At 44.3% G+C, this 141,727-nt stretch overlaps 1 protein-coding gene and 1 long non-coding RNA gene across 12 annotated transcripts; one reads left to right on the plus strand and one right to left on the minus strand.

The window, feature by feature from the left end:
• Window positions 1-24,199: 24,199 nt before the first annotated feature.
• On the minus strand, window positions 24,200-91,861 carry LOC140534170 (uncharacterized). Of its 9 annotated transcripts, XR_011977191.1 has the most exons (11): window positions 91,802-91,861; window positions 90,006-90,119; window positions 89,152-89,382; window positions 71,636-71,753; window positions 69,780-69,963; window positions 68,679-68,779; window positions 67,052-67,148; window positions 53,440-53,516; window positions 43,377-43,507; window positions 37,171-40,641; window positions 24,200-24,717 (listed from the first exon to the last, which is right to left on the minus strand). It is a non-coding gene; the product is annotated as an uncharacterized lncRNA (long non-coding RNA). The 9 variants fall into 9 exon arrangements; XR_011977189.1 differs by lacking the exons at window positions 37,171-40,641; window positions 53,440-53,516; XR_011977196.1 differs by lacking the exons at window positions 89,152-89,382; window positions 90,006-90,119; window positions 91,802-91,861 and adding an exon at window positions 74,534-74,655.
• A 29,146-nt stretch (window positions 91,862-121,007) lies between these two features.
• Window positions 121,008-128,106, plus strand: LOC140534171 (TBC1 domain family member 15-like). Of its 3 annotated transcripts, none has more exons than XM_072654901.1 (12): window positions 121,008-121,114; window positions 121,419-121,649; window positions 122,011-122,237; window positions 123,299-123,478; window positions 124,584-124,669; window positions 125,285-125,388; window positions 125,723-125,790; window positions 126,376-126,522; window positions 126,960-127,050; window positions 127,258-127,382; window positions 127,548-127,689; window positions 127,975-128,106. In XM_072654901.1, the coding sequence occupies exons 1-12, from the start codon at window positions 121,050-121,052 to the stop codon at window positions 128,081-128,083; spliced, it is 1,575 nt and encodes a 524-aa protein (XP_072511002.1). In that variant the 5' UTR covers window positions 121,008-121,049; the 3' UTR covers window positions 128,084-128,106. The 3 variants fall into 3 exon arrangements, with proteins under 3 accessions (XP_072511002.1, XP_072511003.1, XP_072511004.1); XM_072654902.1 differs by having other exon boundaries at window positions 121,419-121,535; XM_072654903.1 differs by lacking the exon at window positions 121,419-121,649 and having other exon boundaries at window positions 121,028-121,114.
• The last annotated feature ends 13,621 nt before the right edge of the window (window positions 128,107-141,727 follow it).

Below are 141,727 nucleotides of genomic sequence, written 5' to 3' on the forward strand. Positions count from 1 at the left end.
CTGTCTCTATAGAGCATTAATCAAAAGAGCAAGAAAAAATTGGAGTTAGATTTAAAGAGTATCCTGACAGGGAAGGTTCATAGGTTCACACCAAAAGATGTACAGCAGGCAGGGACCTTCGAAATCAACCAGTCTAACATCCTGATTTTATAGATGAGGACATCTAAAAAGATGAACTTATCTGAGGCCATACAGGTAGCAAAGAGCATCAATAAGGGTTCATAACCAGGTGTTCTAGTGCAGATGCAGTGTTGCTTCTACTGCATAGTTAAGAATCTAAAACAGGTGCCTAAGGAAGGCTAGAATCGCCTTCTCTCTGGAAGGTTTTGAGAGTTTATAGGATCAAAGATCCAGAGCCAGAAGGTACCTCAGAGACAATCTAATCCAAGCTCTTCCCATTTTGCCAATGAAGATACTGAAATCTAGGAAGATTGAGTGACTTATCTATGGTCACCCAGGTAGCTAAGTATTAGAGATAAGATTTGAACTCAGGCCTTTGTCTCTAGAGTCATTGATCTTTTCACTGAACCATATTACCTCTTTCAGTCAATTGCTAATTTTTATTTGTCAAGGAGTAATTGAGTCAGGATGATTTCCTCCAGCTGAGAAGCTGATGGCCATGAACTTTCAGAACATGCAATACTCTCTGTGGGCCTAGTTTGTAAGGACAGGGCCTCTTAGATAAGACCCTGTTCCTGTCATGGCCTTAATTAATTAGCCTTACTGCTCTGTGGCTTCCTATTCATCCTAAACTGCTGCCTCGAGGGTCACACATTTGGACCAATCTTGGGCTTGGTGCTTAACTTCCTTTCTGTCCCTTGGTCCCTTCCTTCTCCCCCCTCCAATCCCTGCTGCCCTTTGGATGTTCATGGCTCTAGCATTTCCCTCCCCCCTTCCCTTCTCCTCATATCCCAGGAAGAGCAAATGGAAGAATTTTATTTATAAGGGAAGAGAGTAAAGTTACAACTTATTTATATACCAGAGGACAAGCCTGTTCTATGTGCTAATGAAATATTCTGCCTAGTGCATGCCTAAATAGCTCTCAAGTTTCATTACATATACGCCTTGCCTTCCTACTCTGAGTGCCTTTGCTTGGTCGACTTAGTCCTGGAATGCCTTGCTTGCTCCCTCTGCCCACTGAATTACTAGCCATGCTTTCAAACCCAGATCAAATGTCAATTCCATTTAACTCAGCAACATTCTTCAGGCATCTACTATGTGAACGGGCTGGTACCAGGTACTCTGTACCAGGTACAGAGACAAACCCAAATAATTCCTGTCCTGAAGGAGCTGACATTCTGCTTGGATTCATGGCCATGTGTACATGGAAAAATAAAGTCAAGGCAGGGAATAAAGAGGCAAAGGAGAAGTCCTGACAATACACTCTAGGTTCCTATGAAGAGAGAGAGAACCCCAAATAACTGGGGGGATCAGGGAAGACTGAGAGAAGTAGCACAAAAGATGAGCCTTGAGTGGGAAGATGAGACCTCCTGCAAGGCCTAGTCGAGGAAAAAGTGAATTCCAGGCATCAATCGGGTACATGCAAACATTAGAAGCCTTCCCTAATCTTTCCAGCTAATAAAGACTCCCCCTCCACAGAACATTTTGCGTTGTTTTATGCATTTATTTTATAGGATTTATAGCAAAGGAACCTTAGAGGTCAGGTAGCCCAAACCCCTGGTCTTGTAGTTCTATATAAACCTTCCTGATGAGGAAGGTTCATAGGACAGGATGCACAGCAGGCAGTGACCTTAGAAATCAACCATCTCACTCCTGATTTTATAGATGAGGAGACCCAGTCCCAGACTGCGTAGTGTTTAGTATGTATGTGCCATAATCCACTCCTAGAACATAAACTTCTCCTCCCCTGAAGATTAATGTGATATGTTGCCACTTTCAGCCCCAGGAGTTCACCAGAAGAGCTCATTTCTTCACAGGATCAGACTCACCTGAGCCTGGCAAATAACAAGGTAAATGCTAGGAAACAGAATACTGGAGGAAGATGTATGAACAAGACCCAGTGTACCATGTACACCCCAGCCCTTTCTTCAACTGAACTATATCCCCCATGCCAAGAAGAAACCACTAGTTTCTCTAATTCACCAAGATCACTGGGTAGATGTGCTTTCCAGATGTGCTAACCAACGGCACCTAACTTTGTGATAGCATCCTGAGTATACTTCCACATACATCCCCTCAAGGAAGATTTTACAAATGTAAGTGAGACCTAGATCCATATCTACTTGGTATATCTCCCCAAGGCATCTTCCCTCTTCCTCCATCTGTCTTCTCCATCCCTGACCCTGGATTACTAGCTGATTTTTGAGGATTAGAAGAGCCCCAGAGAGGCTACCCTGCATTCACCTAAGTCTCAGCCCACCTCATAGAAACTGTCTTTTAAACCATTCCCCCAGAGAAGATTTAGCCAAAGGGCAATTTTAAAAATCATCTCTAAGTCTTGACTCTAAGCCTCTCTGATATCCATCTCTAGGCCTAGTTTGCAATGCTTTGTAGTAACTGATCCCACCCTGGTACCCTGATGAAGAGTTTACTAAGAGCTTCCTCCCTCCCTATTATGATGGAGTGGTCAGGAATGGGGCAGCCTGAAATGTTGTCTGCTTTGGTCTGGACTAGTTATTTGCAAGTAGGAGAAGAGGACAAAGTTTTGGAAACCACAACAAATAAAATCTTCCCTTTTTCTTCTCTCCAAGAGGAACATCTGTCCCCTCCTCACATTCCGCAGAAGTTCTCAGATGGAAAGGTTGACTTCTGCACATAATGTGCAGCTATATTCTCTGCAAACTGTTTTCCCATAGCAAGCATTCAGGCACGCAGAAGGCCTGAGAGCCCCATGCTTGCCTTTGAAGTCAGCACGTCTTAAAGGGTCCACCTGTCCCTTCTACCCCCAGGCCCAGGCCCCAGAGCTGAGCCCCTGGGGCGCTGCTTCACTTCTTTAAATTACAGGCCACCACCACCACCACCACCCCCATCCCAGAAGTATCAGATCACTCCCCCTGCCCTCCAAAGTGCTAATCAAACCCACCCTGTTCGGGGGACATCTGTCTCCCGTGAATAGGAGGAGACCCCAACCTTGCAGGGTTTCGATGTCACTTAAAAGCCTCAAGCAGGAAGATCTGCAGTTTCTCTTGGACCCAGGCCTGTGGTGAGGGGCCCCTTGAAAACCTTTGTTTGATGTTGTGCTGTCATGATGTGGTTTTATCCAGATGTTGCCCAGTTGTGGACTTTTCACCATACCTCCCTACCCCCATTCCTGGGGGGGCGGGGGGGGGCAATGGAACTGGGGAGTCATTGGCTGCTAAGATGTTCCCATCATACACACATTTGGATTCTGGGATAGCTCAGAGATCTGGCACTTTTCCAGCCAATACCATTCTTTTTCCTCAAAAACAAAAGGTGGTCTGCTTCGCCCTTAGGTTCCCAGCCCTTTGGCAGGAAGAGAATAGAAACATAGGGGTTTTTAGAAATATAAGTCCCAGCTTTTGCTATCAGTCCATTGTGTGACTCTTGATGAGTGGCTCAGTCTTTGTTTATCAGAGATGCTGCTGAAGTTGACTCCCAGGGCCAGTATCAGAACAAATAAAATTTTTGAAGAATGTCAAAGAATGAGCAAATATAGAAAAGGTCTACCTGACTGTGTTACCTTAGGCAAGTCACTTCCTCTATCAGATTCTAATTTTCTTTATCTGCAAAATGAAGGGTTGGCCTACTCTAGATGGCCTCCAAGGTCTCTTTTAGCTCTAAATCTATGAGACTGTGACCTGTGAAATGTCAGGATGTACTGGAATGACCTCTAAAGTTCTCTTTTTAACCATAAAAATAAGCTCCTTCTCTGAGTCAGGCCAGGAGGTGAAAGAGAATTAACCCTTTCAAGAATCTAGGCCTAACTGCTGCTTCCTCTGAACCTGAAAGGGCTAAGACATTTCCCTAAAGACTTCACTGATTCCCCTCAGGGAGTAGCTCTTTTCTATCCTTTAAGTATCTCCCCAGGGAGAAGATTCTACAATTCTACTCCATTGTTGGCCTTCGCATCTCCAACTAGGAAAGTTCTTTCTGCTTCTACTTCAATCCCTACTTGTGACAACAGAAGGCTTCTTTTCTACATTTCTCCAAGGAAATTTCAGCAGTAATAAGTGCATCACTAAACAGGTCCCTGTATTGGGAACTATTCTCAGAGCACTGGACAAACAGGGACTGCTTCCTCCAAGTCATATCTTAAGATCAGAGTGTGCTGGTAAACGTTCAATAATGGCTATGGGTGGGGGGTAATATATGCACACACTTTTAAGGTGAGTCCACATTATTAACACTTTCTTAAGTCTAGACAATCAATTAAACAATAAATCAAGTCTTGCTTTGTAGTCTTTGATTTCTGGAATAAAAATGCTCACACTAAAAATTTAACAATCAGCTCTCCAGAGATAGTTGGAGCTAGTTCCAGCACATCTCTGCTAAGAGGGACATGGATATTGACAGCTAATGTGACAAACCAACAAATTCAGCTGAGTTGAATCTAAAATTTAAAGAAATGTTTAGATGATGCGTTAAAAAAATTTTCTGTCACTTTCTAAAGATTTTGACTCCCCAATAGAAAACTTCCTTGCAAGAATGATGTATAGTTAAGTACATAAAATATAGTCATACACATGACAAAGTAACACATTGGATATGTCTAACCAAGTTTCCCACTTATTCCACACCTGCAGTCCACCCACTCCCTGCCAAGAAGAGGGAGGCATGTTTCACCTTTATTCCTCAGAGCCAAGATTGGTCTTTGTATTGATCAGAATCCTGAAGTATTTCCATTTTGTTTTTCTTAGAAGATTTCACAGATCAGGGGTAAGTATGCTTTTGGGGTAAGTATGTGAAGTATGTAAAGAAAGAGGCCATGAGAACTCCTATGAGTGGAAGAGGAAAGGGTGATGGGTAAAAAGGCTTTGGAGGGGGGTGGTGGAGCCAAGATGCAGAGTCGAAAGACACACATACTCTAGCTCTTCCCCCACAGCCCATAAAATACCTGTAAATATTCTCAACAAATTCTAAAGCAGCAGAAGCCACAGAAAGACAGAGTAGAGGAGATTTCTAGTCCAGGGTGATCTGTTGCACAAGACGCAGAGCAGAGCACTGGGAGGAGCAGGGCCACAGCAGCCCTCGGGGTGGAATCACCAGCAGAGCAGAGGAGAGTCACAGATCCCTCAACCCACGGGTGCCAAAGACACTTCAAAGGTCAGTGAGAGAGCTTTTTCACCTCCGTGACAAAGGAACAGGCTCCTCCCCTAGCCCTGACCCCAGGTGGTAGCAGCAGCTGTGGCAGCAGCATCGGCAGCCACTGGGGTCCCAGGAGGCAGCAGCCAGCGTCCATTCTTTCACTTTTGGAGCACTCAGCTTAAAGCCCCTGGGGGAACTGTGCAATTCATCTGAATCTCAGCCGCCAGCCATGCTGGGGAGTAAACTCCTCTCCCTTGATTGTGCCACCTTGGAGGAACTGAGAACTTATAGGTCCCCAGAGTATACCCTACTATTGACAAAGGACTCAAAAGTCAAGTAACTGGTTGGGAAAATGCCAAAAAAAGGGAAAAAATATAAGACTACAGAAGGTTACTTTCTTGGTGAACAGGTATTTTCTCCCATCCTTTCAGATGAGGAAGAGCAATGTTTACCATCAGGGGAAGACATAAAAGTCAAGACTTCTACCTCCAAAACCTCCAAAATAAATATGCAATGGTCCCAGGCCATGGAAGAGCTCAAAAAGGACTTTGAAAATCAAGTAAGAGAGATGGAGGAAAAAATGGGAAGAGAAATGAAAACAATGCAAGAAAATCATGAAAAGTGAGTCAAAAGCTTGCTAAAGGAGACCCAAAAAATATTGAAGAAAATAACACCTGTAAAGATAGGCTAACTCAATTGGTAAAAGAGGTCCAAAAAGCCAATGAGGAGAAGAATGCTTTAAAAAGCAGAATTAGCCAAATGGAAAAGGAGGTTCAAGAGTTCACTGAAGAAAATAGTTCTTTAAAAATTAGAATGGAACAGAAAGAAGCTAATGACTTTATGAGAAACCAAGAAATTACAAAACAAAACCAAAAGAATGAAAAAGTGGAAGATAATGTGAAATATCTCACTGAAAAAACAACTGACCTGGAAAATAGATCCAGGAGAGACAATTTAAAAATTATGGGACTACCTGAAAGCCATGATCAAAAAAAGAGCCTAGACATCATTTTTCATGAAATTATCAAGGAAAATTGCCCTGATGTTCTAGAAACAAAGGGCAAAATAAATATTGAAAGAATCTACCAATCACCTCCTGAAAGAGATCCAAAAAGAGAAACTCCTAGGAATATTGTAACCAAGTTCCAGAGTTCCCAGGTCAAGGAGAAAATATTGCAAGCAGCTAGAAAGAAACAATTCAAGTATTGTGGAAATACAATCAGGATAATATAAGATCTAGCAGCTTCTACACTAAGGGACTGAAGGGCTTGGAATATGATATTCCAGAAGTCAAAGAAACTAGGATTAAAATCAAGAAACACCTACCCAGCAAAACTGGGTATAATACTTCAGGGGAAAAAAAATGGTCATTCAATGAAATAGAGGACTTTCAAGCATTCTTGATTAAAAGACCAGAGCTGAAAAGAAAATTTGACTTTCAAACACAAGAATCAAGAGAAGCATGAAAAGGTAAACAGGAAAGAGAAATCACAAGGGACTTACTAAAATTGAACTGTTTACATTCCTACATGGAAAGATAATATTTGTAACTCTTGAAACTTTTCTCAGTATCTGGGTAGTTGGAGGGATTATACACACACACACACACGCATATATATATACATAGAGAGACAGAGACAGAGACAGAGAGCACAGGGTGAGGTGAATAGGAAGGGATCATTTCTAAAAAATAAAATTAAGGGGTGAGAGAAGAATATATTGGGAGGAGAAAGGGAGAAATGAAATGGGGCAAATAATCTCTCATAGAAGAGGCAAGTAAAAGCTTTTCCAATAGAGGGGAAAAGGGGGAAGGTGAGAGGGAAAAAGTAAAGCTTACTCTCATCACATTTGGCTCAAGGAAGGAATAACATGCACACTCAATTTGGTATGAAAATCAATCTTACACTACAGGAAAGTAGGGGAGAAGGGGATAAACAGGGTAGGGGGATGGTGGAAGGGAGGGCAAATGAGAGGAGGGAGCAATTAGAAGTAAACACTCTTAGTCAAAAGAGAGAATAGAAGAAATGGGGGGCAGGATAGGATGGAGGGAAATGTAGTTAGTCTTACACAACATGACTATTATGGAAGCCATTTTAAAAACTACACATATATAGCCTACATTGAATTGCTTGCCTTCTCAGTGGGGATGGGGAGGGAGGGAAGGAGGAAGGGAGAGAAGTTGGAACTCAAAGTTTTAGGAACAAATGTTGAGAATTGTTTTTGTGTACAACTGGGAAATAAGAAATACAGGTAAAGGGGTATAGAAATTTATCTTGCCCTACAGGACAAGAGAGAAGATGGGGATAAGAGAAGGGAGGGGTGTTAGTGGTGAGGGCATATTGGTGGAAGAGGCAATCAGAATGCAAGGTATTTTGGGGTGGGGAGGGGAGAGATGGGGAGAAAATTTGGAACTCAAAATTTTGTAGAAATGAATGTTGAAAACTTAAAATAAATAAATTTTAAAAATTAAAAAAAAAAAGGCTTTGGTGATGGTGGTGGTGATGGTGATGGGACACATCCACCTAGCTCAGATCAGTCTAGGAAGGTTTCTTGGGGGATAGGGGCAGGTTCAGAGGAGAAAGTGTTGTGTAGGATGATCAGATCACACATTTAGGGACAGAAAGGATGAAGGAGACCATTGAGTCCAACCTCATTATATGGATGAGGAAACAAGTAATAAGAGGCAGAGATAGGGTCTGACCCCAGTCCAAAAACAATGTTTTGTTTTGTTTCCCCACTCTAAGCATGTTGCTTCTGTCATTCATAGGATCTAGAGATGGATAGGAACTTAGGGGTCCACCTTCTCATTTTACAGAGGAAATTAAGATCAAGAGAAAGTAAATGATTTGCCCAAGGCCACACAGACAATATAGATCAGAGTCATGATTTGAATTCACTTCTTCTAACTACAAATCCAATTTCCTTTCTACCACTTAGGGTTTTTCCTGTCCCCCTCCCCCTTTCCTTTTCCTTTTTCTTTCTTTCTCATGATGAAGTAGGGGGAATAGGTCAGGTAACTGACCTGAAATTCTCAGGTACTTGAGAAAATGGAGCAAAAATAGGGCTTGTGCGAGAAAGGGAAGTAATGGTTCCTCTTGGAAGTGACTAAATTGGAGGTGAAAAGTGCCTGTGGGGTCAAGAATAGGGGGAGAAGCCCAGGGTGGAAAGAGGCTGAGAAGGAAGGGATGAGGCGGGAGACAAAAACTCCATCTGGATTGTGTCCTGCCAGAAGAACTTGAGCTGCTGTTCTCATCTCCTCTTTCCTGGCATAACCCTCGGGAAATGCACGATTTGGGGATCAGCTTTCAGCTGCTGGTTCCCGAGGGAGCTATTCACAGCCTGTCTCCTAGTGGGGATCAGAGGAAAAGCCTGGACCCTTAATCCAACCAAGCCATCTTCTGACTTGAACTTTCTTCTGACTCCCCCATAACCAATCCCCTCTCCTGCCAGCCCTAATCACTCATCTTGCCTGGGTCTTACATGCCCCATATGTTTCCAACTTAAGACTGCTCCAAGAGCTGAGATGCGTTCTATCCATCTATCCATCCATTCATCCATCCATCCAACCACCCATCCATCCCCAGAGCCCTGCCCCTAGCCATTTGTCCCCTGAATTAGAAGTTTGCTGATAACTTCCTTATAGTTTCACCTTTTACATCCAAACTAGTGTCTACCTTCTCTGCCTCTGTTATGGGTGGGGAAGGAGGCTCACAGCTGGCCAGCAGCTGGAAGAACTCTGCTTCTTCTCCACGCTCAAACTGTTCCCTTGGGAAAGGATAAGGGAAACAGAGAGAAGTACCCAAGATAAACAGGGGAAATATGGGAAGGTCTCTGAGAAGGGTCTCATGGGATAAGGCTCCCTCTCCTGGCCTTGTCTTCTAGGTCATGGAAACTGAATTGGAAGAAATTTCTGCTAGAATCTCGTCTAATCCATACCTGAACAGAAATCATTTGTACAACATCCACAACAAGGATTTATCCCATCTCTCCTTGAAGGCAACCAAGGATAAGGAACTTACTACCTTCTATGACAGTCACTTTTGTACAGGTCTAATTATTATGAAATTTTTCTTCATAAAGACAATATCTAGGAGTTTTCCTACAATGTAAGGAATATAAAGGAGCTACCTGAGTAACCCTGAGTAAGAAGTGAAGACATTTCACAGTCTATCAGCATTAGATACTAGAAAGGCAGTATTATTATTATTAAAGCAAGCCTGCATCTAACAGCTCAGTCACCACTAAGAGAGAAGACAGCAGAGTTGATTAGATAGTGCCCGTTAGATGTGAAGTGTAAGATGACTGATTAGGAGTGTTACAAAACTGTTTTATGTCAGTTTCTCAGCAGATGGCAATGGTAGTTATAAGTTACATTACTGAATTCTGTTCTACTCATTCTGTAATGAATAGTGGGATTCTTTTTTATGATTACCATTATTTTCTCTATAAGAATAGCTCTTCAGTCAAACCAATAGGATATAGGGAGACGATCAGTCATGCCCCTTGACCCTACATTAAAAGAAACTTCTAATTAAGATGGAAGCATAAAAGGTCCTAGAGAAATCCAGTTCTCTCACAAACGCTCCAACAAAATTCCAAAAAACACACTAGAAGGAAGAATGACAAAGAAAATCAAAGAGAAATATCAACAAACTGTTCTCTCCAGTTCAAGACTGCAGAAGATGACGATCAGAAGCCTATAGGCATTCTGAACAGAGACAGGCAAAGGAGAAGGAAGCAGCCCCACAAAGGTGGGACCTAAAACCAGTGAGATTTTGGCCTGGCCTATGGAGCAGCAGGAGATAGAGCTAGTCCCCGTAACTTACAGGACAAAGAGACTGGGCCAAGCAGTATGTACTCACCTGCCACCTTCCAAGAGGCTCAAAGTGGCAGCCCTCAGCAACCACTATTCTGGAAACTCACCAAAAGGCTGAGCTAGCACTCATCAGAACCATCATCCCCAGTTATCTATATTGAAGACCCTGCAGGAGACAGGACCAACACAGTATCTGGAGATCCTACATCTAGGACACACCACAAGAAGCCTGAAACTTGAACCCCTATCAAAGCCACTGCAAAAGATGGGGACAGCAATCATATCAGAGCAGCTCCAACATCAGGAACCTTGCAGGAGCCCTGCAACCAACATAATCTATAATATCTAGTTAGGGCTTGTCATGGCCACACCAAGGGAGGAGAGCCTTCCCCCAGTTGAAGTTTGTTCAAGGAAGAAGAGAAAGAGAAGAAGCCAAAACCTATCTAGATAACCAGGAGATAGTGCCAGAAGCCAGGAATTCTTATAAAGGAAGTAGCTTCCAAGGACATAGGAATCAGGGCCAAGCAGAGACTGCTCACCCCATCCAAGAGTGTGAAAGAGAGCAGAATCTGTTCCTAGCACTAAGTACTATTCCAAAAATTCTGGTAGGAGAAAGGAGTAAAGGAGAGAAAATGACAAACACAATGAAGAAATAGTAGGGATTAAGAGCTGCTCAAGAGATAAATCCAAGAGATCACAGTAACTCTACTACAAGTACAAGCAGAAACTTGGAGGAAAGGATGGTTTAGTGATGGGGACTCCAAGAGTGGCTGAAAGAAATGAGGCAAGAGATAAAAAGTGAAATTAGAGTTTGTAGAGGAGGAAGAAATAGAAGGAAAATAAATAGCTTAGAACAGAGGGTAGAAAATCTTGCTCAAGGAGTAGACTCCCTAAAAAATAGATCAAAGCAAACAGATGAACACCATGAGACAAGAAATACTATAATACTATAATACTATAATAAAATCAAAAGACTGAAAAAATAGTTGAAAAAATCTAAGGTATCTACTCTCAAAAGCAATGATATGGCAAATAGGTCAAGGAAAGATCATTTAAAGATAGGACTTCCTGAAAACCATGATCAAATAAAATAACTTAGATATCATAGTTCAATACATCATAAAAGAAAATTAACCAGAATAATGTCAATCAGAGACCAAAGTTAAAACAGAAAGAATCCAAGGATCACCTCCTGAAAGAATCCTCTATATGAAAATACTCAGGATTGTCCAATCCCCAAATCCAGAATTTCCAAGTAAAAGGAAAAAACACCACTAACAGAAGGAGAAAAAAAAGTCAAGTGCTAAGGAGCCATAGCCAACAACACATAAGACAAGGCTTCAACTACCATAGTAGTGAAAAATCAGCACCCAAAAGAACTTACCCTGCAAAATGAATATAATTCTGCAGGGTAAAGAAAAAAAAAGAATGAACTTTTAACAGAATAGGATTTTGAAACATTCCAGATGAAAAAACCAGAGCTACATAGAATCTTTGAAATGTAAACACAGGAGACAAAAGAACCCTAGATATGTGAGCAATTGGAAAGAGCTAAATGATGAAGAAATCCTTACATTCTACAACAGAGCGAAGAGACAAATGTCCCTTCAAGATTTCACTTTTACTTGTAGGGAGTAAAGGGCTAAGGAAGAAATAAGGAAGAAGTAGAAGAAACTTATTATTTTCATGTAATTAGGGTAGGGTACATGAGAAGAGTATACAAACAGGGAGGCAAGGATAGAGGGGGGCATCTCATGAACCTCATTCATTTGAACTGGGCAAAGGCTTGAGCACACAAACACAAAGAGTTTGGTATAGAAATACATTGAACTTAAGAGAGAAACAGGTACGGATAGGGAGAGAGGAGTTGGGGGGGAAGGTAGAGTCTTACAGTGGAAGAATCAGATGGTGTCATCAAGAGGAAAGGGTACATCTGCATAATTAAATCAAGTTCGTAAGGGGCGGAAAAAGTCCAGGAACTGGGCTGCTACTTGAGAGAAAGCAGGCTAGCCCTAGGGTAGAAGCTCTGGGTTTTGTTTTGTTTTGTTGGCAAGAAAACCCTGACCCAGGATTTTAGCTAATTCCAAAGTTTGAGACAGGAGACTACAGTCAAAATGGCATACTCGGTGAGAAGTGAATTTCAGGGAGTTCACAAGAATGACTCACTCAACAAAGATATTGTGGCCTTCCACGAGGACATCATGAGAAGACTCTGAGGTCCTGAAGCACCAGGAGTGAGAGCTGTCCTGGTCCCATGAATTCCCAAGCGTGTGCTGCTCCGGGAACTATGTATATTCACCCTTCCCTCTGATGCTTTGTGTAGTTATGGGAGAGTGTATCCCCCATTGAGGAAACATGTTTTGCTTCTATTGTTCATGCTGTTTCCTTTCAGTAAATGACTTTGCCTTGTGCTAATTGTATCCTCTGACTAACTAGAGTAAAGGTAGGGGCTAATGATCTATGACTGAAGTAGTGCAGCTCCACAAGGTATCTTGTACCTAGGCTGTTGCCCCCTTGGGTATGCAACTTGTGAACACAAGTTAGGGAGGTTCTCCCACAAGGAGTGCCACATTTTATAAATCTGAATAGGCTTCACTGCAAATTGTACCCATTGCTCCTAGCTCCACCTTCTGGGGTCAAGCAGAGAAAGTCTGATCTCTCTCCTACATGATACCCCTTTAAACGGGCAGCTAGGTGGTGCAGTGGATAGATCACTACTGCAGGAATCAGGAGGACCTGAGTTCAAATCTCACCTCAGACACTTGACACTCAATAGCTGTGTGATCTTGGGCAAGTCACTTAACCCCAGTTGCCTCATCCTGGGTCATTTGCAGTCATCCTGATGAATATCTGGTCACTGAATATAGATGACTCTGGAAGAGAAGTGAGGCTGGTGATGTGCACAGTCCTCCCTCACTTAAAACAAAGTCAAGTGCAAGTCATGTCATCATTTCTCTGATAGCATGGTCTTCTTTGGCAACGAAGGATGAACACACACCCCTTTAAATATCTGATAACACCTCTCAACTCCTCCAGACCACCATGTCCAATGTCCCCAACTGATCCCCATATGGCACAACTTCCAATTCTTTCATTCTAGAAGAAATCATCCTCCTCTATGTAGACTTTGGTTTACCAGTGTCTGTCCTGAAATATGGTGTCCACCTGTGTAGATCTCCCCAAATCACTCCAAATCTAGGGAGTGTATGGTAATGGACCAGCCAAATTAAAAAAAAGGTACAGGTTTCTCGATGGACCCAAACATTCTCCATGAGCTCATTGTGCTCTTCCTTTTCTATCCTTGGCAACTACTCTACTCCCATAGCTTAGTAAGAATAACTTGTATATGTAGTAAATAAGATATATCACATGATAGCACTGTACAAAGCACTTTTCACAAATATTATCTTATTTAATCCTTTTTAATAACCCTGTGAGGTAGATTGTACAGCTCTCTGACACAATCACCTTAGGCAAATCACTTCACCTCCACTGGAAGTCAGTTTTCTCATCTGTAAAATGGGAATAGTTGGGATGGGGATAAACTAGACTATTTTGTAAGGTTCTTTCCAGCTTTAATATTCTTAGTCTATTAATTTTTTTAAATGGCTCACAGTTCTGTAACACTGTAATAATGGGAAAAGCGTTTTCTTTTGAACACCTCTATGAGGTAGGTCATTCGAATATTACTGCTGTCATTGTACAAATGAGGAAACCAAGTCTCAGACAGGTGAAGTGTCTTATTCACAGTCACACAGCTGAGAAGTTGGAGCATGGACTGAACAAACGATCCCTTAGAGAAGCCCATGCTCTATCCCTGTAGAAGAACATTGGTTTGGAGACAAAGTCTTGAATTCGAATACTGGCCTGGCTGTATAGAAGTAATGACCCTCAGCTTCTTCCTCTTGACAATGAAAGGATTGGACAAGATGCTCCCTCAGGGCCCTTCCAACTCTGAAGCCTGTGATTCTACCTGCCCCCAGCAGCGCCTTCTACTACCACCAGCGCAAGGCTAAAGTGAGCACTCCGAGAGAGGGAAGAAATGCCATCTGCTGTTTTATTATTGGTCCTCTGCAGACCTAGGTGGTCATTATGCTGATCAGAAATTCTATGTCCTTCAGAGTTGCTTGTCTTTACCACATTGTTTTCATTGTATAAATTGTTTGGGTTTTGCTCATTTCGCTTTGCATCAGTTCATACAAGTTTCCCCAGGTTTCTCTGAAGCCATTCTCTTAGTATAACATTCATATACCCTAGCTAATGCCCAACTGACAGATACTCCCTCAGTTTCCAATTCTTTGCTGCTATAAAAAAGAGTTGTGAACATTTTTGTGTATCCTTAGAGTTGGTTTTGCTTTGGACTAAACCCTGAGGTAAGGAGAGATTGATCTGGATGACAGACCCCTTCTTCATTTCCCCCTCTTCCTCCCATTGGCTGCATGAAGGAGAAAAATAGATCTTCTGTTTCTTTTTCTTGAAATTGCCTTCAGGATGGTGAGCTTTCTGGGGATGGCATGAGAGCATGCTTGTTTTGGTCTTCCACGGCAGGACCCCCTGATCCTGCCTCAGAGTTTCCTTAGATATCAAGCCTCAAAGGCTTGGCAGCTATACTGGGAAGGGAGTGGAGGAGGAGCTGCTGTTGCTGTGACTTGAGTTTCCTTTTATTATTAATAATAATAATGTTGTTTTTCCATTATTTCAAACATACCTGACTATTCATGACTCCATTTGGGATTTTCTTGGCAAAGATATTGGAGTCATTTGCCATTTCCTTGTCCAGCTCATTTTTACAGATTTAGAAACTGAGGTCAATAGGGTTAAGTGACTTACCCAGGGTCACACAGTTAGTAAGTGTCTGAGGTCAGATTTGAACTCATGAAGATGAGTTGTCCTGATTCCAAGTTCACCATCCACTGTGCCACCTAGCTGTCTCAATAATAATAATAATATTAAAAACTCACTTCCACATTGCTTTAAGATTTATAAAGTGTTTTCTCCCACAACACTAGTAATCAAAAACGAGATGATGTGGTAGACGGAGTGATACACCCCCAGTCAGGAACATTTGGGTGCAAATCCTGCCTCTGTTTCTTATGAGCTTTGTGACTGTGGATAAGTCACTTAACCTCTGTGTGCCTCCAGCAACTGTCTGGGCATTAACTTCGAAGCTATAGACTGATCAGTTGAGAGGGTTCCCTATATAGACAAATCATTGGTTTCTTTACTTGCTCCTCATAACAACCCTAAGAGGTGGGGAGTGGGAGTATTAGTGTCTCCATTTTGCAGATGGACAAACTGAAGTACCAAGGATCTTCTGGGGGCACAGTGGACTAGGATGCAGGAAGACCTGAGTTCAAATACCATGTCCGACGCTTTCTAGTTGTGTGACTCTAGGCAAATCCTAGCAATGCTTGCCATCTGTAAAGTGGGGATATAACAGCACCTACCTCCCAGGGTTAATGTGAGGATCAAATGAGATACTATCTGTAAAGTTCTTTGCCAAGCTCTATAGAAATGCTAGTTGTTGTTAATGGTAGTAGAGGCTACACAACTGACAAGGGATTCAGCAGAAAATCAAACCAAGATCTTCTCTCATCCAAAAATATCTCCCTAGAGATGCCCTCTTCAACTGCCCAGATCCGTAGAGAAAGACAAGAGGAGAGCCACTAGGATTTTTGTACCTCAGTGGTTCCAACCTGGGGGTCAAAGATCCTTGTGAAGACTACAGAATTATTTTGAGGAGTAAGAAAATCATATGGACACCAAATGTTGCCAAATCCATTCTCAAGATCCAAATAATACAACTACTATCAGAGAAGGAGCCCCCTGATGTTGAAAAGGGGTCCCCATGCTCACAAAGGGTGGGAACCATGATCTACCTATTGGATCAATTGGACTATCTAGCTTTAAACTCCTCTTAGAAGGTATAGTGAGCCAATGGATCCTATAGGGCCACAAGGAAACAGATCATGACCAGGTACAAATCAAGTACCCACTAAGGTGAGGTATACTGCATCTTGTAGGGGGAGTGTAGGATGCTACCATGTATAAGGCATAACCACCAACACATCCACATTCACATGTCATGGTACAATGGAAAGATCACTAGATTATGAGTTAGGTGACCTGAATCCCACCCAGTGTATGTTCTTGGGCAAGTTACTTTAACTTCTCTGTGCCTCAGGTTTCCTTACCTGTAAGATGAGAGTAGATTAGATAGATCAGGGGTTGGCAAGCCATTCCCAGAGAGCCAAATCTACCTGCCACCTGCTTTTGTAGCTTGTTGATCCCTGGATGAGATGATCTCCAAGGTCCCTCACGGCTCTAACAATTTCTCAGTCTCTCTTTTCAAACGCGCACCTCCTCTCATGTAAGTTAAACATAAGGAAGAACTTCCCTTTAGGTAAAGCTATTAGAAACTAGAATGAGAAACCAGGGCAGACGGCAAAGCTGTCTCCTTAGGAAAGCTATATATGTAGAAGAAACCCATTCATCTGAGGTGGCAGGAGGTGGAGGGAGCAGGGAAGTGTTAATGACTGAGATAACCTCTCAAGGACCTACCCAGTTTAAGGCTTCTAAAATTCTAGGTGCAGTTAGTGGAGGGCTAAGTGAATGGGCACATAGGAGAAAGGATGGATGGATGGACTGAAAGATAGAGGAACAGGTTGGGGGGATGTGGAGGAGGGAAGATGGATTGTCTTGGCTAGGCTGATGGACAGACATAAGGATGGATGGATGGTGGTTGAGGTTTGTTTACTGGCAAACCCCAGTCTGACATCGCTGAGGGAGAGAAACAGCAGCTGGCACATCAGAGGGCTCTTAGTGAAGCTCATGGGGATGATTTAGATGGGAATGAATCAGCTCCATATGGATTAAGTGTCCCTGCAAATCCTGGGATCTTACAGATGAGGGGACAGGGCAAGGGCACCATAGGGAAGGTGGGGGAGGGGGGGTGCAGACTTAAGTTGCTGCCAATACACACTAGACCCAATCAAAGCCAGAAACCTCAGAGGAGAGCAGGAAGAGGCCAGTTCCTCCAACTCAGGCCCACTCTCTCTCCTTCTGCTCCTCTTTATATGTTTCCTTCCTGTGTGGCCTCATCTATCTCTTCTCTCTACCGATCTTTGAATCCCATCTCCCTTTCTCTCTCTGCCTCTCTCCATTCATCTGTCTTCCTTTGACCCTGGTCTCTGTCTTTCTTGGTGTCCAGTTCCAACCTCCTATATCTCTCCTTCTCCACCTCAGACTCTCCATTATTCTTTGAGACAAACATAATGAAGGTGATGACTCCCAGCTTACTGGTTGCAGTGAGATCAAAAGATGCCTAGATGTGATTCAAGGGTCTTAAAGAGAAATCACCACGTGTAAGTGCTAACCTCTGTGTAAGGCTTCCAACCTTACTCCTTCCTACTGCACGTTTAACCCTCAAAGAACAGTTGGCTAGCAACTGGAGCTATTCAAAAATAGAAGGAGATGCCTCACTCGTAATGTTCAGGCACCAGATGACTACTTGTCAGGGATGGTTGGGAAGGAATGTTTTTTCCAAGTAAGGGTTCCATTACATGGCCTGCCTGTGAAGATTCTGTGAAAATTATCCCTCTGAAGGCATGAAGTTAGTTCACATCTCTTTTTCCAACTGCCCCCCCATACACACACCTCTTGACACACCCAGCTCTCCCTTTTCCAGATTCCTTTAATCAACTTAAGTCAAATCAGATTATCCCTGATCACTCTCACTTATTTAGCGTTAAAGTTTGCAAAGGTGCTTTCCTTGAAAAGGAGGAAGCAGTCCCATTTTACAGATGCGGAATCTGAAAGTCAGAGGTTTAAGTGACTTGTCCAAGGATTTCCTGACTCTAAGACCCCTGTTGATTTTGCTTCCTGTCTATCATGCTTTGCCAACTCTAATTTCCCTTTAAGATCTTAAGTATTTGGCTCCTTCCATGTCCCTGAATCTCTCTGCTAGGGAAGGCATTGGGGATGACCAGAGGATTTCTGAACCAAAGACTTCTGGTTAATCTGCTGACTGGGGGAGTTCTCCTTGGGAACATTTCTCAGCCCTAACCTCCATGCACATGTACACACATGTGCACACGCATGCACACACATACACACATATCTGCACACATATATCATTCACACAGGGTCCTGAAAGGGAAGTACAGCTATTCAGTTGGCTGCCATGTTCAGGGTACCAACCACGTGTGGGATAGTCACATATGACAATCGGTTGAAATATCTCAGCCTCTCTCCCCCCACCCCCATTGGTGATCTATGGGCTGCGTGCCCTGTAAAAATTATTTATCAGGGCCTCAGAGTGTCCTGATTTAGTGCTGCTGCCTCTGGGGCCGAGGGGCCCGACTGCCCGAGCTTGAGCGGTAAACGACGCTAAAAAGTTAAACGGCTAACGTCGGGGCTCACTTGAGGAGGCACCATAAAGCTGTCGGAGCCCTTTAAATCAGGAGCTGAGGATTCCCTGAGACATCTTCTCACCATATGCCATGAGCCAGGAAGACTCACTGCTGTATCCCATCCCATGCTCCACCCTGGCCATCCCCTACCAACCCACACACCTAGCGGCCCAAATGGGTGCAGGTATCCAAGGGGCAGAGGCCCTAGGATGGGCAGAAGGGGTCCTCAAGCATCCCTCCCTAGTTATCTTCCTTCATGTACCAGCCTGAGCAGCCTGAGCTGGGGGTCATCTAATCATTGCCCCTGCTTTGAGTGAGCAGAACCAGCACCCTATCCCGTCCTTTGCTTTCAAGACCTCCAGGGAAAGACAAAACCTCGAAACAGGTTTGGGGAAGCCATTCCCTGGTGTTTCCCGTTAATCCAAATACACCTTTAGCTTTGAGGATGAGAGGAGAGAGGGGAAGAAAGGGTTTACAACTCTCCGAAGAGACCTCAGTATGAACTGAACTCCCAGTCTCCCGAGGCCTGAAAGGGTCGGCAGTTCTGTCCTGCCCTCCTCCTCTTCCTCCTCCCCCTCCCCCTCCGCCATCCCTTTCCCAGGAGACAGAACCGAGACCCTTTAGATCACAGACAGTGTGGCGCGGGGTTAAATGCTGAATTTAAAATCAGAAGGCTTGACACTGAAGCCTTATTCCAGCGCTTGCCAGCTGTGTGAGGCTGGGCAAGTGACCAGCCCTCTCTGGATTTCCTTCTTTTCTCTGTAAAGGAAGAGGTTTGGAGCAGATGATCCCTAAGGACCTTTCCAGCTCTGTCTTTCTGCGAGAAAGACCTTTTCCCAAAGATGTGTATAATGCGTTCTGTGGGTACGACTAGAGGCGGGCCAGGTAGCGGGACACTGGGGAAGGGGATACGTCCTGGAACCCCAGTCGGTGCTGCCCCCGTCTGGCCAAGTAGGAGAGAAGGCAGGTCTCAGCAGGTTGTCTATCATGATTCCTTTCAGCAGCAATAAACCTCACCTCTTAAAACCTCTGCTCGGGTCCCTAATATTTGCCTGGCCATATATCTCCGGTGATATATGGACAGAAATTGTTCATAAGAGACTATAAAACTTCCCAGCCAAGAAAGGGAGAAGGCGAGCCAAGATGGGCACAACTCAGGCTTCCGGCAGGCTCCAAGCTCCACTGCTAGCCTCTGCCTCCTCCACTACCATCTCAAGCCCTGAGGGGTGAGGGTGGGAACGGGGCTGCTTTTCCCACACCCCCTCCTGCCCCCCAGGCCGGAGGACAGAAAGCTAGAGGGAAGGAGGGAGGGAAGGAGAAAGGAGTAAACATTGACATAGAACCTGCTATGTGCTTTTACTTATATCATCCCATCTGATGCAGCTGAGGAAACCAAGGCAAATAGAGGTTAAGTGACTCGACCAAGGTCACATAACTAGTCAGTGTCTGAAACAGGACTCAATTCAGGTCTATCCTGACTCCAGGGCCTAATGTACTATTCACTGAGCCACAGTTACTATCTAAATAAGAGAAGTAAGAACCAAAGAAATATTTATGAGTTTCTCAAAGGCCATTACTGGGTCGCACCATTGGATAAGTTTTGGATTTGGAGTTTAATGCTAGATCCATTGCTCATTAATTGTAAGACCTTGGGCAAGGGAAGGGTCTTAACCTTCCTGTGACTCAGTTTTCCCATCTGTAAAATGGAGATAATACCCAGCCTAGCTTCCTCACTAGATTATGAGACCCATTTTTTTTTTAAAGAATGCGAACAGTATAATGTTATAGAAAATGCTATATTTAGCCATAGGTGTGCATAGAGTATGGGTCTGATGCTCTCTGCATACCTATAATATTTATCTTCTATTAAAAAGCCTTATCATGGTTCATTGTTAATCCTGAAAGCTACGTGAATCAGGTTCAAGCTCTGGCAGGTCCCACCAATCTGGAAGGGCCAGATTCAAGCACAGACCTGGTAATGAACTTTGCCTCATCTTTACCAGCTTAGCTAAATTCAAAGAGATTTATCATCCAGTGACGTTTCTTTTTGGGAGGAGAGGGGTGAAGAGGGGTGAAAACTGACCTCCAAAGGTCATCAAGGCCTCAGAAGTGTTATGATCTCTCTTAGCAGAGGGTACCCCACCCAAGATAAGGAAATCACAAATCTTTAACGTTTTAAAATCAGCATTAGGATCTTCTTCCTGGGTAGGACAGTGGGAGAAGCCGTGGTCTTCATGATGTGCAGTTGGAGGGATGAAGGCTAGACACCAAAAGGGATTTCTAGGTCTACATAGTTAAGAAGAGTCCTGTAAGAGTGGCTGAAAGAGGGTGTGGCAACATTGGTTCCCAAGATTTTAAACTGGAGAGAACCTATGTGGGTTACACCTTTCATTACATTTGAGGAATGTATAGGTAAGGAAACTAAGAAAAGACTTTAAAGGGTAGCCTAGGGGGTAGAGCACCAGCCCTGGAGTCAGGAGGATCTAAGTTGAAATGTGGCCTCAGACACTTACTAGTTGTGTGACCCTGGGCAAGTCACTTAATCCTGACTGCCTCAAAAAAAAACTCAATGGCTTTAAATCACTTGAACTAATAGGTGGCAAGGCTGTAATGTGAACCCAGGCTTTTGTCTTCAAATCTCTATTGTACTGCACCAAGTACACTCAGACCTCTATGTCTACAAGCAAGGCTCTGATCTTCCAACGCAAGGATTTTCTGATTCTTCTGATTGTATTCCAGAAGCCCTGTGCTTTCCCCTGAGCCTGAAAGTTGCAGATTCTGCCACTCTTCTTAGCTGGGTCCTGATCACACCCTAGTTCCTGCCATCAACTTTCGAAGTTCCATTTCTGAGAAGCAACTTCTACCCTGGGCAGCAGCCAGGAGGCATTATGGGAAGCCAAGACACGCCGCCTTCTTGCTTCAGGGCAGGGAACATCACATTCTTCCCATCCCACCCTCTTTCCACCTCATAGAGTGGGGGTGGGTGGGGAGCCAGGGGCTGGAGAAGAGTCACATATACAGAAGCAAGACAGGGACCACATGATCTAGGAGTAATCCCACTGCCCTTTTCCCACAGTGTCCCACCCTGTTCTTGGCCCTTCTCTCTCCAGTCTCCCCCTAACCGCTCCCACTCTCCCCAGTGTCCTCCAGTCCTTGGTCTTCTCTGCCTAGTGTTCTCTAGCCCCTTCCCTTTTCCCTCATGTTCCCTCACCTCCATCCCTTTCCCCCAGTGTGCCTCCTGCCCTTCCCCCCAAATGTACCCTAGCCTCTGCTCATCCTCTCACAGTGTCCCCTTCATCCCTGCTCTCTCCCTCAAGGAAAGACTCTTCCCTTCTTTGCCCAGTATCCTCTAGGCCTGGATGGTCTCCTCACAATGTCCTCTGGCCTCTGCTACTCTGCCTACAATGCCCTCTAGTCCTTGGTGTCCCCTCCTGTGTCCCCTCAGTCCCGTCCCTTCAGTGTTCTCCCTCTTTCCTTCTCTACCCTAGGGTTCCCTCTTGCTTTGCCCCTCCCCAAATATTTTCCAACTCTGCTCCTTCTTCTCTGTTGTTGTCAGTCTTGGCCCCTTTCCTCCATGTCCTCTAGCCCTGCCCCATTTTGAGTCGTGGTCTTCAACCTCTGTCCATCTCCCTGAAGTGTCCTCCAGTCCCCTGCCCTATGGCCAAAGTTCTCCATCCCTCTCCATCTCCCCTTAACATCTTGGTGTCTCTTCCCTTCTCCTCCCAGAGCCCCTTAGCCCAGGGCCTTCCAGTCCTGCTCCTCCCTCCCATGTCCTTTCAGTCCCTGACTCATTGTCACCTGTGGCCTCCAGCCCCTTACCATGTCCCTCATGTTTCCTTCCCACTCAGTGCCCCTTCTCCCCTCCTCCCCAGTGTTCCCCCTTTCAGTCACAGACCAGGATGAACATCCAGCAGATCCCCCAGGCTGCCCCAATATCTCCCCTCTCAGTAACTCCCACCAACCCTACTTTTCTTTAAGTTTCCAATCCAACCTTCTTCCAATAATAATGATAAAGCAGGAAGCCCAGCCCTAGGACAGTGCAAATTTTTCTTCTTGACACGGAGTTTCCGATTAAAGGCAAAGGGACATAAATCCTCCCTCATAATTGCTGCACTCCAGCTCTGAGCCATACCATCTCCTCATTCCACATCCCTCCCCATACCCCCCCGGTCTCAGATTCTGCCCACCCCTGGGTAGGGTGGACTAATCCCCAGGTATTGACTCAAGTGGCCATGGCACTGGGTAAACCCACTGCTTGGTTTGGTGGGCTTCTGTTCCTCACCTATCAGTATCAAAAAAACTTCTGAGGACCTCAGAGCACAGTCAGGTAACTCCCAACACATTGTAGACTTTCCCAAGCTGTTTCCTCTTATATAAAATGGTGGGATTGGGTTAGATGATCTCTAAGGTTCCCTCTGGTTCTTAATCCTGTCATTTTATGACCTCTTTTTACACCCATCATTTCATTTTATTCCCATAGTGACCCTATGAATTAAATAAGGCCAGAGCAGAGCCAAAGGTTAGGTATAGTCAAAGGAAGATGATTTAGGGTGCAACATACAGCGGGATGCAAGCAGGGGCCCTTTAAAAATATTATTAGTCTTTATACACATCTATTTGTAACAGGAGCTGAGAGATTCCATTTGGGAAGCCCAGATTGAGTCCCTCAAACCCGCTAGAGGAAATTGTAGCGTGAAAAGGGCAAAGGCACGTAAAGGTATGCCACTTTCAGAAATGGATTAGTTCATTTTAGTATGAAAGGGGCAGGGAGGGTCGGCAGAGACAACTCTCCAGCCTGTGGAGAGGCTGGGTGAGAGTTGAAAAGGAAAATAATGCATTTCTGAATCAGGGCTGAAGTCAGCCATCTAAAGAGAATAGGCACGATGAGTTCTGTGGAAAGAATTCACTTCTCACCTTTCTGGGTTTTTGCATCTTGGAAAGCACCACTAGCAAAGGCATCTCATAGCAGAAGCCCAGGGCAGAGCACAGCGGTGGAGTCAAGTCAATGAGAAGAGTGGAGAGTCCTGGGACACGCCACTAGGATGCGACCTGGGAGATGGGAGGCCCAGAGCTGAGATCCCTGCTGGGCCTAGGGTGTGGGCCCCAACGATTCCCAGAAGCATATAGCAGGGCCTTACGTCAGGATGTCTGCTGAGGCCAAAGCTGGAGATAGTGGAGGCCACAAGCCTCAGAATCCAGACCCATAGCAGAGTTGGTGGGTTAGGGCCAGTCTGCTTAATGAGCAGAGACATTATGACTGAAGAGGAGATAACAAAGAGATATTGATGGTGGTGATAGAGGGTGTGTGTGTGTGTGTGTGTGTGTGTGTGTGTGTGTGTGTGTGTGTGTGTGTGTGTGTGTGTGTGTGTGTGTGTGTGTGTGTGTGTGTGTGTGTGTGTGTGTGTGTGTGTGTGTGTGTGTGTGTGCAGGAGGACACTGCCTAGAATACTCTGTGTACCCACTCTTTCTCCTGATGTTGTATTTGTGGGAGAATGTACCCCAGGTTTATGAGGAAGATGGTTTGTTGTTATCATTCTGGCTATGTTGATTCAGTAAATGCCTTTCTTTTTCTTTTTGAGTTAGTGTTCTCCTTGGCTGACTACTGAAAAGGAAAAACAGTGATGGGGCTCATGGGCTATAGTTTTAGGAGTATGGACACACAGAATACCTTAAGTATGAAATAGTTATATCCTAAAGAACCTAACTTGTGAGTTTGAATAGGAAAAAGGGGGTAACACAGAGCATATAGCATACTTCTTAAAATGAAATTTTATTAATATCTTTTGTTTTAACATTGTTTACATATCCTAATGTATCTCTTTCTTCCCCTTCCCAGAGATCCATTCTTTACAACAAAGAATAAAAAGAGGGAAAAAATAGTTCAGCAAAACTAACCAACATAAGGAAAAAGTCTGCTATAGGCAGTGTTCCACACTCACAGTCTCCTACTTCTTCAAAGAGACAGGGGAAGTACCTTCTTCTCTCTCTTCTTTTGGAAAAACTTGGTCATTATTTCAAAGCTTTCCATTTTTTTAGTGTCTTGTCATTGATCTTTTCCTTTATATCATTGTATGCATTGCATATTATTTCCTGGTTCTGTTTGCTTCACTTTGCATCAGTTCATACAAGACTTCCCAGGTTTCTCTGAAATTGTCCCTTTTCTCATCTCTTATGATGCAATAATATTCCATTCCATTCATATATTACAATTTATTCAGACATTAGGTATCAATAGGTATCAATTCCTTTGTTTGCAGTTCTTTGCTATAACAAAAACAGGTGTTACAAATATTTTTGCACATGTAATGATAATAATCATAAACATAGGAAGTGGCATTTGTAAGACACTTTCAGGTTTGCAAAGTACTTTACAAATATTATTCCATTTAGTCCTCACAGCAATCCTGGGAGCTAGGTATTATTAGGATTCTTATTTTACTGATAAGGAAACTGAGGCAGACTGAGATGAAGCGATTTGCTTAAGATTTCACAGCTAGAAAGTATATGAATCAGGAATCAAACTACATTTTTCCTGACTCCCAGTCCCTTGATTTATCCACTGTGATCTGTCCCCAGTACACCCTATGTATACTTAGTACACCCTACTACACCCTAGTTACCCTATGGGCCCTTTTCTTCTTTCTTTGATTTCTTCAGAGTATAGGACTAATATTGCTGGATGAAAAAATATACACAGTTTAGTGACTTTGAGGACATAGATCCAATTTCAAACCACAATTTCTTCAACTCTAAAGTTAGGGACTAGATCTTTGGTTTCATTAATGTAAGGAACTTCCAAGTGAAGAAACTCCTTCTTCCCAGGTAGGTTATCTATATTTTCTCTGCATCTTAGTCTTAACACAAATCTTAAAGATGACCAAACATTAAAATCATGACAAAGCTTGTCCTCAAAGAAGAGATAAGAAAATTCACTTCCCTACCTTCTTTGCAGAGAGGCTATAGGTATGGGATTTAGTGTATAGTGTCAAACTCAGGTGATGTGTTATATTCCAAAAATGCTTTGTAAAAAATCTCTTTTGTTTTTACAAGGCATGGATGACTTTTTGAGTAAGGTGGTGGGAACTATGATATAAACTAAAAAAGATTTTTGAAGGAAGTGACATCATCATCCTGGGTGTGGTTTTTTTTTGCTCTCCTTCCACCTTCCTGCAATCCTCCCTACTTTCAACATGCAAGTCCCTGCCCCCTACCTGCAACATATAGATGTTAGAGACTTGAATAAAGCATCAACAGTTTAAGTGACCTGCCAGTGTCTTGAATCCAATTCCTGGGTTCAGGGCTGACTCTACTGTGCTCTTTTCTCTATGTCATTGGATTATGGGTTCTCCAAGCCCTAGAGGAGTTATCTGACCAAAACCTGCTTTGCTCATCTATCTCACACTTCCCCCCATCAGGAAGGTTCTCCTGAGGTCTGATCATAATACCGGGGCAGGACCCTCTTTTTCTACCCATTGCCAGAGGACCTCATGCAAAACTTTGTTCTGTATCTTTCTAATGTACTTATGAGCTAACATTGTATATTAAAGTCACACATACGCACATCATATTGTGTATTATAGTTGTAACCCCTGTCCCAAAGCCTGTCGGTATGGAACTTACTCCCTGTTGGTGGAGATGAATGCCCTGGGCAGAGTTAGTATAAGGCCAGAGAGATCCAGTCCTCCTTTGAGGGGGACTCTCCAAGCAAGTCTTCAAGTTGGCTTTCAGCTTGGAGAAAAAAGATGGAAGAGCCTTCAGGTTGCTGAAGGAAAAGACTGGGAAAACAGGAGAGGAGTAAGCAGTCTCCATCAAGTTGCTATTTCTAGCCTGCTACTCTAGAGATTTTGGGGAACCTTCCCGTGGTTGAGATCCAGGACCCTCCCTCTTGGTTGGGCTGAAATGAGTTGCTCCCAAAGCACCATCTCTCTTGGTTGGAGAACTCCTTCCCTCTGTATTCTCTACTATATATCCTCCTTTGTACATTTTCTCTGATTCCTGTTTGCTCTGATTTGGATAAATGAGATTTTGCTATTTACTATGTGTGTTCATTATGGAATTGGTGGGAAGGGGGTCAAGACTTGGATATAGAGTTTGGGGTTCCCTTTCCCCCAGAAATGAAAAAGCTGTCAAAAGTTAGCTTGAACTTGACTGTATTCTCTAGACTAATAATATTTAAGGGAGCAGACAGATATATTCCTCACCCAGGACCCCCTCTCTCTGAGGAAAGCAAACAGTAGCCTCTGGCCTCAACCTCCTGCTTCCCTTCCTGGAAGGAATGAAAGTCTCCTTTGGAGAAAGGTGGGAGAAGAAGAGGTGAGAGATGTCTGCTCTGCCTCCCTTCAAACTATGCACAAGGACAACCTCCTTGTCACCCATGGGCCTCACCACTATCGCTACTATCCTTGTCACACAGTCATCGATATTTGTGCCTCACTCTTGCTAATTGAATCCATGAGAGTATGGACTGTGTCTCACCTGCACCTCACATCTCATCAAGCACTTTGCACAATGCTCTAAGTGCTCTGCAAACAGTAGACACTTAATCAGAGCTATACTAGGGCAGCACTGCCAGGGTTTATTCTGGGCCAAAAAATTTAGAGGATGCTTTCTAGAAATATAACACAAGGAAGTCAAAGACAGAAAGAAATACCCCATGAACACCAAAGAAGTCAGAACAATACTTTTTTGTGGTAGCAAAGAACTAGGAACAAAGAAGATGCCTATCTATTGGGAAATGGTTAAATGAACAGTGGTCCATGAATGTAACAGAATATTACTGTGCCATAATAAATGATGACTATGAAGAATTCAGGACAGCTAGGTGGTACAATGGATGAGTGCTGGGCCTGGACTAAGGAAGACCTGAGTTCAAATCTGACCTCTGACACTTACTACCTGTATGACCCTAGGCAAGTCACTTAATTCTGCTTGCCTCAGTTTCTTTATCTGTTAAATGAGCTGGAGAAGGAAACGGCAAACCATTCTGCCAAGAAAACCCAAATGGGATCACAGAGGGTTATACATGACTGAAATGACTGAATAATGTCAACAAAATGCAGAATTCAGAGAAGCACGGGAAGGTAGACGAACTGAGGCAGAGGGACATAGGCAGAACTAGAAAAACAAGATACATAATGATTAAAATAATGTAAATGGAAAGAAGAATGATAGAGTGAAACACTAAACTCATGACAAAGCTTGTCCCTAGAGAAGAGGTAAAAAATTCTTCTTTTCAGCAGAGAGGCTAGAGAAATGGGACTGTGTACACTGTCAGACTCAGGTAATGTGTTATATTACACAATTGCTCTTAAAAAAATATCTCTTTTATTTTTTGTTGACATGGCTTTTTGGGTAAGATGATGGGAACTAAGGTAGAACCTAAACAAATATTTAGAGAAGAGTGACATCACCACCCTAGGATATGCTTCTCCCCTACTCCCTCCCCATACAAATAAGTCTTTCCTAACATGATACTTGATCCAGGTGCAAAAATTTCTAGTCATAGTTCTGCACCTAATTTTTATTTAGTTAATTAGTTAATATTCAGAAAATGGTTCCAGAAGTTCTCACCCCATTTCACTATCTCTTTGCCCTCTCACCTCTCCCTCTACAGATTTATCTGTGTTTCTTGTTGGTAAAAAGAAGGACTAAATGATTCAGCAACCTAAAAATCTTCTAAAGCAAGAGTTCTTAACCTAGAGGTTAGAAACTCGCTTTGTAAAATATCTTGAAACTATATTTCAATATAATTGGTTTCCTGACCTGGAGTTTGGAAGACCTGAGTTCAAATCCAGTTTCAGACATTTACTAGCTATATGACCCTGGAAAAGTCCCTTAATCTGTGTGCCTCAGTTATCTCAACTGTAAAATGGGGATAATAATAGCATTTACCTCCCAGAGTGGTTGTGAGGATCAAATGAGAAATCTGCAAGCTCTTAGCATAGTACCTGGCACATAATAGGTGTTTAATAAATGCTTGTTCCCTCCCCCTCCCTTCTTTGTAATCTTCTGTATTTTATTTCACTCATTTAAAAATATTGTTTTGAGAAGGGATCCAGTAGGTTTCATCAGACTGCCAAAGAGGCCCAGGATATACAAAAATGTTAAGAACCCCTGACCTAAAGATTGTATCTCAGTTGAGAAAGGAAGCATGGGAATGTTAGAACCCAGCCTCTTTATTTGACAGATGAGGAAACTGAAGCTGGAGAGGGGAAGTGATTTGCCCAAGATAATCTCCAGAATTGGTGGTGATACCAGGACTAGAAGAGCGTAGGTCACTTGTTTAAATCTCAATTCAGCTTTCCTTAAACCACACGTCCCATGCTGTGCCTCTTCCTTCTTACTTAGAATAATAAAAAGTCACTTGAATCAGGTCTGAGTTTCACTGTACTGCATCGTTTGGGCTGTTATCGTTGGACTGCTGTGGGCTGTTTGTTACTATCTGGTTGATGTAAGCTAGATGTGTTTCTAGTTGAGATGTAGCACTCCTCTGCACTGCATATCATTTGTTGTAGGAGGGTCATGCTGGACTAGTGCTAGAATCAGGATTTTCTGGTATGGGTGACTTTTAGAATCCCTGGGGAAGGAAGCTGAGACCAAAGAGAACAGAACAGCCAAATCCTAGACCCTTTGACCCCATTCGTAGTATTCTCTTCCTGTCATCCCCCTGTGCTAACAATCCTGTTTGTTAGGACATTAGGTCAAGGGAATTGGTGGAGAAGGACCTTTGCTCTTGAGGGAGGTCACAGATGTGATGCTGCATTGCAGAGGAAAGGGAGTGGTGGTGGGAGCCAAAGGGACCAGACAGTAGGTTGAGGCAGCTAGAAACCTTAAGGATGCCTTGGGATCATTTTGTGTCCCCTATACCTATTCTTGAGCCTATATGTCAATGCCCTCCCTACCCTGCCCTCCATGGGTGGACACGTTGCTTCTGACAGAGTTAAGTTGTGTCTCAGAGGTAAAGGTCATGTACCCTAGGATCTTCAAATTGGACATGGGGCTCAGAGAGCCAGAAACAGAAGCAGTAATGACAGCAAAAGAGGATGAGGCAAACGAGGGCCATCACTGCAGAGGGAAAACAGGTTAATCACAGATACCTTCTTGGAGGAGGGGAATACAGGATAAGGTTGTTGAGGGCAAGCAGAGAAGTTAAGAGGTGGGAGAAAGGGAAGTAAGAGGTAGAGGCTCTAGGCTATAGAGAAAATTAACTAGAGATGATTTTAAGAAGACAGTTATTGATAGAGGATCCTTGAAGGCTGGTCTGGAGGGCTAGTGGTAGGAACATATAGAGTGCTAGACACAGAACTAGGAGATGTAGGTTCATCTACTTACTTTGTCACTTCTTAGGTATGGCACCTAGACTATTCCTTAATAGGAGACTCCATTGCCTTATATGTAAAATGGAGAAGACCAAAACACTGATAACTAATAAGTTACAAGAGTGTTGTGGGAAAAGTGCTTTGTAGACTGTAAAGGGACATGGAGAGGACAGTTACCACTGAATAACTGAGTCCCAAAAATGCAAACTGCCATACCTTCTTGGGCTTATTTCATTTAGCCTTTTGTCACTTTACTATCCCATTTCAAAAAGAAACCGATTCATTAATATCTTTAGGACAAAAGGCCAGAATTCATGGGTGCTCCTGCCTCAATACTCTTAAGTCTCCAAACCCCATCTCAACTTCTCATCCAACACCTACCCCAATTCATCCCTCCAAATGTGTTCCTCTTTTCCTGAGCCTTCTCACTAACTTGGCTCCAGAAAAGGGAGCAGCATGGAGGATTAGGATTAGCCATTGTGGAAAGCTCAATAGGAAGGCATGTAAGAATCTGGAATAGGTCCCTGAAGGAAACTGGGCATTTTGCTGAATGACTTTAATCCTAGGATCAATTCTCAAGTGTCTTGTGAAGGCTGGTCCTGGTTGGGAAGCAGGAGAATGGGGGAGATGCTCTAGAGCTCCCTCTCCATGGTGCTGACTTAAAGAAGTAACATTTATCAGCACAAGGGTGGGGAGGGGGGCAAGGAAGACAGGGGGAGAAAAATGGCCACAGCCCATTAACCTACTTTTGTAACTTCATTAAAATGCGCTCCTTGACTCATAGCTATAAATTGTCTTCTGAGAATGGGACCATATCCTTCGGCTGGTTCACAGGCATTGGAGCTGTTCCCAAAGGACCTTGAGGATAGGGAGGGAGGGAGTAGTAAGGCAGAACCCAATTGACCCTGCTTTGTTAAATTGGAATAGTTCATCAGTTACACAGCAAGGGATGGGAGGTCACTGGGGAAGTGAGGCAGGGGCTGGAGGGGCATTTGGAAGACTGTGGGAACATTCAGTGACTAGAGAAGACAACAAAAAAGGAGAGAATGGGGAGGCTGACAGAGGATACTGGGAGGGAGGGAGAGGGTATCGAGATAGAAGGTCAAGGGATAGAGGGAATTCTGTGTAAAAAGATGTGACTCCTGCTCTATTCAAGAAATTTTAGGAACTCCCCATTACCCATAAGGTTCTTCCTTTGAGAGTCCTCACTATCTTTGAGAGTCCTCACTTGTCTTAAAAAAACAAAGACAAAAAAACTACAGTGATGACTTTGTGTTTCAACAGAGCCAATCACTATCTTATGTGGACCCCCTACTACCACACAGCATGTTCATTGGCATCTTCATGGTTTCTCATGCTTGTCATCATCAATCCATGGACCTCTCTTCCTGGAAGATTTCAGGGATGTGTGAAAGCTCTTCACAAGAATCATTCTATCAGAAATGAGATGGTAGCAGTCAAACAGACCTCCCCACACCTGAATGTTTGACTTGAATAACAGCAATAGCTCGAGTATCTAGAGGACTTTAAGGTCTGCAAGGCACTTTATGAATATTATCTCATTTTATTGAAGATAGGTGCTATTAGTATTATTATCCCCATTTTACAGATGAGGAAACTGAAGTCGATTGAGTTAAATGATTTGCCTTGGGTCACATAGCTAGTAAGGCGACATGTGAACTCGTGGCTTCCTGACTCTAGGTGCAGTTCATTAATCTCTATGTAACCTCTTTGTCTTTGTATTTCCATCTCCTAGCATGGCTCCTTGCCCACTGTAGGTGCTTAATAAATGCTTGTTGAATTAAACTGAACCTAAATGCTGGAAGAAGAGTGACTCTAGTAAAGGGAGAGGAAGACGCTTGTCTTGGATCACACAATAAATGTTAGTCAGAGCCTTGTGTCTTAATTGGATCAAGGCGTGGATAGCTTCTTTGTCAGTGTTTTGGTTTTTAAGTTTCTTTTAAATTATGAGCTTAATCACTGACAAATGCAAACATTCTGACATTCAAGGACAAAAAAAGAAGATTGCATTTGAAACTTCAAACTTCTGTTACACATTTTCTTTTTTAAAAGTGCATGTTAAATTTAAACCAATAGCAATAAAATCATTGTGTTTGTGTACCCCCCAGAACCATTTGTTTTCTTCGGTGTGTTTTTCAGTGTTTTATTGATACTATTTTTATATTTCTGTCACTTCCCAAGTACTCACCCCCTCCCAAAGAAATCCTCCCTTGGAACAATATAAGTATATTCAGTCACATGCTTATCAAAGCTCTGAGAGATAGCTGACATATTGAATGGCAGCCCAGATTCAAAACTATCTTGAAAGATTAAAACAATGGGCCAAACCACAATGGCATTTGATATGGATAAACACAAAATTCCTTACTTTGGATCTAAAATCACCTCCACAAATAGCAGATGGGGGAGGTATGGCTACACTACTCCTATGAAACAAATCTATGGGGTTTGATAAGAAAATATGGCAGCCAACAAAGCTAATGTCATCCTTTCGCACTGAGGCACAGAATAAAAGAAGCAATTGTTCCACCACATTTTGCTTTGATCAGGCCAAGTCTAGAGTGTTTTGTTCAGTTCTAGGTACTATATTTGAAAAAAGACACAGAGGAAGTAGAAGATGTCTAGAATATAGTAACTAGGATGGCCAGTTGACCAGAAAACATGCTGTACAAATGAGGATTGACTGAAAGAATTGGGGATATTGAGCCTGGAAAAGAAAAAATAGCATCAGAGTCATAGAATGGTAGATTTAGATATGAAAGAGATATTAGAAGTGAACTAGTCCAACCCCGTATTTTAGAAATGAGGAAGATGAGACCTGAGGAAGTGAAGGATTTGCCCAAGGTCACACAGCTAATCATTTGGAAGATAGGGATCTGAAACTCAAGGCCTGTAATTTCTACTTCAGGACTTTGGCAGAGGAATGAGAGCTGTCTTCAGGTATGAAGGGATTTCATGTAGAGTGGGGATTACAATGGATCTGCTTTGCCTCAAGGGGCAGAATTTAGACAGGTGGATAGAAACTGCAAAAGAATGGATTAAAATTATGTAAATAAAGGCTTCCAGTCCATTAACATTGCCTCAGAATAGACTGGGCTACCTCTAGAAGTAATAGATTCACCACTTTGGAGAAATCTTCAAGCAGAAGCTAGATGAACCATTTGTTGGGTTCCTTGGATCCCAACTAAAACATGTCCAACACATAAGGGATCTAGGGGGTCTTAGAAGTCCCTTGTAGCTGTTGGAATCTCTGGCTCTGTAACTCTGCCCCCTTCTGGCCTCTTGTTCATTCCATTTTTTCATGTGTTATCAGTTTGTACTTGTTCCTAGATAGATTTGTAAGAAGTTTGAATTCTACTTCAGCCTTGATGATCACTTCCTTCGGGAGCATAGGTAATTCACTTGCCTCTCTACATCTTCCTCAGTTTCCTTATCTGTTAAATGAGAGCATTTGACTATTAGGGACAAAGTATTGTCCAACAAGATCCCTTGTCCAACAAGGTCCCAGTATTAGATGTTTCTGCTTAGCTGTTTTCTTTCTTAAAATCACGCTCAACCCAGTGGTGGAGGAGTGGGAAGTAGTGAAAGAAGAGTATTTCCAGAAATGACTTTTATATAAAGACAGATCATCAATAAAACTTTTTTTATCCATAGAGTTGAACTGAATGATCTCACTTCAAAGTTTTACATACAATCAATCCTCTTTCTCCGTTCTATATATATGGAAATGTCCATTTTTTCCAATGTTTGTTAAGTTCAGAACTTTAAAAAACCTACATAATCTTTCAAATCTCTTTCTATGGTTCTATTTTTTTAAATATAATTTAAGTTTTCAGTTAAGAAACATTTACTTTCTCTCAGACCAGTCCTCAAACGGAACCAAAAAGAGAAAAATAAAACCGTTGGAACAAATATGCATAGGCAGACAATGTCTACATTGTCCTTGTCCAAAAACCTGCTTCTATTTCCAGAAAAGGCTCAAAAAGAAGAAACTGCAGCAAGAGAGATGGACATTAGACATGAAGAACATACAAAGAAAAGGACTTGTTTCAACTGTATTAACAGTTAAAGCATCACTGTTGCAGAGACCTCTCAGCACAGGAAAGGCTGGGCTCTGGGAGCAAAAGAATGAAGCAAAGGGAATCTTTCCCCAGTTGATAAGTGGTCAAAGGATATGAACAGGCAATTTTCAGAGGAAGAAATTAAAGCTATCTATAGTAATATGAAAAAAATGCTCTAAATCACTATTGATTAGAGAGATGCGAATCAAAACAACTTGGAGGTACCACATCACACCTATCAGATTGGCTAACATGACAGAACAAGAAGATGATAAAAGTTGGAGAGGACGTGGGAGAGTTGGGACACTAATTCATTGTTGGTGGAGCTGTGAGCTGATCCAGCCATTCTGGAGAGCAATTTGGAACTGTGCCCAAAGGGCTACAAAAATGTGCATATCCTTTGACTCAACAATATCGCTTCTAGGGTTGTATCCCAAAGAGATCATGAAAATGGGAAAAGGTCTCACATGTACAAAAATATTTATAGCAACTCTTTTTGCAGTGGCCAAGAACTGGAAACGGAGGGGATGCCCATCAATGGGGGAATGGCTAAACAAGTGGTGGAATATGAATGTAATGGAATACTATTGTGCTATAAGAAATGATGAACAGTTCAACCTCAGAAAAACCGGGAAAGACTTATATGAACTGAGGCTGAGTGAAATGAGCAGAACCAGGAGAACATTATACACAGTAACAGCCACAGTGTACGAGGACTGTTTCTGATATACTTAACCCTTCACAGCAATGCAAGGACCTAAAACATTCCCAAAGGATTCTTGAGGCAAAATGCCATCCACACCCAGAGGAAGAACTGTGGAATCAGAACTCAAAATAAAGCAGACTATTTTTTCTTGTGTGATGTTTTGGTTTGGTTTTTCTCATGGTTTCTCCCATCCTTTTTAATTCTTCTAATGCAACATGACTAATGTGAAAATGTATTGAATGAGAATGTATGTGTAGAACCCATATAAGACTGCATGCTGTCTCGGGGAGGGAGAGGAAGAAAATTTAAAACTTATGGAAGTGATTGTTGAGAACTGAAAACAAATAAATAAATTAATTTTTTTTTAAAAAAAGGGAATCTTGCTCCATTAGGCAGAGCTTGACTTAAGTGCCCTCAGTCATCCCTGCTCCCCCCCTCACAGTTGCAGCCCAAGAAAACAAAAACATAAAGCAGTCATTTTCTTTCATGTGTACTTGAAGGCGATATTTAGCCTGGGCCATTTGCAAGCTATTGGGACTCTTTATTAAGCAAATCCCCAAATGGACTTCCAGGGTTAAAGTGCACATGTGAAGTGTGTGCATATGTGTGTGTGTGTGTGTGTGTGTGTGTGTGTGTGTGTGTATGTTTTGTTAGGTTAAAAAACAATTGAGGGGAGAGTCATTTGTTGTTTAACAAAGAGCTTAACACAGTGGTGACTGGCACATAGTACATGTTTAATAAATGCTTGTTCTTGATTTGATTGACTTGACTTTTCTTTTTAAGATCCAGGTCAAAATCTGGGTGAGGACAAATTGGACATGGGAAGAAAACTGCAACTGGAGACCGAAAAATCAAGGTTCTCATCTCAGTCAAGTGCCGTGTGATTATGCTTAAGTCATAGCCTCTCTGGGCTTTCAATGAAGGGCAATCAGGGATGAACATCACGAATAAAAATAAAGACTTATTACCAAACAAAAAAGAGAGAGCATTAGAGGATGTAAGATGGATAATTCTGCACAAACAAAACCAATGCAGAAAAAGTTAGAAGAAAAGCTGGAAACTGGGGTGGGGGAGTGGAGAAATTTTTATGGCAAGTTTCTCTGATAAAGGTCTCATTTCTCAAAGATAAAGAGAAAATTTTACAAGAACATGAGTCATTCCTCAACTGATAAACGGCCAAAGGATATAAACAGGCAGTTTTTAGAAGAAGAAATCAAAGATATCTCTAGTCATATGAAAAAATGCTTTAAATTACTATTGATTAGATAAATTCAAATTAAACCTGTGTGGCACCAGCTCATATTTACCAGATTGGATAATATGAGAGAAAAGGAAAATGACAAATATTGGAGGGGGATATAGAAAAATTGGGACACTAATGCACTCTTGGTGGGCTTATAAACTGATTCAACCATTCTGGAAAGCAATTTGGAACTGTGCCCAAAGAACTATAAAACTGTGCATACCTTTTAAACCAGAAATACTACTATTACATCTGTACTCCAAAGAGAATCAAAGGGAAAGGAAAAGGACCTATATGTACGAAAATATTTATAGCAGCTCTTTTTGTGGTGACAAAGAATTGGAAACTGAAGGGATGTCCATCAACTGGGGAATGGCTGAACAAGTGATGGCATATGGTTGTGATGGAACACTTGTGCTATGAGAAATGATAAGCAGGAGGACTTCAGAAAAACCTGGAAAGACTTATATGAACTGATGCAAAGTGAAGTAAGCAGAGCCAGGAGAACATTGTACACAGCAATATTATAATGATGATGAACCTGAAAGTTTAGCTATGTTCAGAAATATAATAATCTAAGACAATTCTGAAGGATCTATGATGAATAATGCTATCCACCTCCAGAGAAAGAACTGAGTCTAAATGCAGATTGAAAAGTACTTTTAAAACTTGCTTTATTTTACTTTTTTGCGGGGGGAGGGCAAAGGGTCTGTGTTCTCTTTTGCAGCATGGCTACAATGTTTTGTATGACTATACATATATAATCTATATCAAAGTGTTTGCCTTCTCAAGGAAAGGAGAGGGGAAGAAGGAAGGGAATTTAGAACTCAAAAATTATAAAAAATAAATGTTAAAAATTTTATGTGTAATTGAGAAAAAAACAAAATAAAAAAATATTTTTAAAAGATTTGCTATCTTGCTCCAATCTCCAAAAAACTTCAAATATTTATTAATAATGCTTGCTGCCTCACTGTCAGTCAGACCACCATTAAGGCAGGAGAAAGAGCACCACATCTAGTACCACAAGACCTGGTTCTCTGCAACTGAATTTTGGGTGATCTTACAAAAGCCATTTTCCCCTCTCTGGGTCATAGTTTCCTCATATGTAAGATGAAAAGGTTGGATTGGGTGATCCCTAAGGTCCCTTACATATCCAAATTCTATAATCCTATTCATTTTGAAGCCACTGTTAATCCTTTCCCTTTAATCCTCTTTCCTTGCCTTTTACACCCCTTCTTTATTCTATCTTTAGACAGAATTTCTGTCTATCTTAGACAGAATTAGACAGAATGCTTTCCCCAATACCCTCATATGAGAAAAACAAACTGCAAGAGAGATCTCCAGCTATCCAGGGGAGAAGTCACTGACCTTTAATTTCCACCCAAAGCTGTAGTTTGATTTCCTCTTCCTGGGCTTTCCCACAGACAACTCCCCTCTTTCCTATGGAATCATGGGTTAAGAGACCAGTCAGTGAGAATTCTCCAACAATAAATATCTTGGTTCTGCTCAGAGATGAGACATGTACAATTCCAGAATGGTCAAGGTTCAACACAGTGAGTCCCTGGTACAGGCCTCAATTTTCCCTTAAGTGCTGCAGTCTTCTTTTCTGGACCCCAGGAGTCTACACCTTATGGAGAAAAGGAGAGGGCAGTAGGGATCTGGCAATGAGTGACCTTCATCCAACCTATTATCAGAGGCTGCTAGAAGGAAGGAAAAGCAAGTAAGTGATGTGGAACAAAGAGTTTTCTTTATTTATCTTCTACTTTCCAAAAGTTCTTTAAGGAAGCTATTTGATCTTCTCCACCAATGGGAAGGCTCTCTTCTCCAGTGTGGAACTTATAGGAGACATCAGAGTGATCTTTTTAGAGATACTCTCTAAAGACAGAGAGAGCTATCACAACTCTGGAAATCAACCAACTGACAAGCATTGACTGAGCACCTACTATATGCCAGTCTGAAAGAACATAGCAGTCTCCTTGCCACGCAAAACAAAGACAGGCATTAGACTAGGCACTTCTCTGATTTCAAGAAGCTTATATTCCATCAGGAGAGATGTGCATATATAATTATACACAAGTTGATAGGGGGCACAAGAACTGGTAACTGACTCATATAGAAGTTGGCACTTAAGTCTTAAAGTAGACTGGAGACTCGATGAGGCAGAGGAAAGTAAGAAGTACACTCCAGAGATGTGGAATGGCCAGTATAAATGTATAGAGGTAGGAAATGGAGGGTTATATGTGAAAAACACATTGAAGGCCAGTTTGACTGAATTATATAGAACCATGAGGGGAAGAGCATATAACAAGACTGGAAAGTTGGAATCAGATTGTGGAGGTCTTTAAATTCTAAACAGCAGTTTATATTTGATTATAGAAGTAGCTGGCATTTATTGAGAAGATAGTATGATCACACATGAACTTTGGCAGCTTTGTGGAGGATAGATTGGACTGTAGGGAGATCTGATATAGGGAGTTCAATTAGGAGGATATTGCGATAGTCTGGATGAGAGGGTATAAGGGCCTGAACTTGGGCGAGGGAGATGTAGGGTATGGTTATATTAATCTAGAAAAAGGGGATAAATTTGCGAGGTGCTGGAGAGGTAGAAAAAACAAGATTTAGTAACTGACAACATATGGAGTGAGAAAGTATGAGGAATATTCTGGTTTCAACTGTGGGTTACTAGAAGGATGTGGTACCCGACAGAAATAAGGAAGGCAGGAAGAGGAGTGGGTTTAGGGGGGAAATAATAATATCAGTTTGAGACATAGTGAATTTGAGGTGCCTATGGGACATCTCAGTCCAAAATGGCACTTGGTAATGTACAGTTTAGGAGAGAGACTAGGGCTAGATACTATGATCCAATAACATCAGAGCTTCTAAGGAGTGCATTGGAAGAACAACATTTTAAAGGAGTTTTCTAGAATCTTGCTGTGATATATGGGTAGTCTGAAAAAAAACAAAAGAAATAAACAAAACAACAAAACCCAAATCAATAAATCTTGGTCTGGTCTAATTGGGGAGGTTTCTAAATTCTAATTATTAAGGAGAGTGGTAGAAAGATGAGAACCAGAAAAGTGTAGGGTGGAGAACAGGGGGTTAAACACTGCCTAGAGAAGGATAGATGCGATCAAAGAGAGAAGAGATGAGTACCTGGGCACTAGGCACTCCCAACCCCAGAGCAGAAAACACCCATAAGGCAAATGACTTTTTCCTATGCAAAGTGGCAGGGAAGTGTGTCTTGCTTACCAGCTGGCCTCTGGAACTCTGTTTTCATGACCTCACCTCCACCTCTGCCTCCTCATGCCCCCACTCTCTGAGTCATTCTGGATAAACAAGTGCTGGGTCATCATCAATCATCATCAGAAGCAAACATCACTGCATACTCACTAAGTTGGGTCCAGCCAGGATGCAAAGATGAACAATACATAGTACCTGTCCTGAGCAGCTTCCACCCTAGTTGGGGAGGTGTTATATTAGAGTGCTTGAATTTCTTTTTATTCTTTAAAACCCAATGCATCCAAATCTGGCCTCAGACATTTATTAGCTGTGTGACCCTAGGCAAGTCGCTTTACTCCATTGCCTCTTCTCCCACCCCAAAAAAGGAAAAAACAACAACCATGCAAATGCTACTTCTTGCAGGAAGACTTCCTTGATTGCCTTCATGGTAACATGATAACAACTTCTGAATCTCAGATCTCACAGGACTCTTTGGTTAGCTCTTTTTAATGTACTTGGGGATTTCAAGCTGGAACATTATCTTAGAGATCACTCAGTAGTCTAGTCCCTCATATTATAGAGGAAGAAATGGAGACTCAAAGAAATTAAGTGACCGATATGACACAAACAGTAAGCAGCTGGGAGTCAAACCCTGGTTGTCTGGTTCCAAATCTGACCCTTTTGGATCTATACCCTGCTGCAGTTTTAAAAGACATTAATTAAATAACAATGCATATTGCAATTACTGGTGCCTGTCTCTTTCCCCATTAGATCAAGGGCCTTGTCTCCTCTAAACTTTTTCTCTCTGAGCTCCTCCGCACACAGTTGGCATTTAATCAGTGTTTGTGCAACAAAGCAACAGAAAAATAACTAACAGTCTTGGGTCAGGGCTCCTAACTTTTCATACATCATATTCCTCTTTGGTCATTTGATGGAATCTATGGATCCTTTCTCAGAATCATATTTTTAAATGTACATAAGACTAAATAATAAGCAAGATTGTTTCAGAAAAACCTGGGAAGACCTATATGAACTGATACCAAGTGAAGTGAGCAGAACCAGGGGATCATTGTACACAGCAACAGCAATATTGTAAGGATGTCAACCCTGAAAGACTTAGCTATAACACAATGATCCAAGACAATTCCAAAGGAGCCATGATGATAATTGCTATCCATCTTCTTAGAAATCTGATGAACTCTGAGTTCAGTTGAAGCACCCATTTTTACTTTCTTTATGTTTCTTGTTTTGTATTGTTTTGTTTTGTAACATGGCTAATCTAGAAATGTTTTGTATGATTTCATGGGCATAATTTCTATCTTATTCTTTGGGCAGGGAAGAGGTGGGATTGATGAAGAAAATTTGGAACTCAAAATTTTTAAAATGAATGTTAAAAACAAATACATATGACTAAAAGAAAACCAAACATCCTGAAATACAGTTATCAAAATGTTAAAACAAACAAGTTTGAACACCTTAAGACAGCAAAAGTCCAAAGAGGCATACTCCTCCAGAATAGGAGAGAGAGAGAGTGATATTGCAGAAGACCAAGGTGAACAGAGAAGGCTTCCTAGAGGAAGCAACACCAGTGTCAGGGCGGGAAAGCTTTGTAAAAGTATCCTTTGAAAGAAGGAAAACTTGATTAGAGAAAGGTAAATTAAAACAACCCTGTAGTACCTGCTAACACCTCTTAGGCTGGCTAATATGATAGAAAAGGAAAATGAAAAATGTCAGATGGGATGTGAAATAATTGGGATAATAATGCATTGTTGGTGGAGTTGTGAAATGATCCAACCATTCTGGAGAGCATTTTAGAACTATGCTCAAAGGACTACAAAAATGTGCATACCCCTTAAACCCAGCAATGCCACTGCTAGGTCTGTACCCACAAAGAAATCAAAGGAAAAAGAAAAGGACCTACATGTACAAAAATATTTAAAGCAACTCTTTGTGATAGCAAAGAATTGGAAACTGAGGGGATGCCCGTTAATTGGAGAATGGTTGAACAAATTATAGTATATGATTGTGGTGGAATAATATTGTGCCAAAAGAAATGATGAGCAGGATGATTTCAGAAAAGCCTGGGAAGACTTATATGAACAAAAGCAAGGTGAAGTAAGCAGAGCCAGGAGACCATTGTGAACAGTAGCAGCAATACTGTATGAGGATCAGCTGTGAGTGATTTAGCTAATCTCAGCAATACAAAGATCTATAACAATTCTGAAGGACTTATGATGAAAAATGCTATGCATCTCCACAGAACTGATGGAGTCTGAATGCAGATTGAAGAATTTTTTTAAACTTTCTTTATTATTCTTTTTCAGATCTGTGTTTTCTTTGGCAGTGTGGCTAATATCTGTTTGATGACTGCCCATGTATAATCTGTATCAAAATACTTGCCTTCTTAAGGAGGGGGGCAGGGAGAAAACTGACAATTCAAATTTTTAAAAAATGAATGTTACCTTTTTTTGTTTATATAAAATTGAGAAAAATAAAAATTAAATGTTTGAAAAAAAGAAAGATGGAAAACTGAAGCAGATACCAAGAAAGACATTTCAGGCAGAAGAACTGACTAGAACAAAGATGGGAGTCTACACTGCCTCTTAGGAAGACCTGAGCAGATAAGTTTAGTTTGAGCACAGGGTTTATACAGGAAAGTAGTCAGTAAGCATTTATTAAGTGTCTACTATGTGCTAGGGACAGCTGCGTGGACAAATAGAGCCTGTAGTCAAGAAGATCTGACATCTTACTCAGACACTTACTCTGTGACCCTGGGCAAGTCACTTAACCCTGTTTACCTCAATTTATACATCTGTAAAATGAGCTAGAGAAGGAAATAGAAAACCACTCCAGTGTCTTTGCAAAGACTGAATAACAATGAGCTAGTGGGAGCTAAGCTGGAAGACAGTCAGATCGGCATGGTGGATAGCCTGCAGTGCTGTATTTTGTATGTTAGCCTCTAAGCAATTGAGGCCCCAGGGAAGATTTTTCACAAGGGAGAAAGATGATCAGAACTGTGCATTAGCTAAATCAGTCTGTGTTTGAAGCAGGGAAAGATCAGAGGCAGGAAGACCAGCTGGGAGGCTACGGGTGGATGCCACTATCTGTTGAGGAATAACTGTGTGTTCGTGGGCCTATTTTTCTGTTTTCCTGAGTCAGTGTGTCTCTGTGTCATTTTGAATACCTATGTATCATTGTTCCTGTGCCTACATATGTATCTGTGTCTTTTTTTGTCAGTCTGATGGTGTGCAGGTGTGTGTGCATGAGAGAGGAAGAGGGAGAGGGAGAGGGAGAGGGAGAGGGAGAGGGAGAGAGAGAGAGAGAGGGAGAGAGAGAGAGAGAGAGAGAGAAGAGGGAGGGAGGTAAGGAGGGAGGGAGAGAGAGAGAAAGAGAGGGAGGGAGAGAGAGAGAGGGAGAGAGACAGAGACAGAGAGAGAGAGAGAGAGAGTGAGTGAGTGAGTGAGTGAGTGTGTGTGAGTGTGTGGGGTGAGGGGGGGAGGGTATGTGTGCATACATATAGCTATGGCTAGAGAAGCCTGGTTGGGCCAAGGTTCTCTTGGTCTCCTGGGGAGCATAGGGGTATGGATGATGGATTACCACTTCCCCATCCCATCTGTCTCCCTCTCCCACTACAATTAGGAGGACCCTGACTTCTTCCCCAAATACAGTAGCCCCCCAAGCTCTCTCAGAATCAAGTGTGTCTGTATAGGGGGATTGCTGTCCTTGTCACTTGGGGGACACTATATTCACCAACTGTACTCCCAACCCCACTCTCTCTCTTAGACTGGGCAAAGCTAAAGCCAGTCATTATTCCTACAGTCAAGGGGGTACCCAGGGATGCAAGAAAAAACGAAAGATAGGATTGGAGGTGGAGAGTAAAGTGGGTAGGCCTTAGGAATGCAGACCCCTCCCCCAGGCAACAATGAGCTACAACTCCACACAACTCTTAGGTGGTTTCTCCTACCACAAGGTTGGGAAATTGCTGCCCCTGATAGAGAGGAGGGGCTGGGGGCAGAACAAAAGACTCCCAAGGACAGAGTACAAACTGAGTTGATTCAGTCCACAGGTAGGGGAACTGGGGTGGAGCACTTTGAGAATATCTCCAGTCTGGGCCAACTCAAATAACTCAGAAAGGGAAGGGAGGCTCTGGAGCAGGGTACACTGAGAGGAAAGGAGAGAGGGCTGAAGAAAGAAATGAGGGGGAAGGAACAGGACATCATTGTCCTTCCCCACTCTCTGAGGGTTCCTACTCTTGCCTCACACTACCCAGGCTTGCTCATCACCTCCCCCCCAGATAGTATGGATCCCCTGGCTAACCTGGGTAGGCAGCTCTTGCCTGAGAGAGCTGATCTTACCTCCTCAGCAGCCCCTCCAGCTTTCCCACATGGCTCAGATCAAACTGAGTGGCCCAGTAGAATATAAGCTCCCGGAGAGCAGAGGACCCTTCTACTTTTTGTTTCTGTATCTCCAAAGTCTACACAAGAGCCTGAAGAAACAACAACAACAATGCCGTCATCATCATCATCATCATATTCATCATCCTTACTGCCAAGATTGATACCTAGTTACCAAACACTGCTCCAGGGTAGCAAGTTTTCAGCCCTTATTATAGCTCATATAGCTCAGAGAGACCACTGAGGCAGGGGGGCAGTAGACCTGAGATGGGATGGCAGAGGGAACTCTGGGTTAGGAAACTCTTTCCAATGCAGGTCTTTCTTCAATACTTCTTCTGTGACTGACTTACAGTTGCAGATGCTAAATGACTTGTCCAGGGTAACACAGCACTTGAGTGTATGTGTCTATATGTATCAGAGGCAGAGTGTGCATTTTGCATTCGAACAACGTGGTCAGCCCATCGGAGTTGCACTCTCTGAAGCATAGTTTGAATACTTGGCAGTTCCGCTAGAGCACAGACTTCAGTGTCTGGTTCCTTGTCCTACCAGGTGATCCTCAGAATCTTCCTAAGACAATTCAAATGGAAGCAATTCAGTTTCCTGTCATGGCACTGGTAGACTGTCCATGTTTCACAAGCATATAACAATGAGGTCAGCACAACAGCTCTGTAGACCTTCAATTTGGTAGTCAGTCCAATACCTCTTCTCTCCCAAACCTTTCTTCAGAGCCTTCTAAATACTGAGTTAGCTCTGGCAATCAACCTCATTGTCAATGTGTACATCCCTGGAAAGTAAGTGAACTTATTCACAGCATTCAAAACTTCTCCATTTGTTGTAACTGATGGTTCCACGTATGGATGGTGTATAAAAAGACTATTTTATGGAGAACTTGCATGGGGCAGGTGACACGGTGGCCAGAAGAAACGATACAAGGACACTCTCAAGGTCTCTCTTAAGAACTTTGGATTTGACTGTGCCACATGGGAGACACTAGCACAGGACTGTTCAGCATGGCGTGCCCACATAAGAAAGGGGTGCTGTGCTTTTTGACAAAGCAGAATTGAGACAGCACAAAGTAAATGCAGGAAGCACAAATTTGGGATATTCACCCCAAATATTCACACGAACTATCTGTGCCCAAACTGTGGCAGAGCATTCCGAGCTGGTATTGATCTGATCAGCCACAGTCAGACACACTGGTGATGTCATTTTGGTCCTCTTTGAAGACGAAGGACAACAACCATCAGAGGCAGAACCTGAATTCCAGCCTCCCCTCTTTGAAGCCCATTCTCTAGCTACAGATGATGCTGCCCTTTTCTTATTCATATCATGGACAGCAACGAGGGACTAGACCTCATTAGAGGCCAATTCCTAGTCTAAACTGTTGTTTGGTCTCTTAGTGTAAGCTGTGAAGTCCTTGAGAGCAGGGACTGTCTTCTACCATTCTTTGCATCCCCAACACTTCACCCAGCACCTGGAATAAGAACAGGTGCTCGACGCCAGTTGACTGACTGGATTCGATTTTTCTGTTACGATTCAGACCAGTAATTGTCATCTTAACAGAGTTGCTTAAGGCAGCACTTCTTAAACTGTGGATCTTGACCCCCTATGGGGTCACAAAAAATTTGGCAACAATAAAAAGTTTCTGAACGAACAACGACCAAAAATTAATTAAAAATCAAACGCAAAATCTGAGGTGTTCTGGAAGTGCTTGCCTGGATAGCAATACAATTTCACCGCAGCCTTGGTTCTGAACACAAAGCATACACACTTTGTACTGAGCATGCCCTCAGGCCATGCAACCCTTCAGAACCTCAAAAAAGGGTCTCCAGTGGAGAAAAGTTGAAGATGTCCCAATCTGGAGTACTTCAGTGCAGTTAGACACTACAATGGATAGGCCTGGAGTCAGGATGACCTGAGTTTAAATCCTGCCTCAGACACTTACTAGCTGTGTGACCCTGGGCAAGTCACTTTACCCTATTTGCCTCAGTTTCCTCATCTGTCAAATGAGCTGGAGAAGGAAAGACAAATTACTCTGGTATGTTTGCCAAGAAACCCCAAATGGGATGGACATGATTGAAAATGACTGAGCAATAACTAGAGTACTTCAAGGTTATAAAACTTGCCTAGGATCCCTGCCAATGTTAAAGGAAATTCATAAATCCTGGTCTCTGTGACTTTGAGACCAGTTCTCTACCTATTACAGCATGCCCCCTCTTTGGTTGGTTGGTTGTTGTCCTTTGTGCTCAATGAGGATCAAGATGACATTACTATGTTGGGGTCAAGGTACAGTGTGTCTGACTATGAAGGCTCTCCCAGGTTGGGCTCCAAGAGTCCACATGAACATTTGGGATGCTCCCTCTTAAAATTATCATCATATCAGGGCATTGTAGGACAACAAAGAGAAGCTGGTACTCGAGATGACTGTGTCCTAACATCTATTTGGTTGGAATCATGGGTCTGTTAGAGGGAACTTAGATAGCCGTGGTCCTTGAATAGTAAGGGAGCCCAGTCTCTCTTACTCCAAATGCAGTGTTACACTACAATACCACTCTTTCCAGCTAACATCCTCCTATTTACTCATTTGAAACATGGAGGATTGAGCACATGCACACACACACACACACACACACACACACACAGACATACAAACACAAACCCCTGCCAGCTCTGTCTCCCTTGCCATTGCAGGGAGAATCCAAAATGGGTTCAGCTGCCTTAGCACTCATTGCGTCCTTCCCTATGCACTCACATGGAGGCCTCTTATGCTGAGATGTAACAACTTCCCTCGGTCGCTCATTTCCATGTCTCCTTATCCTGCCCTACAAAATACTCTTCCTCTCATCTACCCCACTTCCCTCTAGCTGTAATCTTATACTATCTCTCTGGTAGCTGTCCAAATGCAGAGAATATTGGAGCTTTTCTAAAGCTGGCCTCCCTCATGCCATCTCCAGTCAGCCACCTGTTTGTGTCTCCCATCCCTAGCAGTCTGGAAGTCCTCCCTATTATTTATCCTGAATTCTACTTTTCACAGTCTGGAAATCCATTTCAATCATCCTCCTATATTCACCCCATCTGAGTAACTGTTTGTATGTTTAAGGTCCCTCAGAGAACTAGGCTCACATTTACCCTTGGTCATTCAATCCACAGTGTCTATCCTTCCTTCTTCAGGTTGAAAGCAAGCTAGTTTCTTTTTATTCTTTCCTCTCTAGCAGGAGATCAGATCTCTCTCACCTAGTGAGAAAGGAATTTGATGTTTTTCTGAATCAGTCCACCACTTTGAAATGCCTCCTTTCCCTTCCAATATACTAAGTCAAAACCCTCCTTATCCTCTCACCTCAAGCATCCATCCCTTCCCCACCCTGACCATCCCTGAAAAAGGGCAGATGAAGGTCACCAGTCTTCTCTCGGCTCCCTATACTTATGTGGTCAGCCCTAGGGTAGGGAGAGGGAGCAATGGTTAATGAAAGACCCCAGCCCTGAACACTCACTAGAGAAGGGGGTAATTAGAAGCTGTGCAGGTCCCTGTCCCCCAAAAGGTACTGCTGAACAGCACAATCCATCATTAGAGCCAGCTGCAGGAGAGAGGTGGGGGGAGAGGCAGAGGGGCTCAGGATTGGCTGGTTGGGGCTTGCAGAGGAGAGGGCTGCAGGGGAATAACCTAAGAATGACCTTGCTGGTATTTTAACTCCTCTGCCTCTGCCCCTATCTTCCCAGTGTCCTTCCATCCCTGTTCCTCAACTATCTTTCCTGACTTTACCCTTCTGCCCAATGTCCCCCACCTCTGCCCCTCTCCCTTCAGCTTCTTTCTCTTATTCTTTCACCCAATCCCCTTTCCCAACCTCTTCCTCTCTCCTCCCAGCATCCTCACTCTCTTCTCTTCCCCTTTCTCTTGGGTTATATCTTTCCCCCACCATTATCATCAGCCTTCAATTCTCAAGTTCCCTCCCTACTTACAGTACTTCCTAGAGCTGGCAGAAATCTCTGGAAAAGGACAGAACATGCCTTCCAAGTGTGTTTATTTGTCTGAGCACTGGCCAGCTTGGATTGTGTATATTTTGATATCACAATATGTGCAAATTGTCTTGTGGATAAAGCTAGGTCAATTAGAGGGTAGGGAAGCATGTGTGTTTTGGTGCAATCCCATTTTCGCTCTCAGTGACCATATCTGCTCAAGGGGAGCAAGACTCTATATGCGTGGGGAATGCATGAACATGTGCTAAGTCTGTGTAGACTGAGGATGAGCCTGTTCTCATATGCTTGTGTGTCATGTTATGTTACACTAGGATGTATGATGGCACATATATGTGTGCCTCTGTGGACACATGAGGAGGATGCATTTTCCTGAGTATGTCTATACTAGAAATTGAGATTTGTCTCCTCATGTTCCTCATAGGGGAAAACAATGAGTCTGAAGACACGTATGTCTTCTCGGTCATTTCCCCCTTGTTCTGCCCCCCATTCCAATCATGGGTATACAGAAACCAGAATATGTTTGGGGCAGGGAGGAACCAGAAGCAGCAGGTCAGGTGGCCATAAGGAAGAGAGCTGGAAAAGGAAGGGCAACTTTGTCTACACCTGTGAAAGTTCCTCATTCCATATGCAAATGTCCTCATTAGAGATGCAAAGTGCTTCTCCAGTTAATAGCTGCAGCTTTTTCCAAGCTGATGCACTGAACTGAAGGAGAGATGGGGGAGTAAACCACCAGCAAGGTGCAGAAAAAGACAGGAAGGAGGACTCTCATTACCCAAGCCACGCACCTGGGTGGGCAGTACTCCATTCCTTACCCTGGGCTTAGGCAAACAGGTGGAATGGAGTCCCTGAGGGCAGGGATGAGACTCATGCACACAGCCAAATGTGATCCCACACCTACAGAAGCAGGCATCCCAAAGTCCTTTCACATCCGCTCACAGCACAGGCCAGAGCACTTTCCTGGGAGCTCTGTCTTGGGCCAGGTCTCTTCTCATCATCTCTTGGTTGCAGGGTGGTCCAGCTACTTTCTCCCTGGGTTTGGTACCCTCCTCACCCAGGAATAAGTTTAGGCAACTGGGATCAGACCCAGAAATATAATCTGACCACTTAGAGAAAGGAAAGGGAGATAGTCTGGGGTCTTCCTTTCCCTCCACACCCACTGACTGTTCAACCAGTCTCAGTAAGTTCTCTCAAGGTAAAGGGTTGGGTCAGCTTGCCATGGCTTCCATCAGTGGACTGGGAATTTTCTGGGGGCTTTGTCTACTAAGATAGTGATCTCTTTCCTCCTCCTCCTTCTTCTTCTTTACCTCTCTCAAACATCCTGAGATGGAGACTAATATACATTGTAGAATACTGAGGTTCCCATCTATATACACAGATAGGTGCAAATATATACGATGTTACACACATCAGGTTAGTTATACATGCACAGAGACACCTAGGTATACACACTTCCCTTTTGTATACCCTGTTGTTTGCACACTTAGGGTCAAACACAAATACTCCCCTGTTGTTATTGGGGGTTTTGGGGCAGTGGGGGTGGGAGGATATTGAGAAGCTGCCCCCATTCTACTCCCCCCTTTCCTTTCTTTCCCTGCTTCCCCCTCCCCCACTGCCTCCCTGGGCACCCGTTTGCCAGGGTTATTTATAGAAGCAGGCGATAAATTCAGTGTGTTTCTCGGTGCGCAAAGCTATAAATAATGGCACAGATCATTAAGCCCCTAGAGCAGGCCCAGCCGCCGACGCCGCGCAAACAAGATGAAGTACAAACCACTGAGCGAAAGGGAGAGAGATACCCAGAGAGAGAACACAGAGATATAATGAGGCAGAGACAGAGCCGGCAAGAGAGACCCAGGACTGACCAAGATGATAGGCCACTCCCCTCCAATCACTCAACCTATCCAAAGGACACTGTATATGAAGAGGCCAAGGGAAGGTTCTCACTGAACTCAAGAGGGGCTGGTGGTGTGGAGAGGGGGAAAGCTGGGCCTAGAAGCCCCTCCAGAGCGGAATAAAATCTTACCGATAGATGCCAGCATCTTCCCCACACATACTGTAATCCATGAGTGTCCCCTTCATCTCCCTTCTCTCACCCCATTTCTCCTTCCATCAACTCCTTTATCTTTTCCCCTCTTCTTTCTTCCCCTTTCCCCTCCATTTCTCCTCTCTCTTTCTACCCTGTTCCTCTCCTTTTCTTTTGTTTCTTCCCTCCTCCCCACTCTAGATCTCCAGGCCATGGGGAGAAGGCCTGCTAGCCTAGGAAGGAGCCGCCGAGGCAGAAATTCCCCTGTCAGCAGAACACTAGTGCTGACTGCTGATTCAGTGTCTGTGATCTCCCAGGCGGAGGCAGCAGGGGACAGGGAAGATGGATGAGGAGAACAGGGAGCAAGCACAGAGGGGACATTGGGGACTGGGGCTCGCGGCTAAGGTGAGGATCTGGGGGAACATCCCTGACCCCAATAGCTGACAATCACATCAGTGCCTGTGGATCAGTGAATGAGGCTAGCTGGAGAGAGAAGGCAATTGGAAGTTTGGGGTGGTAGCAGGCATGAGTGTGACAACGAAACAGGAGAGGGGAGAGGAATACAAAGGGAGCTATCAGACAGTCAGAGAGACACAGTGAGAAACAGACACAGAGAAAGAGAGAGAGAGAAAGAGAGAGAGGAGACACAGATGGGAGTAAGAAGATAGATCTGTCAGTCAACAAGCATTTATTAAGTGATTACTATGTGTCAGGCATTGTGCTAAGCTCCAGGAATACAAAAAAAGGTGAACGGGTGAAATGGAAAGCCCTGGACTTGCAGGCAAAAGACCTAACTTGGGATTCTGCCAACTTGTAGGTGAGCTCAGACAAGTGACTTTTCTCAGAGTCTATTCCCCAATCTGTAAAATACAGGTATCTCAAAGAATTGCGTGAGGTTCAAAAGAGACAGTTAATGAGGTAGAGAAGAATGCCTGTAGAATCTGAAGTCCTGAATTTGGAGTCAGGAGACCTGAGATCAAATCCAGACTCAGCCACTTACTATGTAACCTTGATCATCTAACCCAGGGGTGGGGAGCCTTTGGCTTCAAGGCCACATGTGGCCCTCTAGGTCCTCAAGTGTGGTCCTTTGAATGAATCAAATGATTTTGTTCTGTGAAGTTTGGAGTCAAAGGGCCACACTTGAGGACCTAGAGAGCCACATGTGGCCTTGAAGCCAAAGGTTTCCGACCCCTGGACCCTGGCTAGATGTGGATACTGGTTCTTCCACCTTCTGTGACAGAACAGAATGTGACTTTAGGCAAATCATTTCAGCATTTTAAACCTCTGCTTCTCCCTCATCTTTAGGATATAGGGTCTGGAAGTGGTGTGAAGGTGGAAGAAGAACTACAACCATTTCCTCATCTATAAAATGAGAGATTTGGATGGGATAACTCCAAGTCCAACTCCCTCATTTTACAGATGGGGAAACTGAGGTTCTAAAAGGTTAGAGACTACCTCAGGGTCCCACAGGGACTTACCAGAGGCATGCCAGGTTCTTGTGAGAAAAGTTCTTTGTAGAACTCATGATGTAAAATGCCATCCACATCCAGAGAAAGAACTGTGGAATTGGAATACAGACTATTTTCTCTTGTGTTATGTTTTGTTTGGTTTTTCTCATGGTTTCTCCCATTCATTTTAATTCTTCTATGCAACGTGACTAATGTGAAAATGTGTTTAATAGGAACATATGTGTAGAACCTATATAAAACTGGATGATATCTTGGGGAGGAAGAGAAGGAGTAGAGGAAGAAAATTTGGAACTTATGGAAGTGATTGTTGAAAACTGAAAACTAGTAAATTAATAAATTTGGGGGGGAGAAAAGAAAAGTTCTTTGTAAACTTTAAAAGGCCACATAAATGTGAATTATCATTGAAAATACTCCGTGAAATACCAAGCACTATATCAATATAAGTTGCTGATATTATTATTAACACTCTGTATCTCATCCACAGGCCACACAGCACAGTCCAGGGACTCAGATCATAGCACTTTCCATCAGGCTTGGGAAAATTCAGATTGCTTCCATGGCTGAATGACATTCAAGGCTGTCTCAGATCCTTCCTTTGGTCTGTTTTCGGAGGGGGGGTCCTCCAGACTCTTGGGCATCCTCATGACTAGTTAAGAATCGTGCCTTAAGCAACTCTATCTTGGTCCAGAAATTTCTTCTTTGGACTAACCTGCAGATGTTGTTCAAATCTCTTCTAGGAGAGTAGAGCCTGTAGCCAGCACAGGAGTCAGTGGTCCCTAAAAGCTAATCAGGATTAATGACTCTGAAGATTTGCCATGACAAGAGTAGAGACAGTGACATTCCTTCTCCATCAATGACAGAATAAGAGAAAATGGACTTTAGCCTCAGAACAAATGAGAAGGGAATGCCTGGTTGTGCAGGCTAAAGGGGACCATGGAAGGCATCCATAGTTGTATGAAGGAGCTGTTGTGGGGCTAAGCTGAGTACTGCCTTCCTTGGATGCAGAGGGATGGCCTAGATGACCTTGGAAGGGCTTCCCCTGCCTCCTGCCCCCATCCCCCATGAACATACCCTAGCCAGCTTCATCACTAGACCTACCATCTGCTTGGGCTCTGTTCCCTTGTCGTCGGCTCTGATGCAGAGCATGGTTATTTGCCCAGGGATTTATAGCAGGAACCCGGACAGCAGCTAAATCCCACAGCCACAGAGGTAAATCAGCCGCTGCGATGGGCTGGAACGAGGGAGCTGTTGGCCTGCAAGGCAGCACGCTGGGTCTAGAGAGGAAAACACTTGTCCCTACTTCCTCCGGGGCAGCCACCAATAAATCCCCTCCAGAGTCAATCCCAGACTGGGGCACTGAGGGCTTGGCCAGATTGGAAAGTCTGCCAGTGATGGTGAAAGAAGATTCTATTCAAGTGGGTGATGCTCACAGAAACTGCAGCATGAGGTACTGAAGCTAGACACCAAGAAGGACTGTCCATGCAGCAGAGCTGAGAGACACCACAGAAGGTACTATCTCCAGAGTGAAGAAAAGGATTTTGGGAACTGGAGGAACCTTGCCTGGAGTCATGGGGAGAGACAAAATGTCTTTAGAGAGGCCTGAGCGGCCCTTCAACATTGTCAGAAGGAAAAAGAAATGACAGAGCATCTTGTTTGACCTCTTCTACGTGGAAGCTGAAAGGGGATACATAATCTAGGCAGCAAGCCAGAGAAAGGGCAACCTCGGACACTCTTCAGGTTTAACCTGACAATCAGCTAAAAGGAGAAGGGCAGAAAGGGAGAGAAAAAGTGTGTGTATGGTGGTGGGGGAATAGAGGGGGAGAGGGAGGGAGAGAGACAGAGAGAAGGAGAGGGAGAGACAGACAGAGATATATAGAGAGAGATAGAGAGAGAGAGAAAGGGTTGGGGGAAGAGGGAGAGAGAGACCACAGAAGTTTAGCTCTAGAGCTAGAAGGGCCTTGGGAAGATCTCTAATCCAGCTTCCTCATTTTCCAGATGAAGAAAATGAAGTCTAAAAGTTAAGTGACTTTCTCCAGGTCTCCCAGCTGGGAGGTAGGAGAGCTCAGATTTGAAACTGGGTCATCTCATTTCAAACTCAGCACTTAACAAGGCAGCGCGTCAAAGATAAAGCTGGGGAGAAGAAAATAAAGGGGGAGAAACAAGAGAACCATGAAGTGAAGAGAGAGTGGCAGGAAAGAGAGATGATGATGATGGTGGTGCTAATGTTTATATAAGGCCTACTTTATGCCACACACTGCGTTAAGTGTTTTACAATTATTTCATTTTTAAAATATTTTAATTTTTCCCAATTATATATAAAAATAATTTTAGCCTTCATTTTTTTACAATTTTGAGTTCTAAATTCTCTCCCACTCTCCCTCCTCTCCCTCCTCATTACGCAGACAAGCAATTTGATATATATATATATTACATATATCCACAAACACACATAAACATATACGATTATTATTTCATTTGATCCTCACAATAACCCTAGGTGTTATTATTATCCCCACTTTACAGATAGGGAAATTGGACAAAAAGGGGCTAACTGACTTACCCAGAGTCAGCAACTAAGTGAGGTTGGATTTGAATCCAGGTCTTCCTGACTTCAGGTTCTATCCACGGCACCACAGGCTACCCCAGGAGAGGAGAAAAAATGAAGAGAGAAAAGAGGGGGGAAAGTTTGGGAGAAAGCAAACACTAGAGGGAAAGAGACGATCTCTTAATTGCCGAAGCTAATGGCTTTTTCTCAACCTGAATCCCTCTCAACTTCTCTGCAGCCTCTAGCACTGCTGAGCTCTCTCTCCTCTTTGGGTTTTTGGGATACTCCTCACTATTGGTGTTCATCTCATCTGCCTGGCCACTCCTTAGTCTCTTTTTTTTTCTTGGAGGGGGAAAGGCAAGGCAATTAGGGTTAAATGACTCGCCCAAGGTCACACAGCTAGTAAGTGTCAAATGTCTGAGGCTGGATTTGAACTGGGGTTCTCCTGACTCCAGGGCCAGTGCTCTATTCATGATGCCACCTAGCTTCCCCCTCAGTCTCTCTTGATGACTCATCTTCCAAAACAAGCCTCTTATTAGAGGCTGTTGCCCAAGTTTCTGTCCTGAAAGCATCCTCTCTCTCTCTCTCTTTCTCTTTATGTATGTGTATATGTATACACACATACATACATATGTGTATATTCTTATATTCTCTCACATTGTGACTTCATTAGCTGTCATGAACTTAATTATCATCTCTATGCAAATGACTTTTTGTTACTGTTAAGTAAGATTTTTTTTTAGTAGTGTCTGACACCATTTGGGTTTTTTTTTTTGGCAGAGATACTGGAATGGTTTGCCATTTCCTTCTCCAGTTCATTTTACAGGTGAGGAAACTGAGACAAACAGAGTGAAGTTACTTGTCCAGGGTCACACGGTTAGCAAGTGTCTAGGGCCATATTTGAACTCAGGTCTTCCTGACACTGGGCCTGGGATTTTATCCACTACACTTCCCTAAACGACTTTCAGAGAGAGAGAGAGAGAGAGAGAGAGAGAGAGAGAGATAGAGAGAGAGAGAGAGAGAGAGCGCTATAGATAGATATATAGATATACACACACATACGTACATACACATATATATGTACCTACGAATCTATATCTGTATCTCCAGTTTAGAGTCTCTCTCCTGAGCCCCATTTAATTGAATTCCCAACTGCCTATTGGACATTTCAAACTAGATGTCTATAGGCATCTCAAACTCAACACATCCTAAAACTGAATATATTATCTTTCCCCTAAAACCCTTTCCCATCCTGAATTTTGCTCATTCTTTAGAAGACATCACCATCCTTCTAGTCACCCAGTCTCACAGCCTTGGAGTTAACCATGACTCCTCATTCTTCTATATTCCACATATTAAGAAAGTTGCCAAATCTTGTCATTTCCACAGTTCTTACTCTGGTCTTCTTTCTACTCACATGGCCACTAATCTAAGTCAGGGCCTTCTCACAGTTTACCTAGACTACTTTGATAGCCTGGTTGGTCTCTTCCCTTTCCAATCCATCCACCAAAGTCATTTCCCTAAACTGCAAGTCTGAGCATGTCATTCTCCTACTCAATAAGACACAATGGCTCCCTATTCCCTCTAGGATCAAATATCAGTGCCTCAGTTTAGCTTTTAAACCCCTTCACAACTTGATACCAAACTACCTCTTAAACCTTATTATAAACTACTGCACTTTCTGAATTCCATGGCCTTCCTTGCTGTTCTTAATATCAGATACTAGGTCCCATGCATCTGTCCTTGCTATGTCCCCATTCTAGACGTACGCTCTTACCTTGTCTCCTCTTAGAATCTCATTCCCTCCCAAACTCTGCTTAAGTGACACCTTCTACATGAAACTTTCCCCGATTCCTCTAACTTCTATTGCCCTCCCCAACAAGCCTGGCTTCTATCTATTTTGTATCTATTTCTGTATAAATTTCCCTCAAAAGAATGTGGGTTCCTTGTGGGCAGGGCCTATTTCATTTTTATCTTTGTATTGCCAGAATTTAGCAGGTGCCTTGCATACTGTAGGCACATAAATGCTGGCTGATTAATTGGTGGAATGAGGTGGGAGGACAAAAGAAAAAGGGAAAGCTGGGGGGGAGGGGGAATAGAAAGAGATAGAGGAGATAGGGAAAAAAAAAGATGGAAGGGAACAGAACAGGGAAGAGAAGCCAAGGGAGGAGACAGAAAAGGTGAAAAGGGCAGAGAACAGGAAAGAAAGAGAAAGGGACAAGGCAAAAGAAGAGAGGAAGAAGAAAGGAAAAGGTGTGGGGAGAAGACTTCCAGAAGGAATGAAAGAGTAGAAGGGCCTGGACCAAGAAAGGAGTAGGAAAATAAAGAAGCTGGAGAGATAGAACAGAGGCTTCTGGGAGAGAGGAGGAGGACCACATCTGGGCAAAGGGCACATCCTAAAGCCCAAAAGCCTGTTGGACAAATAGTATTTTCCCCTATTCTTTCTTTTCAACGTGGCTTCCTCTCAAACTCCCTCTAGCCTGACATACCCTCTTCCATCCTCTTTTGCAGTGTCTAGGTACACGGTAGGGCAGGGAAAGAGGAGGAGGTGCTGTGTGTGTGTGTGTGTGTGTGTGTGTGTGTGTGTGTGTGTGTATGTGTGTGTGAGGGGTGGGTAGGAAGAAAAATGAGGAAGAGAGGAGAAGGAAAATAGGGAGAGGAAAAGGAGAGGAGGAAGAAGGAAGGAGGAGGAAAAGGCAGTGATGGCACTGGTGATAGAGTCTGTAAGGTGGTGGCAGTCAATCCAAGTATCTAGGATCAGCCTGGATGTCTCCCCTACCCACCCATTACAACATGGTGAGGACCAGGCCCTTGAAGAAACCATGCACCTGATGAAACGAAACTAGGTCATGGCTGAAAAGAAGCCAAATGAATTGAGCGAACATTTTTGAAGTTCTTCCTATGTGCCAAGGGCAGTACTAGGCACTGGGGTACAGCATTGAATAAGGTATAAGCCCTCCTCTCATGGAGATGCAAGGCTTCTACATACGCCTAGCTTCCCTAGTCTTTTCAGAACAGAAGTTCTTATGCTGGTTTTTAAATATTTTGATAACTATTATTGGTTTCCTTTGTAATCGTACATCTTTTATTTTATACCTTTAAAAATATGATTCTGAGAAGGGGTCCATAGGAGTCATCAGACACTACCCAAGGGGGCTGTTGCACACAAAGGCAAGAACCTCTGTTTTAGAAAGTGGGGAATATGTATTTACTGCAAAAAATCCTGGGGGACTCTGAACAGAGAGAGGGAATGTGGTAGGGAAAATAGAAATAGAGAGAGAGGCCCAGGGGAGGTACAGAGCCCAAGCAAGTTGATGAGGCCTCTTCTTCAGCTCAGTCTTCCCCTTTTACTCCACAGACACCTAGACATCCTAGTGTGTAATCTCCTTCTTAAAACTGGGAAGGGAACCTCAGCCTGAGGAAAGTGAAAGAATTGTGTCCTCAGCTCCCAGACCCTTCCTCCAAATTTTCCTCCTGAGAGGTGCAACCCTGCACCTGTCAATCCTCCTCTGCCATATAACAGAGGCAATCACTCCTGTCCTCCAAGAATCACCAGCCCAAACCTCCTTGGAAGGGCAGCCTTCATCTGATCTTAGACAGTCTTCCCTGGCTACTTGCAGGTCCCTCTCTTTGGCTCATGGGAATCTCCAACAGAGAAAGGAAACATATTACATCATCTCTTTCTCTACCTCACTTGCTCAAGGGGGTCAAAATCCTTTCTCACCAATAACCCAGGAGTTCAAGAGAACTGGATAGTTAAATAAAAAGGGTCAGATTAAAAGGTAGAGATTGAGACTGAGAAACAAAGAGACAACCTGTGAGTCAATAATCTTAGAGAACAGCAGAGATAAAGACAAACACACTTAAGAAACAGGAACAGGGAAGTGGAGAGAAGTGTAGACATCAGAGAGAGCAGACAGAGTGATTGAGATACATGAAGAGAAAGCAAGGTATACAGGATGGGGGGTGCGGGGGAAGAGGCTGTGAGAGCTGCAGAGTAGACACAAGCAACGCTCACAGCACAAGGTCAACTTCTCCTTTCCAGCCTCGCTAAAAATCCACATCATACAGAGGCACAGGCCACACACCAAGGTATTCCCTACCCTCATACCCCTCCCTTCCTCTCTCCCCCTTTGACACTATATCACATGTACAATATCACACCACACACACACACACACACACACACACACACACACACACACACACACACACAACCCACTGCTGCTTCTGGGCTCCCAATCTTTGATGGCTGGCCCTCTGCTGCCCTCTATGAGCCCTGAATGCTCTTGGAGGAAAGAAAATGCAAGATCTCGAACCTATGCCTACTGCAAGATTCCCACTCTCCCCTTAAACAGGAAGGAGGCACACATACAAGGAGACAAGGTGTCACCTTTTTCCTTTGCCAAGGAAGGACATCATGGGATAGTCAGGCCTATATGGTGAACTCCAGAGAAGGCAGGGGAGAGGCAAGCAGGGTACGTTCATCTGCATCTAGGTTAACACAGGATCTGCCTGCAGGCATCCGATTTATTTTCTCAATGTGCAGGCCTGTGCTACCCCTCACTCCAGGCCCAGTTGCCACCTTTCAAGGGTTATAATAGAGAAGATACCACTACAGAGGTAGCCTGGCATAGAAGGAAAAGCACTGGATCCACCTCCAGAAGATTTGGGTCTGAGACTCAGTTTTACTGTTGGTTAGGTTGGGCCAGTCTTTTTTTTTCTCTTCAGTAAAATGAAGGGGTTGGGTTAAATTCTGGCCTCTTTACTGATCCTTCTCCATGGTCCTCTGAATAAAATGAAGAAAGAGGTAGGGGTGAGATGCTTAGAGGATCAGAGGAGATAGAGCAGAAAGAGTAAAAAACAAACCAATGTGGTCATCCTGATGGAGCCACACTCAGCAGAGGGATAGAATAACCTTCAGACATGCTTCTGAATCACTGAGAGAGAAGACAGAGAAAAAAAGAGAGAGAACAGAAGGAGGGAAGAAGATACACAGAGAGACATTGAGGCAGGGAGAGAGAGGGCCCATGAAACAGTGGCAGGGAAGGGAAGGCAAAGAAACAGGGGGAGAAATAGAGAAACAGAGGAAGGGCCAAGGGCAGAGAAACAGAGGAATAGGGGCAGAGAAACCCAGGAAAGGATAGAAAGACAGAGGAACAGGGGTAGAGAAACTGAGGGAAGGACAGGGAGAGAAGGAACAGAGGGAAGGAGAAATAGTGGTAGGGACAGTGAGGCAGAGGTAGGAGCAAGACAGAGAGGACAGTAGGACAGAGAGACAAGGGTAAGGGCATAAAGAAACAGGCAGGAAGATTTAGAGATGGGGGGAAGAAATGATAAAAGGTGGGGGAAAGGGAAGAGGGAGGGAGAGGCAGAGGGAGACAGGTGTGTGTGTGTGTTGAGTGTGATTGTGTGTTGTGTGAGTGTAGTTGTATGAGTGTGTGTTTTGTGTGAGTGTGATTGTGTTGTGTGAGTGTGATTGTGTGTTGTGAGTTGTGCGTGTAGTTGTATGAGTGATTGTGTATGTTGTGTGAGTGTGATTGTGTTGTGTGTGATTATGTGTGAGTGTGATTGTGTTGTGTGAGTGTGGCTGTGTGTGAGTGTGTGCGCGAGCGTGCCCGGGCCCCTCGCCCAGGCCGCAGCGCCGGGGAGGACGCGGCAGGGCAGAGCAGGCAGCTAGGAGGGGGAGGCAAGGAGGCGGCGGAAGAAGGCAGGCCGAGTCGGGCTGGGAGCGGGCCCATAAAAGCCTCACCAGCGAGCAAGCGAGCGGGGAAATTGCCGCCAGAATCGCTGAGCTCCGCAAAAGCCGGCCCGCCGCCCGCCCCGCCGCCCGCGCCCAATTTCCACTCTCATCGCCGCGCGGGCTGGTTATGCATTTAAATGTTATTTAATTGGGTTGCGGAGGAGCTGGGGGCCAGAGCGGCGTCCCCGCCGCAGAGCCGCCTGCCTCCGAAAATCTGTTCTTCTTACTCACACAAATTGCTAGATCCCCCAACTTCCTCCTCCTCCCCCGATCTGCACCTGGCTCGGGACCGAGCGGAGGACCCTCCTGCCAGGGGACGCACGGCTCAGGGTCACCGAGAAAGGCTGGGCTCCCCCAAAGACAATGGAAGCACAAGACTTGAATCGGGCCCGCGGTGGATATGGAAATACACACACACACCGACTCCAAGTACACATCGTCCTATGAGGCAGGCACATCAATTCGGGGCAAAAATGAAAAAATCCAGGGTTCAGACGTGGACCTGCTGAAAAGATATGCTGGGGCTAGCAAAAGGTAATATATATGAATGAATGAATGAATGAATGAATGAATGAATGAATGAATGAATGAATGACAGGTGACACTATCACACTCACACTCACCAAGTCTAGTTGATACAAACTAAGAGACCTCACAGTAGAACCATAAACTCCCCCCAAAGCTGTACCGATGAATGAAGTACCTTCATCCCACCTACTCTCTGGATTATCTCTTTGTTATCCCCTTACCTGACACCTCACTTCCCAGACTAAGAATCAAGTTTACAAAATATCCTGAGATACTCCCCCTGGTCTCACCTTCAACAATCTGGGTTCCTAAAATCTAGATTAAAAAAAAAAAAAAAGAAGGCTGCAGAAAGATTGCCTCCTGGTCATCATCTCCATCTTCCATGGAGAATTAGTTTCACCTAAGCTAATGACCGCATTCTCCCTGGTGAGACATCATGGAGTGTAAAAAGAGTGCACTTGGGAATCAGGAACAAAGTGGGTTCACATTCCTTTCTCTGACACTTCCTAGCTGTGTGACCCTGGGCAGGTCACCTCACTTGTCTGACCCTTCATTGCCTCGCCTGTAAAACAGCGATAAAACCTGAAGCAGCACCTTCTCAGGGGTGTTGTGGAGCTTAGAAGAGAAAATGTATGTAAAGAGATTGAGACTTTAAAGCCCACATAAATTTCGGTTATGGTGATCTGGGCAAGCCACTTAATCTCTCTGAGTAGCTATACAATAAGAGGTCTCTGAGGGCTCTTCCACCTCTAGACCCATGATCTGAAAGCTGGAAAACCAGAAATGGGCCACAAAACTATAGCTGGAAGGACTGAGGGTAGACAGAAAGGACTTCATTAAGGCTCCTATTGCAAAGGCTCTCTGGGAAGGTCAGACTACCTCACTGAGAACAGCAGGGTCATCTCTGTGTGTTGAAGGAGAGGGGCCATCCTGTTGCACACAAGGCAGACAGAATGACCTCTAGAGGAATCTTCTCCCCCAGGACACCCCCCAATCTGGTGAAAGGAAATTGCTGGACTCCAATGACGAGGATCATGCTGTTTCAATTAATGAAAATGGAAACTGCTGGGAGAGTTGGCAGAGGCTCTGGGGTGAGGAATGGGGCTGTTCTGGGCTCCTTGCCACCCCAGCTGCCAAGGCTGATGTGGAGACAGGGGACTGATGTCAGAAACTGAGGATCCTTGAGATGGGAATGGAAACACATAGAAGGGCAAGAGGATGAAGGGGAGTGATCCCATCCAAAAAAAAAAAAAAAACCAAAACACTCCAGTGTCTGGGAAAGAAGGGGCAGGAGGGGAAATAAGGGAAAGGAGAAATCATTTTTCCCTGAAGCAGACCTTCGTACCCTTACTCCTTCCTGGACACAATTGTTTCTCATTCAGCGCAGATTAACAAGGTCAGGAAAATGGTCTCAAAATCTCTAGGAGATGCCTCCTAATTTAAGCAATTTCCTCTTAAGCCACCTATCCTCATGTTTTCTAACCCCCAAACTGGGATGTAACTTCACAGATCTAATCTCAGCCTCTCCTGCTGTGGATGGAACTTTTTGGGGGGGCCTCAGGTGGGGAAAGGAAACAGCTGGCTTCCATCCTCTTTAAATAGTACCTTGAGAGACAAAGATTGTTATTCAGTCCCTACCATTACCATCATCCCACTCCCCACCTTCAGCCTTCTCAGCGCCAGCTGTGTCTCAGGCTAGGTTTCCAAACTGTCAACAATCTTTTTGATCTAACATTGGACACTCCTGGTCTGACTCCACCCTGACCAGAGTCTCCCTTTCAAATCCCAGAAGTTAAAAGGACACCATTCAAAATAGTAAAGGCATGCCTAAGCGACCTATCTTCCAAAGGTTACTCACCAGTTTCTCTAGAAGCTAGATACTTCTTTTGTCCTAGGAAAGGGAGAGCCTTAAGGCCAAGAACTAGGATTCTGGGGTCCAATGATTCCCCAGACTGCCCCTACACCTCCTGCACTAGAGTTTGCCAATCCTCTTCACTCTGTGGACAGCAGCTCCTCTACTGTTTTTTCCTCTCCCTGAGCTGTACCTGCCTGCTTGGAGTTCAAGCAGAACAACAAATACCCTTTGCAAGACCTTGTTAGAGTTTGGGAAATGGAGAGGACTCAGGCAGGAGGTAGCAGAGAAAAGGGAGTGGAACAGGAAATCCAGTTCTATGCCTTGTCTTCCCTGAAGCCAACCTGCTTGCCCAAGGGAAAAAATAAGGAAGGAGCTTTCCTATGAATCAGTTAGCCATTAGTCTCATGATGACGTAGATGACTAATTCTAAAAGAAACCCAAGAGATGCATGGGATCCAACCCCAACTTCCTGAGGTCCATAGAAATGAAATAACTTGCCCAAGGTCACACACCTAGAGTGAGCCAGCAGCACCAGGGTGTGAAGCCAGCTCCTCTAACTCCAAAGTCCATAGCTTTGGCTACTACACCACGTGCCTCAGAGGGAGAAGTATCACTTTCCCATTAACCCTTCAACCTAAACTGGGAATCACTACCACTGTTCAAAGGTAACAACCCCTGGGGAGCGGAGGGAGAATCAACATTCCCATTCATAGAGGGTGGCATTGATAATCTCAAATTCATTTCCATTTGACTTTAGAATTCCACCTGGAGGGTTATTTTTTCAGCAACTTCAAACTTTTCATTCTGTTTGGCTCGGGGGCTAATCAGAATGGGTTCAATTCACTTGGGCTGAGACAGCCCTCGAACATGCTTGTAGGGGAGGACAGGGAGAAGTGAATCGAGGATTTTATTCTATTTGGGTAGATGACCCAAAGATGGAAAATTAAGAGATGGCTGTATTGAATTTTATGGTGAAGGAGAGGCCTGGAACACCAGGTCAGTTTTCCTGCCATGCTGGACAAGAATAAGCTCACTGAATTAAGAAGCCTTCTCTCCAAAGCATGAAGCAAAGGGCTGCCTTTGGCTGGCTGAATTAGCTGGAGAACTCAAATACATTATTCATTGTAAGACTCGTCTCTGCCAAGGTATCAAGGAAACCCCAACCCCAGTATGTCAGGGGCCTGAAGAAAACAGCTACTCCCTTGTCTGTGCCCCTGGTTGGTGGTTCTACCCTATCCTGTCTAAAGACATTAAAGGTAGGTGGGGAACACCAGAAATATCAGGAACCTCTCAATATGCCTCTTGATGTTTGGGGCCAATATGGGTCTGAGTTAGGACCCACATGGGATACTCCCAAGGAAGTGATGGTAGAGACTGCTTTAAGGGAAAAAAGCCTGGAATCTCTACCCCCAGGAGTAAAATCCTTATGCTAAGCCCAGGGAGGAGGCAAGAAGGCCACCCCACTCCAAAGATGGCTTCTCATTAACCATCGTATTCATCCAGTGCTCCCTGCTTTGCCCACTCCCCTCCTATGTCTTTGGTATACTCTGATAGCTCTGGTGGCAGTCTAGGAATTCTGAAGTGTTTGTATGCATGCGAGTGGCCTGTCTCCAACCCACCCCTCTGTTAACTGTTTTTGTTTTGTTTTTAAGAAAATTGTTTTTAGGAAAATGCCATTGTTGGCATTCAAAGACTTGCATGGTCTGGTCCTAACTTTCCTAGCTACTTTTAGCAATCTTGCATGGCTCACCAACCTACTTCTTCCCAAGGAGAAACCTTCCCTTATAAGAACTATGTATAGTTAAGCAAAAAAAAAAAAAAATCCCAGATATTGGTCATATCTGAGGATGTCCATCTAGGGCTATATTTCTAGTCCATCAACTCTATGAGAGGGGAAAGCTAGGGAGATAATCTTCAATCACCCACTACTCCCCTTCTCCCACTTTACATTGCAATGAATGAGTCTACTCTTTTTTTAGATTTTGAAACTAAACTTAATAAATATAAACAAGTACAAACATTTCACTATAAAAAGAATTGTACATGAAACTATGAACTTGGGTAATGTTCAGCTCCTCTCGGCCCCCACACACACCGCAGGGTTTGTGGCTTTTAAAATTTTTTATAATTCAAACTTAACGTGGTAGTTCCAACATTCCTCTCCCTCATGTTCCCTTCAGGACTTCTACTCTCTTGTTTCTGCTTTCAGTTCTCTGATCCCTGATGCATATAAGATAATTCTGTAAGCCTCGGATTTCTAAATTAACTTCAGTCCAATTAGCCAACATCCCAAGCTCTGTATGGTACCTCAAGCCCTCAAACCTGAAATGGCTCATGCCCTAGTTCTGTCAAAGCTTAGGGTGCCCACATAGAGCTCATCAAATGAGGTCAGCTACGAAAATCACTTTATCTGTAGCTATTAGTATTATCCTTATACTAGGACCCTCCTCTATCTTCAACCTAGTCAAGTTCCTATTTTATACTTACTTAAATTTCCTTTGTTATCTCTGGTCCCAAGGGAGTGGAAGCTAGGGAATGGGCTATATCCTTGGTCTTCATAGTACACTGCTTGGCACATAGTAGGTGCTCCATAAATGCTCATTGAATGAATGAATGAATTTCAATAAGCATTTAAGTGCCTATATATAAGAGTGATCATGCTAGGTTCCAGGGATAGAAAGGGCAAGAGCCAAAATCCTAATCTGTCAATTGTGTGAACTTTGGCAAGTTATTTAATCTCTGTTGGCTCAGTTTCCCCATCTGTAAAATACTCTATTTTGAGTTGGATCTGATTGTCTCTAAGATCCCTCCCAGATCTAAATTTTGTGATCCTAGGAACTATTACTATGGCTCCTAAAGGTAGTCCTAAAAACAATGAGTAGAGATTACAAAAAAAAGAAACAAGACTGGATAGAAGGAAAAATTTTTTAACAATCAGGGCTATCCCAAAGTGGAATTGGCTGCCTGGAGGAATGGGACCTTCTTCCTCTTTGAGCAAAGACTGGAGAACCCCACTTGTTGGGACTATTGTAGGGAGGATTCTTTTTCTGGTATGAGTTGGACTAGCATCCCTTTGAGACTTATAAACAATGAATGAATTGGATGAGATGTTTCTGAAGTCCCTTTCAGTTCTGTGTTTGGAGCATACTTAATACTTGTCATCCTTCTTGACCTCCTCCACCTGTTCAAATTCTAATCAATTTACTGACCTTTACTACCTGGTCTTATTTTTTTATGTGCTCATTACTTAACAAATTATGACTTATAGACAGGAAGGCACAGAGTGGTGTGATGAGAGAAAAACACTAGCCTGGGAGTAAGAAGATTTGGGTTCTGGTTCCATCTCTTTCACTTAATTAGTTGGGTAAAGTAGGCAAGTAACTTCTCTATAGAACTTGGGTCCTTCTAGCTACAGCATCCTATGACTCCTCTCTATTTGACTACAGACTCAGAACTTTGGGGCTGGGAGGAACCCTTACTATCAAATACTCATTTTGTAAATGAGGAAGCTAAATGAGGAAGCCTAGAAAGGTCAGGTGACTTGCCCAATGTCACATAGCTAATTGGTAGCAGGGCATGGACAAGAACCCTGATCTCCTGTTTCCTGGGAAGGTGGTTCTTTACTTGGGTCCATTGTATACTTGGTCTTTCCTATCTCAGAGATGGGCTTCTTGAGGATGGGCAACATGACTTGTTCATCTCTGGATCTTCTATGCCAAACATGTGGCAAGTATTTGATAAATAATGACCCATTGACTGGGCCTTCTTCTTCTTTGGTATCTACTTTGTATAGGGTTCTGAACATGGAGGAGCTCACAGATCTCATTCATACAACTGATAGCAGACAGGATCAAAGGAGAAATAGGAAACCCATGTATGGATGGGGGGTAGGGAGTGGGGAGCTTTCGTGGGGCAGGCACTAATAACCCTACTATCTTTCAAAGGTGACAGAGGCCAATCCTAGGGGATGAAAGCTCAGAGTTGGTCTGTTCTGGTGCGCACACGTACGTGCGCGCGCGCACACACACACACACACACACACACCTCATAGCAGGTATAAGAATTGCCCAGGATCCAGTTTGATTTCCCACTCCTCACTGGAGGGGACCCCAACTGGCTACTCAAAAGAGCTGAGAATCAAGTTAGCAGGAGACACTTGGCTGGAATCCATCCATCACCCGTTCCCGACAGTGCCCCGGAGTACCAGACAAACAACTGGACAGGCACTTAACAGGGACATTACAGCTTCAGGAAGGTGATTAAGCAGAGAGCTATTTACATCCTCCCTCCTATACCTCAAGCACACTGAAATCCATTGGCTGAGGCAAATGAGAAAGAATGCAGCTAAAGGGTTTAGGGATCAATGCATCCAACAATCAGACCACAGGTTAGCAGGGCTTTTCTAGAGGTCATCAGGTCAATCCCCCCCACCCCTGGGAAGGGTTGCTTTTTAAATTATTATAACCACAAACTATGAATAAGAAATTATCACCTACTCTAAATGATCTTCAGAAATAAGAAATGCATTCCCACATTGGTAGTGTACTTCAGTGTCTCCCATCTTAAAGGATCAGGAAGTATACCTCAACTCTAGCTTTGACCTCTCTTTTTGCAAGGATGCTCATCTCTCAAATCCAAGTACTGAAAAGGGCAAAGGAGAAGATTTGAGCATTCAGTTCTCTATAGATAGCCAGACTTTTCCCTGAGAGCAGTAAGTTTATCCTCTGAAGGTGCCAACATCACTCGCTCAAATTGCTCTTAGCCAGACCAGGCCCCCAGACAGGACAAGACAGTGGGGTGGAGAAGGGGGCCCACCTGGGGAAGTGTCTATTTCCTGGCAATTCCATGTCAAGTATGGGTACCACACCAAAGAATTCAAAGAAAGAGAGGAGTCAGCGAGGCACCAAAGAGGGAGGGTGTCTAATGTTGTGACTACAACAGCAGGTAACGAGAAGAGTTCAGCGTGTGAAAGTCAACATTATCCAGTTCCCCAGGAAAGATCTTGTCAGGAAATTGTATATCCAAATAACACCTTGGTAGGTATGTGTCTAGTCCAGTAGGATAAGGCATGAGCCAAACACCACTGGAGTCTTCCCCACCCCCAGCAATGGGCAAATGTGGATGCCTACCTCAGCTGTGAACAGAGGCTGAATCAGCCTGACTCCTTCAGCCATTCCTTGGCTCTCGGCCCAGTTGGGTTGTGGGCTTTGAGGTAAGGACTGTAGCTACCTGCTCCTCAGGCACCTTGCCTGCCAGTATACCCCTTAGGCTGGATGCCACTCTACCACTCCTATGCCAGCTGAACACCCAGTAGCTGTACTTCATGTTACAAAGTCCTAGGAACTTCTCCTGCTGCTTTAACTGGGACCTCAGTAGAAGTGAGGTTTCAACTACTGGGGGCCAAGAAGTGATCAGGGCATAGGTGGTGGACAAAGAAGGGTCAGGGAAGGTCCCAGCTTGCCCACAAAGAGCAGAGAAGTCCCAAAGCACGTAACACTCACCTTCAGCTGGGCATTCCAATCCTGGGAGCCCACATTTTAGGTGGGTCTCCCCAATGCCAAGACAGTGCCAGACCACACAGACCTTTCTAAAGGGCATCTGTGGGAAGGAAACAGTCATGAGAATCACAAAGATAGACAGAATACCTAGGTTTCAGTATACCTGCTCTTTCCCATTTTATCCACATATCAAGAATTCAACTCCAGTCTTAGACTTCTGTCCATATAGCTGGAGATTTGGGGAACAACATCTCTAGATCCTACGCTGGCACCTCACTTTCAACTTCCATTGAGGATGGCTCCAAGACACTCCCTACCCCATTTCCTACCAACTTTTAGCATCAGAACATTACACAAGAAATGCAAATCTGTGAGAGCTCCAAGGTCCTCAGCCTTCATAAAGGCACTGAAGATACATGACTGACAAAAGAATGATGGAACGATGGGCAGAGACAGCCAGGATTTGGGGTGGGGGAGGAGGCTGTGAAGGATGGTAGGCTAGTAACAGGGTAGAGTTGATCATTACTCTGACCCTCTTCCTAGTCCCCAAACCTCTGGCCATCATACCCACCTAATAATCATTCATCATCTAGCTGGGGCCAATCAAAAAGACTGAGCCTCCTGCCCTTACCCATCTGACCCCCGCTGGTGATCCCTGCCCATTCACTTATCCCAGCAGCTGCCTGAAGTCCAGCTATCCTGAGATCCTCATTCCAGCACCTACCAATAGGATTCTGAATTGGGGGACTGTGAATTTTTCTTTCAGAAAATATTTTCATAATTGTATACATTATGTGTCAATTCAGTCAGATCAGTGCCTATTACAGAATTGGTTTCCTTTGTGATCCTGTGTATTTTATTTTATGCATTTGAAAACATAATTCTGAGAAAGGTCTTATAGGTTTCACCAGATCATGGCCAAAAGGGATCTAAGACACACACAAAAAGGTTAAGAACCCCTGGCTAAATTCAAACAAACAAGCCAGCATGGTAAAAAAAAACCATGTCCTTTTCCATCTAAGAAGCTAATTTTCCAAACCAACGCCACCACTCTTCCCTTATTGGGGGTCTTCTTTTCCTTTTTGAAAAGAATTGGGGTCTAATGGCCCCCAGGTGGGGCAAAGAGACAAAAATGTCTTCCCTCTCCCCCCTTTCTCTTTTCTAGACCCAGCCTGGATGGCAGTGGGAGAGAAATCAAAAGACAGGGGTGGGGTTAGGAGGGCTAGGCAGTGGCGGAAGGAAGGGCTCCCGGAGGCAATTAGTGGACATCACAGAGGGGAAATGGAACCATCGTTAATGGGCTTGGCTAACGACCGGCAGTGAAGCAAAGAGTGTCTGAGCAACCACAGGAGCCAGCAAGGGGTAGGGGAGTAGAGGGACCCCACAGCAACACACATGTTCATATGCCCCACCCCATGTGTCCCTCCATATATGCACACATACTTTTCCCATATAACCTAAGCATCCTGATAAAAAATGCCTCTTCCTCCACTCCCTCCCACCATGATTCTTCACCCCAGTCTGGACCAGGTAGACAACTCCACCCTTGTTCATACTCAGGAAGAGCATAGCCTTGGGACCTTAGTGGTATCTAGGGACAGCACTGGTCCAGCTCTGTGTTCTGTCTCACCTTCTCTTCCAGAAGGTCCTGGGCCAAGCTGGAAGGGGGAAGAGGAAGCTTTCAGCAGTGAAAGACTCTTTGGAAGGCCCCAGTGGGAGGTCTGATGTTACCTGAGCGAGAAAGAGGTCCCCAAATCACTCCTGAAACATAACTAGGAGAAAGCCCTAATGGCAGCATTCCTCTGCCTCCACATAGGATGGTAACCATTCTGATTCCCCATCTGACTTACCACCATTATCACTAGCCAAGATCTCCCCATCTCAGCTGCCTTTCTTTTCAACATTCCTTAAGAAGACTCTAGAACTTTCCTGGGCTTCTCCACCTTAGCAGGAAGTCTTTTCTCATGTTTAATTCTAAATTACAGAAAAGATCCCTTTCTGGAAGCTCTGGTGGAAATTGAAGCGGGCAGAATCTTCCCATCTCATCCCTAGCCAGATCCTCCTATCAGCTGACTCTCCTTTCATTCTAAATTCTAGGAAGTGTATGTGTGTGTCCTAGAAACCACAGTGGGGAAGAGCTCAGATCCAGGAGAACAGGAGTCCAGCCCCACCCCTTGGTGACCTCTCCTTCTTCTGGGTCCTGTGCCTTGGCATTTAGAATTTCTCTTAGCTTCCTGCTTCAAGGCTATGATGCACAATGGCAATCATGCTGGACTTTAGAATCTGGGAAGTCTGGGTTCAAATTATTGCTCTGCCAGTACCAGCTGTGTGACTTTGGACACTTCCCTTCACCAATCTGTAAAATGAGGACAGCAGTACCCTTCTGACACCACTCACAGGGTTATTTTGAATACAGTACTGTGCAAGCTATTATTTTTTTCATGTCTCTAGTATAATTTTTCCATGCCCACAGTAAGCTCCCTGGGGCCAGAGGCCACTATGTAGTGCCTCATATGAAGTGTGTGCTCAACAAATAATTGTTTTGGATTTTCTGAGTTCTTCCTTTCCTTTTTCTGCTCAGTTCTGTCCTTTCTTCCTTCCTCTATTCAGTATTTCCTTCCACTCAAAACTTTTTCTGATTCAGTCTATTCTGACTGCCCTTCCCTGTGTTGTATTTTGTGTGTATGTGTGTGCCTCCACAGCATGTACACACTCAGTTTGTGGCACTCACTTCTCTGTCTCTGTCCAGGATTGGGCGTGTGGTCCAGGAGCTTCCCAGGGCAAAGATCGGACACTCCTCTTCCTCTTTCTGCAGCTCTCCTCGGTGCCCATGGGAGGCTGATGCTTAGGACTGATTGACAGAGGGCCCAGCCTGATTCATCTCACTCAGCTGCTGTCTTGTTCTCAGGCTCTAGCTGGGATCAGCAAGGAAAGAGGGGGAGGAGAGAAGAGGGAAGGCAATCACAGCCCAGACATAAGACAATTCCATCAGAGGGAGAGTGTAACTGATCTAGCCAGGTGGTTCCTCCCATGCCAAATGGACAACTGCAGGCTGAGGAGGGTTTGGGGGTAGCACTCAGATATCCTGGGGGGACCTGCCTCCCTTATCCTCTGCCCAGCTTCAGGATTATAAGATTGGTCACCCTGACTCTGATTTTCAGTGATGCCTGAACACAACTGGGACTTTCTCTCAATCACCAGAATCCTAGAATGGAAACACGGGGGAAGAAGGTAACAGCAGTGGGTAGAGAGGGACAAGGGCCATTATTTTTAATGATGCTGTGCTCCACTGTGTGGTCTAATGTCAAAAGTCGGAGGTTGGGAGTCAAGTGGTCTGAATTCTATATGTTTAGGCAAGTCACAGCCTAGCTGTGGTGAGGACAATCCTAGTCAACAGATAGGGAAATATTTGGAAATACAAACTGATACATGAAGACAAAAGAAGAGGTATATTATTCCGTTCATTCCAGCTGATCTCTCCCCCCCACTCCAGAGTTGGAGGCAGGGAAGGGGAGGATGACAATTATGACAAATGAAGGGCTGATTCATATAGTGCTGAACAGAGAAGTGCTCAGCACAATGCTTGTTGGTTGGTTGATGGAAAGATGGAAGAAAAAGAAAAGCAAAAAAATGAAAAATGACCACATCAGCACCTAGATTGGGAATCCAGGTGACTGGGAGCATGGGGAGCTCCTTCAACAGTAATAGGTGTTTGGAAGGAGAAAGGGTTTGGGTCATCCCCCTCTTCCCCAGAAGTTGGGACAGACTTTTCCCCTCCTACAGCATGAGGAATAGAGGTTAACCTGTAACCTCATGAAGAAGTGTGAAATTACTTTCCGACAGCTTGCAATGGACAACCAAGGAAGAAAGATATAATTCTGTCCACCAGTGGGCTGCCCCATACCCACCCAGGGTATTTGGAGAGCTCCAGCAAGGACTGGGGTCCAATAGGGCTCCATTTCCCCAACCCACCCACAGAGCCCACCCCACCTTCCTTCCTCTTTTCCCCTCCTGGCTATATAATCCCTTCCTCTGCCATAGGGAATCCATCATCCCCCCCTTTAGATCCCCTTCCCTCCCTCTACAGTAGTGGCAGGCTATTTCTGGGGGGCATCCTTGTCATCTGCCCCCGGGGCTGAGCTCTCCTACACATCTTGTCTTTTGAAGGTAGAGTGTGAGCTCCTGTTTGCTTTTTCTACCTATAATAGGGCTTAACCCAGAGCTTGACACGATGTAAATGCTTACTACAGTAAATGCTTTCTCAGTCATTCATTCCACAGGAAAGGCTGCCCTCCGTTATAGGCGGGTTAAGTGCCGTCTAAGAGGCAAGCAGATAGAGGAAATGCCCTCCCAAGTTTCTGTGGTAATTAGGGTCTTATGTCAAAGATTACAAATGGACTCAGATCCAGCACACTATGTCTACTGTATATCTAAAAGGGATAACATTAGCTGAAATGTATACAGTTTTACACTCTACAAAGCACTTTCCTCCTAAAGAACCTGGGAGGTATGGAAGCCAAGTATCTCTGCCCCCATTTTACAGATGAGGAAACTGCAGTCCAGAGAAGTAATATTTAAGTGACTTACCTCCCACGATGGTAAGTGGCAAAACAGGGACCCAAACCCTGGACTTCTGACTTCAAGTGCAAGTTCTCCTTCCTTCCATTGTACAATACTGCTTCTGCAGAGATGGTGGGGAGTCAACCTGGGACCAGGGAGAGGAAGGAAGTAGAGCTACTTGGTGTTGCTTACTCATATCTGACTCTTTGTGATCCCATTTGGGGTTCTCTTGGCAAAGATATTAGAGTGGTTTGCCATTTCCTTCTCCAGCCCATTTTACAGATGAGGAAACTGAGACAAACTGGGTTGTGACTTGCCCAGGGTCATACAAACTAGTAAGTGTCTGAGGCTGGATTTGAACTGAGGAAGAGGAGTCTAGACCTGATACTCAATCCCTAAGCATCAAAATCTGTGACTCAAAGGGAGCTACAAAGGTCCCCTTGGCCATACTTCCTGCCTTTGAGTGCACTAAAAGCATCCCAGACCAAAAGACCAAGCCACAAAGCAGGCTCTTGCTATTTCTACTTTCCTAATATCTCTCCTTTATCTCCCTTTGTGTCTGCTTACACAGCTACCACCCCAGCTCAGGACATCATCACCTCTCGCCTGGATTATTACTTCAGACTCCTAAATGGCCTCTTTGACCTTAGTCTCTCCCTAATCCAATCCATCCTCCTCAAAGACAATAAAGTCTCTTTCCTGAAGTCTACATCTGACCATATCAACATTCCACCCCACCCCCTCCCTAATCAATAAACTCCAGTGGCTCCCATCACCTTCAGGATCAAATACAACCTCATCTGTTGATACTTAGAGCTCTTGGCTATCTGGCTCCATCTTTCCAGTCTTATGACAGATCACTCCCTTCCTGGCACTCCACTCAGGCCAAACTGGCTGACTTGGTGTTCCTCATGTGACACTCCATTCCTTTGTACTAGCAGCTCTCCTATGCCTGAAATGCAGTCCCTCCTCAACTTTACCTCTTCATAGACACAATTTCCTTCTGAACTCAGTTTAAACTTCTTGGATGTCTCCTAGACATCTTCAATTCAACAAAACCCAGAAATGAACTCAGTATCTTTACAAGAAAGGGGCATGACTTCCTCGATTCCTAACTTCCTTGTTGTTCTCTCTCTCTCTCTCTCTCTGTCTTTCTATCTATCTATCTATATCTATATCTATATATACATACTGCCAAATCCTATTGATTTGACCTAGGTAACATCATCACTTCATGCTTGGACTACTCCAATAGCCTTCTGATTAGTCTCCCTACCACAAGTCTCTTCCCACTCCAATCCATCCCTCATTCAAGCTGCCAAAGGAATCATCCTAAAGTTCAAGTCTAATCCTGTCACTGCCAACCCTCTGACTTCCCCCCACCTCTACTCCCACCCTCCTGACTCAATAAACTTCAGTGGTTCCCTATCACCTCCAGGATCAATTATAAAATCTTCTGTTTGGCTTTCAAAGAACTTCTTAGTTTCCCCTCCCAGTTTTCTTACGCTTTAAAACTATCTTTCACCGCATGTGCCCTTTGATCCAGTGAAATTGGTTTTGCTTTTTGTTAAACAAGAATTTTCATTGCGTATCTACCATGCCAGGAATGCTCTTCCTCTTCATCTCTGACTCCTGGTTTTCTTCAAGTTTCGTCTTCTAGAGGAAGCCTTTGCCAATCTTCCTTAATGCCAATGTCTTCCCTCTATTATCTCCAATTTTCCCCTTATGTAGCTTGTCTGTACATAGTTATTTGCATGATCACTCCCCTATTAGACTATGAACTCCTTGAAAGCAGGGACTATCTTTTGCCTTTCCTTGTATCCCAATGTTTAGCATGGTGCCTGGTATGTTTTGTTGTTGTTCAGTCATTTCAATTTTGTGCAACACTTTTTGCTCCCATCTAGGGTTTTCTTGGCAAAGATAGTGGAATGGTTTGCCATTTCCTTTTCTGGCTCATTTTACAGATGAGGAAACTGAGGCAAACAGGGTTAAGTGACTTGCCTAGGGTCACACAGGTAGTAAATATTTGAGGCCAGATTTGAACTCAGGAAGAGGAGTCTTTCTGATTCCAGACTAGTGCTCTATTTATTATGTACCCTGGCTGTCCTTTCTCAATAGAATGAGTGTCCATGAAATCTGGGATGGGCAAGAGGAGGGAAGAAATAATGAGTTTGGGCATGTTGAGCTTGAAATGTCTCTAGGTAAGGCAGTTGAAAATAAAAGAAAGTTAGTAATTCTGACTGAACACACGCACACACACACACACACACACACACACACACACACATCCTCTGTATATACCAGTACCTTTAGGCATCTCAGGAGTAGGGGTTATTTCATTTTCGTCTTTGAATCTCCAGGGCTACCATACATTAAATGTTTAATAAATGAATTTTCATTGAAAACCATTCTGATTCTTGACACCTGATTCTTGCTGGCCTTACATCTTAAGCATCCTGTGATGCCTGTTATCTGTCTTCCTTAAAATCTGAACTCTAAACTATTCCTGATCATTCCCCAGCCCTGCCCAGTGGAAAAGTCTCTTCCAAATCTGTGGGTTTGCACAGTGCGATTTCCTTTCTCTAAATGTGGATGCTAGAGCTCAGAGAGGTTACGGCCTGCCCAGGATCACACAGGCCTCAAACCAGAATAGGAACCCAGGTCTCTCCTGATTCTAAGGCCAGCCTGACTCCCCATAGTCTAAGTACTATTACTGTTGCTCTAACTTCCTCCTGTTGGCCTTACTTGTCCTGGGACTCTGTGCAAACTACAGAAAACCCAGGCGATTCAGTTCCTGTATCTCCTCCTTGCCAATAGCCTTCCCCAGTCTGCACCTGCCCTTTCCCTAAGGCCAGGGGCTCTCTGCTGCTCCCTGCGCCCTCCCCCTCCACCATCACCCACATAGCCAACCTACCAGTCCCTCACCTGGGAGGGTCGCCCCCTACTTTCCACGCTGCTTCCGGATCCTCGGGCAGAGGACAATGGGTAATGTAGTCTGCTCTGGGGCTGATGGTGGAGCGGGCAGAGGAGGACACTTCTGCAGGCCTCAGCCCCTTCCGCCGGAAACACTTAGTCAAGCTCTGCCAAACGTCATTCACCCTCAGCCCAAGTGGATGCTGGGGGTTGTAGTTTTACCTGTTTCTGCATCAGATTTCATCACTCATGTTGATTCATAAAACTGCACCCCCTGGAGAAGGCAGGGAATACCTTCCTACCAACCCTCACCCACCCTGGAAGACAATAGAATCCAGGTGTCCGTGCATGTAAGATCCTATTTTCCCCCACCCTCTAGATAAACACTCATGACCCCTGCCCTTCTAGAGTTCTCTGCCCTTGCCTCTGGGTGCCTCCTAAACCTACAGCAGGTCACCCACCTCAGCCCAACTTTTAACTCTTTATGTACGTTTGTTTTACCCAACTTGAACTTTCCAACTCTATGGGTCTTCACCTTCACCCCTTGCAAAGGTTTTGCCAAAAATCTCTTCCAGGAAGACTTCCCTTACTAACTCTCAGACTTTAGCTTATATCGTAGTGTTAGAACTGAAAAGGACTTTAGGGGTCATCTAGTCTACACCCCTGATCTTCTATGGGAGAAATCAAACCTACAGAAAGGGAGTGACTTGCCCAATGTCATTCAGGTAGTCAACAGCAGAACTGAAATTTGAAACTCCCAATCCAGCATCCTTTCCAACAAATCACAGTGCCTCGCCTTCTTTCTCGTCTCTTTGCAGTGATCTAGGTGGGTCTGGATTCTCCTTTAGACTGGGAGCTCCCTGTAGGCGAGAATAGTATCTTTTCCTTCCTGCCACATTCCCTGAACAGAGCTCCATCTGTGGACATGAGGAAAACCTTTAAAGGTAGTAAATAGAATAATGTAGAAAATGAGAAAGCTGTAAACAGGAGAGGACATTGCTTCACCATGCTCATCCCCTCACACACACACACACACACACGCATTGTATACATACACCAACAAGTTCCTATAAGCATAATGAGTACAAGGGGTGCTTGAAGATACACAAGCAATGACCCTTTGACACCAGGAGTGAGAAGCTGGCCCCCACTCCATATAGTGTACAGAAACCGAATCAATCACCCACCTCCTGTAGTCCCTTATTTCCGAGCTGTAATTTATACCAGATTCTCCCACACACAAACATTTACAAGTCTCTGCTTCTCTTTCTCTCTGGGTGCATTAATATCTCTTTACATCTTTCTTGATCTCTAGATGTGTCCATTTCCTTCTAACTACCCAATCCAACAAGCATTTAGTATCTTCTACGTACAAGATATTGTGCTAGGCCGACCCTGCCTTTGAGAAACATTCTAGTGGTGGTTACAGCCCTCCCAAATAAAGCTAATTTTGTACTTGGACTTTAGATAGGAAATAGAAGTATTTTAGCCATGAAGATCTGGGTATAAGTTTGTGTAATTCTCCTTATCGGCCTCTGTGGGTATGGATCAAATGAAATAATATTTGTAAAGCTCTTAGCATAGTGCCAGGAACATAGCAGGTATTTAATAAATGCTTGTTCCTTCTCTCTCTCCTTCCTGCCCCACCATGTGTGTCTGTCTCTATGTTTTGTTCTCTATGCATGTCTCTTTCTTTTCTCATATCTATTTGTCTCTGTCTCACCTTCTGTTTGGTAATGACCTAAGTACAGCCATCTTCCACTTGAAGAGCAGATGTTTTGGCTAATCTTAAACACATTACAGCCCAGGCAGGGTGAACTTGCCAGGTAGGAGACACAAGAGCCAGGTATTCTCAGTTCCTATCTCATATCTCTCAGGTTGCCCTCTTTTTGTGTATTTTTGTGTTTGTATGTCTGTCCCTTTATGTCTCTGTCATGTTGTGTCATCATACACAAAATTGTATCACAGACCATCACATGGTACTGTGTGTTGCAGAAAGCAGGGTGACATAAGCTCCATCTTATTGTGGAGTCTTATGCAGCCCTACTCAGTCCCTGGCTTTCTTGACAAGCACTGGGCCTTTGGAATTAGGGAAAAGAACATGGGACCATTAGAGGTCAGAAGTCCTAGGTTGTGTCCCATCTCAGTCACCAGCTTGCTATCTAACCATTGCTCTGTGTCTGAAATAAAGTAGTAACTCCCAAGTTGCCCTTCGCTCTATCTATGCTTTTTCTTTGAGGCAATCAGGTTAAGTGACTTGTCCAGGGTCACACAGCCAATTAGTGTCTAGGACTGGATTTTATGAACTCAGGTCCTCCTGACTCCAGGGCCAGGGTTCTATCCATTGCACCACCTAGCTGCCCCTTCTGTCTATGCTTCTAAGATTATTTAAAATAGGGTCTTTCACTCGTGAACTGCTATCCACATCCAGAAAAAGCATTATGGAGTCTGAATGCAGATCAAAGCATATTATTTTCACTTTGTGGGGTTTCTTTTGTAGCTTTTCCCTTTTGTTTTGTTTGTTCTTTCACAACATGACTAATGTGGAAATATGTTTATATGGTTGTACATCTATAACATATATCAGATTGCTCTCTATGTTGGGGAGTGGGCATGGGAGGAATGGAGGGAGAAAAAATTTGGAACTCAAAACTTTATAAAAAAGGGATGTTGAAAACTCTCTTTTCATGTCATTGGAAAAAGTAAAATGCTATCTGCCTCTCAGCCAGAAGCAGACTGGTAAATATTTAACCACTAAAGTGGATCACAATTTTAAGTTTAATCTGAATTAGTAACATTTTCTCCATTGCTTCCTTAAGTCTAGACAACCAACAAAATAATAAATCAAGTCCTGGTTTGTATCATCTGCTGATTTCCAAAATATGAATACTCACTCAGAAGATTTAACCATTGGCCCTTGAGCAGATTTGAGCTGGCTGGATCTAGCACACCTCTGCTTTCAGCCCAGGATTCCTTCACCTTCTCTATTGCCTCTCACAGAAGTTGGGCAGGTAGAGTCACATCGTGGCAGCCCTCATGAAGGACAGATGAGCTAAAATCTCTCCACCCTCCCAAATCCATCTTCCTAGATTGGGATTAGGGAGAATGGGACTGAAATCCTTGAGGTGGATGGGGGAGGAGGTAAGTAAATTAATGCCACCTGTAAATAGGATCTCTCCTCCCTTTACCCTCACTTCTAAAGAAGAGATGGTTGGAAAAGGGGATGGAAAGAAAGAGTTAACCTCCCCCTCCCTCTCTGCTCCTCAGTGGTTTAGTGAGAACCTTTTCTACACTCATACACACACACACACACACACACACACACACACACACACACATATACACATACTCACAATCTATCTATCTCCATCTCTCTTTCTCACTGTCTCTGTGTGTGTGTGTGTGTGTGTGTGTGTGTGTGTGTGTGTGTGTGTTTCTCCTAAGCACACTCCCTAGGAACTGTGAGTGGGAAAGAGACTGGTCTGGGAAATGCTTAGAGACCTCCATAGACAGCCAAAAGTGACAGTGGGTAGAGTGGAGAAAAGAAAGACATGAGGCAGACATTTGTAGAGAAGAGAAGCAAACACAGGCAGAGACAGAATAGACACAGACACTCAGAGCCCCCTGTCCACTCCCAGTCCCTTTCAAAGACCCAAGGACTGGGTTTCCCTTGTCCTGCTGCTAAGGTCTCTTCGGGAGCTGCTACTGATTTATGAGTTGGGTCTGGTGGGGAGGAGCCAGGAAAGGATGAGACCCAGACCTGTTCTCAAATAGTCTGGGGAGTCATGTCACCGAGGCCCAAGCCACCCGCTTCAGACACAAGCCAGCTTCCTCTGGACCTGGGACGGGCTAGGACCGGGCTAGGATAGGGTTAACTCTGGCTGGCTTTTCACTGTGTAGTTCAACTCCAAGACTGTGTTGTGCTGTGGGCGCCATCTATCGACCATAAGTGGCATTGCTCATGTTTCCCATATTTGTACTCAATTCCGAAGTCATCTTGTCTCTCCCTCAGCCTCCTGTCTCATGACCTATTCAGGTATTTTTGGAGAGGACTGAAGGAGGAAATGGAATAGCAGATGAAGGATATGAAGGAACATGATCAGAGTCACAAGGTGGGACCTCAGACCATCATCCCATTTGACGGTGGTCTCCTAGAAGGTAATGTGACTTAGAGGAGAGAAAACTCTTGATTAGGAAACAGAGGACCTGGCTTCATATTCTGAAATTGCTACTCATTTCCTGTGTGACATTAGGAAAGTTCCTTAACCTCTCTGGGCCTTAGTTCCTCACCACTTCTCCCTTCAAGCTCTAGATTCTACAAAAATTCCAGCCTAGACCATACAAGGTCATAGACCTTGAAAAATCACCAGGAGGGTGGAACAAAGTCATTATATCTCCTTTCCTGGAAATCTCCAAAGGCAGATATGGCTGTGGACCAGGTTAGGTAGCTTTGAGGCAGGGAGAGGAGAGTAATGATCTCTCTGAACTCTTAGAAAAAGCAATGCTTTGAGATCCCTGAAACTGGAGAGACTGATGGTATGAGGTGAGGGAATCAGGGGAGAAATTTGAAGAGTAAGAAGGGACTGGCAAAGAAAACATTCTCCAAGGGAAGGAGAGCTCATCCCTGAAGGCAAGGGGTTGTATAGGATGGCCTTTATGGGATTCTGTTCAGGGGAGAGGGGTTTTTTGCACTTTGTGACCATGGGATCCCCTAGCCAGGCCGAACACATTCAGCCCAGAAGCACCAGGTTTGGTGGGAAGCTCAAGCTCAGAGACTTTGTTATATAGTGCAATGCCAACTGTCTGAACACAACTTTTCCATCCTTTCTCCTCATTGGATCAGATGGAATGACCCCCAACTCCACATCTCTCTCAAAGGTTTTCTTTGCTGGACACTGTCAATCTGTTTCTCCCAATAAACTCTTCTTTTCTCTCCTAACCCCTCTCCTTTTTGTCCCACTCTCTCTTCTCTCTTTTCTTTTTGTTTTCTGTGCTTTCTTCCTGCCTTCCCTCTTTTTTTCTCCTTTTTCTCTTCTCTCTCCCCAGTCTCTCTCCTTTTCCTCTCCTCTTTTTTTCTTCTTTTGTTCTTCTCCTTTTTTCTTTCTCCTTTCCCTTCTCTCCTTTTTCCTCTTCTCTCTTCATATCTCTATTCTATTTTTCATTCCCCCTTTCTATTTCCTTTCTTTCCCATTTTCCCTCCCTCTCTAGTTTTTTTCTTTACTTCCTATACTCCCTTTTTCTTTATCTTCTTTTTCTCTTTCCCTCTTTCTAAATAGCGTAAAGGATGGGTATTCTCTGTTTCACATATCATCATGAACTGTCCACATACCCCAGAAGGGAAGACTGAGTCACAAATCCAAAAGAGACTAACTTCAAAATGAGTAGGCATCTTGACCACCCCCATCCAACCCAACCCCCATTCCCACCCCCACCAGTCCAGGCCCTGGGTGTCTTAGAGTTGGCATGGGGTAGGATACCCTGCCTCTGGGGCACCCCCTCTACAAGTCCTGGACACCTGGATCACTGGGAGAAGAGCAGGCTGGACTGGTTGATTTGCATCGCTTAGTTTGGAAGCAATTATTGGAGGAGCTGTCAGCTCAGCAGAGCACTCTCCCCGATAATCGGATTCTGCCAGAGCCTCAGGCTTGGGGGGGGCAAGTAATTTGGCTTGATGCAGTCGTGGGAGATGTCGGGGCTGGGATGCTCGACAATCTGTCTGAGCGCTGTTATAGTTGTGCAGAGCAATTATCCTGAGGGGACCACACAGATATCAGAGTGAGAGTGGAAGATGGCCATCTCTACCAACTACAGCAGGATGGATGGAAGGTAGACATACGGCAAAATTCATAGATCATCTTCAGACTGGAAAGGGTGGGAGAGGTTACAAGAAAAGCCAACCTATCCCAATGTAAGGGAGAGGCAAAGTAACCATGATGCAATTAAATGGAATTTTGGCTTCTAGGTCCTCATTTGTCCCCCAGGGCTACATAGGTTATACCATAATAACTGTGTTATGAGCAAGTACAAATTGGCCTCTCCTTACCCTCAAAACAGAAGATGTCATGAGGCAAAGACCTTACAAAGACAGAAAAAGATACCCTCCCCAAACTTAAACACATGCTTCTGTTTCCTGTCTTCTGTCCCTTGGGGTCTGCTTGGGATAGAAACTGAAGGCTCTGTCTCTAAATTCATAAATCAGATGATGATCTATTTTAGTCTCTTTCTTCCTTTGTTTCTATCTCTCCATCTCTGTCTCTCTGACCTCCTAATCACCAGATCCAATGGCTTTTTTTCAGTTCTCGTACTACTTGAACCCTCTCCTGCATTTGAAATTTTAGACCACCACTTCCATGAGATTTAATTCTCCTTTGGATTCAGTACCATGATATTTGCATGCATTTGCTTTTCTCTCATAGGACTGAGGGACGAAAGATACCTTTGAGATTGATGGCTCCATCCCCATCTCCATTCTGAGGCCCAGAAGGGACATGACTTGCCCAAAGTCACAGAGGTAGCAACTAGGGGATCTAGAAGGCACTTCAGGAGCTTTTCTTCCCCCCTAACCCATCCATGGCCCTTTTCTTTTCTCTCTTTACTCTCTCAGAAATCTTGAACATTCCTATAATTTACTTTGTGCAGAAGACTCTTAAATCTCTACCTAGCTCTGACCTCACCCCTGAGCTCCTGACCATCATTTCCAACTATTCACTAGGCATTTCCATTTGAGTATTATACCATTTAAAGTTTAACATGTTTTACACTGAATTCATCCTCTTCTTCCCCTCCCTCCAACAACAATAACCAAAAAATCCCATCCCAAACCAATCCTTGATCCTTTTCTGTATTCCCTGTTTCTACTAATGGCATCACCATCCTTCCTTTCATTTAGGCTCAAAACCTCAAAGTCATCTCTAAGGCCTTTCTTTCTCACTTCTTATGTCCAATCAATCATTAAATCATATCAATTCTTTCTCTGAATTATCTCCCCAATCAATCCCTCTTTCCCTTCCCCATTGCCACCATCCTAAGCCTAGGCCTTTATTATTGGTACCCTGGATCACTGTTTCCTACTATTCCTCTTGGAAGGGACCAAAAAGTATTACCTTGTAGTGAAGAAATCTGAGGCCCAGCGAGCATAGTCACAGCAAGCTGGGTCACAGCAGGGCTGGGACCAACACCCGTATCTCTTGCCTCCTAGTTCAGTGTTTTTTTCATTCTACCACACTGCTTCTAACTAGCCTCCTTGCTTCCAAGATTCTCTACCAGCCTACAGTCAGTCCAATGTACTAACACCATAAATTCTAAATATATCCCTCCACAAAGCCTTCAAAGACTTCCAATTGCTTGTGAAAGGAAATCTAGACCTATCATTTAAAGTCCTTCACAGTCTTTAAGTATTAGACTGAGAACCAGAGAGAACAGGTTCAAATACCAGCTCTGACACTTACAACCTATGTGACTTTGAGTATGGTACCAACCTCTCTGAGACTCAGATTTCTCTCCTGTAACGTGGAGGGAGGTGTTGGATTAGGTGACCCCTTTAGCAACCTTCTGCCTCTAGCTCCTATGATGCCTATCCATTCTTATTTCTGCCATTCTCCTTGGCCTAAGCCCTAAGCTCTAGTTAAAACTCACCCTTCCCAATTATGCCCATGTCTTTTTTCCTATCTTTCCTTTGGCCCAGAATGCCTTCCTTTCATTCCCCCATCTCTACCTGTTGAAATTCTATACATTCTTCAAAGTCTGGCTCAAATCAGTGAACAAGCATTTATTAAATTCCTGCTGTGTGCCGGCAATGAATTGCAGGTTATAGGTACACAAGAATGAACACATAAAAAACATTCCCGGCCTTTAAGGGACATTCCATCAAATGCCACCTCCTCTATGAAGGTTTTTCTCCAGCTATAAGTGATATCTTCTCTCTGAAAGCCCATAGTATTTCTTACAGTCAACATAATAACATTACTTATGGCTTTGCTTACAGCATATATTCATTATAGTCATTGTACACATCTTTTTGTTTCTGGACGTGGATTTTATCAGTGTGTCGCCTCTCCTGATAGATTGATTCTAAGTTCTTCAAGAGTAGGTACCCAATGTCTTCCACTTCTTTCTCTCTCCCTCAGTGCTCAGCACAGTGTCTTGCACACAGTAGGTGAGCAGTAAATATTAAGTACAGCTCTAAATATACGATCTTATGAATTGCTTTCTCTTTCACTCCATCCCTTTCTTTGTCATTTTCTCTCTGTTCCTTGCTGTGTGTGTCCTTACATCTGACCTCTTTGAGGTAAACACAAATTCAAGAAGATAACCCCAGAATCCTGGTCTCAGCTCTCCATCTACTTGGGGGAGTTGAAAGGTGACAGTCCAGGCAGATCCCCTGATATCACCTCATATCTATATCCTGGAGATGATCACATCCTGTAGGGCAGTTTGGATTTCCTAACTCCCACACCTGACTAATTCCTCCTTACCCTAGGTCATGGATTTTTTTTTTTATACTGCTCTCACCCACTGAAAAGAATTTGTTTATTCATAATGAAGAGAGCAGAGCTTGGATTAAATGACTTCAAAGGCCCCATCCAACTATGTCATGTAAGGTAAAGTGTGGAGCCAGGGGGGAAATGGTCCTTCACACTTAGCCCCTACAGGAAGAACCAGAGCTGAAGACTCAGAAACACCTTTGGCTTGTTTGCTTTTTACTTACATCATATTTGCACGTGATCCATCTCTTGCTCCATACCCAGAAATCACCCCACCTCTCTTCCTCTCCCCTCCGTGTCTCCTCAGCCCCTGCTCCCTCACATCCCCCCCTCCTGTCCATACTGTGTACGCCCTGCCTCTCTCACTGAAGTGTCCCTTCCAGTCTCTGACCCTCTCCTCAGTGACCCGCCCCCCCCCCCATATCCTTCCCCCATCCCACCAGGGAAGTCCTAATCCTCTATGTCTCTCCTTCTGGCTTTCCCGTATATTCTCAAACCCATTGGTCCATCCTGCCAAAATGCCCAGCTCCAGTCCCTCCAGATCCCACCCTGGACCATGGGAAGAGGGTGTCCCCACCCGTTCTTTTCCCATTCCCCATCACCCCAACCCTGGGCCGGGTAGGAGCAGCAGACAGCAAGCGCGCCTCTCAGCAAATCCCAGCTCCATTCAGCTACGTGATTAATGGCCCTGCCCTCCCCATGAACCTGCCTTTAATACTGAGGAAGTTATGAAACCGCTATACATCAGCAGCTCCGGTCCCGATGCCCCCCCTTCCCTCCCGCCTCCTTCCCCCCCACCCACTCCCGCCCCAATTCCCTCTTCAAAATCTCATTTGGGCTCTGGGCGCCCAGGTCCATCCCTCCCCTGGATACTGGCGGGGGTGGGGGCTGAGGGGAGCTCTGCGCCCCTGCCCGCTGTCCGTAGTGAGGACCTACAAATCATTTCCCTTCTCTCCTCTCTCCCCTCCCTCCTGCTTTTGCTCCTCCCTGCTCCCCCCTCCCCCCCACGGCTGCATCTCCGGCCCCATTTAGAATCGCTGACATTTTATCTGCATTACATACATCACTCCATCCCCAGCAGCCATCTCTCATGGATTGCCTGGGGGTGAGAGGTGGGGGGGAACTAGGCTGGGAAAGATGAGGTTGGGGGAAATGGGACCAGCTGAAGGTTACTCATGTTTCCCTCTCAGCATCCAAGGGAACCCAGGTATGGGAGAGATTGGGCAGGGCAGGTAGCAGCAGAGTGCGATTGTCCATCTGAGTCTCACCCTCTCCCTCCCCCAGTTCCCTGCTCTGCTACATCTAGAGGGCTTTTCTAGGACTGCACAGACTGGGGGTGCGGGAGTGGGGGAGGCATTTCTGTTGTCTATCCCTCTACCTCAGAAATCGCTCTTCCATCACTCCCAACTGATCATAAGAGAGAGAAGGTTTCTCTTCTCAGAGACCCACCAAAGAGATGATCACCCAGCCTCCTTTAGTGATCGCTTCTGGTATCTCCCCCTCCCATTTCTTGGGAAGTCCTTCTCAATACCCAACTTTGATCCCTCTGGCTGCATTTATACCTGAATTCTTCTTATCTATCCTTAGATAAGGGGTGACTGTGTGGTGGGGATAGGAGACTGGGGAGCAGTGGCAGACTCTCCTCTAGGTTCAAAGCACCTTATCCTATCCTCTCAGGAACCACAGACAGACAATAGTTATCCCCATGAGTCCCCTGTATCTGGTACACCTAAAGGAAAAGCAGAAGCTTCTCATCATCTTCAGAGATGGGGAAATACAGAGACAGAAATCAGGAGGTACCTGTCCAAGACCAGGAAACAATAACACAGCTAAATCCTAGCTGGCAGCTTTCCTTCCACAGGGGTGTGGACAAGGTAGGGAAGGAAAAAGAACACCTAGAAAGACAGGGCAGAGGGAGAATGAGGGCTACAGTTGGGATAATAAAGTCAAACAAAGAGGTAGACAGACAAAGAAAGTGTTCAATATGGGCAGTGAAGGAGAAAGTGCCTTGAACACGAGTTATCCCACAGTGGCCACAAGAGAAGGGTATCTATCTGTCCAGCAGTAGTCTGTCTATCTCTCACTGTCTCTGTCTCTTCTCTCCCGCTCTCTCTCTCTTTCTCCTTCTCCTTTTCTTTCTATCCCTCTATCTTTTTGTCAGCTTCCTTTTCTCTGCATTTTTTTCTTCATTCTCACCCTCTCTCTCCCCATTAGGAAAATTCAAAGATTCCTTACGAGTTGTGGGGGCAGATGGAGGGACTCTTGGTCCTTCTACTACCTCTCTCTAATCTACTTCATACAAGGGATTAGATGAAAAGGAGTGAGAAAAGGAAGGCTGTACTGAGAGGGGAAGGAGGGAGAGGGAGAACAAGATGAGGGTTTGCTCTTCTCTTGATTTCAGACTCAGCCAGTGAGGAAAGAGAATCCACTAAGAGGAAAAGGGAGTTTCGGGGGGGAAGAGGGGAGGACTCTCCTTTCATCCCTCACACACACACCACACCATACCACACCATACCACACACACACACACACACACACACACACACATCACTGCATCACACCCTGTGGTGCAGCTCCAGACAAAACAGACTCAAGCTATGGACTCAGAAAAAAAAGAGAATAAAAGACAAATAGTCTTGATTTGCATGGTGTTTGCATCTCATTTGAATGTTTCCCATTTCACCTGGCCCTTTCCCCAAATTCTCCACTCCTCTGTGCCTTTCTAGTCTGGGAATCCCTAGGGAGGAGAGGACGTAGGTGTTTGTTAGATTAGTGGGTTGTGGCAATTGTATGTTTTCCTTCCACTCTACCCTCTTTTCATAGAAGGGCTCCTCTACCCTCCCCTCTAGTCCTCTGTGCAGATGAATGCCAGTCTACTTCTCTGGCCTGGAGCTGGGTTCCTGGAGCTCCAAACCTCCATGTCTGACCATCTGCTGGGCAGTTCCAGCTGCTGTGTCTTTTCCCCCCTCCCCCTTGGTTAATGACTCCAGCATTTTCCCAATCACCTACCCTGGATCATAAGAAATGATCCTTCTCCTCACCCCTCATAGCTCAGCAATCATCAAGTGTTATCAACTCTTGCTTTGAAATGTTTTCCTCTTAAATGCCATCATCATCCTTCCTCTCCTTTCCATTCCAACTGCCATCACCTTGTCACTTCACGCCTGGACTATTGCAATAGTCTCCTAGCTGGACTTTCAGGCTCTCTGTCCTTCTATCTCTTCTGCACACTGTTAGATTATCTTCTTGAAATATGCCTTTACACATATTACTTCCTGCTTAGGAACTGTGAGTGGCTCCCCATTGTTTATCCAATACAGTCCAAACACCTTAGCCAACAACCAGGAGGTTCAGGGGATAGAGTGCCCAGCCTGAAGTCAGGAGGATTTGAGTTCAAATCTGGCCTCAGACACTTATGAGCTGTGACTTGACCTTGGGCAAAGTAACCTGTCTGCCTCATTTTCCTCATCTGTAAAACAGGAACAAAAATAGCTCTCTTAGGGTTATTGTGAGGGTCAAATGAGATCATACTTATAAAGCGTTATGAATACCTTAAAGTGCTATATAAATGCTAGCTATTATTATTAAAACACTCCATCACCTGATGCCAGCTTACTTTACCAGCCTTATCTCCAATTAAGCACTTTCCTGAATAAACCATTCGCTTCTGTCAATCTCCCCAGAGAAAGGTCTTGTTCTTCCTTGTCTCTGAACTGTGGCTCAAAATGTTCCTTTGCTTTGGAACGCTTTTTTCCTGTCGGCTTCTATAAATCCTACCCAGCCTTAAAAATCCAGCCAAATCCCTCTTCCTCCACAAAGCCAGTCCTTAGTGATCACAGAATTTTAGGGAGGTTGCCATGGTATAAATGGCATGAACCACAGATGGGAGGTCCATGGACATGAGTGCAAATCTGTCTCAGCTTCTTGCTGATTCTTTCATGAAGTGACCATGGGCAAGTCATTTCATTTCTTTAAATCTCAGATTCCCCTCACCTACAAAATGGAGATGATAATACTTGCACCACTTACCCTAGAGGGTTGTTTTAAGGACCAGATCTGATAATACATGTCAGGGAGGGAGTTCTCCACTCTTTCAGTAAATATAGTCACAGGATAGTGACATTCTTCATGAGATTTTAACATGTTACCAAGATATAACATCCTGATCCCTTTATAAGGTACCAACACCTCTCTAAGCCCAGAGGGAAACAATATGATTGGCTGAACCTGTGCTTTGGGCACTACATGGTACAGTCCCGGATGTTTCTAGAGTGGGAGAGATTTCAAGCTAGGAAGGAGATCTCTTTGGGGAGTCGGGGATTTTTAGGAGAAAGCAATTTCCTTTCCTGACTTCCTAAATCTCTCCAGGACTTGCTGCCTATCCTCCAGTTCACAGTTCCTACCTCCCACACCCCCCACCTCCCACCTCCCACCTCTCACTGTGAACATCCATTCTCACCCTTGGCATCTGAGCCACTGCCTGACCCACCATGGTCATCTCCAAGTCAACCCACCTCAGGGTTAACCTTCCTCCCAGTCCCCTCACTTTCTAACTCTGAAAATAGTAAACCATTACTGAAAACAGCCTGTCAATTATGACTCAAACCTCCATTCCCCCTGATTTTCAGCTCCAAAACACATTTCCTTGGCAACCACTTCCAGAGATGTGTTGTCTTCCTTTGCTAAGTGAAGAAGCGAGGAGAGCAGAAGTCCTGGACTTGAAGTCAGGAAGACCTGAGCCTTGCCTCAAATGTTGGCTGTGTGACCCTGTGTGACCCAAATCGCTTAACTTCTCTGTGTCTCAGTTTCCTTTTCTGTAAAAGGGACATCACAATAGTGCCTACCCCACAGGGTTGTTGTAAGAATCAAATGAGTTCATATATTTAAAGATTTCCCAAACTTTAAAGTGCTTTATAAATGTTATTTAGTATTATTATTATTGCTTGTATTTCTATCCTCAGTGCTTAGTCCAGCACCTAGCACATATACTGCATCTGATAAATGGTTTTTCATTCATTTTCCCCTCTCTTATTTCCCCCCCACACACATTCTTCTATCACATACACTTACTAATAGGAGACATTTCTTCAATCACAGAGCAGACACACCTTCTTAGATAGGCACAAAGGAGGATCAAACTTCAAGGAGAGTGACCCTTGAAAGCAGAAAAGTCAATCAGCATTGGAAAGGAAAAGACCCGGGTCACCCAGATGAACAATCAACCCAGCAGAGATGCTGTACCCAAAGGGAGAACTCTCTCTATGAAGAGAAAAAAAGAGCCAAGTCCTGCAGCACCAACTGTTGTGAATTGCCTTTGTCGTACATATCCTGAGAGTGTATCTCACTACCATTGTGCTTTAAATTTCAGCCTTCATATCTCGTGGATGCTTGTGCGTAATTTGGAAGACATCTAAAAGGGGAATATTTTCTAACTACTGTACTATGCTTGCTATACCATTTTTTTTGGGGGGTAAATACCTTTGCTAAGAGCTAATCTACTCTACTAGCTGATTGTTAATGGGTAGTACATTGGTGGGAACCCAGTAACTACCACAGTAGGAATGACTGCCTACAAGGTTACCCCCTAAAATATAAATGAACAGCTATGGTCTAGGGATTCAACTAGGGGAATGTTCCAGAGGGGGTGATATGATATATGTAAAATTCTTTGTAGAAGTGACATGACATATGTAAAATTCTCTGGTTATCCCAAAGCATTGTAGAAACATCAGCTACTATATTAGAATTGGGGATGATGAAGAGATTAAATTGAGCAAATATTTGATAAGAATCTACTTTGTATGAGCTCAGTATTTGACTCACAGGTTAATTCTTCCCCTCAATCTTGTCCTTATATTAGGGGATCTCACCCTGGCCTCTCATCAACTTCCTCAATTCTGTTCACCTTTGTTCAACTCTGCCGTACATAGGGATGGTCAATCAGTGAACAAGCATTTATTAGGCACCTACTATGTGCTAGTTTCTGTGCTAAGCACTGGGGACACAAAGAAAGGCAAAAATCCATTCCTTGCCATAAAAAAATACTCATATTAGGGGAGAAAACATATCAACAATGATGTGCATACAAGATATCTAGAGCGGAAATGGGAAGAAATCTCAGAGAAATGGTCATCCTCTTGAACTCACCGTCACCCACAGATGTTATACCTCCATGATCAACAATCTAAAATTCTTCTTCTGACTCTCCCCTCTTCTCACTCCATCATTTGTTTGTCTCATTCTTCTTAAACCAATTTTCATCCTCACCGAGACTTCCAATCCTTCACTTCTCAGTGCTCTCCCCAGTCATCGCCAGCCAGTGTGTTTTCTCCCTCCCAATTTTAGCAGCAAGATGACATGGTGAATAGAGGGCTAGGTCTAAAATCAGAAAAATATTATTTCAAATACAGCATCAGATATTTACTGGCTGTGTGCCCTAAGCAAAATCACTTAACTGCTGCCTGCCTCAGTTTCTTCAACTGTTCTTCATTTTCGAAGAGGACCATGACATCAGGGAAATGATGACATGACTTGCAGTTGACTTTGATTTGAGTGAGGGAGAGCTGTGCAGGTCACCAGCCTCACTTTCTCCTCCAGAGTCATCTGGGTCCAGTGGCCAGATATTTATCAGGATGACTCGAGGTGGCCCCAACTGTCAAATGGAGATAATACTAGCACCTACCCCCTCCCCCACCCCAGGTTCTTGTAAAGATGAAGGGAATACTAAGTACAAGACACTATGCTAAGTGGTTTAAAAACTATCATCTCCTGTTTAGCACAGTGTCTGGCACATAGTAAGCAATTAAAAAATGTTTGTTCCCTTCCCCAATCTTGACCCTAAAGTCAATTGGTTCAACTCTGTGAGGTTCCGTACTTTGGAATTTCTTGCCTCCAAGTTATATCTCCCTTTACGACTTGCTGTCCCCCAACTCTGAATTATCCCATTTCTCCCTTTCTTTAGCTTCTACTAATATGTTAAATAGTTCTAGAGAAAGTCATACAAAGGTGCTGAATGAGCCTTTCACCAGTTTATCTGATGGGATCTCAACTGGGTCTTCATTGTTTTTTCTTCCCAGTGGAGTTACTTTCCATTTCCTTCAGCTGCTGTTCCAAATCTAGGAAGTAGCAAATGACAATGGAAAGATATGGATCTGAAGTCAGAGGGTCTGGGGTTCAAATCCAACATTGGGTACTACTCCCTGTGTGACACTAGGGAAACTTGTTAATGTCCTTGGGCCTCAGTTTCCCAATCTGCAAAAATGAGATAAATGGGCTAAATGATATGTAAGACCCCTTCCCGCTCTAAATCTATGCTCTAATGACCTCTTTCTGGAAGCCCCCCCCCCCACACACACACACACACTACCCTCCCTCTCAGTAAAGCAGCTTATTCTTCATTTTTACTGAGAAAAGATAAGGTCATTCTCTTCTTCCCTACTCTACAACTCAAAACTCCTTAATATCATTCCCCATTCTATTCTTTATTTCAGTTTCTGAATAAAAAAAGAGTTGGCACTCCTTAATAGGGCCAACTCTTCTCCTAGTACCCTCAGTACCCTTAATTCCCTCCTTTCCTTTCTCCTCTGGCAGGAGACCGATTGTCTCCACAATTATCCCCCCTCTCTAATCTTTGATCTCTCCTTGTCTAGGATTCCTTTCCAACTGTTTACAAGCATAATAAGCTCTCCCACACAATCCTTAAAAACCCTTCTCTTGACCCTCCCATCCCCTCAAGCTATCATCTTATATCTCTCCTCCCTTTCACTGCCAAACTCTTAAGAAAAAGCTGCGTACAGTCATTGCCTCCACTTCTTTTCCTCTCATTCCTTACTCCCTAGTAATCTGGCTTCTGACCTCATCACTCAGCTGAAAGTACCCTCTCCAAACTTACTGATGATTCCAACTAATTAAGCTGATGGCCTTTCTTCTGTCCTGGTCCTACATGTGACACTGCTGACCACTCTCTTTCTAGATACTCCTTCATCTCTGGGTCATTCCTATGTAATTGTTTCTCTTTCTCCCTTTCTTTCCTTCCTTTTTGAGGCAGTCAGGTGATTTGCCCAGGGTCACAAAGCCAGATTTGAGTTCAGATCCTCTTGACTCCAGGGTTGGTACCCTTATCCACTGTGCCACCCAACTGCCCTTCTGTGACCGTTTCTTCTCAGTCTCCTTTGCTGTTCATTTTACATATCACATCTCTAACTGTGAGTAGAATTCAAGGTTCTGTATTTTACTCTCCTCTCCATCCTCTTTCTTGGTAATAATATCAGCTCCCATGAGGTCAATCTTTTCAAATGACTCTCAGATCCAATTCTACCCTTTGTCCTGAACTCCAGTCCCCCATCTCCAACTATCTAATGGACATTTCAAATTGCATGTCCCATGGGCATCTCAAATTCAAAACGCCACATTGCCTTCCCTCTCCTTCAGTCTTCTCCTTTTTGGCAATTTCCCTGTTTCTAATTAGAGCATCAGCATCCTTCCAGTCAAAACAACCGGGTTCAAAATGGAAACCTGGAAACCATTCACCCTTCACTCACTCTCACTCCATAGTCGCAAATTATTTGCAAAATTGTGTCATTTTTGCCACCACAACATCTCTTGAATTCATTCTCTTCTCTTGACTAATACGGCCAGCATCCTACTTCACTGTCTCATCACCCTTTGCTCAATAGCGTCATAATTGGTCTCCCTACTTCAAGCCTCTCTTCTCCAACTCCATACAAATGCTAAAGTGATTTTCCTAAAGCTCACATTGAGCCAAGCCACTCTGCTGCTCAATAAATGTTTCTCTTACCACTGGACTTCAATGACTCTGGAGGAGAGAGTGGGACTGATGACTTTGCGCAGCTCAGCCTCACTCAAATCCAGTTCCCTTGCAAGTCATCACCTTTATGACATCATTGGTCTTCAGTGACAACATACTTCAGTTGTTCTCTATCATTGCTAGGATCCAATAGAACTCCTCTGTTTGGCACGCAAACTTTTCACAAGCTGGTCCCAAGGCCACTTTTCTAGCCTTATCACACAATCTTCGTTTCACGTAGTTTACAGTCCAGTCAACATGGTTTTCATTAGCTCTCATGGGTCTAATTATCATCTCCTCAGATGACTCTTGGATCTATCCCCAATCTCTCTCCTGACCTCCAGTCCCGTGTCAACAACTGCAATTAGACATTCACCATTGGATATACTATAGGTGGACAACTAGATGGTGCAGTAGATAGAGTGCTGGGCCTGGAATTACGAAGACTCATCTTCTTGAGTTCAAATGTGGCCTCAGACACTTACTAGCTGTGTGACCCTGGGTAAATCACTTAACCCTGTTTATCTCAGTTTCCTCATCTGTAAAATGATACCACTCTGGTATCTCTGCCAAGAAAACCCCAAATAGTGGGGAGAAGAGAATAAGCAGGGTGGGGGGGATGATGGAAAGCAGGGCAATGGGAGGAGGGAACAATTTGAAGTCAACACTCTTGGGGAGGGACAGGATCAAAAGAGAGAATAGAAGCAGTGGGGGGCAGGATAGGATGAAGGGAAATATAGTTAGTCTTACACAACACGACTATTATGGAAGTCATTTGCAAAACTACACAGATATGGCCTATATTGAATTGCTTGTCTTCCAAAGGGAAGGGGGGGGGGGAGGGAAAGATGAAGAGAAGTTGGAACTCAAAGTTTTAGGAACAACTGTCGAGTACTGTTCTTGCTACTAGGAAATAAGAAATACAGGTAAAGGGGTATAGAAAGTTATCTGGCCCTACAAGACAAAAGAGAAGATGGGGACAAGGGAAGGGAGGGATGATAGAAGAGAGGGCAGATTGGTGATAGGGGCAATTAGAATGCTTGGTATTTTGGGGTGGGGGGGAGGGGAGGGGACAAATGGCGAGAAAATTTGGAACCCAAAATTTTATGAAAATGAATGTTAAAAGTTTAAAAAATAAATTTAAAAAAAACAGAAGTAAAAAAAAAAAAAAAAGAAAACTCCAAATAGACTCATGATGAATCAGACATGACTGAACAACAATAGTCTTATAGGTACTTCAAATTCAATATGCCACATACAAAAGTCATTGTCTTTTCCCCAAAGTCCACCTGTCTTCCTAACTTGCCTAATTGTATCAAGGGTGCCATCATCTTCCCATTCATTCAGGTTTGATTCCTTTCCATTTCATCACCTTATCAGTTGACAAAGTTTGTCCATTCTATCTCCACATTTCTCACCTCAGTCTCCTCTTTCCCGTTCACATGGCCACCAACCTATTTCAAGTCTTCATTACCTCTTGCCTGGACTATTCCAATAAACTTCAACTGGTCTCCCTGTCTCAAATCCATCCTTAACATAGCTGTCAAGCTAATATTCCTAGAGCATGGGTTCAACATGTAATTCCCTTGCTCAGAAAGTTCCAATTACTTCTAAGATAAAAGATTAACTCTTTTGCTCAGCATCGAAACCATTCACATGCTGGCTCCAGCCGACTTTCCCAGGTTTATCACCTATTATTTCTTAATATTCTTAATCTGGCAGTTAGGTGATACAGTAGGTGGGGCACTAGACTTGGAGTGAGGAAGACTTGGGTTTGAATCTAGCCACACACAAATACTAGCTGTGTGACCTCAGCTTGGGCTCAGAGTAGGGGGCTGGATGAGGTGGCCTCCAAGTCATTTACCATCCCTCAGCTTCTGTTTCCTCACATGTAAAACAACGATAATGATAGCACCTACCTTAAAGAATCATTGTAAAGATCAATTGAAAAGTGAATATGAAGTGTTTCACAAACCTTAAAGCACTCTATCATGCTTGCTATTATTAATAACTAATACTCTGTGATTGAACCTAACTGGCCTACTTACTTTTCCTTAAAGGTAGTAATCCATCTCCCATCACCATGCTTTTGCACAGGCAAATGAAGGCACTCCCTTGTCTCCTCTACCTCTTAGGATTCCTGGTTTTCTTTAAAACTCAGCCCAAGTACTACCTCCTACATAAAGCATAAGACCTTTCCTGATCTCCCTTGCTCTTTGTGACTCCCTGACCCAAGTTTCTTTCTATCATCTATCTATCTATCTATCTATCTATCTATCTATCTATCTATCTATCTATCTATCTGTCTGTCTGTCTGTCTGTCTGTCTGTCTGTCTGCCTGCCTGCCTGTCTGTCTGTCTGTCTTTCTATCCATCTTATCCATCCCTCCATCTATCTGTCTGTGTGTACCCAGACTTTTTATGTATTTTAACTTATGTGTGTAAATGTTGTTTTTCTCATTAGAATGTGAGCTTCCTGGAGGCAGGGATGGTTTTTTGCTGTTGTTTTTAATCTTTAAATCTCAGGTGCCTACCTCAATGCTTTGCACACAGCAGGCACTTAAAAATTTTCACTGGGGATTTGGGGGCAGGCCACTGAAGGGAATGATGTTTGTTGTTTAGGTGGAAGTGGATGAATGACCCTGTGTCTAGGATAATCAAGGTTATTGTGGGCATGGACATTAGAGCCACTGAAAGTAAGTTTTGCTATGGATGCTGTGGGCAGGCTTCAGGTCTGACGCTCTATCCACTATGTCACATGGCTGCCCCAATACCAGACAATATAATTTGACGTAATAGAAGAAGCCCTGGAAAGCTGAATTCAAATTCTGCCTTGGGCACTTAATTTCCCAGTCTCTCTGGCAGCAGGAAGTTTGAATTTAAGAAGAATTTTCTGACAGGGATCTGTATGAAATACTAGATGATCAAATACTAGAAACTGCCTTCCTGCGTAGGCCACTAGAACAGTCTCTATGTATGACTTCACTAACTAGTTCTTGGAAAGAGGTGGAAGGATAGGATGACTTTAATGGGGATGGAGAGGTCTTTCATCCAAAAGACCCTTTTCTGTAAACTAGAAATAGTACTTAGACTTCTAACATTACAGACTTGTTGGCAGATGGGGGGTGGCGGGGATGCTTCGGTCTATAAAATGATCTGTGATTATTCCTATCTTTCTGAACATGGCCCAGGTACCTATCAACATCTCACAGGCAGTTTCCCCATCTTCAATATTAGGGTAATAATTCTATAGAAGCATCATGGTGAAGTGGGGAAAGTCCTGTAGGTCTTGGACTTGGGAAACCTCAATTGGAAACTCTGCTCTGCTCTGCCAGTTTCCAGTCATGTGACCCCAGGTCACTCACGTCTCTGGATCTGTTTCCACATCTAAAAACTCAGGATGACAATGCTTTCCCAGCTTGCTTCACCCAGAGTTGTAAAGAAGATGCTTTCTAAACCAGACAGGTTTACAAATATTGGTGGTAATTGTTATTAGGGGACAGGAGAACAAAAGGAAAGTCTTTTCTCTCCCACCTAGAATTTGGGGACCTTGTCCTTGATCAGAGGAATTGGCTAGTTTACCCTTCCCAGATGCAGAGGCACAGACGGGATGACCCGCAGAACTGATGGTGCCAGGGCTGGGGATTCTGGGAGTGTTTGCATCCGTTCTTCAGAAAAGCAGGGGAAAAAACCGAGTCCTGGTGCCTCCCTGTGGCAATGAAAGGGAATGACATGTTTCTGTCTTCTCTGAGCCTTGGCCCTAGAGCAACCAGAGTTGGGGAAAATGAATTGAAAATAGCCCCAATCCCAAGAGAGGAGCTGAATCACATCCTGAATGTGAACCCAACATGGGCAGGAGGAAGGCTAGATGATAGCACTTATGTAGCACTTCAGGCTTCGCAAGGCACTTGACAAAATATCTTGTTGATTTTAATAATTATTATTGCTAAATAATTATTATGTAATATATAATTATTATAAACAATAATTATAATAATAGCATACATTTATTTTTAAGATTAAAATGAAGGAATGTGGGCGAGGGGGAGAAGAGTTTGAACTCATTTCTTTGACTCCAGAACCAGTGTTTTCTCATTGTGCCTGGTCCTGGCCCTTGGGTCTTGGTTTCCAGAACTGTAAAATAAGGATATTTGTTCAGATGTTCTCCATAATCCTTCCCAGCTTTAGTTCCTTTGGTTCTAGGATCCAGGAAAGAGGATGTTCCTATCAGAACCCCACTGAGACCCCCATCTCATCTTGGTAAAGCTGGACAGAAGGATGCACCCCAGCTTAGTCACACAGGAAAACAGGGCAAACTAGGAACTTACTGTGGGACCTTAGGCAACCCAGTTAGTGCCCGGGAGCTTCATTTTTGTCATCTATAAAATTCAACTCAACAATTCATTCTGTACAAGAGTATTATGTAGCTACGATGGGAAGCAATTTAGCCTTGGACTTGGGATCAGTGTCCAAGACTGGATTTGAGTCTGCCACTTGTGTGACCTTGTTCCAGTCCCTCAGCCTCAGTTTCCCTATTTGTATAATAAGTGGTCTGGACAGGTCCTTTCCAGCCCAGACATTCTATGACTCTAAATGCAAGGGCTGTGCTATGGCTCTGTAGATGAAAAATATGAAAATACCCTGTCTGGCTTCGAGGAGTTTACTGAAGATGGCCTGGGGTGGAGCAGAGAAGACTGGGATGATTCAGGTCAATAACCATAACACAAATTTAAAACTGAAGATAACATCTCACTAGGGTGTAAGGAAGATGGAATGAGATAAAATGAATTAGAAAAACAACAACACCTGCTTTTTTTTTTTTTTTAACCAGACCTGTGTTGTTGGGTTTTTTTGCTATAGGGAACTCCTAGTTGAAAAAAAAACTCTCCACCAAAACTATTGGACAATCTGGAATCTTAAAAGAGTTGCTTGGGGGCACGAAGAGATTAAGTGACCTGCCCAGGGTCACATAGAAGTTGTTCTTGAATTCTGGTCTTCCTGACTTGGATGCTAGCTTGCTATGCATTTTGTTCCATTGACACTGTCTCTGTCTCTCCCTGTCTCTGTCTCTCTCTCTCTTTTCTCTCTCTCTCTCCACATATATATATGTATGTATGTACGTACATATGTATGTATAGTACAATATATAGATTAAAAAAACTTTTAAGACATAGGTAGTGGAATTAGAGATTAGGCTAGAAACAGTTGTTTAGCACATATATAGTCTGAAAGTATGCAAAGCAATTTACAGATATTTAACTCATTTTATCTTCACAACTATCCTAGGAGGTAGGTGCTATTATTATCTTTATTTTATTGATGAGGAAATTGAGGCAGGTACGTGACTTGCCTAGGGTAACACAGTAAGTATCTGAGACTGGATTTGAACTCAGGTCTTCCTGACTCCAGGGATAAGTAAAGAAGGGAAGAGACATCATCTATCAATCATGAGTTTTCAAGGGGAGGGAATGTATTGGTAGGGGCAAAGCTTACCAGGCAGGTTTGCTACCCCAGTGGAATGGGAGAAGGGATCTGGTGAAAGTGGGGAGAATGGTTTTCTGTAAAGTGGATGAGAAGGGGCTCAACATATATATATATACACACACTACCATTATGTTAATGCATAGATATAATGCAGTGGAATAAGGCAGCTGCTCGGGTATGATGAGAAGAGACACTGGTTTCAGTGTGAGAGGACCTAAGCTGCAGTCCTTTATTACCTCTGTAATCTTAGATAAGTCACTGCCCTTCTCTGAACCTGTTTCCTCATTTGCAAAATAACAGTATTGGTACAGACCATTTCAACAGCCTTTCGAGGTTCTAAAACCTGATACTATGATACCCACAGAGGAGAATCAGGAAGGAAGGGAATAAGCATTTATTAACTACCTAGTATGTGCTAAGCCCTTTAGAAATATGATTTCATTTGATCCTCACAACAACTCTGGAAAACAGATGCTATTACTAAAGCTGAGGAAACTGAGGCAGAAAGAGGTTAAATGACTTGCCCAGGGCCACGGAGGTAGTAAGTATCTGAGACTGGGTTTAAAAAAAGGTCTTCCTAACCTCAAGTCCAGACAGAGCTCTATCTACTGCTTCACTTAGAATCAAGGAATTGATCCCTTGATAAAGGAATTAAGGGGTGATGCAGAAAGGAGCAGGCATAAATAAAATGCTAGAGGATCCGGTTCCATTTTTTCATTTTACAGAGAAGGAAATGGAGACAGAGAGAAGAGCCACATCTCTGGTCAATACAGAAATTGAGAAGTAATCATTGACTTGCTCCTGTTAATGAGATACGACAACTCTTTCCCACTGCTAGAGAATCATCTGGGCCAGAAGAGATATTGATATTTACTGGCAAAGCTTTCTGATTCCTTCTAGATTCCCAACCCCCCTTCATTCTAGGGCCTTCTTTATTTCTCTCCTATTCATCCTGTATGTAGCTTGTTTATAAAATCTATGTTTGCTTGTTTCCCTCATTAGATTGTAAGCTCTGTCTTTTGCCTGTATTCCCAGAACTTAGCACAATACTTGGCATACAGTAGGTGCCTAATAAATGTTCACTGAATAAACTGATTCCTAGAGTGAGTAGTGTATTCACTATCTTTCTGAAAGGCCTCTCTCAGCTGGTTTCCTGTAACATTTAAGTCACAGACACAAGCTCACACAGCCCCAGACATGACACCCACAGGCACACACCCCCTTAGCCAACACAGGAAGACCAACACCCATACCCATTTGTAAGCACACCCTTCCATAAGCACCTTCATTAACTTCATTACACACACACATACACACACACACACACACACACACACACACACACACACACACACACACACACACACACACACACCCCTACCTCTTATGCCTAGCCACATCCAGCCCCAAGAGGAAAAGAAGACAAGAGATGAAAGGTAGAGGCACAGGTCCTAAAGCTGGGACAATGGACAGGCCAGGATGGGGAGAGCTATCTAACCCATCCTTCAGTGTCAGTCTGGCCCTGAGGAGCCCATGATCTCTGACCCCTACGTTTGGGTTCATGGGGAGTGCAGAGGGTGGGGACAGAGTCACACTTCACCCTAGTCCTGTCTTTCTAATTGGGAACTCAGAAATGTTGGAAAAAGAACGCAGCACCCTAAGGTGAAATCATGGGGAGGAAAGGTTTTACCAGTCTAGACAGGACAGAAAAATAAGGAGGCTGGAGGATGATCTCTTCCCCTGGACCCTTCCTTTCAGGACTGGATATCCTTAGATGTCAGAAAGTTCTTCCAAACATCCAACCTCCTTCCTCACTGCTGCAACTGAAGTAAGAGCAAAGTATCCATTCAGCAAAAGACTTCCAGTCTTTGGCCCTGAACTCAGCCAGAGGAAGGAATCCCAGTGTCTTAGATAAAGAGGAGAGAAAGGTATTGATAAGACATGAGAAATAATCTAAGTAGAAGCTGTCTTCGGTGGTAGAGTCGGACAATAGACAAAACTTCATAACTCCTTATTCCCATATTCTCCCCCCAACCCAATGGGATAGAATTTGTTGTTGTTCAATGATATTTTCGCTCATATCTGACTTTTTGTAACCCCATTTGGGGTTTTCTTGGCAATGATACTAGAGTGGTTTGCCATTTCCTTCTTCAGCTCATTTTACAAATGAGGAAACTGAGGCAAACAGTTAAATGATACGTCCAGAGCCACACAGACACTAGTAAGTGTCTGAAGACAGATTTGAACTCAGGGAGAGGAGACATCATGATTTGGGGCCTTGCACTCTATCCACTGTGCCACCTAGGTACCCATGGGCTAGGATGGTGGTTCTCAAATCTTTGTTGTTCACAGCATGGTATCCTTTGCCACAGTTGGTATCACACCAACTGTGTGGTGAAGTCTTAAATTGGCAATATGAAGAGACTTAGGTGACTTACACACATACAGTTTCTTCCTGTCCATAAGAGCTGACTTTTTGTCAAATTCTTTGAATCTGTGTTTTGAGGTCAGTTCTTATCTGTAATGGGCAAATTTTGTTTATTTTGTGACTACTCTAATTGCCCCACTACATATACTGGGTTAGCAAAAATTTACATTAAACAAAAATAATTTATCAATATTCTTTTAGTTACAATAGCATAATGACCCAAATTCCTTGGCACACGTGGCCAAACTCACAGTCTGCCCTTTAGGAAGCACTGATCGAGAACCAGAAGGAACAGCTTTTCCTTTGAAGCAGTAGGGATTAAGGAGAGTGGACAGGAAGCACTTCCCAGACTGGACAGCAGGCAGAGCAGGTGAGGAATCAGTATGCCCAAGAGACTTTAACACTAGGTATTCTGGCTTCCATTCTTTCTTTCTTCTGATCCATCCTTTATGCCATTGATAGAATAATTTTTCTTATGCATAAACCCAGTCATATTACTCCTCTTGCTAAAAAAAATTATCAGCTATTCCCCTATTCCTCCCAGGTAAACATAAAGCTGCTATGCCTGGGATTCATACCCCTCTGATATCCAGCATCCCCATGCCTTTCTGGTCTTATTCACGTTGTTTAATTATTCAGCCATGTTCTCTGACTCTTCATAACCCAATACTGTCCATTGTCTTGGAAAGATACTAGAGCGGTTTGCCATGTCCTTCTCCAGTGGATTAAGGAAAACAGAAGTTAAGTGACTCCCAGGGTCACACAATCTGAAGTTGGATTTGAACTCAAGGCCTTCTTGACTCCAACTCTAGTGCTCTCTTCACTGAGCCACCTAGCTGCCTCCTTATTTCATGTTACTCCCTCCTATTAACTCTAACCTTCAGCCTTCTGGGAGGTACTCAATAACCCACCCCCTACACCCTTTCGTTGCTCTGTGTTTTTGGTCATCAGAGTCCCTGGGTCTGGATTGGTCCACGTCCTCCTCTACCAGTCCTTTAAAGCCTAACTCACATGACCCTTTTTCTATGAAAGTTTCTTTGCTATGCCCAGGCTGAACAACCTTTCCCCTCAGACCTCACCTAGCATTTGATTTGCGACTCTGTAATGAACTGTTCATGTAATCCTGGACATTAAAGTAATTAGTATATGTGAGTCTTTTTTTCCTAGCAAGGTACTGGCCTGCAACCTACCCAAAAAGTCTAAACTTTGTATTTCCCTAGGGCCTAATTCAGTTCTGCACACAGTTGGTGCTTAAGAAACATTATCTGATTGAATGAAGGAAGAGAGAAAGCGGAGGAGGAAAACCTCAAAGTAGAAGGACAATATTGGACAATAAAGGAGAAGAGTTGTTTTTTTAATGATTGAAATTGAGAGAGTATGAGAAGAGGCATGAAAGACCAGAGAAGGTGTACAATGAGCCTGGGAGAAAGATGAGACAGAGATAAAGGAAGAGAAACCAGCACTGAGATATGAAGAGAAAGAGAAAGAAAAAAGATACAAACAGATAGGAGATATGGATGGCAGCAGTAGATGGACTGTCTCCACTTCTGTCATTGGGCTCCACTAGCCACATCTCAAAGTATCCTTTGTTGGTCTTTAGGCCATCTGTCCCCTCACCTCCAATTTCATGATAGGGAAGTTTCCTCCAGGTTCTCCTAATCTAGACCATTGCCAATTATCTAGGTTTCTTTGGCATCTGAAAGGAATGAGTTCTTTCTGTGTCCCTCACCTCAATTCTCTCATACCATCAGCATGCCCAAAGCCCTGCTCCAAAAAAAACCTCAACTGTTTGACAAATACAAATAATTCTGGAGACAGGAGGTTGTCTGTCATTCAAGGTGACCTCTGGAGGGCTTGTTCATTTTTATGAACTTTGTCCCTCTGTCCAAGAGTCAGGCCCAACCTTCTTCCTTCTGCCACTGCAGTAGAAGACATTCATAAAGGAAAGGATCCTTAGAGATTATCATGGTCAATCCCCTCATTTTACAGATGAAGAAACTGAGACCCAGAGAAGTTGCACCCTGGCAAATTGGCTCACATTGCACCCAGAGAACACATATTCAAAATTCTGGGATACAGGGAATGGTAGGAAGGAAGGGAGATCCTGCTGCCCAAATTCCCATGGCCTTTGATTCCAAGAATTCTAGAGACTTCAATTCAGACTATTGTAGGTACCAGGTCTAAGCTCTTGGGTGATGGGGCCCAGGTATCTTAAGCCCTGCTCTAGAAACATGAACATCAGGGCAGCTAGGTAATAGAGCACCAGCCCTAGAGTCAGGAGGACCTGAGTCCAAATTCAGCCTCAAACACATACTAGCTGTGTGACCCTGGGCAAGTCACTTAACCTGATTGCCTACCCCCTCTCAAAAAAAAAGTAAAAACATATAGAAACATAGATTTTCCCCACTTCCTAGACTAGGTGTCTCATCTCGTCTTGGGAATAGGAACAAATCCAAAGTGTTTTGAGATACTAGAGGATCTCAACTTTCCACTGCCCTCCAGATAACTGTGGCAGACTAGGTGATCTTCCAGGCAATAGAGTCCAAACATGGTAGATGTAGTCCATTTAACACAAGCAGAATTCATCCTCAAAGAGGCAGAGCCAGACTCCTAGAAGGGGGGGGAGGGGGCAAATCTCAGTGAGTGATAAGGGGAGTAGATTCTCATGCTCAAAGTCCCTTTCCCTCATGGAAGCCCAGTTGTCTCGAGCCCTTCTAGAAGTCATTGAAAGAAATGATTATTAATAATCAATGATTTGGGAAGATCTAGACTTTCCCCTTTTTCTACAGTCCTCAATTCAAAGTTTAGTCTCATGAAGGACATTGAATGAACTCTCCTCAGTCTTGGTCAAACCCCACCCAACCATACAAGAAATTTAACCCCCTGGGACTCTACTCTGGGTTACATTGGGGAGAAATTCTTTAATCAGATTGCCCAAGGCTGGGGTAATTTAGAAGTAAATAACATAATCCAAGTTCATTAGAATAGGTCCAGCCCCTCATCTGAACAGTCATTCTCTCATTAACTGTTAACCAATCAGAGTTGATTGCCACCCTCAGGAACACTCTTCTTTCAAGGGCATATAAACTTTGAGCCTGCCCGCCATGATTGCCTTTGGTATTCAGCGTGACACTGACCTCTTTTATTAATAACATGCTAGCTTGTTAATAAAATGACCAAATTACTCAGAAACTATATCTCTCAATTTTTTTAAGCATCACATTATCTGACCTAAGTATTTTTGTTTTAGTTGGTCAGTCATGTGTGACTCTTCTTGACCCCTTTTGGGGTATCCTTGGCAAAGATACTAGGGTGGTTTGTCATTTCTTTTTTCAACTCACTTTACAAATGAGGAAACTGAGGCAGATAGGGTTAAGCAACTTGCCCAGGGTCACACAGCTAAGCCAGATTTGAACTTAGGACAATGAGCTTTCCTGACTCCAGACTCAGCACTCTATCTACTATGCCACCTACCTGCCCTTTGTGCCCAACCTATGGTAGAGCTCGTATTGGTCTAATCAGTCACAATCAGACACACTTCACCTTGACTCCAACATAGTGGTATCATTTTGATCCTCTTTAAGAACACAAAACAACCAATCTAACCTAAGTTTCTCCTCTTTCAGGGAGGCCAGAGAGATGAGATAATGAGGCTTCTGGTTCAGGTGACCTGCAGGATTAGGGAGTAGGATGGAAAAGGGGAGAGGGAAGGAAGAGGAAAGAAAGAGGAAAGGGGGCCCAAAGCCTGAGTCAGACTAGAAGCTGATCTAGGAACTGGGGATGTCCAGCCTGGAGAAGGAAAGACAAGATATAGTCTGAATTTGTTGAAGAGCCAGCACAAAGAAGAATGATTAGATGTCTTCTGCTGGGCCCTCCAGGGCAGAATGGGAAATGTTGGGTGGATGCTGCAGATTTAGGTTTAATTTCCCAGCAATTCGAGCTGGTCCAAAATGGAATGGGCTGCCCCAGGGTGTGGGCTCTGCCTAATTGGAGAGCCTAGATTGGGGTTGGAATGATGAGGGTTATTAGAGTGGAATCTGCACCTGTGGGTTAGACTCCCAGCGTCTCTTGGGATACCTTCTGGCTTGGAGATTCTGGGAGGCAGATATACAAGGAAACAAATCGATGCACAAAAAGCTTGACACAAAGACAAAGACAGGGAAGGAGAATAACGAAGATTAATTAGAGAGATAGACACAGTGAGTCAGAAAGGAAAATACCCAGAGAGGCATTAAAAAAAATTAGAGAAAAGGAGAGAAACGAGCAGAAGGATCAGGACAGTGTGAGAGAAACATTTGTGGCCGTCCATGCCTCAGTTTCCCCCTATCTGAACGAATGCTACAAACAAGAGTCCAGGGCACTTTGGGTCCCATCCCAGATCTCCAGCTCTCCCATTTTCAGAGCACAGCAGCATGAATAGGCTGAGCACAAGACTGGGAAGCAGTAGACCTCGGGTAGTTAATAACAACTGTAATAATAACTAAGATTTGTATAGCACTTTGCAGTTGATTTGCGAAGCACTTCATGTACTTTTGTTCAATTGTGTCTGACTCTTCTTGACTGCATTTAGGGTTATCTCGGCAAAGATACTGGAGTAGTTTGCTATTTTCTTCTCCAGCTCATTTCACAGATGAGGAAATTGAGGTAAATAAAATTAGGTGACACACAGCTAGTAGATGTCAGAGGCCAGATTTGAACTTAGGTCTTCTTGACTTGAGCACCAACACTGTCCTTTATGCCACCTGACTGCCCTAATTCTACGTATACTATTTCATTGATCCTCAGGTCAGCTCTATGAGGTAAGTGCTATTATTATTATTCTTATTTTACAGATAAGGAAACTGAGGCTGAGGAAGGTCAAGTCCCAGGGTCACACAGTTAGTATCTGAGGAGATATTTGAACCCAGGTCTTCCTGACTCCAGTTCCACTGCTCTATCCCTTTATATTTGTGATCTAATCCCAAATCTGCCATTGACTAGGTATGTGACTTTGTACAAGCTACCTATAAAATGAGGGACATGATCACTAAACTCTCCCACATCTCTAAGGTTCTGTGATTCTTTGACCTGAATCTGGAGTCCAACTAGGTATCTCTTCAGTCTCCAAGGTATTGTTATGAACGGCTACTTAATATTTCAGATGACTGGGGGCTGGGGAGAGGAAGGAAGGGAGAAAAGAAGGGAAAGAGAGAGAGGGAAGGAAAGAGAGAGAAAGAGGCAGAGAGAGAAAGAGAGAGAGAGAGGGAAGGAGGGAGAGAGGAAGAGAGAGGGAGGAAAAGAGACAGAGAGAGACAGAAGAAGAGAAAGATAGAGTCAAAGAGATAGAAAGAGAGAGAGAGAGAATTTAAATGTTTATGATACTCCAGGCCATGTATTACAAACTGGGGTTCCAAATACCAGCAAAGAGGGGAACAACCTTATATTATAATGGAGGAAAAGAACGCAAAGAGGGCTAGAAAGACTGTACACTAAAAGGCCAAGATGTCTGGGAAAGATCAGGGAGGTCTGGCTGGAGGCAAGATAAGGAGAAATCTCCCTTATCAGAGCCTGGAGTCCAGAGACTTGAGTCCAAGGTAAAGCAGGAATTAAAATTTCCCTACAAACCCCATCTCCAACAAATATGTAAATGAGTTTTTAATTTGAGAGGCCTTTGGTTACAAGCACAGCAGAAACAGCTTGTTATAGCCAGAAAGGGCCTTACGTGTTACCTAGTCTGGCCCCTTCATTTTACAGATGAGGAAACTGAGCCCCAGATCGATGATCGTCCAAAGTCGCACAGGAAGTCAGTAGCAGAAGGGGGACTCTGGATTCCTAGGCCAAGATTCCTTCTACTGCACTTCTGGCCTATCACAGTGGGGCTGCATGTGCCCAAGGCAGGGAGTGAGTCACTGTCATTCAGCAGGACTGCAAGATTGGATGGTGCCAGGAGTGGTTGCCAAGGACCGTCACCTCTTAGGGACTGCACAGACTGTGTTGGGAAGGCACCTTCTCCTTCTTGCAGATGGAAGATAGAGAAGTGGCCTAGGAGGGGCAGGGGCCGCTTTTGTGACAAGACCTTGATTCTGAGGGGAAATATATGTATACATACACGCGTGCGCACACATACACACACACACACACCTGCATTTGGGATATATATATATGCTAATAACCACACACTAACACATAATATACATGAATAAATTATCACATTCTTATGCATATACATGCCCCTGTGTAGCTGGTGAGCACTAACCTCTATACACCCACAGAAAAATGTAATTAGGAACCCACAGACTGGGGACAAAGTTCTTGTTTCTTTCCACCCTGCAGTTGTAGGGGGTGCCATTTACAGTTGGGTGGAGGGTAGACAGTGAGTTCAGATGAGGAAGCCTGAAGATACAGTTGTTCCAGAAGAGTCTAGTCTTTGCCCCCACCGAAGCTGAGATGGAAGGTGAACCCTGGGGAAGAGAGACACCTTCATCATGGAACCCTGGGGGTGCCAGCAAGGTGCCATGAACTAGTACAGATCTTGAGGCAGTACCTCACCTGGGAAGAATGTGAGCATTCCCCCTTCTGGCAAACTCCAGGGTAAAGTTCCATTTGTTTGCCTCCCCTCCACTTCCAGGGTAGCTAGGTGGCACAGTGGATAGAGCATTGTACTTAGAATCAGGAGGACTCATCTTCATGAGATCAAATATGGACTCAGACATTTTCTAGCTGTGTGACCCTGAGCAAGTCACTTAATTTTGTTTGCCTCAGTTTCCTTATCTGTGAAATGAACTGGAGAAGGAAATGGCAAACCATTCCACTGTCTTTGCCAAGAAAACCCCAAATGCGGTTATGGAGAGTTGGACATGACTGAAACAACTGAACAATAACAAATTCCAGCTCTGATACATACTAATGCATACTCCTAAACTCAAAAACATACAAGAATTGAAGAGTAAAGTTTGTAGAACGGAAGTCTTAGGGAGGTCATGCTGTCTTCAAGTAATTGAAGGATTAACATGTGGAAGTTAGATTGGGTTTGTTCTGCCTAGTCTCCAAAGGACAGAAAAGAGCAAGGGTGGTAGTTAGACCTTCCTAATATCTTCGAGCTATCCAAAAGGGGAATGTCTTGGGCACTAGTGAGCGTTCCTTCTCTGGAAGGCTTGAAGAAGCGTCTAAATGACCCCTAGTCAGGGATGTGGGGTTTCTGATCTGGTACTACAGGCTGGACTAAATGACCTCTAAGGTCATCAAATGAGATGAGATTTGTAAAGTGCTTAGCCCAGGTCTGGCATGTACAGTTGATGTTCAGTTGTTCATGACCCCATTTGGGAGTTTTCTGGCACGCAGTAGGTGTTTAATAAATGCATGTGCCTTTCCCTCTTCTAGTTCTGTGATTCTCTCTCCCTCCCTCTCTTCCTCCTCCCTTTCTTCCTTTCTCCCTATCTTTTCCTCCCCCTTTTTTCCTCCCTCCCTCTCTTCTTCCCTCCTTTCTTTCCTCCCTGCCTCCTTTCCTCCCCCCTTTTCTCTCTTCCTAATATGCCTAGAAATTAAATAATATACATGAAGGACACTTAAAACACTTTATACACGTCAGTTATTATTACCATGGCTACTGATAGCTGATATTTCTATAATGCTCTAAGGTTTGCAAGGTATTTTCCTCACAACAATCCCCCACCCCCCATGCCCATGAGGTTGGTACACACAAACATGTATATAACCACATAGACACTAAAACATATACAGACACACCCTCACACACTGTCCTCGAGCCCCCCATAAATCTTATCTTCATCCCTGTCACCCAAATCCCCTCCAGGTAAGGCTTCAACCTAGACTGGACCCCTGCTCCTGGAATCCCATCCTAGGTACTTGCTGCCCCCTGCTTGTGAGAGGGAGAATGACCCACCAAGTGAGCTGTGTCCAGCCCCGTACCTTGGATATCTACCCTAATCCACCTCCCCTAAAAGAAAACCTGCTAGAATCCTCTCGTACTCACTCTCACCACAAGGGGGAGAGGGAGAGGGATGGAGAGAGGGGAAGGTGCAAAAAGATACAGGATGTTGTGATTCTCTGAGTGAGAGATGAGAGAAGAGGTACTGGGAGAGGACATAGCAAAGGAAGAAGGAAGGGAAGAGGGACAGGGAGGGAGGGACTAGGAAAGAGGGACAGGAAGAGAGGAGGAAGAAAAAAGGAAGGGAGAGTAGAAAGGAAGGAGAGATGGAAAGGAAAGAATAGGGAAAAGGAATGGGGAGAAATGTAGCAAAAGAAGAGAGAAAAAGAAAGTGAGATGTGAAAAAAGAGGAGAATAGGGAAGAGGAAAAGCAAAGAGGGATAATGGTGAGGAAGAGAGGGAGAGGGAGGGTGAAGGGGGAGGGAAAAGGAAGCAGGGGAGGATGGAGAGGAATGGACAGAGGAAAGGGGAGGGAGACTGAATTCCCCTTTGACCCTAGGCCCCAGAGATGCTATCAGGAAACACCCACCCCCCCCAGATCCCTCCCCATCCCCCCTTCCCCATCTCCAAGAAGGCTGGATAATCCTCCCTCAGTCCTTCCACATTCCAGCCTTGGGGCCAGCCTCGTTTTACAGCCTTGCTGCCCCTTGACTTTTTATGGCAGTCTCATTCTCTGGCCCTTGATGGCATCTGGCCTGGCCAGGGAAGACAGAAATCACTGGGGTGGGGGAGGGGGTATCCTTCCACTGCCTTGTTGCTGGATCACATCGCCTCCCCTGTCTCCTTTGAACCCATTTGGGCCAGGGCTGGGGGTGGGGTGGGGTTGGGGGAAGAGGTGGGGCAGGCCGGATTTCGGCCGTTTCCTCCCCCTCAGGGCAATAGGTCTGGAGGACAGGGCTGTGATTATCCCGGAAAGGGGGCTGGGTGGCTGGACTCCTTGGCCCCAGGGTGGGATGAAGAAGATCTTCTTGAGTGTATGTTTGGGTGGGCGGGGTGGAGATTTATAATCCAGGGGATTTAGAGAGTCAGCCTCCTAGGTGAGCAGCAATGTTTTCCAATGGAGTTCAAGGGGGGGCCTCAATCCTGAGTAAAATGGGGTGCTTGGCTCCAGAACAGACTCCTGGCCCCCCTCCTTCCAGATCTGGGCCCTTGGCTGGTCCTCGTACCTCCCATGCCTCTGCTTCCCCTCTGAGGCTGGTGTTTCACCCTTCACCTTCCGTGGCCCAGATACCTCAGCACCTCAGAGGTCCCCTTTTCTTCCTCAGCCCCTGGCCCACACTATTATTCTGAGCTTCCTTGAGCTGCCCTCTTCCGGCCACAGGTGGAACGGCATGCCGAAGTTTCCTGACATCCCCCAGCCTCCAATAATGAATCCAAAGATAGAGGTGGAGAAAAAAAAAACAGCATTTTCCTGATATTTCATAGAATTCTAGAATTTAGAGCTGAAAGAGACCTTAGAGATGACATAGTACTTTCCCCTTCGTGTTGGATGAGGAAACTGAGGCCCCAAAAAGGTAAGTGACTTTCCCAAGTTCACATAGGCCATCTAGGGGCATGAACACATTAAACAGGTCCCCTGACTCCAGAGCTGGTGTTCTTTACACTTGGTAGGGGCAGGGTTGGGATGGGGCATAAGATCTGTCCCAGAGATCTCCCAGCTTGAGAGAGTGGTGCTTAGGAGTCAGAGGGATGGAAATAATGACCTCTAGGGAGTGCCCCCCCAAACATGGAGGGAGGGTGCCTCCCCCTCCTGGAGGGTGGTAAGAGGTTAATTGAGTCTGTCTGCAGTTGAGATAAAGTCCTGGCAGAGCTTGAGCTGTTTCCCTGGAGTGTCTTCCAGATAACACTGCAGACTCGAGTCGAAGATGGACAACACCGAGAGGGGAATTTGGATAAGAGAGAATGAGTGCTGGGCCTCCAGCTTGCGCAACAGCCACCTCTTATTCCCTTGCCCTTCCACCCTCCCAAACACTGCAAAGTGGCCCCTCTCTGTCAAATCCGAGATCCAAAGGAACTGGTTTCCCTTACAGAGAGTGGGAGGGATGGTGAGACCTGGGCTAGAACTTCCAACCGTGACCAAAATTAGGCTTCAACCTTTCTGCTCCAGGAGGAACGTTGCTACCCACCCATTCAGGGATCTGGCGCTGCCTCTTTGAGAGACAGGTACACCAGGAAGTTGACTCCCCAAGAAGGGGGTGGGGGAGGAAAGGACCTTGGATTTGGAGAGCAACACATGTATTTTAAGTGTCTACTTTGTGCAGCCAATGAGGAAGGAGGTCCAAAATGAAGGAGATAAGGTATTGCCCCTGCTTTCAAGGAACTTATGGTATCCAAGGGGATACAACAATAATGTAAATAACTATGACAGTATAGGCACATTTAGAAAATTACAAAATAAAGTGCTTTGTGAGGTCTGAGGAAAAGGGCCATTATAGACCAAAGGGGATCAACCCCATTTCTTTTCTCAAGGCCAAATGAATTAAGTGCTTCGAAAGTCTCAAGTGCCATGGGTGTAGGGATTCCAGGTGAAATCATCCATTAGCACTCCCCCTACTCTCTCCACTTTAACATCTCCCTTCTGGCCTTCCCCTCCCTCCCTCCCCCCAAGATCATGCACAGAGAACTCACTCCCTGCCCCCCTTCCTTTCCTTGCAACACTACCTACTGGCCTGAGCTAAGAGAAATTCCTAACAAGGGGCTGTACTCCCAGTCCTTATGTTTATCCTCTGGACAGGCTGTTTCATGTTAGGAGCTGCCCCTGAGCCTGACCTCCTGCCCTCTACTCCCCTCATCCTGGAACTCTGTAGAGATGATACACTGAACAGGTTATAGGAATGAACGACAGACTCCCTTCTGGAACTGAAGCCTGGAGTGGTTCCAGGAGATGGTTTAGAGGAAGCCAGGGTTTCTGGCACAATTGAGATTCTCAGAGCTAATCCTTGTCCCCCAATTCTATGCCTAGATAGGTTTGGGGGCTGGTCACCTCCTTATACCCCCAATATATTCCCCACCTCCAACCAATCCTGATTCACCTTTCTAGTCCTAAAAGTAAAAACCCCTAGCATCTGATTCCTCTGCATTCTCTTGGGACTCAGTAGTCTGAATGCCTCTTCACCTCCAACCACCTCCTGAAGACCTCAGAATCTGGGGTCAAAATTCCCAGCTCAGCTTCCCCCTTAAGAAGGGTAAGAAAAGAAGAAGTAACCCTGAAAATGGGTGAACACTAATCAGAAGGAAGGCATGGGAAAGGAAGTGGAGATTCATAAGTGAAATTGACCAGTCACTGGCTGTTCTAAGACGAAGGGGGCCCAGAGTTATAAACAAAGAGTGAAACTGACCATAAACAGAGTTATTTCAGGTTGATGTTCACAGAATATCAGAGCTGGAAGGGACCCCAAGAGTTCATTCTCTGAATTGTGACCCTTTATTTTTAGATGGAAAAACTGAGGACCAGAGAAGCTGAGGGACTTAGCCAATGTCATGCCCCAGTAATTGGCAGTTGTAGGACTAGAACCCAGTTTCCTTGACTCTCGAAGCAGTAGAGTTATATTATGACCAGGTTCATTGTTCACAACTCCAAAAATGACCATCAACCCCAAATGAAACAATGGAATTAGGTACTCCTAACTTTAGAGAAGAGAAGATTGAGTGAGCCAGGACTGGAAGAGAGATTTCCATTCTCTCATGACACAGAGAACAAGGCAAGACTCAATGGGTCTGTACTACAGTGGGAAAAATTTACCTATAGAATGTGGGTTCTGAAAAAGCAAGGACTGTTTCATTATTCCCAATGTCAGTACTTAATAAATGCTTATTGATTGATTGTTAAGGTAAATGGGACTTAGGAAGGTGGGAATGGCTCAGGGAAGATGAGGAGGAGAGTTTGGAGATAGGAGAGAGTGACAGGAGTCCCAAAGTAATTACAGACTTCTAGCCTCTCCCTCCCTCTTTCTTTATCACTCTCCCTCTGTTTTTCCCCCCTAACTTCTTCCTTTGCTCTCTTTCTATTTCTTTATCTCTACCAATTCTTCTCAGTCTCTAGATGTACTGCATCTATTTGCTCACCCTCTTAATCAATTGACTTTAATTGTCTAGGCATTATATCTTCCCAAACTAGTATCCTTTCCTTTCTTTGTCTCTCTCTCTGTGTGTATGTCTCTCTTTCTTTCTCTCCCTTCCAGTCATATCTCACCTCATCCTCACACAACTCTCATTACCTATTTCTCTTTCTCCTTATGTCTTCCTTCCTTCCTTTCTTTTTTCTTTCTTCCTTCCTTTTCTTTCCTTCTTTCTCTCTCTCTTCCTTTCTTTCTTTCTTCCTTCCTTTCTTCCTTCCTTCCTTTCTTCCTCTTCCTCTTTCTTCCTTCCTTCCTTTCTTTCTTTCTCTTTCTTCTTTCTTTCTTTCTCTCTCTTTCTTTCTTTCTTTCCCTTCACAGAGGTCAGATTTCTGAAGGGCCTGTTGCCAAAGACATAGGCTGCTCTCCTCATCTACAAACTGACAGAGAATGCTTCTCAATATGTTCTCAGATGACAAGAAAATTCAGGTGTTGCCAGAAGGGGATTTGAACCAACAGAGGGAGCTCTTCTCCTCCCAAGCCCCTCACCCCCACCCACCACTCCTTAACCTCCTTATCCCTTGAGGTAATTACTATTCCAAATGCACAGCTTGGTGGTGATTAATGACCTGATTAATAATTACTCAGGCTAATAAAATAATTAATTAATTTGCTGAGCCATTATTTTTCTTCTCATCCTCAGCCTGAAACAAGGAATTTGGAAATAGCATCCTCAGGCTCATTTGGAAATGTGACTTTTTGAATAGGGGTGGGTAGGTGGGTGGGTGGAGAGGGCAGATGGGAGAGCAAGCCTAGGAGATTGAGGTTACTCTGAGGTGGACTTGAGATTGGCCTGGGACTCTGCTGAATGAAATCTGAGAGAAGAAACTGCCACGGAGGAAATTGACTAGGAAAGAGATACCTCCAGGGAGGGAGAAAGCAGCTTTTTGAACAGAGCTGGGCTGAGGAGCAAGGTTCCAGGTTGGGGAAATTCCTGGATGTGCTCCCGAGGTGGGTGATGGATGGTACAATTTTCAACATAAGATCTTTATCTCACCACTTGTCTCCCAAATGTATTATTTTGCCCTAAGAACCTGTGGTTTGGAATGGAGAAAGGTAGGGAGGCCAGTGTGAGCCCTGAGGTGTGGATGCTGGTCTGGGAGAAAAGGAAGCCTTGGCATTGTTCCAGGATAAATGATTCTTCCTCCATCGTTTTTATTCCTAAATTCCTGAAAATGAAAGCCCAAGGGTCAAATAGGAGGCATCAGAATAATAGAATCTTAGAATGTCAGACCTGGGAAGTGTCTCAAAGATAACTGACTACAACTGTATTTTGTAGATAATTTTACAGACAAGTAAACTGAGGCCCAGAGAGGGGAAATGATTTACACAAGGTTACAGGAAAAGGGAATCATGAGTCCTTCTTCCAGGTAAGGATTTATGTTCCCACAGTCATAAACCAATGAGCCTTGAAGATATGCATATTGTGTTTGTGTGTACCTGTATATGCACACAGGTATGTACTTGAATTCATGTGCTCCTGGAAAGGGATAAAAACAAAATCAGCATTGTTTTAGAAAAATTCTCCCCTTCGTTCCCCCCCCCCCCCAGAGTAGGTCAACTGGAATTTTTCTGGAATCTAAACAATCTGTAAGAGAAGGGTCCAGGAAAAGGGAATTATAGTTGTTAATGGCCAGAAAGGTGACTGGACTCTGGGAAATCCCAAGTCCAAAGAGGAAGATGCTACATTTCAAGAACACAGGAGATTTCTTTCCTGGAAGGTTGAGTTGAGGGGGAAGGCAGGGAAGAAAGAGACTGGGTAAGAAATGAAGTCTCCCATCCCCTTCGGTTTTTTAAAATAAACTTTTTTCAACATCATATCTTTTTTTTTTTATATCATCGACATTTTTTTTTTGATGTATCTCTCCTCTTCCCATAGACAGCTTTTATGAAAAAAGAGTTTAAAAAGAGAAAAAACACAGTTAAGCAAAACTAACACAATGAAAAAATTTGACACTCTCCTGTTTTGAGAGGGCAGAAGTATGTTGGGGGAGTAGAGGTTTGAGTAACATAATTGAGGATGTGAGGATTTCAGGGGGGAGGTTAGGATGCTTGGGTTCCCATTGAAATTTCCTGAAACGGAGGAATGGAAAGATCATCCGAAATCATTGTGCAACGGAAAAAGTCCTGAATTTGGAGTCAAGAGACCTGAGATCAAATCCAGACTTAGCCACTTACTGTGTGACCTTGATCATTTTAACCAGGGGTGGGGAACCTGAGCCCCAAGGCCACATGTGGCCCTCTAAGTCGTCAAGTGCAGCCCTTTGACTGCATCCAAATTTCACAGAACAAATCCCCTTAATAAAAGAATTTGTTCCTTGAAACTTGGACTCAGTCAAAAGGGCATACTTGAGGACCTAGAAGGCCACATGTGGCCTCAAGGCCCTGGGCTCCCTACCCCTGATTACCTTCGAGTCCTCAGCTTTCTCTCTCACCTGAAAAACAGAGATAATATCTGAACTACCTCCTTTACAGGATTGTTGTGAGAAAATCACACTACAAAACCTAATAAAAACATAGCTCTTACATATTCTGAGTTGGAGACCCATATACTACATCTTTCTTAAATTGCTAACTGCCCTCTCCATCAGCATAGAACTGGGAGGTGGGAGGCACAAAAGGAGAGCAGCAGCTGCTGTACCTCCTATTGTCAGCAGAGGGCATCTGAGGGAGGTGAGCAAGGCCAGCCAGAGGGCAGCGTGGACGGCAGCGCTCTCTGCCGGTTTTAGAGGCAGAAGCAACAGTGGACAAATGGCGTGCTGCCGACCGTCTAAATGCGGCTATGAGGCTGTGTCTATGGGTGCATCTGAGAGTTTGTACTCAGGAAGGCAGTATGTTTGTAATGGGAGAAACACCGACTTTGGAATCAGAGGATCTGGGTTCCAACCTTAGTTCTATCACTTACTACCTTCGCTGCAGTGACCTTGGCTGATCATGTCTCCTTCTCCATCAGTTTCCCCACCTATAAGACAACGGTACACATATGTATATGTATGTATATATGTATATGTGCATATATGTATATGTACACATATGTACATATACATATATAACTGGGTATGTTATAGGTCAGCATAACTCATCTAAAACTTTCTTCACTCACTCAAAAATTTGTTGGGCACCTACTGAATACCTAGCCTTGTGGAGGATACAAAAATTATAGTTTCTACCCTTAGTGAACCAATAAACATGTATTAAGCTCCTACTATGTGCTAGGCAAAGAAAGGCAAAAGACACTCCTTGCTCTTACAATCTAATGGGAAGACAACATGCAAACAGTGACGTAGAGACAATTTACATCCAGGATAAATTGGCAATAATCAACAGAGAGAAGGAAGGTAAATGCTATTTGGCCAGTGAATGACTAACTGAGCAGTTCTGAGGAAGTGGGAGAGCACTGGAAGGGAGGATCATCGAGGAAGAGGTTGATGAGTAGGTTCTAAAGATAGGTGAGATTTCTGTAAGTAGAGAGGAGATAGGGAGGATATTCTACAAAGAGTAAAAAGTGTGAACCATCCCACTGGAGATGGTAAAGAGCAGGTGAATATGGCTCTGTGTATTTGGGCATACATCTGGGTTCTTAAAAAACAGAATACCCACAGGGGCAGGAGGGGTGTGTGTGTGTGTGTGTGTGTGTGTGTGTGTGTGTGTGTGTGTGTGTGTGTGTGTGTGTGCTCCCAGGATGAGTGTGGGAGGAGAAAAAAGCACCTGGTTGTGGGCCTACCTATCCCCTCTGCCACTATCACCACCTGCCTTTATGTCTTCAACTGGCAGTCAGGAAACACTTTCTGCCCTGTCCCCACCTCCAGTGAGGAATGGTGTTAAGGGAGGTCTCCTTTTTTGCCCTTTACCCCATACCTCCCCTCTTTATACACTTCTCAGACTCTCATTACTTTGTCCTTCACCTCCTTCTGTTCTAGCAGCCCACATCACCTCAGGAGCAATTGTATTCTTCAGGGTTTTGGGATGGAGGAATTGGCTACATCCCTTCCTCTAGGAAGGATGCCAGTGCTCCCATATCTCCCTGTCTATGTGTGGTGAGATCTCCTCTCTTTTTCCATTTCCTCATTAAAGAAGCTTCTAACTCTCCTCATCCAGGAAGTTCTTCAAGGTATCTAGCTGCCATCTCTCCTGCTGCAGTTTCAGCCACTCCCTGCATTGGTCTCATCTAATTCTCTCCTCAGAAGAGACTCTTCTAGCAGGTCTTTCTCTCTTTAAATTAGAACTATCTGGCTTTAGATTTGGAAGATACTCTAAAAATCACTTAGTCCCCTTCTCTTCTTATACAAAGAAATTAGGGCCCAGAAAGGGGGAGAGACTTGCCCAACCACACAATAACTCATCCCTATACCCTTGACTAAAACCCAGGTCTCCGGACTTATCAGGCCCTTTTCTCTATAAGGGAGGGACTACTTTCCCTGGCAGAACTTGCAGACAGCTACTCAATTGTACTTCCTCTCTTCTTCAAGTCCAACTGGTGTGGTGTGTTTGTCCTTCGTTGCCAAAGAAGACCATGCCATCAGAGAAATAATGACATGACTTGCACTTGACTTTGTTTTGTGTGAGGGAGGGCTGTGCAAGGTCACCAGCCTCACTTCTCCTCCTGAGCCATCTGAATCCAGTCACCAGATATTCATCAGGATGACTGGAGATGATCCAGGATGAGGCAGTTGGGGTTAAGTGACTTGCCCAAGGTCACACAGCTACTGAGTATCAAGTGTCTGAGGAGAGATTTGAACTCAGGTTCTCCTGACTCCTGCACTGGTGCTCTATCCACTGCACCACCTAGCTGCCTTTCAAGTCCAACAATGAAGACCACAAGGGTTATTCCATGTCATTTCTTCAAATCCAGCCAAACACTTTTTCCTTGGCTACTGGTACCCATTCCTTCTCTCTCAGATCCTCACCTGGCTTCCTCATCTTTTTTCCCCAGGGAGAAGGCTTTTTTGTTGCCATGGTAACCCCCAGCTGCTTTTTAATTGGCTAGTCATTCTGAGGTATGGGGAGAGAGAGGAGGAGGGACAGGGAGAGAGCTAGTAGGTTCTCCCTTTCCTGACCCAATCCCCCCTGCCCTAGCCCTTTCTCTCTCTCTGAACGTCTCAGCTGTCTATGTCTTATGAGACTCAGAGAATCAGGGATCTCAAAGCTGCAAGGAACCTTGGAAGGCACCTACTGCAGCCTAATAATTTTCCAATCAGCAAATAAACATGAGGATCCAAATGAGAAGAAGGCCGGTGACTTGCCCAAGGTTACACAAGCAGTAAACTGCAAAGCTTGTGGCCTCAGGTTTTCACAAGGATAATAATAAAACAATATATTTCTGAAATGCGATAAGATTTACAAAGTATTCTTCATAACCTACCCCTATGAGCAGGTAAGAGCAAGCGTTATCACTCTGGTTTCACAGATAAGGAACCTGACGCCTAGACTTTCCTGACTCCTCCTAATTTCAAATCCAATGTTTCTTCCACAATTCTATGAACCCAGATCAGTCCCCCTCCCTGAGCTCTCTCTTTCCTCCTACTCTCTCTGGAAAGGGGAGGCACAGTTAAAGGATTTAGATCAGGAAGAGTCTTTGCAGACCTCTTTCTGTATAGATGAGGAAACTGAGGCACACAAAGAAGTTTTCAGCTCACCTAAGGTCACAGAAAAGATAACCAGAAGAGCCTAGATTTTACCCAGGTCCTTCATCTCCAAATTCCATTGCTCTGGCCACTACAACAGATGGGGGAGAGACAGGGGATAAGGGGTCAAGAACAAAGAGACCTGGGGAGTGGATAACTTTCCCCAGGTATCCTGGCTCCTAGCTTTTTCTCCTCCTTCCCAGAGATTCCCTTCTTCCTAGAGCCCAGAAAAGTTGACTCCAAAGCTTCAGGTTGTTCAGGGTCATTCTCTGACCCCAAGGTCATTTCTTCCATCTCCTCCTTAGCCCGCCCCCTCCCCATTTCGAAGTTCCTTTCCTCTGGCCATTGCGATTTGGGGGAGGGGTAGTAGAGACGTAGGGGAAGAACCGAGGACCCAGGAGTCCAAAAGGAATGAAAGAAGAAGGCAGTGGAGGGTGGTTTCCCACTTCGATGAGAATGCACTGAGTGCGTACATGTGCCCTTCGGTCCCGTCAAAGCACTCTAAGGTCCACACCAAGGAAGTCACATGTGCCACCCCCACCCACAGCCTGTTTGTCTCCAGCAAGTCTTCTGTCTAGACATTTTCCGAAGACCTTCTATTCATAGCACAAGGGCGACCCCTCGTGGCCATCCTGGGGAATCTCCCAGCTGAGTTTGGAACTGTAAGATTGGGAAGCGGAGCTGGATCATCCATGGTATCTATCTGTCCACCATTATGGGGAGGAGAGATAGAGTAGCACTGTCCTAGCCTCCCCCCAACCCCGTTCCCAGTGGGATAGAGCCCAGTGCCTGGATTCATTTGCCTAGGTAGTCTGACATAAAGCACTCTTGCTCTTTCCAGTATAGAAACAGAAGATAGGAAAAGGACGAGGATTGCCGGAGAAATTGAGGTTAGACTTTTAGGAAGGATTTATCAATATTCAGATTGGCACCGCAAGGTAACAGTTCATATTTACATGCTGTTTGCCTACATTGTTTCAGCGGATTCCCACAATAGAGGAACTGGATGGTTCGCTCTACAGAGAGATGAAGGGATTTTTTCTTGTCACACAATACCCTTGGATGCTTCTAGATCCCCTTTGGTATACCCAGAATTCTTTGTGCTGCAGAGCCCAACCCAGACAACTTTGCCCCATGGGCAAAGAATTCTGTTTCTATCCTTGTAATGTCCTCTCTGCCCATGTGGTAGTAAGTGAGACCTCTCCTCCCTGGGGATCCAAGACTCTGGACATATTATGGCTCCAATCCCTTCAGCTTGTCTATATTCTGAGCATCCCAGGGAATGAATGGAGGATATGGTTACTTCACTACTCACTCTTCCCATGTCATGCCTAAGTAGAGATTATTAGGCGAGGGAAGATGCTTTGATTACCTCTCCCCACTCCTGGTCTCTGTGCTAAGCATGGGACCCAAGACTTTCCTCTTTAGGGGAGCCAGAAGACCTTGTTTGGGGGAGCCAGGAGACTGATAATATTGTCTCCCTTCCCCCCATCCCCAGCTCCCTACCAGGCCTGGGCACAGACCAAGGGAAATTTGCATAAATTTGCATACCCAGCTGCACACAGCTGCATCCAACTCTGGGCTATAAATCTGCCCGCGGGCAGCACACGGGCTGTCATGGAGCCCCATGCAGAGTTGCTCACGCGGCTCCACACGCCTTCCTCTGTAGGCATGGCATTACACATGCCAGTCTGCAGACATGGTTCCCTGTGACACTGCTTCACCTGAGCACACAGCTATTACATGCATCAATCTCTTTGCTCACACTCTATGCGCGGCTCTCTGCATGGACTGTAGACTCCATGCGGTCTGTGCTTATCTGTGTGCACAAGTCTGTGAGTGCTTCCCCCTCCACATGCATGAATACTTTGCCAGGATTAAGTGGTACGTGTGGCATGAGCCTCTGTTTGGGAGAGGCAGGGTGAGGTGGTAGAGAGAATACCAGACCACCTGGCTTTGCAGCCTGCTTCTGAAACCTCCTACCTGTATAGATTTGGACAATTCCTTTTCTTCTTTGTGCCTCAGTTCCTTCATCTGTAAAATGAGAGGTTTGTGTTATCCTGTGTTCTAAGGTCCCTTCCAACTCTAAATCTTATGCCCTTTGCATTCTGTGCTCAAGTCCAGTGTCTATTACTTCCTCCACATTCTTCAATCCTCTTTTCCCTGGGACTTATACTCGACCCTAGGTACCCCCAAACCAACTGGATTTCAGGGCAGGAATGACAAGCTGGGGCTTCAGAACTCCTGCCACTGACAGAAGCCTGAGATCATTTGATCCATCTCTCTGACTCTAGGCAAGAGAACAGATATCTAGGAAATGGGGACAGTAGTAGGTTTAGCTGAAATTTCCAGGGAGTGAAGAGGTAGAGTACTGAACCCTAGAGGATGTGTATTTCTGTGCCTTTTTTTTTAGCCTATTTCTATGTGTCTGTTTGCGTGTTTTTATCTATGTGTTTTTAATTCGTGTAGCAGCTTGGAGGAGTGGGCTGGGGTGTCTCTCCCTGCCCCAACATCCTACTGTTTCCTCTCTGTCCACTAGGGGGCAGCACAGTCCCCCTAATGATTGCCTCCAGCCTAGAACTGCCCAAGGTCTGCCCCACCTGGGACTCCCTATCATGGTGACTGCAGCTGGGGTCAAGTCTGTCCTTGCTCAGCTGACACCACTCTTTAAGCTATCTTTTGGGGAAGCCAGGAGTTGAGGTCCCTAAGGTCAACTAAGCTGAAAACATCCCTCCTTTCTCCCTGTCACTATCTATCCTCAACTCCATTCATCACCATTCAGATGACTCCTGGGTCCTCTACAGCTGCTCCAGCCATTGTCATTTCTGCCAACCTCTTGGTCTAGCCAACCCAATTCTAACTGAGGCCAGATCCAAGTCAACTGCTGACCGCTAGCAGCAGCCAGACTATTGAGCTCCCTACTGTTGGGAATCCCAATGCCCCCACTAGATGTATGTTGCTAAGGGCTGACCAGCTGAGCCGAAATGGGCCAGAGGAGTAGGTGGGGTGGGACAGAAGCCATCCATCATGAGATGGGAAGATGGAGAGGAGAAAGAGGAGAGGAAATAAGAGGAGGGTTGCAGGCAAGAGAGAGAATGAAGTGGTGAAAATGCAAACAGAAGGAGGAGAGAGGAAGGAAGAAGAAAGTAGCAAGATGATGGAGGGACAAAAAGAGAGGGGAAGAGAGGATGGAGAAAGACTGGCAAGAGGAGAAAGGAAGGAGATGGGGAAAAAGGAAGAAAGGAAGTATTGGATTGAAAGAGGATGAAGAGAGAAGCAAGAAAGGGGAAAGAGAAAGCTTGGACCGAGGGGAGAGGAGAGGAAGGAAAGGGCAAAGGGAAAGAGCTTTCTTGATCATTAACAAATGGTAAACCACAAACAGGGGAAAGCTCCCCTGTTTCAGGGGATGCACTCTGGAGGAGAAGTGTTGTGTGCTTGTCTGCTGCATCCAAGCCAAATGCAGAATATGAAAAATAAAGCACAAGATCACAAAAAAGGGAAGACAGGAAAGCAGACCGGGGGGAGGGATGGAGAGATGATGGAGAAAGCCTGAGCATAACAGGTCCCACAATGGCCTCTGTGAGCTCAGCAGCTGGGTGGGGGAACAGGGGCGGGGCCCTCACTGCTCAGGGCTTAGTGCCTTATTCCAGCTGCCCTGGGACATGTACCCAGGGACCTGGCCATTTCTGGTCCTCCAGTTCTTCCTGTACTGGTTGCAGGTTTTTAGGTGAGGACTTTTCCATGGTTGAACAGAGGCCAATTCAATGCCTCTTCCTACCCACTCATCCCAATCCCTCTAGGATCTACAGGTTCCCTTGGGAATTCAGCAGGAGAATTTGCAAATCATCTGAAGGAAATGCATTTTTGTACTCTGGTTCTCCACCCCCCCCCCCCCACGTGCCCCTTCCCCTACCCCAATCCCTCCCAGTCCCTCCCAGTCCCCTGTCTTCCCCAACCCCAGAAGTCTAGGCTCTGGCTTGGGGCAGTGCTTCTCCTAGGATGTGTCCTGCAGGCCTCCATCTCTCCAACAGGGAGTGGCTGGAGATATTCATCCAATTGGCCAACCCAAAGATCCTGCAAATCCTGGGCCTGGCTCCATGTGCAAGAGTGCTCAGCCTGTTGCTCCCATGGCTGAGCTCCTACCTAAGGTCAGGCTGGGCCACAAAAGAAGGGGCATGGCCAGGGTCAAGAAGGCCCCAGGATGGCTCTTCCCAGGTCCCAAGAGCGATAACAGCAATCATCAAACCCCATTGGGCATTTAGGTCTGAACCTGAGATTCTGGAGGGCGTTAGGGTGGGCCCCAGAGAATTATGGAGGAATCCGATATTGGCGGGTGGTAGGCATCTCTTTCTAACACATGTAGTTCTGCCTTTTATCTGCTGTGAATCCCTAGTGGTCTGTGCCCATGACTTCATGTCCTGAAAGCTGAGGCAGATGCTGGGTACGCACATATGAGTTGGCTGGGAACCTGGGAACCATGACTTTGGATACACCCAGGTGTTTTGGCAAACATGAACATGAACTTTGATATAGCCTCATATGGGTAGAGGTCTTGGAGGAGGTGAGTTTAGAGGAACCTCTACATTAGTTTGGAAATAGCTCCCTCTTGCTCGCTCTGTACAGAAACACCATCACAGTGGATCTCAAACCAACGCCCCCAGGGAAGGGGAGCTGGAAGCCCCAGGAGGGCCATCCTAAGACTAGGGTCCTCAAGACTACAGCATCCCTGAAGAAGAGCCCCCATAAATGTTCAGAGAATCTTCCCCTGCCACCTGACTCCCTGGAGAGCCTCTTTGACCCTGTGGGACGATTAGATATCCCTCGACTGCGGAGGATGGTCTACCAGAAAGGTCAGTAGGAAAGGGGGGACCCTCCTACAGGAGCCTTTCTTTCCTGCCCCTCTATTGTTGACACCCATCAATTCTTGGGGTTAGGACGTTTGCACAACAGTATTCTCTTCCTACCTCCTCCAGATGCCACTAATCAATCAATCGAGCATTTATTAAACACCTACCATATACTTGGCACTGTGTGCTGCGTACATCAAATTTCTTCCAGAGTCCAAAAGAGTTGCCTGTATTGGCAGTTGGGATGCAAAAACACCCAAAGACAGAAGTTGAAGTCCTCTCTTGGATCCTGGCTCCTGAAAGCCACTTGGTCAGCCTCCGAGAAACCTAAGAAAGCCTCCTTGACTCATTTCCCCTGTCTATCATTCAACCAGTCACTAACTATTGTCCATTCTCCTGCCACAATCTCTCCAATCAGTACTGTTCTCATTGTTACAACCTCAGTCATACCCTCGTTAGCTTTGACTTGTACTATTTCATTAGTCTTATAGATTCCTAGAATCTGAGAAATGGAAAGAAGCTTAGAGATCATCTAGTTCCAATGCTCTCATTTTACAGATGGGGAAACTGAGGCACAAAAGGTGTTAAGTGACTTGCCTAAGGTCACACAGCTAGTTAGTTGAAGAGCCAGGGCTAGAACATAGGTCTCCTGATTCTCAGTACAGCGCGCTTTTTCCACTGCACTACAATGCCTCTCTTGGATTTGCCGAGAGCCTCCTAAAATCTCCAACAGATTCCCAGGGTGAGTTTGATGTCCAGGGGATAGGTGTGAGTGCCCGTGACTGACTATGTGCAGGACCATGACGCCATCTTGTGGTCATAGCTGGGAACTGCACCTTCCCCTCAGTCCAGTAATAATTGCCTCTCCTTCAATGGGCCAAGGAGCAGTTCAGTTCAATTTAAAAAGTATTTATCAAGTGCTTATTATGTGTAATGGTTTGTGCTAAGTTCTGGGGGCACAAAAACAAAAGTGACATCCAGCCCAGCCCCAACCCACAAACTCTACTAGAATGGGATCTTTTTATGCCGGTGAGTCCAGCCATGATGTGTGTTGGCAATACCAGGTCCAGAGGCTGGGGAGCGGAAGCTGGTATGGAAATTTCTGTTTGGTGTGTACCCACCCAACTCCACAGCTGAGGAGCGACAGGTACTGGATACCAAGCTGGAAGCCCACTACTATGGTATGAAGAGGGCCTGGAGAGGTCAATATCCTAATGCTGCCCGCCTCAGGGTACCTGCAGATGGTGAGTATTCCCTAAACCTGGAAGGTAGAGAGGGAAGAAATGAACCCTTTTAGCATAGGACTGCCATGAGTATGGGGTGGGGTGGAGAGTGGAGATGAGGAGGTTGCATTAGGGCTTTTTCCAGAAGAGGAAATGAGGACTTGGAGGCCTGACTGGTGGGAAGTCCCAGTCTTCCAGACTCTTCTCTTTTGCAAGTCAGAGGAAACTTTAGCCTAGTGGAAACAGCACTGGATTAGGGGTACTGGTTTCTGGGTTCCAATCCTGATTGCTGCCTGATGGTTGTGTGACCTTGGGCATATTGGCTAACCTCTCTGGGCCTTATGTTTCTGATCTGTAAAATTAAAGGTCTGGGAAAGATAAGTTTTAAGATTCTAAAACATTTATTTAAATATGGCAGAAATCATGGCATCATGGATAGTGGTAAACTTGAAAACATGAATTCAAATTCCACTGCAGACACTTATTAGGTTTGTTACTCTAGACAAATTTCTGAGCTGAAGTTTTCTCATCTCTAAAATGGGGATAACACCTACCTCATTGGGTTGTTATAAGGATCAAATAAAATCATGTCTATAAAATACTTTGCAAATTTTGACTGTAGTTGAGTCATTTCATCTGTGTCTGACTCTTTGTGATCCCATTTGGGGGTTTTTTGGCAGAGATACTGGAGTGGTTTGCCATTTCCTTCTCCAGTTCATTGTACAGATGAGGAAACTGAGGCAAACAGGGTTAAGTGACTTGCCCAGGGTCACACAGCTAGAAGGTGTCTGAGGTTGGATTTGAACTCTGGTCTTCCTTGATTCCAGCTCCAGCACTCTATCCACTGTGCCACCTAGCTGCCCATATTTAAAGAAGCATAAAAATGTTAACTCTATTACTATTAGCATCTAGTTCTTGGACCTTACTTGAGTCCTGGGAGTGTGGTTTTTTCATGCTAGATGTCAGGGAAAATGACCATGGCCCTTTTCCTAAGACATTGGAAGGCCAAGTCCATTAGTATCTACACTTTTTTGGGATGAGAGTGAGGGCAGGCCAGGCCAGGCTTCCCTCCTCCCCATCTGCTGGGTCTATAAGGGCTCTACTTCTTCCTCTCCTCCTCCTACAGAGGAATTTTCCACAGCCATTGACAAGTATGAAGTGCTACAGACACAGATAAGAGAAAATGCATCTCCTCTGGAAAAGTTGGTTGAGGTTGTAGAGAACTATGGGTCATGGAGTAGAATCTTTGCAAGGGGAGGGGGGATCCAGTGGAAAAGGAAGAAATAATCCTTGGAAGAGCTTTCCCCTAAACAATTCCAATGGAAATTCAATAAGGGTCAGGAGTCAAATGGTAGATTCTTTAGAAAAATATTTTAACTTTCCCCACCTCCTAAATGGGGGTTGGTTAAGTCTGGGTGTATATCCATCCCATGGGGAAATGTCCATGCCAAACCCATTTTTATCCAAAGTTAGAGTAGGAGATACTAGTGGGGAAGAGAAGTGCTAGAGTTAAGGACATAGGTATTATCTCCCCTAGGAGGATCTTTTTGGGTGTGAGTAAGGGTATCTTTCCTTTCCTCTTAGTTCTTCATGTGTTGGGGGGAAAAGAATCTCTTCTCCCTTCCCCCAAATTCACCTTCTATAAAAATAGGAAGAGCCGAGATTCCCATGCTGAAAAACAGAGAAAAGAAGTCATTACCTAGTTAGTCATAAAGAGGGAAAGGGAATGATGGATGTTGTAAAGGGAAAGGGGACTGGGGACTGGGAGTGTCTACCCACCTGAAGAACAGATCTTTCCCCAACCCCTTTCTCCTCCTCGCCTCCCAGAACAGCCTTCGGTACCATATCTTCAATGACCTGCTCTTCAGGAAGGCCCAGAAATACATAGATGCTGATGTCCCCCGAACTGACCGACACCGTTCTTATTTCCAGTGAGCAAGCCAAGGTCAAGGGGACCCGGAGGCCAGAGCAGGGCAAGGATAGGCCTCAAATTTCCTCTTCATGACAGATTCTGTAGCTCCCACTGACTCCCCTTTCCACCCCATTTCCCAAGACCTGCCCTAGGATGTGGAAAGGATATGAGTTACTACTGCCTCTGAGACTCAGCACCACTGAGAAATAAGGAGGCCCTGGTGTTGCTTAATCCAAACTGGGCCAACCCACCCAAATTCTGAATGAGTTAAGGGGAACAGGGGAAGTCAAAGCCTTGGGGTGTGGGATATTGGTTAATTGGGGAGGCCTGAGTGTCATCTCCCCACCTCATAGGGAGGAGGGGTTGGTCAAGCTGTTATCCGTCCGGGAGATACTCCTCACTTATGCTGCCTTTCATCAAGGTAAAACTTCCTGAGAGAGGACCTTCTTTCCCCTCTCAGGCACCAAAGTCCTCACTGCCTCACCATCCTATTTTAGCTTCAATAATCCCATCCTTTATACAGATCTCTTCCTCTTTCTCTTGAATGCATAATTTTCCTCTCATTTTTTCCTCTCAGGATCTGATTTTCTCTTCTCTCCCTTCTCGTACTAAAATGCCTCCCTCATGCCATGTCAGGTCCCTCTGTCCCCTCCTCCAATAATCCCAACCAATTTTCTCTGCTCTCTCCCCCAGACATCCCAAACCAGCTCCCTGCTTCTGTCCCCCATGTCCTCTCCCTCCTTGACCTTCCCCAACTGAAAGTGATCTCTTCCTTCTCAAATTTCTCAGTGCTTTGCCTGGATTTCTCCTTTGTACTTACCCTCCTGTATGTTATATTAGCTACTTTTTACATGTTAGCTTTATGTCTGTTAGTTTATGTTAGCTAATTGTTTACATGCTCCTCTCAGTCCCCAGTTAAGATGCTAAGCTCTTTGAGAAGTAGGGTCTTCATCTCTTCTATACATGCTATCCAAATAAATGAAATTCTTCCCTTTCCCGTTGCCAGACTTGGGTTACTGTCAGGGCATGAATGACTTTGTGAGCCGATTCCTGGAGACCCTGGACTCGGAGGCTGATGCATTTTGGTGTTTTGTGGGTTTCATGCGCTGGGCAGGGATGAACTTCACAGCTGAAGGCATCAAGAGAAAGATCCGTGAGAGATGGACCCTAGGGAAGGGGAGGGGAAGGGTACCTATCATCATGTCTAGGCAGAGACAGCTCAGGAGTGATAGTCCCTGGTGTAGCTGATTCTTGCATCCTAGACTTGGAATTGACCAACTGTGATGGTATTGATATAGATAATTTTATGATCTTTTCATGTCTTTATTCTCTTTTATCTTTACCCATGCATATGTACTGTCTTACTAAGTACTGTATCACTCATTTAGTGCAGTATCAAATGCAGATAGGTGTTGGATGAAGACTTTGGAGTAGGGATGCTAAAGTCGATAGGGAATGACCAGATGACACCTTCAACAATGAGGGTGTTGGTAAGATGTTGACTGTCAAAAGAGACACCAATTGAAGAGGCAGAGGGCAAAAGGGGTGGGGAGGGGTGCCTCTGTGATTAGACAGATGTCCTCCCTACAGATGTCTCTGAAGAACTGCTAAAACATGTAGATCCAGAGCTCTCGAGCCATATTGAGAGGGTCTCCAAGGAAAAGCTACTATTCTGTCTCCGGTGAGCCTCGAAACCCTGGAAAACTGGGGAGAGATGGCAATGCTGAGAGAGAGGACTGGGAGATGGGATTTAGAAAACTCAGGACGGTGGTGGTAATGATACAGGAAACTGGGACTGGGATTTGAGATTAGAGGAAGCTGGGGATGGATGTACAAGGGAACTGGGACTCTGACAAGGATCTGACCAGCTGACCCCATACTCCCAAAGCTGGTTGCTGCTGTGTTTCCAGAGAGACTTGCAGCATCAAGATGCCCTTCGAGTGCTGGAGATTAGAGGGTTGGAAGGTGGCAAGGACAACTCCCCTGACTGGCAGCATTCAAGGCCAAAGGATGGTGAGCAGCCCCTCTGAACTCCTTTTCAGTCTTACACACTGATCTTTTGACTCTTACTATAATGAATTCCATAACCTTTGATGCCATCATATCCTTTGGCCCTTCCATAATTCTTAATTGTTTCATGGTCTTTGGTTCCCTAATGTCTTTTCTGACAATGTTCAGCTCCAGCGGAGGTCACTGGATGCTGTGCTCCCCGAAAAGACCTGACCTTTGATGTCTTGCTGTGCGTGGCCGTCCTGGTGCAAAACCGAGAGCAGCTGCTATCCTTCCATCATGCCAATGACTTCTTCCTCTTTTCCCAGAGGTATGCCCTGGCCCTGGTCCTGGGTCTAGTCCAGCCCAGTGGCAGCACACACCTCCGAAGGTACTTTCTAAACTCTCTTGTTTGTATAATTACCCCAGTGAGTCAGCGCAGGAGCCAGGGCCACCAAAGGTCCAAATGGTCGCTGCCACTTTCCTGTAGAATATTGAAGGCTGAGGCATTGCAATCATGACATTGGAACATCCCTGCAGCTGGCTGGCCACTGTGCTTCCTCTTTTATTCACACCATCTTTCTGGAAACAAGCTGATAACTCCTTATCTCCCCAGGCTCCAGGGAAAGCTGAAACTGAACACACTCCGGGGAGAAGAAAAGGAGTTACCACACCCTGAGCTTTCTTCTCTGGGGCCTGGGGTGATGCTTCTACCTGGCCAATAAAACATCTCTTCTATAGGCTCATACCTCTGACTCTCAGACCCCATCCTACAGCCACCTATTCTGAATTGGGAGTGGAATTTCAGGTTTTACCGTGAGCATTAAGCCTCACCCCAAATAACCTTCCTGCTACTTAGGGAGATCTTCCTTGGTGAAGTCTGCTCTAATGGGGGAGTGAGAGAGGGAGAAGGTGATTCTTCCTCTTCCCTTTCCCTTATCAATCTAATCTCCCTTCCACCCATGATGGTGCATGTCCTCTCTCCCCTTCCTCTGACTTCCTCTTGTTCAGGGGTTCCTAACCCTTTTTGTGTGAGTTCTAGACCTCTCTAGCATCTGCTGAAACCTATAGGCCCCTTCTCAGAATAATATTTTTAAATGCATAAAATAAAATACACAGGATTACAAAGGAATTATATTGAAATATTGAAATAGTTATCCAAAATTTTTTGAGAAACAAGTGAGTTCATGAACCCCCTTCATTTAGCCTAAGTCGTAGCCTGTGGCCTGATTCCCAAGCTCCTTGGATATCTAATTTATATTGCACACAAATGAAAGTAATATAGGCAGTTGGAGTCAATTAGTCATTCTTCCTCATTACCCAGAATCTGTCCCTCACTTATCTCCCTTGAAACCAGAAAAAGCCCCTATAACTTTCATCTGGGGAGAAATTGCAAGTCTTTCTTGTCTATCTGTCTGAGTGACCTTTGAGACTGTAGGCTGGGGGGGGGGGGAGGAGGAAGGAAGGAAGGAAGAAAGGTCCCTAGCCTTAGAGAAGAAGGGGGAAATGGGGAGCAGTCAGAGAAAGAATTGATTAGATTAAGAACAGATGAACAGACAGACTTATAGGCCAGTGAGTCCCAAGCTTTGCCTTCAAAACACCCCCTAGATGTCATCAATTAAGGGTTATTATGAAATTTTTTTAAAGGTGAATTATTAATTTGAGAATAAAAAACACTGGGTCAGTTTGTTTACCAGGAGGTGTCAACTACCACTTATTAAGCACTTACCATGTGTTTAAGGCATTGTGATTAAGTTGATTCTAAAAGGGAGGGGCTGGTGGTAAAGGATGACAAAGGGAATCTCCTTCCTCTTGAAAGGTCCAGACTAGGGAGTACACAGATTTTCTCTCTGTTCTGGAGTTCCCTAGTCCCCTCAGCCTTTTTGCTCTCATCCCCTCTCCACTGTGTCTCTACTGCTCCAGGACCTATATCTTCCCCAGTGTCTCCTCACCCAGTTCTGCCCCTTCTCCTGGTATTCTTTTTCTGTCCTGACTGCCTCTGACCTTCATCAGTATTGCCCACCCCACCCCCTACCTCTCCTGGTATTCCCCAATGCTCCAGCTGAGAGAGAGACCAAGAAAAAGAATGGGAAGGAAGGGAAGGACATTGAAAGGAGAAAGAGCATCTTTCATCTTTTCTCTTGGTCAATGGGACAAAAAGAAAAGGAGACTGGTCTTAGGTCAGGCACCATCAGCCCCCTTTCCACAAAGAAGGGAATCTCCAGAGCCCCGTCCTCTTTCTTCCCCAGCTCCACGGTGAGCTGACATGTCTGGAATGCTAAGAAGGGTGATGATAAGCTTGGGGGTGGGGAAATGGAAAGCAGTCGGTTGAAAACCAAGTACTGTTGTGTTCTGTTCAGAAAACAAAAGGACAGCTTTGGAAGCTTGGAAGCAGGGGATCAGGGCCCCCAAGAGGGAATGAGGAAAAGGGGAAACTCAAGAACTCCTGGACCACTCTATGGTAACTGCAACTCTCCCTCCCCCCTCCAGGGTTTGGTGCAAAAGGAGGGGCAATTTCAGAGGCCGCATCATCTGTGGCTGATACCACACACACACACACACACACACACACACACACACACTCACACATACACATACACACAGACACACACACACACACCAAACCAGGAGACAAGGGGAACAAAAGAGAAGGGGAGAAAATAACCCCAGACACTCCTATTTCAATGACCCCCAAATTCCTCATTAAGCTCAGTTTTCGGCATCTCTTGTACTCTCTCTGGCTCCTAAGCAAATAAGGTTTTTCTCTGGTTAGGAATGATGAGGCTGTTGAGACCCCATCATCTCTCCTGATCTAGGGTGTGCTTGTGTGGGGCGGTCCATTTACATACTGGAAGAGATGCACCTGTTTCTACAGTTGAATGGGAAGGGGGTGGAGGGATCTCTTAAAGGGACCCCAGTTTGTTTTGTTTGTTATTGTTTTAGAGACTGAAGAATAGGAAGGTAAGGGACAAAAGAGAAGTAAATATTTCCAAATAGGATTGGTTGGGGCATTGAGGGGGGATGGGAGGTACAAACACAGGAAGAGATCTGGAGTTCAGAAGCAAGTGAGGAAATGAGTAACATGGAGACAGGCAGGAACAATAGACAGCCAGAAGCAGACAGAGACAAAAAAAACCCCAAAACGATCATAGATACTCAGACACAGCCAGAGAGAATGGAGGGAAATGGCAATTGGAAAGTAAGAGGCTACAACTGCAGAGGAAAGGGAGAAGAGGACTGAGGAGGAGAAAGAGGGAGAAAGATGGGATTAAAAGGAGTATTGACCCTCAGCCTTCTCCCGCCTTTGATGTCAAAAACGGAGGCATCTGTTCCTTCTGAGCAGGCTGGGAGTTTATGGTTTCCTCTCAAACCCTCCTTGTCACTCTCACTCAGCACCTGAAGAGTGGATACATTCATGCAGGGATACCCCTCATTCACCTGTCACCCCCACAACCTCACCAGCTGCAGCCACATATACAACCACCTTTGATTACTTACATATCTAAGTAGCCCCAAGCTCTTAAAACTGTTTCTTGAGGGCACAGGGCCTTCCGGTTATTTTATGGCTATATTTGGGCCAATTTGGAGCCCCATCAACTCGTACAGGGAGACAGAGCGAAGTACAGGCTGATCCCACCACCATCATGCCTCCTGTACTTCCCAAGCTAACATCTCTCATTTCTCTTCGTGGCTCTCAAGGGAGTGATCGACCTTGGAATAGATCTAAGGGAAGTTAGAAAGCAAGACAACAGGGTTTAAAATTACTATACATGGCAACATAGGATTCTTGGGTTCTCAAGTTGGAGGGAGGGAGAAAGGAATCTGTGGAAAGAAGATAAGCTAGCTAGACTCCTGGGCCCCATTTATGCACTCATTTCTGACTTGCTGGATAGCACACTGGACACTAAAGCTAACTGTGTACAGTTGTCCCCAGGGGAAAATGAACCTTTACTGTATGTACAGGAGAGAAGGCATTAGATGGTTCCAACATCTATTGCCCCTTCTCCACTCATACTGCCACAGTAGGTCAGGTCCTGATCAGCTCTCGCCTGGAGCACCATAAACAACCAGCACCTCTAGTCCTTCGTATAGCTGAACAAGTAATTTTCCACATGTACAGACCAGCCCCTCACCACTCTGCTCAAAATCATCAGTGATTATTTCCCTGAGGATAAAATATAATTTCCTTAGACTGGTACTGAAGGCTATCCACAATTTGGCGTTAGCCTTTCTAATCATATTTTGCATTACTCTACATTCTTTGTCTGCGTGCTAGCACAAAGTATTCTCCGATTTTCCCGGTTGTTTTCTGATCTTTCTTTTGCCCTAATCAATTTCTTCCTTATACTCTGCCTGTGTATGTGCCATAATCCCTCAGTGGGTTCTTAGAAGTCAGTAAGATCCTTGAATATTTTTTCCTTGTATTACGTCCAACTCAATGCTTTGAGCATAGTGGACGTAATATATTTGTTGAATATTTGAACTGTGAAGACTAGATGACCCAGGAGTACTGAGTTTTAATCCTGAGTTTGGTTAAGGACCAGAGAGGTGTAATCAGATGTTTCCTTATCCTTAAAATGAGAGGGGTGTGGGAGCTAAGGTGGTAGTGAGTGGGGAGGGTTCTTAACTTCATTATGTACTGGACGCCTTTGGCTGTCTGGTTAAGTCTATTGAGCTCTTCTCAGAACTGTTTTTTAGCAGACAAAATAAAGGATTACAAAGGAAACCAATTATGTTGAAATAGTCACCAAAACATTAAACAAGTGCTAAGACCTCAGGTTAAGAACACTTGTTTAAGGCATTCTTCCAGCACCAATATTCCATGACTCTAATGGAGTCCTGCCTTCAGAGAAGACCATCAAGGGAGAGCTCAAGTGAACTGGGTGGAAGAGATCATAGGAGAAAAGAGGCCAGTATTCCCAGTCTAAAAAGCTAAAATATGAATAATGTCTTGAAGGGTCTTACTCTGAAGTGGACTAAACAAGCTCTCCCACCTCATGTTTATGGGGTCTCAGGCCATAAAGCCGGTCAACCTACAGATTGGTTGTAACCATAAGACTTTAATGAGCCTAGGCTAGGGAGACACTATAACCAAGCAGTAAGGCAAGAGAAAGGGGAGAAAACATGCTGAACGTGAGGAGAGGAAACATTAAGCATAGAATGGAAATATTTTTAGGTAAGTCAAGAAGTGGATGGGGATCACGGGATGTGTGAATAGAAGGGGAAGCCTACTCCCACTCTCCCAAATACTCCTGCCCACCTCTTTAAGATGCCAGAACACATCACAGGCCTATAGAGAGCAGCACATTCCTAATTATCTGCATTTGAATCATCCGTAGCATATGCTTGCTCTTAGGCTGGCTTCTCACTGCCACCCAGTAGGTTCTTGGCTATGTTCCCCAACAGCTAATGTACACTCAGGGAAGGGAGTCATTTCGCTATTTTCCCAAATAAAGCAAGACTGTAACCTAAAGCAAAAAGGAAATGTATTCCGTAGTCAAGTGTGATACGTTTGATTCTTTTTTGTGTACTGTGTCACCTTCCATTAGTGTGGATAACCAACACTACTTGGTGAGCTCAATATTCTAAACCCTAGTTATCAGTAGTTGGGTCCAGCTCTTCCCTCATCAGGATTTATACCTCTCCCTGAACTCAGCTGGTACTTATCTTATTTCTACCACACATCTTTTTAGGCAGGGCCTGTCAAGTTTATCCCCATTTCTCCAATAGAACCTGACACAGTGCCTTCTTGGATCTTAGAAGACACTAAGCATTGAGGTTCTGCATTCCTCAGATTGTGGGCCACTCTTAAGAGATTGAACACTTTCAGACCTATTGGCTTTCTGGGAACTGCAACAGGGTATGACACAGCATGAGCAATGGGTGTAGGGCTACATTTTGGCCTGGCCTCGTTAAAGTATTACTCAAGATACAGATTTGAAAAGCAACCATTTATTAGAACCAATACAAGAGTATGAAAAGAGGGAGAAAAAGAGGAAGGTGGTGGAAGGGGAGAGAATGAGGTCTGCATTGGATGTCAGTTGTGGAAACACATAAATGCCTATTTTTAAACATTTACATTTAAAAGGTGTAACATACATAATTTTCCTTTAAAAAAATTAGCCAGACTTGGCCAAAATCAAACCAAGAGAGCATACCCCAAACTCCCCCACAAAACAAAGTCCATTAAAAATTCAATCTCCCATTTTCCATCCAGACATCTGGCTCCAAATTGTGATTTGATCTGCTTTGGATGGTACAGAAAGCCACCTAGAAGCCTGGTTGCCGAGAGATGTGTCAGCCTCTTGGGCCAGCCTGGTGCCGTCTTGGGGGGGGACAGCTGGGAGCGGATAGGGTACCAGTACTCAAGTTCTCATTCCTGGCCTGTGGTGGCTGAGCACTCTCCATTGTCCAGACTTCCTATGAGCTGTGCTTGGCATTTCCGATGCTGGGCGAATAGTAAGGAGAAAAGTCCATGTAACACAAAAAGGAACATGTAACAGCAGCAAGGAGCCAAGACCTTGTGCTTTTTCATGGGTTACAGATACAGGGATGAGGGTAAAGGAAGGACAAAATGGGTGTTGTTGGGGACAGGGACTGGATGAGCCCCCTGAAACTGAGACAAGGAGTGAGGCCCATAAGCCCATGTCTGGGAAAACAAAATGGGGCCCAGAGAAGTCATTCCAAACCAGACCAGTAAAAACATCAGGTCCACATTGTGAACCCTGGGGAAGAGAGATAATAGATGCTGAATGGCTTGGATGAAATATCAGGGAGCATCCACACTCTAGTTTGGGAGTGTTAAATGTAACAATACTCTAAAAAATGGTTATTTCCAATGTGGCAATATACATATTCTTCCCTTACATAGGAAATAGGAAGGGGAGGCACACAAGATCCCAGGAGGAAGTTTGGGAACGGATTCCATAAAGATGGCGGTAAAGATGTTGCTGTCCTACAATCAGATCAGCTGTAAATGTATGGATATAGTCAAGAAAGAATGGAATCAGAACTGCTGGGATGATTTCTGCCTAGGGCAGCCTGGACCTCTGTTCTCAGAGCATGGGTAGGAGAATCCAAATACAAGAGAAACACCCCCACCTTCTCTGTGGAGAGACAAAGAAAACAGAAAGTGCCTCCCCCTCTTACAATTCCACAATTATTTCTTGGCTATTAGACTCCAACATTTATGAAAACACTGTCAACATCTGAATTAGCAGCTTTGATGAAAGGGTGACTAGAGGGACAGGGAAGTATGAGATACACAGAAAATTGGCTTGGGTTGCTAAGTCATTCCACTCTTGGAGACAGTTCAATGAGGACTAAAGCCTGGGCCAGGCTTAAGACTTCAGCTCCCAGCATCCTCCATCTAAAGATCCTAAGTACTTTTTGAGCAATTGGCAATGCCTCACACCCCTGTGAGGTAGGTCAGTATTATTGCCCCCATTTAGCAGATGGGGGAACTGAGGCAGTGAGAGAAAATGACTTGCCCAAGGTCATCTATTATGAGTCAGTTGAAGGGGGTCAGCAGACACCAGACCTAGCATCCACACCCAACTCCTGTGCCACATCCTACTTGATTACGCTACTTCCTAGAGTGGGCCTTGGACTCTGAAGGTTTGCATGATAGAAATGTGTGCAGGTATACCTCCCTTTGCACAAAAGATGTTCTCAAATAACAAATATCGAGCACCTTCCAGCACCTCGGACAGGTAAGGAGCTAAAGGGCACAACAGATTAGTCCTTGCTGATAGGAACTCTCTGATAAAGCTGTGCATTTTTTTTTTAAGGAAATCAACTATTTTAGACTCAGCAGGTGGTCTTTTTTGCTATTATAAAACCCTTTGGTAAGATGAAAAATTATTGCCCTACCCCCATTCAACTCCAATTTATTTGCTTTTAACATCTACCATCATGCATGATCAGATTTGCTTAAATCAAGGCAAACCTGCACAAAGAATTAGGGGTAGGGAAGAGGATCAAGTCACTGATTCTTCAGGGTGCTACAGTGAAAGGCTTCAAGATCAGAAATCATGTGCAGTCAGAAACCAATAAGTGAGAAGATGCTTCTAAGACGGAGGATGGAGAGCTTGACAGTGGCAGTCCCTGCAGCACTGCTCTGAGCTGCCAGATCTTCAAAGAAGGCTGGCATCATGAATCAGGTCTCTGAGCAGCAGCCAACACCATCCAGCCTGTACTCCTTCCTCCTCTTCCTCCGAGAAGAATCACCCTTCTTTCTATAACATCTCACCTCCAATTACTGTGGCATTTTCAAAACAACTAAAGATCAATAATATATAAATATGCGTACCATGGCTTAAGCTGCTTTTAAATTTAAGTGGGGCCGTTGACCTAAATTTGTTACAACTTCCTAAAACATGGATTTTGTCTACAACAACCAAGATTCCAAGTAAAAAACCAACTTCAATTTGAATACCTCCAGTGACAGGCAGCTCTAGTTCATGAGGCAATCCATTTCTCCCCAACTAGATACAGTGTCTTGCTTCATTATTTCCTTCTCAAGCAATCATTTAGCAACAGAAAAACAGAAGGTAAAGAGCAGCTATTCTTGGTTCTTCCGATCAACTTTTAATGTTGAAGTAAGAAATCTTATCTATGGTAAAAACCTCAGTTCTATAAGTTTAGATTAGAAATAAATGTTCAAACTTGGAACACCAGGGCCAGCCTCAAAAAAGGCTGTTAATACATCAAACTCAAACCTAGTGATTCAATTAATTACACTTTTAACTGCTTTGAGGAAAAGGATGAGAATTTCTGTCTCCTTAAATTCCTCAGTGTCCAGCTAGGGTTTGTACACAATGGATCTACTTGGGAAACACTAGTTCCAGAAAGGTCAATTGCAAATACTTGCAAGATCTGGACATCAACATTTTGAGATGAGTATTTAAAACAAGGATGACCTAGCTGGCTCATTTCAGGCTGTGGGGAGGATAACACCCCTTACAGAATGAGCTAGACTTACTTGGGCTCGCACCAGGCCTCATAGGTCATACCCCAAAACAGAGCAGAACAAGATGTGAAGTTCATTGGATTCAATTTGGCCTAATTTCTCGATAATAGTTTCCTATTAGATTTTCCGATTAATACTGACGGCTCTTACTGAGCCTGTGATAATGAGGTTTTGATCTATTGTGACATTAATGACCACAATCAGTTGACTTTGAAATGTCTTAATTAATGGCTCTTTCTGTGTAGGCTGCCTCTGAGCACAGGTTTCTCCAGTGATTACCCTTGCCTTCCTCAACACCTTGTTTCAAAATTCCTTCCCTTGCTAACCTCAGAGGCAATAGGTCCTAGGAGTGCTGCCTGCCACAAACTAACAGTCAGATGGAAAAGACTGCTCCAGAAGGGCTGAAGCAATATGAAAACAAAGATGGGGAGAAAAAAGGCAAACGAACATGCGTTCATGGTGAGGCAAATGAGGAAATAACCAATCACTGGTGACATTTAAAGCAGCAATGACACAAGCTGAAGAAACTTCTTTTGATAAAATGAGGTAGATGAAAACCCAAGAAATTCAGCTAAAGGGAAAAGAAAATGGAAACATTTTTGCAACCTTCACCCATTCAAAGAGCAGAGCAGCTTACTTGTGGCTCATCCATGTTTTCAGGCCTTGTAATCACTCAGGAAAGGAATTTTTCAAAGGGTATCAAACAGCTCTGGTAAAAGGTCTGTCAAAGAATCTAAGTTGTTCTCGATATCTACCAAAGGGACACATTCAACTATTCAACAAAATAAATGCTTTTTAAACAAGGATATCAGCTCAAATGAGGTTTGGGTAAATCTGGCAGTTACTGAGCATCACTCATATACAAAGCACTAGGCATTATGATAGATACACAAAAAGGGTGGGACAAAGTCCCTATCTGTAAGGAAATTCTACAAAAAAAGTGTTATCTATCCAATTCTGCCCTGAATGACCCTAATTCACGGAGGTTCAACTGCTTCAGGAACTCTTTCAGTTAAGACCCTAAGCCAGGGGCAAGGTTAAGGACTGACTGCCATTTCACTAAGAAGCTGTTAAGTTCTCTCTTCAAGAATGAAAACTTGAGTTAACCTTCGTTTCTCAGAAGAGAACAAATGAATTACTCACAGATATGGTCTGTGACCAGCTTAGCACAACTAAGAACATACCACTCATGAAAAGGCCAGTATCATAGGTTGAATTCCTGGCTGGGATAGCTTGTGTCCCTCTATTCAAGGTTACAGGCCAAGATAACCCCAGATGCAGAGCCAACATCTTGCAAATAAATATATACTACTGGTAACAAAGGACTAGTCAAGAGAATGGATCAGTGCAGATCTATCACCACAACTGGAGAAAATAAAAAAACCTTAAAATGTAGACTCTACTGACGGAAAGTTAGTGACTAAATTCCAATCACTGCTGTTCAAACCAGAGTCCTCTGACCCCTGTATACTCCATCTAGTCCATAAGGCACTCTCTTTACCTCAAAACCTCGATAAGTTGGGCCCTGCAGAGGTAAGGCCAAAAATACCTTAAGGAACACATGAAACCAGAAATGTGAAGGGTTTCTCTACAAATAGTAGGAAGGGCACTGGGCATGGGCTCTCTTCCTGTAAAGGGAAATACCAAATGCACTCCAACAGCAGCTCTCAGTCCAGACCACCAGGAATTTAGGGCAATGCTACAAATGGAAAGACCTGTAATCTGAGAAGTGAACAAGCCACACTACTCATCTGTCCTAATAGTGAGGGAGTAAAGTCAGTGTGATGGGAGGGCAGACCTGTTATAAAGCTTCCTCTAACCTGTAAGGTGGACTAGACAACACTTTAGAAAGACTGGCAAAATACTTTTAGTTTCCTCTAACCCCAAACCTAAGCCCTGAAATAATTAGGAAACGCCTCCCCTCTGCAACCCTTCCCCCACCCCTCCACCCCCCAACAAGTCCCTTATCCTAACACCCTTACTAGACCTAGAAAGAGACACACCCACCACCTGCCTGGCATAAACATATAGACTCAGGTTTCCCCATAGAGATTTCCATAAAGACCCAAGTCCAGGGGATTAAGACTATCACATTTTGGAGGGACCTGGTCTTACCACCTAACCTGTAGCTACTCTAAACAGTAGTAGTTAAAATCCATCGTTTCCTTAGGGTCAAGAAAAATACAAGAAATAAGTTTGAATGATTCCTAATGCGCTTGGCACAAGTGTTTATGCATGTCCAAGTCTTTATGATTTGGTCTGATTAGACAAGATGACAACAGGGTGGCCTTTGTTAGAGAAGAAGTGAACATTACCAGTAAATAAGGTGAAGTCCCTCTAAAGATGCAAGTTAAGAGTACAGCGGAGGTGGACCTTAAAAACACGGCCTACAATGTCCAGATATTCTTATGACTCACCCACAGCTTCACAACTAAGCCCACCTAAGAGGAAAGACCAGATTGCTCCAAAGAGATGCTGATTCAAGCTGCAATCCCAAAAGAGGACCCCTCCCTTGGTTCTGAGGGTACATCACTCAAGGTACATCACCTCTAGAACCAGAGTAGAGTTTTGTGGCTTACGCTGACTCCAAAACCAACCAGTACCACTGAGCAAATTAAGAGAAAGAAAGAAGGTCCACCTTCTCCTTCATGACTTCTTAGTGATACCAACTACCTGCCCCATATGATGACATAAAGGCTATTATTAGGGATGCTATTGCCTCAGTTCTGGGGATATTAACTGCAAAGATGGATAATGTGGCATCTCAAATGTCAACAGGCTCTGATATTTGGAAGAGAGAGATCAAAATCCAGGCAGACACAACCTTCTTGCTATGCCATGCACATCAAGGGATCCCTGTTCCACAAAGCAGTAAAGACCTATGGCAACATCTCAACCCCCTGCCAGTCACAGGTGCCATCCACAAAAAAGGTTCCCAGTTATCAACCAGCAAACAATTAAAAGCCTAAACATATCATTAGTGACAATCTAAGAAAACATCATGAACTTAAGATAGAGAGTGGTCCTGAATGATCACAGGATCTGTCCCACCCTATAGTGGGGGCTACCTTAATGGTCCTCTGCACCAGAAACCAGATCAGAGGGATTAGGCACAACTCATATGATCTAGTCACAGCTAAACACAATTTCATATAAAATTTACTTTTTAAATTCACAAACTGCTCTTTTTAATGATTTTAACATCTGTCACTTCAATTTTTTAAAAAAAGAAAGAAAAATGCCAAGGAGTGTAAGAAGAGAGTAAAAATCTCTCTGATTTAAAATAATCTGAGTGATGGGCAATCGTGAAGCTAGCAGCTTCCCAGGACAGACAGGACTGGATGTCTGTATAGAAGAGAGAAAGGATTATGTTGCTCTTCCTGAACTCAAGGGAGTTGGCTCCATTACTGCTGATACTCCCAGCAGCTGGGACAGTTTAAGATCTCAATATGGGGCCCATCTGCCTGTCCTATGGTTTAAAATCGAATGCCCTAACTCCCTCCAAATCTATCCTATTTCTGGGGAGCCTGGGAGATTTAGAAGTTATTGGGAAGGATCATGAATTTTAAACGACAATTCCAGAGTCCAACAAATATTTTTAACATCTAAGACCTGGGCATGAAAATATTTAAGCCACAGTTATTAACTCCTCTGAGGGCACAGAATTCCAAAGAAACATGCTCCTACTTGAAGCTACTTTCTCAAGGACCAAGAAAGACTACACCAGCTGCTTTACTTTAAAAAAAAAAAAAGAGAAAGAAAGAAAGAAATCCTAGGATGGTGGGCAGACATCTGCTATTGAAGCTCTATAAAAAGGAGAAAGGGAAGAGAAACTGAAGCCAGTCACCTAGCCTAGGGCTATGGCCTCCCTACATTCCAGAAAAACCAGTTATCACTGAGCTAGGGGTTTAGGGGTGGGGGGGTGAAAGCAAAGATTCAGTGTTGCACTGGTATCTAACAGGAGGAAGAGAGAATAAGCAGGAATGAGGAAAAGGGTCAGAATGAAAGTAGTGAGGAGCAGTGCATGATCTAGGAATCATTTGTCCGAAGAAAAACATCTGATTCTGATGAACTTTTTATAGGTCTCTTATAAGCTGTTCAATTTCATTCAGAAGATCACCTGACCCAACTGTTGTCAGCAACAAGCCCAGAGGTAGCCCATCTACTTAGAGGCTTTGGCCTACTAGTTTCCTGCTGCTAAGGAGTAGGTTAATCAATGCCCACAGGTACCTATTGATCACTTCTCAATCATCTCTCTTCCTTCCCTCCTCCAAGTCAAATATGATCAACTCTTAATTACTCTTGTGTCTGAATTTTTTTAAGTCTTTGCTGTTCTGTATAAACAAAGGGAAAGAAGAGATGGAAACCTTCCAGCCACTAGAAGTACAAAATTTGCTGATTTCTCACCAAATCACACCATTATAAATAGGGAACACTTTCTGGTGACCAGCTCAAGCATCATCATTTCTATCCAATTGCTACAGAAAGAAATACCTGTCTTCATTACGGTTTGGTACAGTATGGTGTTTGTGATAATTTACACAAATGCACAGAACTCAAACCAGCAGCTGATCTGCCAGGCAAGTGAGTTCACAAATACTATAAATCAACACATGATTTGCATATGATCTGAAATCTATAGATTAGAGAAATATATCTATTTCCCTTTACTCTGAACAATCTAGCAAAGGTAGAATATTCCTGACCAGAGAGCTAAGTGTGTCAAAACCAGCCTCAGGGACAGCTGATCCCTACAGAGTTAAGACTAATTCTAACATTTATTTATATTTCTATGGAACTAGAATGGTATTTAGGATCCCTAAGTTCTTGCCTTTTCTTTACCTGATCTGCTAAACCCCAACCACAAAAAGAAAAATAATTGATCTGTTTCTTAGACTGGGAGGAAGGAGAGAAAGGCAGGATCGGAATATGACCGCACTAAATCAGGAAACCAAAGGGGAACCTATTTTAATGGGAAGGTCAACAGGAAGTTGTGTCAAGATGCAAATGTCTAGCCACCTTCTGCCCAGCTAGTTCCTTAGCGGGGTCACATTCCAGAAAACGAGGAAATCCCATCAAAAAATAAAGAAAAATATAAATGAAGGCCAAAATCAGAAAGTGAGGATATCTGGAACCTTAAATATGATGCATCTTCATAGCTGGTGCTATAGCCAATGGCTCTTCTCTGAGGGCTTCCCCTTTATCCACTTTAATGATGGTGTGTGGAGAGAAGGGGGAGTGTAAGAGACCTAGCTTCCCTAGAAGAGGGTAAGAATAAAGAGTGCTAGGGGAATGGTTTGAAGCCTCTTTGGTAGTTAAGAAGAATGCTTTGGGAGGCTACAAGAAAGAATTGGCAGTGACGGAGAGGGAGAGAGGAAGACAGAGAGTCTGAAAAGGA

This window comes from Notamacropus eugenii, chromosome 3, assembly GCF_028372415.1.
Source record: "Notamacropus eugenii isolate mMacEug1 chromosome 3, mMacEug1.pri_v2, whole genome shotgun sequence".
Lineage (NCBI taxonomy): Eukaryota > Metazoa > Chordata > Mammalia > Diprotodontia > Macropodidae > Notamacropus > Notamacropus eugenii.

What these genes read in the sequence shown, in the direction of transcription:
- LOC140534171 (XM_072654901.1), top strand. Translation starts at nt 121,050, where the DNA reads ATGTACCCAGGGACCTGGCCATTTCTGGTCCTCCAGTTCTTCCTGTAC. An exon ending in CGACACCGTTCTTATTTCCA is followed by an intron (nt 125,389 to 125,722) that starts GTGAGCAAGCCA and finishes CCCACCTCATAG; the next exon opens with GGAGGAGGGGTTGGTCAAGC. An exon ending in TTATGCTGCCTTTCATCAAG is followed by an intron (nt 125,791 to 126,375) that starts GTAAAACTTCCT and finishes TCCCGTTGCCAG; the next exon opens with ACTTGGGTTACTGTCAGGGC.